The sequence below is a fragment of the Martes martes genome, assembly GCF_963455335.1.
Source record: "Martes martes genome assembly, chromosome: 3".
NCBI lineage: Eukaryota > Metazoa > Chordata > Mammalia > Carnivora > Mustelidae > Martes > Martes martes.
The window spans coordinates 29622465-29766643 of NC_137890.1; the positions used below are offsets into that span (position 1 = coordinate 29622465).

Below are 144179 nucleotides of genomic sequence, written 5' to 3' on the forward strand. Positions count from 1 at the left end.
ACTTAGAAGAAATGGATAAATCCTAGAAACATACAAACTAATAAGACTGACTTCAGTAGGGAGCCCCTTCTCTCTGCTGCTCACTCTGTTTGTGCTCTCTCACTCTCTCTGTCAAATAAATAAATAAAATCTTTATTTAAAAAAAGACTGAATCATAATGAAATAAAAAATCTGAACAGACTGATTAGTAGTAAGATTGAATCAGTAATCAAAAACCCTCTAACAAACAAAAGTCCAGGACCAGATGATTTCACTGGTGAATTCTACCAAACATTTGAAGAAAAATTAATACCAATCCTTCTAGAACTCTTTCAAACTCGTTTATGAGGCCATTATTATCCTAATACTAAACCAGACAAGGATCCAAAACTTATATTCCAATATCTCTGCTGAATGATAGATGCAAAAATCCTCAACAAAATATTAGCAAACCGAATTCAACAATAGATTAAAAGGATCATACATGATCATGTGGGATTTATTCCAGGGACACAAGGATGGTTCAACATCCACAAATTGATGTGATATATTGTCTTAACAAAATTAAAGATAAAAATCATATGATCATTTCAATAGATGGAGGAAAGCATTTGACACATTCAACACCCATATATGATAAAAAACTCTCCACAAAGTGCCTATAGAGAGAATGTAATAAAGACCGTATATGGTAAGTGCACAGCTAATATCATACTCAATGGTAAAAGCTGAGAGCTTTCCCTCTAAGATAAGGAAGAGGAAAAGTATGCCCAGCTCACCAATTTCATTCAACATAGTAATGGAAGTCCTAGCCAGAGCAATTGGACAACAAAAAGAAATAACAGGCATCCAAACTGAAAAGAAGTAAGTGTCACTATTTGCAGATGACATATTATACACAGAAAACCCTAGAGACTCCATCAAGAAACTGTTATAACTAAAACCAAAAAACAAACAAAAAAATACCTCCCAAAATCCTGTTAGAACTAATAAACTCATTCAGTAAAGTTGCAGGATACAGAATTGATCCACAAAAATCTTTTGCATTCCTAGATACCAGATAACCACAATGAGATATCACCTCACACCTGGTAGAATGACTATTATCAGGAAGAAAAGAAATCACAACTATGGATGAGACTGCAGAGAAAAGGAAATCCCTGTTGGTGGAAACGTAAACTGGGGCAGTCACTGTGGAAAACAGTATGGAGGTTCCTCAAAAAATTAAAAAATAGGAGCACCTGGAAGGTGCAGTTGGTTAAGTGTCCAACTCTTGTTTCGGCTCAGGTTGTGATCTCAGCAATGAGATCAAGCCCTGCGGCAGGTTCCACACTCAGCAAGGAGTCTGCTTGAGTTTCTCTCTCCCTCTGTCTCTCCCCCCGCTCCAACCTTCTTTCTTTCTCTCTCTCAAATAAATAAAATCTAAAAAATAAAAAGAGAACTACCTTGTAGGGGCTCTTGGGTGGCTCAGTCAGTTAAGCATCCAACTCTTGGTTTCAGCTTAGGTCATGTTCTCAGGGTCATGAGATTGAGCTCTGCATCAGGCTCTGTGCTCAGGGGGGAGTCTGCCTGAGATTCTCTCTCTCTCTCTCTCTCTCCCTCTCCCTTTACCCCTCCCCTACTCACTCTGTCTCTCAAATAATAAATAAATACATAAATACATAAATAAAACTGCCCCATAATCCAGCAATTCCACTTCCTGGTGTTTATTCAAAGAAAATGAAATTGCAATTTGCGACAACACAGATGGATCTTAAGGTCAATGCTAAGTGAAGTAAGTCAGAGAACAACAAACACAAAATGATCTCTCTTGTATGTGGCATCTTAAGAAACAAAAACAAGGGGTACCTGGGTAGCTCAGTTGGTTAAGCATCCAATTCTTGGTTTTGACTCAGTTCATGATCTTGCAGTTGCAGGATCGAGCTCCACATTGGCTCTGTGCTCAGTGCAAAGTCTGCTTCAGATTCTCTCTCCCTCTTCCTCTCACCTGCAATCTCTCTCTAATAAATAAATAAAATCTAAAAAAAAAAAAACAAAAAAGCAAAAACGAAAACCACCACCACCACCACCAAGCCCATAGACATAAAGAAAAAATAAAAATATAAAACATTCAACAATCCCTAGGCATCTACTGAAAGAGATCATCTCAGAATGAGGTAAGCAGCAGGTTCACAGATCCATGCAGTGTTGGAGCTGGTAGGGTACATGTTCTAAGCGTTCTAAGTCTCACATTTTATTTTTATTTAAAGCTTTTTTTAAATTAAGTGAACTCTATCCCCAGTGTAGGGCTTGAACTTGCAACCCCAAGATCAAGAATCACATGGTCTAGTAACTGGGCCAGCCATGCACCCTTGAATCTCACATTTTAAGTAGTGATTAGGCCCACAGCAGAAAGGGCGTGCCCCAAGTAAACAGACACATTTAGGGGTGCCCAGTACTTAGCATTTGCTGAGTACTGAGAATAGGTAGAACTCTAAAACTAACTTATTTACACTGTTACAAAATAACCAGTAAATTCAGTAGGACACACACATACAAATAAAAATCAACATCAGTATTGTCAGTTTGCCATAACATAGACCAAACAGTCACTTGTTTTGGTAGAACTCTGAATCAAGCCACGTAGGAAAATGTTCCAAACACTCGTAATTTTCTATGGTAGTAAACAAGTCAGAGACCACACTGACAGTGAGCACTGGACCATAACTCATCACTCATATTTAAGCACAGGAGTGGTTGCAATCAAACAATTAGGATGTACAAATTACTTCCTGACTATGTTTTTATTTCTTAGCCTTATTAAAAGAAAGAATACCATCTTAACAAACCCTATTTCTGAGATTATTATATTTCTTCCATTTTGCTTTTTTAGAAAGATATTGTCATGTTGCAGCCATTCTTTTCAGAAGTATCTCTTAATTAGCAATAGAATTCAGGACCTGGTATTTGAGATTTAGGCAATTGTGCCCAGGGAAAGTATGGCAGTAATAACATAATTAATTGGCTGCAAAAACACCCCAAAAAACAAAAAAACTATAACCTTCCAAATCATCTTAGAAATCTGTATTCTGATGATGCAAATAAATGCAGACAAAATGAAGTGGTCTTAGTGAATTGGAAGACTTGCTCTCTCCACTCTGTATTCTTTCCATTTTTACAACAGTTTTTGGTTTAATTTAATACATTATTATAGAAGGAAGGGTCCATTAAACAGCGACAGAAAAGTGAGAAATATGCTTCTTTTAAGTTTTTTTAAATGAAGCATTAAAAATTAGAATACTGCTAAAATGATATTCAAATGATTTTTAATTACTACAAAGGCATTGAGATGTTAATAGACTTTATATAAAAGGGAGGGATACTCTCTTCCATCCATCCTTTTCTGCCACAAATTCCAACCCTAAGAAAATTATTTCTTTTGATCCACTCTGATAGCATGTAATAAAAGAACAATAAAACATATGGCCCAATTACCACTGCTTCTCATCAAGCATGAATTAATGAATATCAAATTATTATTAATTGTTTTTTCTGGCTTCTTCTCCATAGGACAATTATACATTGCTGTGTTTTGATAAGGGTTTTGCGTTTAACGCTTTGCAGACCAGTCTCTAAGAGGAACAGATGCTGATATCATTACATAGAAGAATAATTCTTTAAATTTATCAACATTTGGAAAATACATGATGATCATTTAATCTCCCTAGCTGATGTCAGTTCTTCACAACTACCTTAGGCTTCCCTAAAATTCCACCCTCTCTTCAGTGTTCTGCATGCCTTCCTTCGAGAAAGCAGATCTATGTGCACATAAAATCGTTTACAAGAACAATTTCTCACAAATATACTAGTTCCTCATATAGGATTATTGAATTTTCAATTCCTCAAGAAAAAGCTCTTGAAAAATAAATGCTATAGGGTGCCTGGGTGGCTCAGTCAGTTAAGCAACCCCAGTCTTGATTTCAGCTCAGATCATGATCTCAGAGTCTTGAAGTGGAGCTCTGTGTCGGGATCTGCACAGGCCATGGAGCCTGCTTGGGATCTCTCTCTTCGTCTGCCCCTCCCCCACTGCACTTCTCTCTCTCTCTCTCAAAAAAAAAAAATAATAATAATAAAATAAAAACTATAGTTCAAGTAGTTAAAGAATTAACTGAACCAGTATGGCATAGATTATAATAAATTGTGATCTCTATAACTGATGACATCAATGTCAGTGAATATTTATAGACATTCCACAAAAAGATTCTGTGTAACTGGTAGTTCATTTTATTTTTATTTATATGCTGTCTGTAACTGTAAAGTGCTATGTAGTATGAATAGATATGCAACAAGCAGAAGAACACGTCTTTGTAATCCACAACCATTATTTCTCAGAGATTATTCATATATCTGGATTTTGAAATACATGCAAAGAAAATTGAACAATTTATAATATGTAAACTATCCACATCATGTGATTTTCCCATTACCCATAAATCCATGTCTATTTTTAAAACATTCTATAAAAATTGTATCTGTGGCAAATTGAAGGATAACATCAAATTGTTTAGAATATACTATTTAGTTCAATATGCTTAACAAACACATATTCAAATGTAGTTTTGAGAAGAAAACAACACTTGCTTTAGAATCAGATAATTTGGGGAGCAGAAAAGGACCTTAGAAATCATTTTGTCTGGAAGGGTCAAGTGATTCTCTGAGGTTCATACAACTTTACATGAAACACCTTTCTGCCAAACTTTATAAAAAATTTCTATCAACATTTCTTTTGAGCGTAAAAGAAACATATCTTGCTTTTTTGACAGGTTGTCAGGATGTCAGTAATGTCTGTAAATCCAAATCCTTAGGGAAACAAAGATGAGAAAAAGGAAACATTTCTATAATGGCAACCACGATGTCCACACACATGTGGGACAGACATGGACCTAGTTAGGGTTGACACAGCTCACTGCCCTCAGAATGATCATTCCTTGGACATTGGTAGATGGAACCTCTTGAATTTTTCTTGGCTAAATCTAGGCAGACACCAGATGGTTTCCTTTTTGTATATGACCTTATTGAAGGCAATTAGATTATTTGTGCAATAGCAGAACTGTTAGATACAAGAGTCAATCTTCAGTGTAAATGCTTTTCTAGATGACATATTCTTAAAATAAAAGTGTAACTTCTTAATGTACGCTTTTCTCTTGATTCCCATGTGCCAAAATTATTGAATCCACTTTGCTGAAAATTTGAAAGAAAATAACAATTAGAAATACAACTTCAATACAAACATAAGCCTATAATTAAAAAATTTTAAATAACTATCATTGGCAGGGTAGTGGTAGGTTAAGCATTTAATGTTTTCTTTCTACTGCATTCATTACTATGGCTTTTGGTCAGACACCATAAACACAAAGTTACCAATGCCTGGTACTTGTACTTATGAGATGTCTTGAGAGTCGTGTCTTGACAACTGATATGTACTATAAAAAAGGCAATGCCTGTGGAGTGCACCTAGACAGGGAGGAAGACACAAAGATTTCTGAGTATTCTGTTAATCATATCTCCCAATCCATGTCGTGGATTTCTAGAAGACTGAAAGTTTGATTGTCACCATGCACACCAAGGTCTTTGATACAATACTGGATCATAAGTCTGCTAAATTAGGAAGAAAACAGAATATGGGAACTGGCTGGGGAAAGCGGAAAATAGAAAGCAAAGTGTGAATATAATTAGGTTTGTTCTTATAATTGATACTGCAGCCTGATGGAACGTGGGTTTCTGAGTATTTCTCAGAACATTTTCCAGATGCAGCCTACCAGTACCTCATTAATGTCACACATTTGTCATTAAATTCCATATTTTGGATCCCATGGAAGAATCCCACATGCTCCTCTTTTATTTACCACACCAGTAAGACATCAGGGAACTTGCCCTCATGTAGGGCTGTTGACCTAGTATCCAATATCACCTCGGTTATTCTATGTACCATTGAATTAAAAAATAAAATGCTGACACTGGTTATTAAAAACTACTCAAGTTTCATAGGATTTTATTTTACTATCTTAGTGTACATTGTACATAACTTTAAGATCAACTTTTAAAGTTTTCACACTGTTTAAAGAAAATGAGTTAAAAATGCAAGTCCTTAGTGTTTTCTTCTCATATCATTTATACCAATTAAGAGCACATTAAAAAATACTTAGATGCTATATTAATATAAAATAGCATCTAAACCTTGCATTTAAAAATAACATTAAAAGGATTTGTGTAATAACCAAATTAGGTACAAAAGTATATTTCAGTGCAAAAATAATAGGTCATTCACAGAAATGGACTTCAAGTCAAACAATTATTTGAACAAAGAAGATCTTTATTTTTGTTTGGGAAAAATACAAAACTTTCTGAATTAAGTGGCTTCATTATTTAGTTGTATTATGCCCGGTCTGTTAACAGGTTACAATAATACATGTTGATTGATTTTATACATTAAAACACCGTGATAGTATAACTACCTTCAGCTGAATTCTTTACTAAATATAATTAATAAAATATTTTTTACTTTATTACTTTATTTATTTAAATATTTTACTTTATTTATTTTACATTTATTGAAATGAAAATCTTCATTTCAACAACATCAAGTGCTCATTATTATTTGTAAAAGTGATCATTTCTTAAAGAGCTTAACACTTACCCATAACTTTAGAGTAGCAAGGTTCACAGTGTATTGTCCGTCTATAAATCCAAATACTGTCACCTGCTTGTAGGTTTTCCAAAGGCTGTTGGCAAATTTCACACTAAAAAAAAAAAAAACAACCCGATATATGAAGTTAACATGTATTATACATGGTGTCTAGTTTCTTAGTGCAACAGGATAGAAAAGCCCTTCCACTTCATTCAGTACCGTCCTACACAGTAACGCTCAGATGAAAGAGAACCCACAGGGATTGTGAGAATGTACTTGTCCAGGATCCAAACATTGAACTTTTCAAACAAACTCTCACAACATCTTACTACTTTGAAAATGTGCATTTCAGGGCATATATAGCACCGGAAGTTCTATTTAACTCACAACAGAGTAGATACAATTTTTCAAAAATGGGTTAATGCCAACAATAAGATCACCACTCAATACCTCAAACAAAAGCACAAAGCATATTTGCTTGCTTACTAAGGACGAGTTATGCTGTCTACTTAGAGTCTCACTGGACAAAACAGACCTGTGATCTTAAATAGGCTTTAGGGAACAGTTTGTTTTGCATTGTGTTGGTTGTGAAGGCAGAAAAGGGTTGACCTGTGTTCTTTGGAAACAAGTTCACTGCTGGATGGCTGACTTTCAGGCATGAGGCTTGTTACTGATTGGATGGCTTTCAGAGGTGAGTTCACTGCAGCAAATTGTCATTGATCAATTCAACATGCTTAAACAAGTCCAGGTGGTTCTCTATTATTAAATTATTATTAATTTAATAATTAAAATTATTAATTATTATTATTATATTATATTTTATATATTATTATTTATTATTAATTAATAATAATATTATAATTAATAATTGTTATTATTAAATTATTATTAAATCTATTATTAAAAGAGCAATACCTCTTTTCCGAGGAGTGTGGTGACATTTTTATTCTCAGCAGTATTTTATAATTAAACCAAAAATGGAAATAAATCATCCAAAATATAATAAATGGAAATTATTGTCATTTACCAAAAGAAATAAATGGGAGAATTATTTTATTTTAAAAAGTTTTCTGCATAATAACTTTCAATAAAGAGCTGTGGGTTAACTTTTGTTTTATTGAGTAAATTTTCATAACTAAAAGGAAATTTCGTTTTCCCATAATTAATTGCACAAATTTCACATCTTATTTTATATGGAATTCTATAAATTGTGGCCTAAATTTGACTTTTCTTGACTTTCTTCTCAATGAGGCATCATATATCTGATTGCTATGTGTCACTGTCTAAAAGCAAATTGAAGGAGAAGCATCAGTTGTCAAAGTATTACAGGTGCTTGACCACATTAGGTAATTTATATCAACCACAAAATGTCAGCACAGAAAGGACACTTGGATTTAGGCTAATGATTCTTAAATTGGTTGCCCTTGGATCTCTCCAAGGAGCTTTTAAAAATACCAATGCCCAGGAATCACTTTTGAGATTTTTTTTTATTTAACTGGGGCACGTCCTAAGCAGTCTGTTTTTCTCCTAACTGCCCCCAGGTGATTATAATGTACAGCCAAGTTGTGAACCACTAGTTTAGTCGGCTACCTCATTTAACAGAAAAGGAAACTGAAGCCAAGCTAGTTAGGGGCTCGTCCAAAATGACAGCCACAGCTTGTGGAAGTGAGAACTCATACTCAGGCCTTCAGACTCCCAATCCAGTGCTCATCCAGTTACACCAACAACTGTCATGTTGACCTACCCAATATTATCGTGAGAAGCAAAAGAAATGGCATATGAGCACAAACCGAAGCATTCTTCTACATAAGCTTTATTTTCATTACACTAAGCCACAATTAGTTATCACTAACCATGCTCTCAAAAGCAGACTGAGTTTCAACTTTTAAGCCTATCAGTCCTAACTGCATGCCTCATGTAAAAAGTTGCTAGGTTTCTTCTCAACAATTTCTTTTTCTTTTTGGATTTCGTGACTTTTTTATGCAATGCATGATTCATTAAAATGTTGCAAAAGCTTTTATAAAGAGAACACGTGTTTATATTTTTACAGATTTAAATCTCTGGGGTAAGAGTAATAAATGTGTCAGTAATCAACTCTAAGCCTAAAGCCAAGATAGTAATTATAAACCTTTGAGGTTCAGGCTGCAGAACTCAGAAATATTTAAGTAGTGCATTATTAATGTGGATGAGAGTGTTTCTGAAGGCCTTAACTTCATCTCATGTATTTCATTAAATAATTATTTTTATTCCAGCCATCATTATAAAGTTTTATATTTCGTTAACTACAATAAACATGTCCTTACCTTGAAGCAAGTAGAATGGCAGCAAATTTGTAATTCATCTAAAATCATTTTTGTTTCTGTGCCCAAAGGTTTCCGGCAATAAGTACACATATCTCTTTCAATGACAGACCTATACGGATGTAAGGAATTACAAATAAATTTGTCATCATTCAAGAGACGGATGTATTCTCCATAAAGTCATGTAGAAATGATATGTTAATTTTTGTTGATACTTTAGGAAATTGTGTGAAAATCAAGGAAAGTTTGGGACTTACTTATTCTATTGATAGAATTGATTTTTCTAGCTACCTCAAAATGATATCAAAGAATTAATATGAAAGAAAGTCTCAAATTATTAATTCATTAGCAATCAAGAGTGCATCTGGGCAGGGCAAAGATGTTCACAGTTTCCTAATTGAACTAGGTCATGAGTACCCCTTGAAGCTAGAAGAGGTTTTGAATTATTAATTTGCATATATCATAGAAAAAATTATATGGTAGATTACTATAAAATTTTAGCTCTCAAAACATTCAATAGGACAAAAATACAAATCCACTCAAAAATATTTTGGTAAATTCACAAATGATGAGTCCGTGTTACCCCAGACTCCAGGGTCTAGAGCCCCCAAAATGCTCCCCTACAACTGCCTATAATCTCTTGGTGTCTTTTGAGACTCAGAATACAGGGCTAGCTTTCATGACCAAATTTATGTTCTCCAATAAGAAATAACCCACAAATTTGATGAGGAAAAGAGTTTTGTTATTTATTTTCAAAAAATAATGTCCAGTAACAAATGAACCACAGATACGATCAGCAAATCCAAAAGACCTCGGGTAAGCACCTTACAAAAGGCCAACAGCTCTGCAATTCTTTTCCTTTGGGAAGGTACTAGAACAGTCTTACAATAGCACCTTGCAAAGTTTATTAGTTTCAGGGTGTTAGCAGGCAGGCCTGAAATTTCCACAGTAGAATACACAATGGGGTGGTAAAATAAAAATACCCAATACTGGGTACCTGGGGCGCTCAGGAACTTAAGCCTCTGACTCTCCGTGTTGACTCATGTCATGATCTCAGGGTTGTGAGACTGAGCCCCACTTTGGGCTCCATTCTCAACGTGGAGCCTGCTTGACTCCCTCTGCTCCTCCCATCCACCCCTCCCCTTTTTCGTGCGTGCTCTCTCTCTAAAATAAATAATTTTTTAAAAAATAACCAATACTTATAGAGTGCTAATCTGCTTTATGCAGGCAGTGTGCTTTCCATGCACTTGGCTCACTTAAATTCATTTATTTTTCACCACACGTCTTGAAAAGCAGGTACTCCTATTTTTACATTAACTTACAGAAGAAGAAACTAAAGCACAGAAGGGTAAGAAATGTGTTCCAGTCGTGCAGCTAGTTGAGTGGCAGCAGCAGGATTTGAGTGAAGGCAGTGTGGCCCCAGAGTCCCTGTGCTACCTAGGCCTGCCCACGAAGACTCTCAGGCTCCCTGTGGGAAAGTGAACTAGTCATGCCCGGGAGCCTTGATCCTAGGATCAAGCCCAGGACCAGAAGCAGAGAGGAGGAGGTAGGAGAGGAGATTCAAGTAGAAGAATATTGTCTAATTTTATACTTTAGGTCATTCTAAGCAACGTCTTCCTAGTCCTTATATATATCAATAAATATTTTCCTCTTTCAATTAACTCTAAAGGTACTTGGGTATATATTCCTGGTAAGCACTTTCCTATGGATAATTCATATACATACATACATACATATGTACACACACACTTAAATTTCCCCTGTTAAGACTGTTAAGACTGTAAGCTCTTGAAGAGTAGAAAACAGGCACTCTCTATTCTACTTCCATTCCAGAGGCACTGAGGGAGGAGCTGGGCATATAAAGAAGAGTGAGACGGTCTCCTTCTTTTCATGAGGGCAGCCAAGTGTATGATTCGATGATCACAGCGTATTATGGATACATGGAGAGAATTAGGAGATCGGGGCCCATGAAGCAACTATTCCCCAGGGTGGAGTCAGGGAGGTCTTGCTGGAAAAAGTGCCACATGAGGTAAAGCCTGAAGACAGAAGGGCCTTCAAGGTGAGTTCAGCGAGGTGTAGAGGGGCAGGAGAGAGGAATTCAACAGAGTGAACAGGATATACCCAAGAGGGTATCTGGAGTCATTAAACATCAGTCAATATTCAGAAGGAGCAAGTTCTAAAGGCCTGTAAATAATTGTGCAAAGGAATTAGTCTTTATCCTGTAAAGGGGGAAGCCGCTTTAAATGGGATTGAAATGCTTAGATAAGAACTCTGGGGATTTAGCTAATTTTGCACAACAATCAACAAAAAAAGTTGCTTGGCTGGTCTTACAAAGAATTGACTTTTGCTCTGAGGACTAAGAAAAATTTCAAGGATCACTTGAGTAACAGAACTGAAATTCTTCACATTAAGAGCAATGCTTTTGTGAAGAATGTTTTCCTTCCTTAAGTTAATAATAACAATATGAGCCAAGGGAAAGCCCTGATGTTGGTATTGTCCTTATTAAGATCATACTGTTAGTCAAAGATCTTTTTCAAAGCATTATGAAAAAAAAAACCCAAACCTTGTTTTTTTTTTAAATTTGTTTGTTTTTAGTTATCTAGACCACATTTGTAGTTCTAATGCTTGCAGGGATGACTTTATTCCTCAAGGCAGTGTGACTTAAAGGCAAGATGCTAGAAAGATCACTGGTACTACAAGATCTTATAAAAGAGACAAAAAGGATATAATTTTGATGGCTGGCCTATCTGTGTTTTTTGTAGCAAATAGAGCATTAGTTTTTCTTTTTTTTTTTCTGAAAACATTTACTGAGTACCTGCTAGGTGCCAAACACTGCATTACAGGCTGAGGCTGTGCATAAAAATAAGACAAGCCCTCACCCTCATAAGTCATATGTCCAGCCTCTGCTATAAAGAAGTACCATCCATAGAATGTTGTACATTTGCACTATAGCTGGTTTCCAGTGGTTGGGTTGAAATGCTAATTCTTTTCATTTTGTCCACTGGAAATCTGCAGGCTATATTATCATGAGCATCACCTATGTGCCCCGCTGAACATTAAATGGTAAAAAAGGATCACCAACAGCAAAAGCCTGTTATCTGTTTCCCAGAACTAACTTGATATGCACTGTAACCCCCGTCTTGAGAACTGAGAGTGGGCCCAGAGTGGGTCATAGCAGCACATCCACACAGCGGTGGGTAAGTGAGCTGGCTTTTGAAAACCAGAAGGAGGGAGGGTTGAGGGCATAGTCAAGTGATGCAATGAAGCCTAGACACTAAAAATGTGGCATTAATGGGGATTCCTGGGAATCAGCAACAGCCTAGGGGCTGGTCTGTGAAGAAGCTGGAAGGTGTGCCAAGCTCTGTTGGAATCAAGAACATCAAGTACATCAAAATCAAAGAGCAGCAACAGCCAGGAAGTCAAAGAATTAATTCCTGGATGCAGATGTTGTTGTACATTGTTCCATTCGTACATGTGTGTAACAGTAACTGTCAGGAGTGCCAATTCTAAGTACAACGGACAACAAGAATCACCAATTTCAATAGTATAATATAATAAAAGTATATCAAATGTGAATATAAAATATTATATATGAAAGTATATGTATGCATACATACATATATACATATACAGTAAAATACATAAAATATATATTATCTCTAAAAGTATATATACACACATATATGTGTCTATAAGTGTACATATGTCCGTGTAAGTATGTGTGTATACATAGTTTTAGGTGTGGAAATACAGACAAACTCACCTGTCTGAAGTCGAATAAACGGTCTGTATGTATTTTCCGGAGATATTCTCCTGATATCCATCCTTCAGTGATTTACTAGAAACAAACACACATGGACATGTGAGAATTGGGCTATTTCCATAGTCTTGTTGTACACACCGATATGCAGGTAACAAAGAACACACACCTCCTCATGCAGCCCTATTATTCTTCTCTGTGATGTTACCAACATCATGTACTAATATCTTTTTTTTTTTTTAATACAGAGAAGATCTAATATACAAGCCACCTCCAAGATGACATAAGTTGACATACCTACTGAAGTAAACAGAGAATAGGGCAAGAGCACAGGGACAAGGGTGAATGGGATAAGAAGTTACCGTTTCTCATGAAATTTATACTTGCCCCTCCCTTATTCATTTACGAAAAGAAAGCCACATGTAATCTAACAGAGAAAAGGAAATACACAAAGCGTGAACCAGTGTAAGCACCTACAAACATCACCATTCAGGTAGGGAAGCAGAGACTCTTAGGTAGAAATGTTGTTTTTACTTGAAAATACCCAAAAAAGAATGGTCCAGAATGAAAGCAAAAAAAAAAAAAAAAGTAATTTTAAGTTCTCTTTGTTCCATTTCTCAGACTGTCCCAGTTTGTAAATGTCAGTCTTTCCGGGAGACAAACGGAATCTGGCAATGCACTAACCAGCTGGCCGCTCATAATTGCTTCCCAGTACTTATGCTACCTGGAGTATATTACGGCTGGAAGCAATACATTTCTATTACTTCATACAGTGAGTGGTAATTCCACAGCCTTCCTCTGGGGTTTGTAAATAGGAAATTTCTCTCTCCCTTCAAACTGCCCACAGGCAGACTGTTGTCAGAATACATAACCCATAATGCTAAGTAAGAGTTTGCACACATTTGTGCAGGATACATACATATATTATTAATCCCATTTTATTGATGAGGAAACTGAGATGTGAAGAAATTAAGTATCTTTTGCCAAGACTACATGGTTAGTAAATGATAGAGATTCAATCCCAAATCTGATGCCAGGATCTCCACACTATACCGCAACATCAGTGTACAATTTAGGGAGAATTAGATTCGACAGAAAAATCAAACTTGAAGGTACATTTTACAAGGTAACTTATGTGTGGTTTGAAAAACCTTTTTTGGAAAATTGTCCACTTTCTGACATATAATGAAGTAACTTGAGTCCCTCTCCACAGATGCTCTCCCTTCTTTGAAATGGGCTCTGGTTAACACATATGTCACATAGATCGTATTTGTAGTCCCCATCAGTATATTACCCCACAGTTAGGCTAATTCTTGTTTTTGTACCCCCTGAAATGGAATGAGTTATGAATTAATGATCTTGTTTGATGTTTTCCTCAACATTCATCACCCCAAGCAGCAGAGTTTTGGAGATACCAATTCTCTGTCATTTGAGCCAGAGTGTATCTACTAAAAGTAATACCCCCTATTTCAGATTGGAGGTAAACAAGAGGAGATAGAACTAGATTTATTTAATTAAAGTGGGACTTAAAATTACCATAGAAATAATGGAGTAATTTTGTATCACATGATTTTATAAAGCTTGTTATAGACAAATAGTTACATACAATTATGTGAGAACTGACAAATGGTTATCCTATTATGTATACAGTTGTTATACTCAAGTATTTGATTCAGCCAATGACTATTAATGATTATTTGCCAAAAACTTAACATTGGAGCTATTGTAAAGAATTATGTGCCTAGAACTTAATATACTCTTAAATGGTCTTCTATTTGAAAAAAAAAAAAAAAAAGCTTACTCCAAAATAATAGCATCTCTTCTTACACACAGATTATTTCAAAATTGGAATAAATGGAGCAAAATATTTTAAATAAGTTTCCAGTACCTGTTCTCCACATATGTCCTTGTATACACAAAGGTATCCTTTGGTACTGCATGCCTGGTTTCAGCATTGAAGCTGCAATATGAACCATTTATTTAATGTTTAAAGTTTAGTTACAAGGATAATGAAAATAATTAGGCTGTTATTCAATTCAGTGCAAACAAATAGTGCTTATATATTCCTTTTAAATTATAACTTTTGAAATGTAATTGTTAAAAGGGTATTAACCCACTTCTGCAAAATGTCTGCATATCTCCTATTTTATTCTTAGTTTCCATTGTCTTGGCCTACTTCCAGAATGCTATGAAAATTGGTCACTCAGAATATCTGCTATAGAGCATGAAGATTATTTGGAGCATCTGTATCATACATCTTGGTGTTTGTTTCCCTGGTGTCTTATTCATATTTCCAAACCATCTCTTTCCCCACAAACCTCAAAAAGTTGACCTTAATGAACTAACATGATAACATCCAATTTAATGAAAACTTTAAATCTACCTAGAGAATCTCAACACCACTGTCACAAAGAGGCTCTTCAAAAAAAAAAGTAAAAATTTCAGGGAAAAATCACATTTACATTTTCCTCTCCAGATATCAAAACTTCCCAATGACTAAGTTTCTGACTTAATGCCTTTGTGTGAAGTGATTTACATACAGCCACTGATAAAATTAGAAACTTATGCATTTCAAAGGAGGGGTCAGGTTATATACAAGATGACTTTTTTTTAAGATTTTATTTATTTATTTGACAGAGACAGAGATCACAAGTAGGCAGAGAAGTAGGCAGAGAGAGAAGGGGAAGCAGGCTCCCCGCTGAGCAGAGAGCCAGATGCAGGCTTCGATCCAATGCAGGCCTCTATCAGATGCAGGCCTCGATCAGATGCAGGCCTCGATCCCAGGACCCTGAGGTCATGACCTGAGCTGAAGGCAGAGGCTTTAACCCACTGAGCCACCCAGGCGCCCCTATAAGATGATTTTTAAAAACAGGAGAGTAGTCCTGTCATTTGTTTTATAATTGGCTACAGTACCTGAGATTCTTCCTGGCTTCATACGAATGGACAGGAGTTCCAGTGAGCTGGTCGTTCAAAGCATCCGTGGATCCATTGACTTGGCCATCTAGCCTGGGAAAGCAAACGCGAATATTTGGCATTTCGAAGGCCTCTTAGAAGTTTTTTGTTTTTTGTTTTTTTAATTTGTTCAATTAGCATTCTTTACATACCGTGAACCTCATTATATTTTTCTGGTTTCTGTGCAGATACACGAATAGAATTACTCTCCACAGCAACCACTGTCTTACCTTTAAGAATGTGTCATATTTTCTAACACTAGGACAGAATACCTTTTCACCAAGGGCAAAAACCATCTGAAATTGGTTCCAATAACATTGTCACACCAGCTGTGCCACTGTAGAAAGCTTCTCTTGTGTATCTTGAGCTTATCAGCTTGATGAAAATTATCCAGGGATTGTTTTTGGAAATTACAGTTTCCATCTTGTTTTTAATGGAAAGCAATATTTTGAGGATTACAGAACCCTGACCTAGATTTCAGTTAACTAAAACATGTCACTATGCTTAACAAAGTGTAGGCATATTTTCTTTTTCCTCTGGAACAGAGGAAAATTTTAAAGCAGGAATAGCTTTAGAATTTTAGCCACTTTTCTCCCTGCAGTTTAGTAAACTCTGATATAGAAGAGATGTGAAAACCAAGAAGATAGTTTTGATCTTAATCAAGCCTTATCATTTTTAAACATGCTGTTCCTTCCATTCCCAGATAGCTCTTAAAGAAGAGGAAAACATTTGTTCACATATTATCTCTGCCATACAGAAGATCATCTTCTAGTTTTAGGATGGATGTTTCACAAAACATACAGCTACATTAAAATGATACTAAGTTGGACGCCTGGGTGGCTCAGTTGGTTAAGCAGCTGCCTTCGGCTCAGGTCATGATCCCAGCGTCCTGGGATCGAGTCCCACATCGGGCTCCTTGCTTGGCGGGGAGCCTGCTTCTCCCTCTGCCTCTGCCTGTGCTCGCGCTCTCTCTCTCTCCCTCTCTCTCTCTCTGATAAATAAATAAAAAAATCTTAAAAAAAAAAAAAATAAAATAAAATGATACTAAGTAATGAGAAAGTAGAATTTACATTAGAAGATTTTCTAACCTGATTATTAGAATATGTCATTCTAGGAATTATTAACCTAACTAGCAGTTGTTTGGAAATATTCAAATCATATCATATACAATACAAAACCCAATTTTAACAGATAAACTGCTTCAAAGAATAAAGGTTGTCAGTGAGTTTGAACTGTGTTTGTACCATCCTCGGCAGGGTAAAATCAAGTATCACCAGTTAGCAAAATCAGCAAATAAGAAAGGGAAGTAATTTGCAAACAGTATTGCTATGGACTGAATTGTCTCCCCCCAAAATTCATATGTTGGAACCCTAACGCTCAATGTGATTTGCGGACAGAGCCTATAAGAAGGTAAAAAATGTTAAGTGAGGTCATGGGTGGGGCCATAGGACTTGTGTCCTTTTAAGCAGAGGACGGGACAGGAGAGATCTCTGTGTGTTTGTACAAATACAGAGGAGAGGCCATGCAAGGCTGTGAGAACGTGGCCATCTGCACGCCAAGGAGAAAGGCCTCAGGAGAAGCCAAACCTGACAACACCTTGATCTTGGACTTCTAGCCTCCAGAGTTGTGAGAAAATAAATTTCTGTTGTTTAAGCCACTTGGTCTGTGGTATTTTTGTTATGGCAGCCCAGACAGAGTGATAATATGAGTAGCATTTCCTAGTTGTGCTTATAAGATTAATAACAATGCCGTCGTGAAGATTTAATTTTTATAATTGTGAATAAAACCCAAACACTAGTAAACAAATTTGAAATGTGGAACAACAAACTCTTTGATGGATTTTGCTCTGCCAGTAGGTTTGGAAGATGACAGATTAATTGAAAAAAGAGAGAGATCTTTTATTCTCGAGTAACTTTGAATGTATGGAAAAAGTGCAAAGACCATGCGGCCAGGCCGTGTCACCCCTTCACCTAGCTTCTAATACTAATATCATACATAACCACAGTATATTTGTCAAAACTAAGGAATCAACATCAGTACAATACTGTTAATTAAACTATAGACTTCATTTTTATTTCATCCATTTTTCCACTGATGTCCTTTCTCAGTTCCAGAATCAGAACCAGGATATATCTTTCACAAAATCATCATGTCTCTCTAGTGTTCTAGGGTCTGTGATTGTTGCCAAGTCTTTCTTTGCTCTTCATGAGATGGTGATAGATGTTACACAGGAAATTCTATCTTGATGCCAATAAGTGAGTGATCTATTTTTTTTTATTATTATTTAGAACCATAGAAATAGAAAATACTTCGGCAACCAGTGAAATCACCTGTAGTGCTTTTATTAATGCTACTTGGTCTTACCACCAGATATTCTGGTTTAATTAGCTTGAATTGCAGCTTAGGTACTGGGATTCTTTTAAGCCTCTCTGGTGAGTCTCACACGCAAGTGAAGGTTGAAAACCAACACCTTAGAGGTTGGGCAGCCCAACATCTTACCAAAAAGAGCACTGGTTCTCAAAGTGTGATCCTTGGGTCAGCAGGTGGTTGTGACATGCACTAAAGCTTGGGAACCGATACAAATCAAGTATTTGTCTCAGATGCCTTGAATAATCCTCATAAAGCAGAACTCATGACTCATAATGTTTGTTGTTAAAAAACAGTTTTATGATTAAGAATCTATTCTTCATAGAAATAAATTGTTGAATTATAACTTCCAATTAATGGTCATAGTTTTGTCTCGATTAAATAACAACTCTACAAAATATAAACTCAAACACTGCATAGGATCTTAGAGAATTCCTAATGAAATTTCTCTTGAGAAAATGTTTCCTGCAGTGGAAATTCACCCTGAAAATTTACCTATCTGGAACCCTCATGCATTGCCAATGAGAGTATAAAATTGTACAGCTGCTCTGAAAAACAGTCTGGCGATTCCTAAGATAGTTAAACATAGATTTACTATACAATCTAGCAATTCCACTCCTAAATATATACCCAAGAGAAATGAAAAGATACCCCCCCAAAAAAGTTATGTATACAGCATTGTTCACAATAGTTAAAATGCTGCTTAGCCACACAATGGAATAAGTACCATTTGGGAATAAAAAGACAAAGTACTGATATATGTTATAATACGGATGAATCTTGAAAACATTACAAAAAGTGAAAGAAGCCAGTCATAAAGGAACACATATTGTATGATTCCATTTATATGAAGTGTTTAGTATAGGCAATTCACAGAGACAGAAAGTAGATTAGCAGTCACCTAGGATGAAAGGTTGGAGAGAAAATGATGTGTGACTGCTAACGATATGGGGTTTCTTTTTGAGGTGACAAATATGTTCTAAAATGGATTGTGGTGATGGTTGCACACCTGCATGCATATACTGATTAGGAACATATATTTACTCGGACATCCAATTACTATACAAAGTGAATGCATTCCTAAAGCGAATCAAGTCTGTTTAGCACATTGGCCCAAGACTCTTATTTAGATTTCCATCGTCTTACTAGATTAAACTTGGCAGCCTGACGTTAAATACCATAAAACAATTTCAACGGATAAACATCTATGCCCCTACAAACTTTATAAATCTCTTTTGCATAAAGAATAAAATTCTTATTAAAAGCCCACTATTTTGTATCATACGTGTTAGGGTTTACTTCTACAAAATGTCAAGGTCTTAAGCTCTTGTAAAAATTTCAAATTTAAAAATTTTTTTTTTAAAAAGTGCTCTATTGTAAAAATAGTAAGAGAGGATTTGCTGCCATAACACTTGGATTCATCCTACCTCTCTGACTTAGTAACCTTCCACACTTAGTCAAGTCTCTTACTCTCTGTGAATTTTCTCAAATTTTTCTCTATTTGAGATTTACCCATTCACCCATTTTGACAGTCCTTTTTGCAGCCAGAATCCATTCCATGGGCACAAAAGTTGGGCCTAGAGATTTCTTCTTTCCACTCTTTTCTGGGTGAAAATTTTTATTATGATGGTTGTGTCAGTGCCAGGGTGGGGGTGACATTTTCCATTTAATTTTTAGATAGCAGAACCATGAGAAATTGTACATATACAGGATAGTGATAGAACTGAAGGAGAATAAACACCACCTGAAAACAGAATTCAGGGATCAACAAATGTCTTGTAATGGTGGTGTTACGTCATCTGGATATAGACACTGATTGTGCTAATTCCCATGTCCCTGGGGAAAGAGTGGGTGTGTTTGCAAATGATTCTGTCATCATTGGATTATGGAAGGCAGGAGACACAGATGAAATTGCTGGAAAGGAAAGGAGACTGTGCACCTTATTGTCAACCATGGTGTTTTCCATCTACGCACCATCTTTAATGCAGATGGCCAAACCCATACTGCCTTGCTTTAGGAGGCCAGACAGATCACGGAAAACTAAAGTAAGCTCCAGGTATGAGGAGGCAGAAACTGGGAGGCAGCAAAGAATCTTGCTCATCAAACAGATACAGAGTAGAGAATAAGGAAGCCAACAGGCAGAAGGAAGACTGGGAGAAAAACTGGGATGAGCCAAAATTCAGGGAGTAGCTGAGTAGCTGAGTTATAGTAATGATAAGGAACTAGGGTTAGTGTTCAAGGATTCCTGATGGAACGTTCTCTGGCCAAGAAGGAACAACCTTCCAGTGCCTCTGTGAGAGATCTGGGCATACTAGCATTCCTGCTCTTGAAGTTCCATACAATTTCATTTCTTCATTAATCTTTCCAATAAAACCCATTTTGTGAAAAAGCCACACTGAAATTGGACCATCTTTCAAATCATATTAAAAGAGACATTCCTTAAGCATACATGATTATTTACTTGTAATTTTTTTTTTACCTTGATCACTTCCATATAATACTCAAATTATCTGGAAGACTGGTTAATTGTAAGCCCAATCCTATTCTCAAAATAACGGATGTTTTTCTAAGATAAACAGATCCTACTGAAAATTTACCCTCCCTCATTTTATCAAAGGTTTTTGTGTGATCACAAGAAGAGAAGGCAGAAGATGATGTAGGGAAATTAAGGGACAGAAGGAAACTACCCATTAGATGCAGTCTTTTGTAGACATTATGGGGAAAAAGTGACCCAGATCTTTTTTGCTTTTCCACTCTCCACACACAATATTGACAATATCATTTCTTCGCATAAAAATTTTTTACTAGAAAAGACAACTGCACCTTACAAAGGTAAAAAATAAGAACCTATAGGTTTTGGGTCTCCTATATGTGTGTGGGAGGATTACAAAACATGGAAAAAAATTTAATTCTTTCTTAAACAGTCTGTAACAACAATGAAGTATAACTTCTATAAGCTATACTTTCCCTTAAAAAAAAAAGTACAACAATTTTAATGCCATTATACTCTGTGGTGTTAAGAAATTTCAAAACTAGGTCCTGTCTTGTAGCTGTGATGAATTTGTGCATTCTTTTAGCACTAGGTATCCAAGGAAGAGAGTCCCAGAGTGCTTTCTGCACCACTGAAAAACACCAAGCAACAAAAAGTAAAAATAAATCTTCACAGCCCAAGTGCAGAGCTTTGAATTTCCATGGTGCCTTTTACATGAAGGAATTGAATAGAAGGCTCTTTGACAGAAATTCCAATAGAATTTGAATTTTGTTAACTTTTTTCCATATCAACTATTAAGTACCCTGTATTAATTTTTGTATTTCAGTAGCATTTATAACTAAATACCATAATATAACTCCTCAGCAAATCTTCTAAGATTTAAGATTATATAATTTATGTAGACTTATATGGGATTGATAACAAAAAAGTAAATTATAATAACTCTTACCTTCCATTTTTGTTTTTAGGCACATTAGAATTTACTTCAGTTACATTTTTCAGGTCTTGGTCTCTATAGGAGAAAAATATAATTAACATGTATAATATATATGTATAAATATAAAATATGTATATTATATGGGACATTGGAAATCTGACATTGAGTTAATTGATCTATACAACTCATTTATAAAAGCATTGATTATGTGTGATAGAGAAATAAAGAACTAATGTTTTAGTAGTTTTAAGAAATCTGGTATGAAAATAGACAACCAATTTATAGTCCCAATAAGTTAACATTTAATGATTACTGACTTTGTGTCACAAAGTACTAACTATGTTTTTTCACACGGATGATTTCATTCAGCTCTCACAAAATCCTGCAGGACAGCATCTGGGGCTCAGGAAGGCTAAGTTAATTTTCCAAGGTCAATTAACTAATTTGTAAAAGAGTCAAGATTTGAGGCCAAGCCACCTGCCCATCTGAAATCAATTCTTGGATATTTAATTAGAGACTTCATTCCAGCTTTGCAGATCACAGAAACATGAAACCCAAAATTTTAGCAAACAATTCATAATGCGGAGGATAAATGGGACAATTAGATTCTTGAATCTTGAGCTACAGTAATGATCTGACATACTTTCATGATATACAATATCCTCTAGTATGTTATTTATACATTAGTTATTCATATATTTGGTTACAACACTGGTGGTTCTTGATTTTTTTTTTCCCCATGAGTTTGGAAAAGCCTTTGTCCTGAACCCGATTGATTAGGAGGCTTTTAGGAGTCAAAACAATGAAGTCATCTCTTTCCTGATTTCCTTGTTAATCAACCTTCCTAATTTTCTTTTTGTAAACTAGACTAATCATACCTAATTTCTTCAGGTTGTGGTGAGAATGAATGAGCTAATGTAAATAAGAGTCATGGCACAATGCCCCCAGTCATGGGTGAACTGAATAAGCCTAAGTAAATAGTTACTAGAAGTTCGGTGACACAGCAGTAGGCACCCTTGATTCCAATAATTTGACGGACTACCTTTTCATTTTTACTTCTGCTCTAAGTTTTTTCACTTTTTTAATTAGCATTCGTTTTCATAAATCTCCCTTCTCATCATTATGAATAGTAGATTTAAATAAGATTATTATACATGGAATCAGAGTATGGATTATCACTCCTGAAATTAATATTGATAAGGATGAAAAATACTATAAAAAGTTCTTGCAGTGTAACAAGGTGTAATGCTCTTTTTACATAACATCCAAACCATCGATAATTGATCAATCTGTAAATTAGGCAGTATTCCATAGCCACACTTAAAGTTCACATTTAAAATACTAGCTGCATAATTTTGAAAATGTAGAAATTAGTTAATTATTTTTCACACGAATTATAGTCAGGAAAACATGCTAATTAATACATGTCAAAAGCACAGATTTCAGAAGTAGTTCAGAAGTGTCGCAATCCTTTGATGCTGCAGTCTGAATGATGTAAAATTCAGAACTTACTCCCTCAACATAACTGCTAGAACCATGTAAGGAAACCTCCCAGATCACATCGTTCAAATTTGGAAATGGAGACAGAAGGCTTTTGTTGACACCCTGATGGTCCTTGGCTCCAGATTATTAGAGCTACCTCCTTGGCCCCAGGGACCACTGTACTATTTTAATAACCTGGCATTAAGTGGTCCTCCTTTTATCATTTTAAAATAATACTTTACTAAATACTTGGGGGATAGTGAAATAAAATGAAAAAATGAACCATAATGTTATATAATCCACTCTCTTAGGAGTGCCAACTGGGATGGTTGGCAGTAGTAAATAGTGAGATCACCAGAACTGTGAATCTTGGAGGAATTAGAATGTTGTCCCAGCAAATGATTCTCCTTCCACTACTAACCTAGGATGAGTGCCATTTTTCAAGGACACTGGTGGTTTTCATTACAACTTGGGAGTAGAGGCTCATTACCATGGCCTTGCATGGCCCTATACATGGAAGCTTCTCCATGTTCCATACTGAAATAGGAAATTAAGCTTAAATTCTCTTTTTCTACTTCCCCAGGGGAAATCTTTAACTACCTTACCTAGCTCTGGGAAAAGATATTAAAGGGGTCCGAAGGGGAAGACATTAGACTCTGAACCTTTAAGGCAGTCAGCTCTACCCACATCTAGACACAGTGTTCACTATGACCTAGTAGAAAAACATCAGTAAAGGCAGTGATGGATATTTCATCTCCATTGGTGTCAGTCACCTGGAACCTGCCTTACTTCATCCTGAATTACATATATTTCTTTTTTATATACAGCTCTCAACTCTGGCTTTGTTTCCTTGTTTGGGGATGTTGTTATGGGTCAAATTTTCTCCCACCAAATTCATGTTGAGGTCCTAATGCTAGTATGGTCAGAAAGTGACCTTCTTTAGAGATAGGGTCTTCACACAGGTCATCAAGTTCAAATGAAGTCATTGGAGTGGGCATTAATCCAGTTGGACTGGTGTCTTTACAAGAAGAGGAAATTTGGTTGAAGACACACACAGATGAAAGACAACGTGAGGATACAGGATAAAGGCAATCCTCAAGAAGCCAAGGAGAAAAATATAGAGTCTTCTTTCTCAATCTTCAGAAGGACCCAATCCTACAGACATCTTATTCTTAGACTTTCAGCCTCTAGCACTGTGAGAAAATTTCTATTTTAAGCCATTCTGTCTGTGGTATGTGTTATAATAACCCTAGAAAACCAACAGAGATCTGCTTCTGCCCTCACAACACAATTACATTTAGTTTGTTAGTCTGATCCTGGACATCCTCACTTTTGCTGGTACTTGCAATTTGTTCTGGCTGCTGCAGATACTGGATCTTTGTGTATCCTCCCACCCTTGCCTCAGGACCCAAGCCTTTTTGGATCCCAGCTATCATGAGGGAGAGCAGGAATGAGTTTGGACCTGAGGAAGAATGGAAGTTAGCAGATCTAATAACTACAAGTAGGTGACTCAAAATTGGAACCTATGCACATCTTCAAAGAAGCATGCTCCCAAAGTGATGTAATTATGAACCATCGAGTAAGCCATAGTATTAATGGTTTCATAGAATTTTTGGTGTTTTTATTAAACAGCATCACATAACAAGTTTGATAGAGTGAACTGTAAGGTTTTATTCTGAATAATCTATACCAATATTTAAAGCAAGATGAAAAGTTCCAGACTATGAAAAGCACAGAATGTGTATTTGCTGTGGTTGTTCACCCTGACTGATGTCATCAGCTAGATCTGAAGATCCAATAAAAGAAGATCAGATTGCCCACAAACTTCTCAAGTTGAAGGATATAAAAATAAATTTTCATTCTTTAATTAAGAACATATCTACTGCATCCTGTCTTTTACACTATGGTGGAAAATGAAACACTGTGAGCCAAAGTGTGACAAGAGGATTTTTATAGAAGCCCAGCGCCATGCAACAGGGTGGAGCAAAAGCTTGACTGTGAACCCTTTCCATGGCAGTTGCAGTGGAAGGAAGACCTGTGTACATTTATGAGCAGTTGGAATTAGCTCCAAGGAACGTTCTCTGTGGACACAGTGAGAAATGCTAAAAAGAAATTTTAACCTTTGCAACTAAAAAGGTTGTTTTAAATGTAGATTTGAAAATTTGGGGGAGGGGGAATGAGTCATCTGTTACGTAGTGTCATAGCACAACTTTTGAATATAAGCCATTTATCCTTGCTATAGTAATGTAATTTGTTTTCCACTGTCTCATTAAGGAAGATGACACGTCCCTTACAGATCAGATTAAGAAAAAAATAGGTACTACTATGTCTGGTATTATACAACTTCTCTTGAGATAAGCTCTGCATGAGAGAAAGTTAACAGCTCACTCACCACTGCTCTTCCTCTCTCATGAGGGTGTGGGAGGTATTTATTAAAAGCTGCAATATGTTTCTCTCTCTACAGCTTACTTAAATTGCTTTTGTAGAGTACCAAACACATTTGCAAAATTAAGAGCCTCCATATAAAAAATTTACTATGGCAGTTCTTTTGTGCCAAGAACTAAATCTTAGGCATTAAGCTTTAGTTCAAAGGGAATATTTGGCTCTCTGAAAGGAGTATAGAATACAGTGAGATAACTGGTATAATTCTTCAGTTCTGTTGACACAGCAAAATGGGCTCAATTTATATATAGTTCTTTTCAATGAGAGGCTTTAATATTTTATATTTAAGAAATTAACATGTCCATAGAGAAATTGGACAACATAGGTATTTTAAATATAAGATGTAACCAAGAATTTTAGTGACTCTAATTCACCACGGTTGATTGAGATTATGTCTCGAGCAAGAAATAGTCATTGGCTTAAGCAAGCAGACCAATCATAAGATATCAGATTCCTTCAATCTGATTTCACTCCTGGGGGGCTCAGAATGTTAGACCTGGAAAGCAATAAGCTTTAGTAGCTGGATGATCAAAGGTCCTCTATTAGTTCGAGATTTTGGCCTTTGATTCACAAATTCACAAATTTGTTAAGCACCTAATTGGGAGCAAGCATTATATTCTGCATTGCAAATAAAGAAGGGAGTAAGACAGACCCAATTCTTGGAGATGACTAAATAATAATTCCCTCTATGAGACAAAAGCCATGGGATAGGAAGTTCAGAGAGAATTTCTAGAAGAAGCACCTGAGACAGGTGTGGTGGGTCCAGGGGACCTCCCAGAGCTAAGTAAGAGATACCTATTTTGAGACCTAAGGGATAAGTAGAAGTTAGTGCAATACAGATGAAGGATGGGTGGGGTTTGCTGGTGGGGGGAGCATGATGGGAGGTAGGCATGGGAAAACCTGTGGAAGCAGGATGAGGTAGACTGGAAACCATGTTAAGGAGCATGGTCATTGTCCAATGGTAATGGAAAGCCCCTGGATTTGATCAGAATGACATGATCAGATTTGTGTTTTAGGAATCTATACTGTTGCCAATGGATTGAAGATCAGGAGGCAAAACTGACAGTAGAGGGGCCAATTAGGAGACTGATTTACAATCCGGTTATGGTAGTATCAGGGAAGATCAAGTGTCTTAGTTCCTGAGATAGAAGCATCCAAAATAGCCTATTGATTACATGGGGAATGAAGCACTGGAAAGAGTTGAGGTTATCCGTCCCCCGCCAAGCTTTCTTTCTTGAGCAGATATATGAGAAATCTGCATCTGGAAGATAGCAAGATACTAAAACTTGGAGGTGTATGTTTTAGCCAATAGGAAGCCCTTAAAATATGGAAGTGCAATAATACAAATACTTCAGAATATTTTTTTCACTTCAGATGAAGGATGCCTTTTCTAACTGTAAAGGCCTAAGTGGCACTAGCTGCTTTTCAATCTTCATTTGGGAGCAGCCGTTTATAGGCTACAGATAATTGAATGTCTTCCTTTTATGTTGGTTCATGAAAATGTGAAACTGTCCCTGCTAAAAGCCATGCAGTTTCTCCCTGAATAAATGAAAATTCTGTGCACATCTGCATTTGTTCAAGTTGTTGTGTTCCTAGAAGGAGCTCAGGGATACCTGCTTACATTTGGATCGATGACCAAAGTTTATTCTGCCTCTAACTGTGAATTAAATATACAGCAGCTGGAAATGTCAGCAAAGTCACATAAAAAGGACTCTGATTCACTGCTGTTCTATTATTAAATAATCGGTGCTCCTGTCACATTGAATTGGATGTAAAAGTGCCTGTGGCTGTTATTCCTCTGGGAGACCCTTTAAAATGCCCCTCTCCCACCCCCTCACCCCATCCTCCCCCAGCCCTGCTAAAATCAAGTGGGTATGACAGATACATTATAGTTGCAGGTGGCTGTGCCAATTGAATGAAATCACTTTTTTCAAATATGCAGCTTTCCTGTTCGTCTGTTCTGCTCTAATTCTTGAACAACCTGGCTGGTCATCATTAAATCTGGTATCACCCCTAAAGAACAGTGATACATTGCTTAGGTTATATTCATGGATCAACCTGCCTTCTGAAAGCAACATGATGGCCAATATTTTAAAATTTCCTTTTCTTAGGAATCTCATCCATATAGGGAAAAGTCTTCTTTCTATAGAAATTGTTCTAGAAGTTGCTGAAATATGAACTACCTTTTTATAAAATTAGGGTCTTCTAATAAACAATAGGCAAAGAAACATTTATGAGAAAGTTGCCATTGTCTGTCAACAAAGCACATTTGCCAGAGGGAGGGAGGGAAGGAAGGGAAAGTGAGATAAAGGGGAAAGCGTGTGTGTGTGTATGTTTGTGTGTGTGTGTGTGTGTGTGTGTGTGTGTCAGAGACAGTAGTACATTTTGTGGAATTTGAGGGAAGAGTTGGCTACAGTAATCACTGTTAGTGATTCTGCAAGCAGTTAGTAAACCTAACCACTTCCAACATGGTGGGGAACCTCCTCATACTGTTGTTAATGAAAAGAAAAATCTGTCCCCACCAAAACCACTATGAAGAAATGGTTTTACTTAACAAAGATATTTCCATACAATTCTCAGTGGCAGGGTCAGCAGAAGTCTGCTGTCATTTCAGCTATTAGGAAACCTCTAGGAGACTACTTTCTCTCCTCCCTGTCACTTTCATGATAACTTTCTAGAATAAACGTTTCCAATTAGCTTTGGCTGCAGAGTGGGAGGTGGGGACTTAGAAGGGAAGACACTGTGGGGAATATGAAGGGTGGACAGAAAAAGGGGGTCTGAACTGCTTTGGCCACAGATTTTTTGTTCTTCTAGAGAGTGACATCAGAAAGGTATGAGTTTAGATGTTTAGATCCGGGATGTGTTTTCTTTCTTAATAAGGTCATTTAATGTCTTTGAGCTACAGTTTCCTCTTCTATAAAACAGGGTGTGTGAATAAATTTCTCTTGGGTAGTTGTAAGAATTAAATGTATAGAAATTGCCAGTCACACGAGAGGTGCTCGATAAATGCTACTCTCAGTAGGGATGGCTCTTCAAACCTCTTTATGCACGCCTACTCCAAAGACCCCAGCAGCACAGTGATAAAAACATACAAACAGAAATGGCAAAATCATGCACGAATGTAGACAACAAACTAAGAGATAGAAGAGCTGGGCCAGTGAGTGTGCATTACAAGGTCTTCTTTCTCCCAGCCGGTCCGCAGCACTTTTCCCTAGGTTAACTTGCTCTCTTGAGCTTAGAATATTGAGACTATAGTTCTCAGCTCTGTGTTTATCATGATAACATTGCGGACAATTTGAATTTGAATTTCTAATATAATTTACTCTGGGTCATTAGCTAATATTATCTTATTAGCTTATATTATCTTATTGTTTATTAATAAAGGACTTTAGGTGAAAGATGTCACATAAAGATAGTAAATTGTAAGATATTTGCAGAACTCAAACTGGAGGTTCACAGACAAAATCTGCTGTAATATTTTGTGAGCCCGCAGAGACTGCAAACCTGTGATTTTTGAGGACCCTAAATATCCTTTCTGATGCTCTATAGTCATCCATATAAGCCACCAGTTTGGTTCAATTCCTCAAAATACTTTTCCCCCTGATTTAACACTCCATTTGCTACAGACAAGGAACACTAAGTTGTCTTCCTGCAAATAAAAAGTCAGAACTGAGTCAATAGTGGTTTGATTGTTGATTCCAGAAGAATGCAGCATGTTTCCCTGCTGACAGGAGAAACATGATTTATAGTTGTGTCTTCACTTGAACACTAAAGAAAAAGAAAAGAAAAACTCTCTTTTTTGGGGAGAGAAGGAAACAAAATTCCTAACTAGAACGTTGAGACCTATCAAGATAACTTAGGCAAAGTCATTTACCGCTCAGGGTTTCTGAGAGATGAAGATTTCACTTTAATGAGATTGTCCAAGCCTTCACTGTTTGAAAGAGGAAAAAAAAAAAGTTCAAATTAGGGATAGGTTTTTGGTTGGGCTAGATCAATAAAGCAACATTATAAATCCACTCCACCCAGGGGCAACAGACAGATGAGAACATGAAATGACTGCTTTTATCTGATTACCTCTGACTGCTTCTGGTCACTGCAAGATTCACTTTGATGAGGTTATCCAGATCCTGGTTTCTTTAAATAGAAAAATAAAAGGCGAGCAGGTTAATGATAAAGTTCTTTCGGCAGGAGCATTCAGGTTACAAATCTGTTTGAAATAACAATAAAACAAAACATTCTTCCTGACCAACGCACAAAAATGAATATAGATCTGTTACCTCCGGTTGTTGGTGAGAGTTTCAGGATTCACTCTGATGAGCTTATCAAGATCTTGATTTCTTTAAGTGGAAAAAAATTTAAAGAAGTTTGTGTTAGAGAAAATGCAGGTTCAAGTTGGCTGGAATTAGAAGAAAAGATTAGCTATCTTATCGTTTAGTATGATACATACTGGTTTGGCATAGAACAGCCTTGAAATAAGTTTTCTAGCTAATTTAGGGGGACAAATTATGCTGGATTAGAAGAGAAGCTGCTCTGACTTTACATACTTCATAGCCGGAGCACATCTACAGGGGCACGCTGGCAGGCATTCACAGCAAACATCTGGTGATTAACAACTTTGCACTCTGCAGTGTTTAGCATTATGAAGATACATGCTGATTTTCATGTCCTTTTCCTTGTTATTTTTAAGATCATATTCACCAACTGAAGATATTTTTTTAATAAGCTCTAAAATTGGGATTATACTTAGCCTAAGGCTTGGCATGGAGAATCCCAGCAATCCATTAAATTGGTGACTTTTTTTTCCTTTACAATAACTAAAAAGCTGAATTAAACACAGCTGTTCATGGCCAAATGACTTACAGACTCTGAAGACTGTCCACTTCCTACTGTAAGCCCCAACAGTTCCTTTTCTCAGTCATGAACAGTATTTCTCCCTACATAGTTTGCTGCCATTCACTGCCTCAGTATAATACCTTGTTTTAAGTGATGATTTTTCAAAGTGTTCCCTTAAACCCCCTTTTAATACTTATTCTGGGAAATAAGATAGCCCGTCTTGGCAAGAAATTGCAGGACTGAGAACACTGACTTTTCCGTACCCTCTTGGACAACAACCTGCCTGTGTCCCCTTTCCCACCCCCTCAGCAGCCCTTTTGCCTTATAGAAAAATAAGAGACATTTTACCCATCAAAAAGATTGAAACAAAGTTAAGAACTGAAGGGAAGGCATTTAGAGCTTCATCACCAAAAAGTTCTAAGGAAAGTTCTGCATTTCCCTCCCTCAGCCCTAACGTTTCCATAGAATGTGCTTCCCAGCTCCTGGCTTCACTCAGTTTCTTCTCAGATTTTCATGATAGACAGAAAGCCGCTAATTGAAAATTTATTGTTTTGAATTATCTCCAATATAGTATTTTCCACTAAAGATAATCAACTGGTGTCTACAAATACTATTAAAGGAATGATAACATATGACAGCTATCCAAAATACAATTTCTGTATTTATGATAACATATGACATATGTTATATACATATAACATATATATACATATAACATATGACAGCTATCCAAAATACAATTTCTGTGCCTAAAAGACAATAACCTCTGAAGTGAGGGTATTGTATACCTCTAACTAAAGTAACACTGTATGTTAACTACACTAGAATTAAAATAAAATAAAGTGAGGTTAATTTCATATATTAGAAGAAAAAGTATTCAAAGGCCACAGTCTTTTAACATATAAATTAATCACAATATTTCTTAGTATAACTGCATGTAATATTCGTGTACCAGCAAAATTAGAATAAGCTGCACACATGACCAGGAGAACTTCCATTTTCACTGTTCTGCTGAGCACAGAAAATCTGATCTATCTAACAGCCTGGACAGTGATATTCAAATTACTGTTTAATAAAGCCCATTAAGAAATACATTTTGCATCGCAGCCCAATACTCTCTTTTCAGACAGACAGACATACAGAAGCAAACACAGATTTCATTACATAACACCTTTACTACATAGGAACACTCATATTCTCCCCTCTATTTAATTAATTTATTTAATTGAAAAAAAAGCTGATTGCCACTTACTACATTAATTACAAGACCCTTTAACGGGTTTTGACCTACAGTTTGAGAAATCCTAGCTTAGAAAATATAGAAATAGATGCTATGTTTTACCACTACTCCTAAAAAGACAGCACAGTGTTTTTAACAACATAAAAATCTTGGTGTCAGTTCTGAATTACCTTGATTGATAGCATCATGTGGTTTATCTCAATGAACTAAAAATAACAAATGTATAGACCTTATTTTTTTTTTAAGGCCCTGGATCCCTGCACACAAAGGAATCTTATATCTAAAGTTTATCCAGGAAATGTAACATTCTTCCTACTCAAGTGACTGCTTTCATTTGTTTTGCTTCAAGGATGTAGTAAAGAGATATATCCGAATATTTAGCCATTATTACCTCCATGTAGTTGAAGAGCTGTAAAGTTTTGCAGTCATTTGCACATTTGTGCCATTGTCATATATGAAGTCATATTTCAAGAGACTCTGAAGAGAAGTAAAGGACATTTCTGGGGCATCCCATGGCAAGAGCAACAATCCTAGCTTTATAAGTCTCTATTTCCATAGGTGCTTAATTAATTTTGATTTATTTTAAGATCAAAGTTTGTGTCTGTGATTTCGAGACCAGGAGTTGATCTGGGAGTTAGAAGAACTCACAGGGGACTATGAGATTTTTGTTCCTGGCCTCACTATTCTCATCTGTTAAAATAAGGAGATTGGACCATTTCTAAGAATGCACCCATCCCTAACATCTACTCCTAGGAATCTATGAATGTGAAGTTGACTGCCTGTCATGTTTACTAAACTAGCTAGTCAATGTCACCTTTTCTTTTTAAATGCAATGTCCTGATAATGCATTCTATATTCAGCAAGCAGAATATGAGTGTTCCAAAATGTAATATATTAAATTGACAACCTATTATTCTCTTGGAGTAACATCTCTGTGCCCCCAGTACATAATTAGCTTTAATCTATGATAATTGCCTGCTGTTAATAAGATTGAGTATGTCTACTGAATTCTCTTTTTGGCGTCCATGGCCTATAATTATACCTAATGTGCAACTAATGATACCTAGTTGTAAGCTTCAAACCCAGTAGGTGCTCAGTAATTATTCTCTGCCTAGCATATCACAGAACTACTACCAGTCTTCCACCAGTTTTCTCTGTGATCCTGGTCAGATCACTTAGCCTTTGTGAGTCTGCTTCCTCTTCTGGAAATGGAATAGATTTGACTGGAACAGCAGTTTTCAAAACTATTCAAACTAACAGGGCTGGGAGTTCTCTCAGCTTCCTTCCTTCGTCTCTAAAATTTTGCAATTTTATATGTACCAGCTAAACTCAATAAGGGAAATCATGAGAACGTTCTTAAGTGACATGTGTATATATGTATATATATTATATATAACATATATAATATATAATCTTATATATTATGTATATTATCTATATACTCCTTTAGTGTGAAACAGCATTAAAAATCCTCATGTAACCAGAGAAAACATGAGTTTTATCACCTTTAGATACCACCTAAAGAAATAACAAAGTTTAGGTCCATAACTTGGCTGGAAGCATCAAATGATCTAAGAAACAATACGGCTCATAAAATTTCTGCTGACTACCAGAGAACACTCCCTAAAAATGAAGTGCACGGTATTGCTGATGATGAATCTCATAAAATGTTCTAGGTCTTTTTAAACATTAACTATTATTAATACATTTTCATCAGTTCCAGGGACAAAGAAGGGAAGTCACTACCATATTATTTTCTCCAGCTATCGCTCTTTCTTGCTAGTAACAAATAGATATTTATTTCTAGGAACATATAAAAATTGTGATGGTTTTTTAAGACCTATATGCAGTTTGTGCACAGAATGACTATAAACCACTTATGTTCGTACTGTACTTAAAGAGGAAAAAAAAGCCAAAACAAACAAACAAATAACATCTTTCTCTTACCCAGCCATGTTTTTGACAGCTTTGGGGCTTACATTGATAAGTTCGTCAAGACCTTCTTTCCTACTAAAACAAAATAAAAGTTCAAATTCAGCTAGAAATCTGCAAATTTTATGACTGACATTTTTTCTTTTGATACATGTGGATTATACAATGGGATCCTAGATAAAAAGTAATGCTTGCCAAGTTTCTACTTTACGAAGTTTTAAAAAATCCTCAAAAAACCTACTGAGGTAGATATTACCATCCTCCCCTTACAAATAAGAAATTGAGCTTCATGGAATTTAAGGCTCTTTGGGGGTAAGTAGGAAGAAGTAAGAGATGATGAACCAGGTTTGGAAACATAGCAACTGGACCCTAACCCTCACACTCCTTTCCACTATCATCTTCCCTCTATGCTCACAGTAATTCCTTATATCTGCACCATGTTTTGCACCGTCATCATAGTAATCCTGAGAGAGGTACCTTGGAGTTACTCTGTCATGCTTTTCTTGACCTTTGACCCCAGTACAATGAGTTTTAACTCCTCAAGAAGACAGAAATACAGTCAATGTCATGCGAAAATATCATGGTCAAGTATAAGAATGCTATGTCACCAATTTTCTTGAGTCATTTAAAAACGAATCCTTGGGTTTGTGGAGAGGAGAAAGTCAATATTCTTTGGTTTACTCAGTTTTATGAACGAATGATTTATTAACTATAAATTTACGGTAATGCTATGATTGTGTCAAAGTGGATTTCTTAAGTAGTGATTATATAGCATTCATTTTAATATTGTAATGAAATAAATTGAAACAATGAAAAAAGAAGAGTCCATCCAGCATCACTACACATCAACAAATCAATTTGTTCTCATTTTTTTCATGTCCCCTTTCAGAATGCCCTTAGCCATATGATTGATCTTATTTTTTGGCAGAGATTGGAGACTTGCTCAGGAGTCTTTTATAATCTTAATATATCTACCTTCTGTTTGCTGAGGTAATGTGTTTGGATCCTAAAAAAATGATGCAAGTTGCAACAGCTGGTAAAATAATTCAAAATCAATAATTATCTATACATTCTTTTCAACTTTAATATTACATTAAGAGAAATTACTGCTAACTTAAAACTTCATCAGGGGTGTCTCGGTGGCTCAGTTGGTTAAGCATCTGCCTTCAGCTTAGATCTTGATCCCACAGTCCTGGCGTTGAATCCTGCACTGGGCTCCTTGCTCAGTGGGGAGTCTGCTTCTCCCACTGCCTGCTGCTCCCCCTGCTTGTGCTCTCTCTCTCTCTCTCTCTCTCTGACAAATAAATAAACAAAATCTTAAAAAAAAAAAAAAGGCTTCTTCATTACTTGAATTCCTTTTAGCCCAATGTAAAAGCAGGTGGCTATGAATTCATATCTTATACCATTATGTATACATGAAAATTTAATTTAGTTTTATTCTTGTTTCTTTCAAGACAACCCCAAATTTAAATTGCTCTTAAGTTTCTTATTTTCCATATCATATTTTGCATTTAGGATATTTTGGGAGGTTGTAACGAACAAGAGAAAAATACAAAATTGTTTATCATTTACATGTACTCCTCGCTTCCCTTTCTAAAAAATAACAAAAACAGGGGCGCCTGGGTGGCTCAGTGGTTAAGCCTCTGCCTTCAGCTCAGGTCATGATCTCAGTGTCCTGGGATCGAGCCCCATATCGGGCTCTCTGCTCGGCAGGGAGCCTGCTGCCCCCGCCCCGCCTGCCTCTCTGTCTACTTGTGATCTCTCTGAAAAATAAATAAATAAAATATTTTTTAAAAATAACAAAAACAAAAACAAGCAAACAAAACAACAAAACTTGGGACTTCTAAAACACAGTTATTTCCTAATTCCGAAGTGTGCAGGTAATATATATGATGTGAATGTGTAACACGGAGGCTACTCTAGGATAATAATTAAATCACTTCAGAACTGCACTTCATGCAAGGCTAAATCAGAACAAGAAGACTTTTGGATTACATAAATTACTTTTATTCTAAGCACCCAAACAGGCAATCATACCTTTAAAGAGACTTCCCTATTATCACAATGGGCTTTCATACCAACGCTAACCCCAAAGGCCTAAACAAGTAGCCTAATTGGATATGCATTACTATTGGACACTATGTCATACATCCTGAAGAGTAAAAAGGCCAGAAAGGTTTGTATCACTTAAGGAATCTTTAGAATTAACTTGTAAACTAAGTTTATCAGGTACATGTACTTTCATGTAAATTATTATGTTGAACTATTATGCTGAAATAGAATGATGTTGAAATCCCAAGCATGGAACACAAATCGCATACTGATAAGAGATATTTTAAGAAATTCTTTATCCTCCATTGAAGCCCACAGTCCGGGAGGCCTGAGCAAGGACTCGAACACTAGGTTTATGACACAAAAATGTTGATTCTGAGTCCCATCACTGGTTGCCTCAATGGTAGAACAGTAAATTACTTTTTTTTTTTTTTAAGGTTAAATAGAAAAAAAAGAGACAGAAGAATTCCATGAACCTCACCTTTGGTTAATTCTGTTTGTTTCAGGAGACACTTTGATGAGGCTGTCAAGACTTTGGCCCCTTTAAAATGTGGAAGAAATGATTAGGTCAGTGGTTGATTTCCATCATGTGGTTGCAAATATTAAAACCAAGAAACATTTTTTGTTATAAAAATATTTTGTTATATAATATTTATGAATACAGAGATCATCTCAAAGGATTAGAGATTTCCAGTGCTATGAATATATATATTTTTGGACCTAATTACTGCTGCATAGAAATAATAAACAATAACCAATGGCTTTAGAAAATTCATGATGTGCCAGGCAGTGTTCAAGTGATTTACATGATATATATAAGTGAATCCTCACATTTATTCTTGTTTCTTTCCAGACAACCTCAAATTTAAATGGCTCTTAAGCTTATTTCCCATATCGTATTTTGCATTTAGGATATTTTGGAAGGTTGTAATGAACAAGATATCACATCAATCATTCAATATAGGAAATATTATCATCCCATTTTCTCAAAAGGAAAAACTGAGACACAGAAAGATTAAGTGAAAACAAAGTAATCTAACTCAAGAGCGGTTGGCTCTGTCCATGATATCAACCATCATACTGGCACTGAGTAATTGTGTTAGCATTGAAGTGACTACACAGCACCTGGTCCAGTTTCCTTACTGTGAGGACAAGGAAACTGAAGTCCAAACAGGGGAAGTGGCCAATCTCATTTTGCACAGTTAGTGAGGGCAGAACCAAGACCTAGACCCACATCTATGGTCTCCCATCTCCCATCCCACATCTGTGCCATCCTCTGTATAAGAAGAATAAACAAATCAATGAACATAAGCGTCTTGTCCATTATTGGAAACCAACTGTTCATCTAATTAATCGAAGGTTGTCTCCATTTTATTAAGAATTAGTTGGCCAAAACGTTCAACATTTCAGATATGAGGTCATGAAGGTCAGCATGACTTCTCTTGAACTATTAATTGAGTTCAGTGTCAGTCTGCTATAATCATTAATTTAGTTATGTTTTTAAGCATTAGTATGTGTGAAACAAAAAAATCAGAGGCATATTAAATCTTACCCTTGCATACTTTTTCCTGTTCTTGGAACCACCTTAATGAGCTTATCAAGATTTTGGGAACTTAAAAACAAAAAGCAAAAATGATAAGTAAAAATGGAACTAAATCAGTTAAGTATTTATTTAGAAGATATATGTGCTCAAGATTAATTTTACTATTAGGTTTTGAGAAAAATCAATACCAGTCTTTGTTCTTAATTTTAAAGATACAAATTTTGATGTCCATACAAATCACCAACATATGGCTCAACTCCTATTTACCCTCAAAATAAAACCATAACATTCAGGCAGTATTGAGTTTTTAAAAAATCAATCAGCAACTATGAAATGATTTGCCAAAAACTTTCACCTGACCCCCACAAGTATTCCATCTAACACTGTAGCTGTTACTAAACTAGATTTTGTTAATAATTCCCATTTACAGTGCCTTCTTGCTTTAAAGAGATTTTATATCCATTATTTTGCTTGATCCTTACAACAACCAAGTGATAGAGGTAGACCAGACAGTTATAAATGATCCTCATTTTATAACTAAAGAAGCCTCAGCTCAGGGTGTTCCAGGGACTTGCTCAAAGGCATCCCACTGGGAAGTAATGGATTTCAGACTTTCTGATTCCAACCCAAAGATTTTTTCCACACAGCTTCTCTGATGAGTGCCACAAATTGATGCAAGTGGGGATGGAAGAAAGATAAGACGTAATCTTCACCCTGTGTTACTGCTGTTTACTTCAGGAGTCACTTTGATGAGATTGTCAAGGCTCTGGCCCCTTTAAAACATTAAAGAAAATGATGAGATTAATGAAAGATTAACACCAATGAATAAAGCCACTTATTAAAACTCAGAAACAGGATGAACACTGAGATCATGCCAAAGAATGGAAGATTGTTAAAAGTATCTATGTAGAGGAATGTAGGAATTTATACATCTCTGAGACTTAATGAGACAATATTTTAATCTTAGAGGCTTTAGGCCAGTCACAAACACTGTACTGGGACTCTGTCTCGAATATGATTAATTTAATGCTATGCTCTTAACCTTCGCTAGGTGCACTGAACACTTTGTAATAATCTATATGCATCTCATGGAACGTTCCAGAAAGTACACCCTCTTAATATCAACTTCCAACATGCTGTGGGAATTTAAAATCAACTTTGGAGAACCTATATTTTGTAAAATTGACATTCATTAGCAGGTTTTCTATTCATAACACTGGATTAAGATTAATATACCAATTTGTTGAGGTCCATGTTATACAACCTGGTAGCTGCATCTGGTGCTTACAACTATGTGTTCAAACTACAAATTTTGACTTGTTCTGTTGGCCACAAATAGTAGGAAGATTAAAATCTATAGAGCTCTGAAATGTAAGCTATGTTTACTATAATAAAAACTCCATGTAGTCACTAAAAACTGTCAGTATTTTGTTGTTATCCTTTAATATTTCTGTTTATGATCTTAATGGAAGTTTACTTTTCTTATTGTTTCTATGTGTTTTCCTCATACATAGCACAAGCAAATGCCCCTCCAATCTACAGAGGATGCCACATGGGTAAAGAACCTCCACAGAAGGTAATCCCTGTTTTTCCATGCCCTGTGGTCCTACTAAGATAGTATCACAAAGTCTTGGAGGTTGCATCTGTACAACATCAAAGATAGGGATATTTGGATGCAATCAGATGTTGACCCAAGTTTTGACTTATATTCAGATATCTGAGACTGTATATACTCAGGCTAAAAGCAGCAAGAAAAAAAATGCAGACATTTTCTATGCAAAATGAAACAATTAACCCAACAGAAGCAACTATTCTGTCCGAGACTACCCCTTGTTGATGTTTTTTACCTCCTGTTAATTTTTGCCTACATGAAGTACATGAGATTTGAATGCCAGAGTCTGAGAAAAAAAATTCCCAGAATTCTATTTCCAGATTTGAATACTTAAAAAAAAATAATAACACACAATAAGCATTGTAACCCCTCCCTTGTAATGTTTGTGTTGATTCTGGTGTTTACTTTGATTATATTGTCAAGAACTTGATCTCTTTACACATATTAAATAAAGCACATATAAGTGGAAGATTATTTAAATCTCAAAGTAAATAAAATCAATAAAGCAGAGTGTGCTAATTAATGTAGTCATTTAAAATAATATTTTGAGCTAAACTATGAATCAATGCCTCATAATGCATATACCCTTATATTCGATCATTCTTTCAATCCACAAATAGTTATGGAAACCTATGAATAATACAGACTTAGGCTTAGCCCTCATGAGGCTTCCATTCTAACTTGGTTAGAGGCAGGGAGCATCCACTCAAACATACAAACAAATGTAACAATTCCAGATAACAATATTTACTCTGAAGAAAAGAAGAAGGAGTGCCTGGTGCCTATGGTGCTGCGATTGGAGGAAGGGGTGGCGACAATTATAGTCAATGGTCAGAAATGACAAGTTGGGGGTAAAGTAGTCCCAAAATGCAAAAAGCATATAGAGAACTCATAAAGCAGGAATGAAATCAGGAATAGAAAAAAAGATTAATTTGGCCATACTGTATGGAACAAGTACGCAACCATTACTGAGGGTTAGAATTTTATTCTACCTGAAATGGAAAAGCCCTGTAATTTTTTAATAAGAGAGGGAGCATGATTTAGTTTTGTTTTAAAAGATTGACAGGACTTAATTATCTATAGTGAAAGAAGAAGACAACTACCATCCCTGAAAGTTCTCACAAGGCGCATGCACACACACACACACGCACACACACTGTGCATACTCCAAAACACATGGACATGGATGCACACACATAGACCACATAGACATCCATGTACATGTAAACTCATATACACATAAAAGCATACAGATATATGTGTAGCCATGTACATGCAAGCATGTGAGCACTTTCATGCAACCACATACAGGACATTTGTGAAGACATGCACACACCCATATGCATGTGCACTGATGCACACAAAGGCACACCTATATATATACACACACTCACGCAAACACAAGTACACACACACAAAACATTTATTTTCATGTATACACAGGGACACATATAAGACATGCACACACACACACCCCAATGTATGAAAAACAATTAGATGATTTAAACTACTCATAAATAAAAATTAAGAAAATAAGAAAAAAAATAAGGATTTTTCCTGGAGAATCAAAGTAAATTAAATATTTGAACAGTATCTAAATCATTAACAGAACATAATTCATCTAAATCTTCATTCTTGCTAACAATTACTTGTAGTTATTCTGTGCCAGGCATGACAGTGTGATGATCTCTATTTTGTGGATGAGTCAACTGAAGCATGAGGACACAGCTAGCAAGTGACCAAGCCAAAATTTGAACCCAGAATTTAGACTCCCTGCTCCAGTTACCATCCCAGACCACCCAGGTAGCCAAGGAAATCAATGCTTTCTTCTCAGTCTATTGGGGCATATATGAATGTCTAACTTGCTGGATTGCTGGGCCTTCAACCATGTCATGCTGCTAGAACAGGACAGCCTGACAGTGTGCACGCCAGCTTTTCAGCTAGCTGAGCCCCTGCTCTGCTGACTGGGCCTGCAGGCATAAGTGACACATTTTAGAATCAACTAATAATATCATGTATGTAGTTAACTGAATGGAACGAAGTTCACAGGAAACCACATGGAATTATTTGGTGTACTGTTTTCAGCCACGTACCAACAAGCTCAGTTTGAAATATATTCCATCTGCTTTTTAAAAAATAAAAAGCCGGAGTACATAAGCTTTCCAGATTTACTTGACAGTTCACGGGTAGTGGAACTCTTTTAATGAAGTACACTCTGTTAAGCTCTTCATCTTTAAATATATACCATGTAGACATACATATGTTACACACAAATATACTAGACATGCACACATCATTCACACATGAACACATCCACATATATCCACACACACTACTTACACATCCACATACATACGCTTATATATATTTATACTGTGTATACATCCACATACACAGTATATATATATATATATATACACAAATATATATACATTTTGATGGCAATTTCATAGGTTAACTTGACTGGGCTACAGAGTGCCTACATTTGGTCAAACATTATTCTGGGTATGTCTGGGAGGGTGTTTGGGGTGAGATTAACATTTAAATGTATAGACAGAGTAAAGCAGATGGTCCTCCGGAACATAGTGGGCCACAACCAATCAGTTGAGGATGGGAAAGAGCAAAAAGACTAAGTCAGAAGGGAGTTTGCCTGACTGACTGCTTGACTTAAGACATCTCCGTCTTAAACTACCTCTTCCGATCCTTAGGCATTTGGATTTGAATAGAAACTTTATTACTGGCTCTCCTAGGTGTCCAGCTTGTAAACTACAAATCTTGGGACTTCTCAGTTTCTATAAGATCATGAGACAATTCCTTAGAATATATCTTTTTCTCCTTATATATATACATATCATATTGTTTCAGTTTCTCTGGAAAACCCTGATCAGAACATGTACATACTTTTATACCCAAACCCTTATGCATACACACTATTTATATATACAGAAATACATTTATACAAATACACACTACTTACACACACACACACACACACACACACGAAATCATTTAACTCAGTAGAGAAACTGAAATTCTGATTTAATTTCTCAAAATCTACCTGATAGTAAACATCACTCAAAAAATAAAAATGCAAAAGATCACTTCTAAGCATCATTTGTATAAAACTGCTTAATATGATATGTTTGGGGGAAAAGAGAACTTGGTTTGAATTTCAATTTACTCTCTTGAATACAAACGCTCAGGGTTCCAATGTGCTTATGAATGCCAAAGGGAAGGGGGAAAGCTTTAAATGTCTTACCTCTTAATATTTTTATTTGCTTCAGGATTCATTTTGATAAATCTATCAAGGTCTTGTTTCCTTTGAATAAAGAAATGAGTTTTAATGAATGCTATTAATTAAAACACAAATCAAGTGAATGATGATTGGATAAGTAATGTAAGTCAAAGTTCTGTACTGGATCCAGACAGAATATAAATTTCTACTCAAGAAATCAGATATAATTGCCTATTCCATTTTTAAATAATAAGAATAATGTCAATAAAATAATAATGATAATAATATTTTTTAAATAAGAATATATGTTTTCATATAAAGTCAACAATTTCCCTAACCCAAGCTTTTTAAAAATATAATTAGGTTATGACAAATTACAAAGAGCAAGAAAAAAACACCTTGCATGGTAAGAAAATTGACTCATTTCTTGGGAAGACACATGTCACCCTCATTAAAATGCACTGAGTAATATCAAAAAAAGATCATCTGAACCCAGAAAAGAGAATACTGTAGGGGTTGGCAGAAGTATTGTGACTTCTTGCTGCTATCGTGTTGACAGAGCCATGAAGAGGAGAAAAAGTGGTGGAATTTCCTTCCTCCCAGAGGGTATACCTGCCCAGACTCTCTCTTGGGCTGCCTTCTGAGACCATCATCCTTAGAGAAGCCGACTTAACAGGAGTTTTAGTCAAGCCTCGCTTTGGGATATCTTTGTTAATTTAGAGATCCACCTTGAAAATGTAGTCAAGACCATGCATTCTTTAGATACAAAGAAACTCATTTCAGTAACTCATGCGTAAAACAAATCCAAGTCTAAAATCTAGGATAAAAGGCAACTTACTATCAAACGCTAGGACAGTTCTTCAAAAAAATAAGTGATTTTATTAGGAACAAGAAGGGAAGGTCATGTGGCCCACTATTATTGTCTATCTCCATGCTAATAAAATATGGTTATGAAGTTAAAATGCTGAATCATTTTATCTTGTTGATTGTTACCTACAGAGATCAGACTTAAAAACACTAATAATTCTTTTTTTTTGACACTAATAATTCTTTTTTTTTTAAGATTTTATTTATTTATTTATTTGATAGATAGAGATCACAAGTAGGCAGAGAGGCAGGCGGGGGTGGGGGGAGCAGGCTCCCTGCCAAGCAGAGAGCCGGATACGGGGCTGTATCCCAGGACCCTGGGATCATGACCTGAGCCGAAGGCAGAGGCTTTAACCCACTGAGCCACCCAGGCGCCCCGACACTAATAATTCTTAACCCAGTGGCATTTTCACTTCCTTTGGGTTTTGTTTTGATAAGATTATCAAGGTCTTTACCTTTTAAAAAAAAGTTTAGTTCACTTTCTAAGTATTCTCATAGTATTATATCTAAACAGATATTCATATTATTGATGATTAATTGAAAGCTTTTGGAGAAAATTGTTATATGGGAATTATATTAATTTTATTATAAAAATTGCCTATCAATAACATAGTTAAATTAATCTGTGGGATTTTATATCAGCCAAAGGTAAATTTAGATAGAATTCATTGTAGAGCCTCCAAAGTAAAAATCAGGGTAGTAGGGATCAGACACAGAAGACAGAAAGGAAACTCAAAGATGTGACCCTCTCAATGTCACTAAGAAGATCACACAGTGAAATCTGGGAGAATACAACCAAGATTCAGAAACATCAAAAACAGTTCTCACCCTCTCCTAGTTATATCTGTCCTGGCATTCACTTTGATAATCGTTTCGAGATCTTGGCTTCTTTGGAAAAAAACAGAAACAAAAACACGAAAACCTTGTATTACTTAGGTTACATTCCGTTTTCTCTGAAATCTGTATAAACAAGAATGTCCTGGAAAGGATATCATATGTTTCCAGGCCAAATGGCCAGAAAAAGTTAGAGCTGTTAACTTCCCCAGCACTACTTGGTTTAAATCAGTTGAGAACTTCCCAGCGTACCTCTCACTTTGCAATTTTGTCCTTTATATTTCTTAATTAAATATGAGACTTGGCTCATGTTTACATTGTTTAAGAAAATAAAGAATAAGAGATTATGTAGCAGATTTCCTACACTTACTTCAGTGTAACTCAAACATGTGGTCCTATGGAAATAGCATACATCATATTCCTTTGCTTACTCTCTGATAGGCCTATAAAGTGCAACAGTTCATCTGTGATCGAGGAAAGCATTACACTCCCATTTCTAACAAGGTGTGAAAAACTAACTAGAAAAAACAGAGCCCCAGCAAGGTAGGACCTTACCCTTCCTCATTTTTGTCCATCCTTTGATTAACTTTAATAAGACTTCCAAGGCCTTGGTTTCTTCATAACATGGGAGCGAGGAGGATAGAAGAGCCACAAAAGACAGGAAAGAGAGTAATTCAATCTCTTATGGCAACAGCAGATTTCTCACCCCAGGAGTAAGATGTTAGCAGTACCTAAAGCCTCAGAAGTCTTTAGAAATGTTTAATACAAGTGACTCTTCTCTGTGCAAAATGCTGAATAGATGCCAACTATTCTAATGATAAAGTCCCAGTCATTACTCAGTTATGATTCAATCATTTTAATGGAATAATTTTTAATAAAATAATAAACATTCCTGCTATTTAGAACTGAGTTGTTGTAATGACAGCTTATACAATGTTATAATCTTCAGATTACTTTTATTACCATGCATCATAGCACCAGAGCTTGGTATCAGTATAAGGAGATCTGGATTCAAATCTTAGTTCTGATTTTAACATGTTTTGTGACCATGTTCTTTCACATAATGCACCATTTTTCTCACTATAAGGGAATTAGGCTGTGCTATCTTAGGGTTCTTTTTTACTCTGATATTTTTTCCTTCATATTCTCAGAAGACCTAATGGTCAAGAGACTGACCTGTAGATTGAAACCAAATTATTGCAAACTCTTTATTTTTTAATTTTTAAAGTAAATTTAATGGTTTTCTTTTAAGAACTATGTATTTATTTGAGAGGGCGAGAGAGCGTGCGTATGCACAAGTGGGGGGAAGGGCAGAGTGAAAGGGAGGGAATCTAAAGCAGACTCCTTGCTAAGCGTGGGATCCAATGTGGGGCTCTATCTAATGAACCTGAGATCATGACATGAGCTGAAACCAAGAGTCCCACACTCAACCAACTGAGCCACCCAGGTGCCCTAGTAAATTTAATGTTTTTAATTGAAATAGAGTGGAGGGGCACATGGGTGGCTCAGCTGGTTAAGCATCTGCCTTTGGCTCAGGTCATGATCCCAGAGTTCTGGAATGAGCCCCACATTGGACTCCTCACTCAGCGGGGAGTCTGTCTTTCCCTCTCCCTCTGCCTGCCACTCCCTTTTCTTGTGTTCTCTCTCTCTGTCAAATAAATAAAATCTTTGAAATAGAGTTGACACACAATAGTCACATTAGTTGCAAGTATATAACATAGTGTTTCCGCAACTCTATATGTGATACAACGTTCACTACAAGTGTAGCTACCATCTATCACCATATAATGCTATTTTAATTTTAATACCATTGACTATATTCCCTACAGTGTATCTTTTATCCTTCTGACTTACTCATTCCATAACTAGAAGTCTGTTTTCTACTTCTCTATACACATTTTGTCCATCCCTATACCACCCTCCCCTCTGGCAACCATCAGTTGGTTCCCTGTATTTGTGTGCCTATTTCTGCTTTTTCTTTGTTTGTTTGTTTGTTTGTTTGTTTGTTTTAGGTTTCATATATAAGTGAAATCATAGGGTATTTGTCTGTCTGACTTATTTCACTTAGAATAACTCCCTCTAGGTCCATCCATGTTGTCACAAATAGCAAGATCTCATTCTTTTTTATGGCTAAGTAATATTCCATTGTGTGGATATGTGTGTATGGATATAAATACACATGACATTTTCTTTATCATTAAACCATTTTAAAAGTAAAAGTTCCCTTCAGGTATCAGTCTCAGGTATCAGGTATCAGGGAACATCAAAGTTAATCCCTCTAAGTCACCCAATTGCCCAGGTGTAGCTTTGCTTTCTTTGTCCTTTCAGGGACAGTTGGTGGGAAGCTAACTTTAATACATTTGTTGATAGACTGCCTTCTTTAAATTCTTTTTTTTTTTTAAGATTTTATTTATTTGACAGACAGAGATCACAAGTAGGCAGGGAGGCAGGCAGAGAGAGGAGGAAGCAGGTTCCCCACTGAGCAGAGAGCCCGATGCGGGGCTTGATTCCAGGACCCTGGGATCATGACCTGAGCTGAAGGCAGAGGCTTTAACCCACTGAGCCACCCAGGTGTCCCTAGACTGCCTTCTTTAAACATGAAAATCATTCATATCAGGGGTGGAAATCAGATTGTCAATATTTTAAATCTAAATGCTTCGGAGATTTTTTTAAAGAGATTTTATTTATTTACTCGAGAGACAGTGAGGAGAGAGTGAGAGCATGAGAGAAAGGAGCATTGAGGGAGAGGGAGAAGCAGACTCCCTGCTGAGCAGGGAGCCCAACTCTGGGCTCTATTCCAGGACACTGAGATCATGAACCAAGCTGAAGGCAGATGCTCAACCAACTGAGCAGGTGTCCCAACCTTTTGGAGATTTAGGCATGTCATTTTTAGCAAAAAGTTCAAGGTTCTGAAGTACCCTTGGGAAGGTAGAAATAACTCTAAGATGGCTCCAGTGCTTTATATAAACTGACCACAGACAATAAACCTTTTCCATGCAAATGGTTTAAAGCTATTAGGGAACATCAAAGTTAATCCCTCTAAGTCACCCAATTGCCCAGGTGTAGCTTTGTCATTTTCATCTGTCTCTGATTTCACTGTGATAAGACTATTGACATCTTAGTTTCTTTCAATATAAAAAAGAAGACAGAGAGGGAAGGCTAGAAGAAGGACCAGGGACTACAGACTGACTCTACCACGTCAGTGAGTTCAGTCATTCCTGCAACAGAAAGCCCGTTTATCACACATTACAAACCACATCTCTTTTCTCCTTGCCAGCCCAGAAATGATTTGCTTCAGATGCTCATCCTAATTTTTCTGTTTTCTACCACTTTGATGGACCCTTCCCAATTTCATTTTTTAAATATCTGAAATCTCATCTTTTCCTATAAAGCTCATATAACCACTCAGAGAGAATTGACTGTTTTCCCATTTCATCAGTTCTCCATGAGAAGAAAAATTTTTACCTGTAATAATACTTGCACATTGACATTGTAATAATATATCCTTAATAAGGATTCAGTATCTGTGAAATTATTATTGCCAATTATTTTCACATTATGATCACATAGACTTTAAGTGTTATCAGAGACAGTTGAGAATGCATCTGCCAAGATTGACTTGGAAAGCTAGAATACCATTCTGGGCACAGACTGGCACAGATAAATGGCTTTAAAACATAATCAAGACAATAGAAATAATTATCACATTAGGAAGGCAAATCTAATGACTAACCAAGTACAAGGTAAACAGCCAATCTGGGGGAAAAACGGTAGTGATTTTCTAAATCCTTACACTTTGTCATTCTTTACCATTCTGGGATTTTCTTTTTCTTTTTTTTTTTAAGACTTTATTTATTTATCTGTCAGAGAGAGAAAGAGAGAGAGAGAACAAGCAGGGGGAGCAGCAAGCAGAAGGAGAAGCAGGCTTCCCGCTGTATTAGGAGCCCAACCACGGCATGACCCTAAGATCACGACCTGAGTCAAAGGCAGACCCTTAACGGACTGAGCCACCCAGGTGTTCCTTTTCTGGGATTTTCTTTAATAAAACTGTCAGGAATTTTATTTCTTTCCATATAAAAAATAGAATCAGTCATGTAAGTCAACTTTCTAGGACTTCAGTATGTCTAGAACTGTAAGTCAACCTCTTTTTTTTTTTAAGATTTTTATTTATTATTTGACAGAAAGAGATCACAAGTAGGCAGAGAGGCAGGCAGAGTGAGAGAGGGGGGAAGCAGGCTCCCTGCTGAGCAGAGACCCCCCCCCAATGCAGGGCTCAATCCCAGGACCCTGAGATCATGACCTGAGCCGAAGGCAGGGGCTTTAACCCACTGAGCCACCCAGGCACCCCGTAAGTCAACCTCTTAAATGCTATCAGTTTAGTTACTAATCATTCACTAACACTTTTTATGATATAGAATAAGTAAAGGCATGACTCTTGACCCTGAGATATTTACAAATATATGTAAGATATACATATAAAGTGACTCAACAGAGATTCTAACTGAGAAGTGCCTTAGAGCATTATAAAGAAGGGGCGCCTGGGTGGCTCAGTGGGTTAAAGCATCTGCCTTCGGCTCAGGTCTTGATCTCAGGGTCCTGGGATAGAGCCCTGCATCAGGCTCTCTGCTCGGCAAGGAGCCTACTTCCTCCTTCCTCTCTCTCTGCCTGCCTCTCTGCCTACTTGTGATCTCTGTCTGTCAAATAAATAAATAAAATCTTAAAAAAAAAAAAAAAGACTTAACTGGAGACTAGCTTCCAGCATCAAAATGTCTTAGAGTAAATATAATTAGTTCATAAACCATCCTATTGTCCACTACTTGTAACAGCCAACTAGAGTTACTTCATTTTTAAATACAAAAGGGAACTTGGAGATCATCTGGGTCATGCTCTTCATTTTATGGGGTGAGAACAGAGGTCTGTAGAGGTTAAGTGACTTGCCCAGGGTCATCCAGATAGATGTGGGAGGCAGAGCCCGTTACCAAGATTTCCACCCATCTCCTGTTCCACCAGCCTGCCTGCCCCTTGTCCTGAGCAGGAGGTCAAACATAGGAAATGGCATATAGTCTAGGACTCAATCAAAGGGGCCTGTAAGAGTCACAGCTTACCCTTTGCTGTCTTTGTCTGTTCGAGTATTCATAAAAATGAGATTTTCAAGGCTTTTGGCTCTGTAAACACAAAGAAATTCAAATAAAAGACTACATATTGAAATAAAATTGGGTAGTATCTTGAGAGGTTAGATACAATAAACATTCTTCATGAATTGCTCATTTACTCTTATTGAATGGAAGAGCAGAAATCCTTTTGGGCAATTATGTCTGAACTAAATGTACAATTCTGAGAGCACTACTCCATCTGCTCGTACATTTCCATGCCAGAGGATACAACTCCCTTCCAGCAACCGTCTGAAAGTATAAAGCAAGCAATCTGGGAGATCATACTTTCAGGTTAGGGACAGATGCACTTACCTTTTCTCTGTTTGCTCTGCCTTAGGATTTGCTCTGAAGAGACCATCAAGACCTTGATTTCTTTAAATGCATTGAACAAAAAAAACCTCATCAGTGGTAACAGCAGATATGTAACTCTAGAAATATAGACCAGTTTATATTTCTATAGATAGACAGGAAATAGAAGCTGGGTGGGAAAGATGAGCAATAATTCTTAAATTTGCTTTATTTCAAATAGGTATTTTCATAGACAAAAATTTAAATTGCAGTGGACCTCGGAGAAAATAAGATAGAAAATACAAACTGGGGGTCCACACACAGCCAATAGGTCCGTGATGCATTGTATGGATTTCACAGAGTGTTTTGTTTTTAATGTGAGCCAAAGTTGATCCTCTGTCGTTATAGATGAAGAAACTGAAAAGCAGCACATTTAAATGAGTTGATCACTGTTGTTGGACAGGGTATGAACACCACACCTTTGGATGCTCTGAGCAATGAGCTCGTTTGACACTTACCTTGTTTCTGTGTCTCTCTGGTCCTTACCTATTTAATACGTTAGTAGGCAAAGTAACAGAGAGATAGAAAAAACTACACACACTTCCAACACAGACCTCAATTATTATAATCTTTAACGTGTGCAATTTCAAATGATTCAAAATTAAGGAGGAAAGTTTGACTATGACTGTAAGTGGCTTTTGTAAAGTATAAACCCGAGAACATTCAGTGACCAAACTAAACTCTGCCCACATACTTATATATTAATATTTCAGGAAGAGAACTGTGGTTTTCTATGTAACTGCCTTACTAAATAGAGTGTGAACATCAAAGATATTTTAATATTAGTATCTTTAGATTATAATAACCATTTATAGCAGTGATGAAATGATGATAATTCCTGCAAGCTTTTTATTCAAGACTTGTAGGCTATTTTTTAACTTATGGGAGTCCTCATACTCAAATACTAAAAAGATAAAAGAAGCCATAAAATCCAACTCAATAATAAAGGAAAAAATGGATTTTTTCAAATCTTACCTATTCAAGCTTTTGTTCATTTTGATGAGATTATCCAATTCTTCACTTTGGGAATAAACAAACAAACAAACAAAATCTCGTATCAGTAAAAGCCAGCCCTGAGTCAAAGAGCAGGTCCGCCTTAAACCACTGTTTCTGAGTTCCTGGAATACAATACATGCCACCAAAATCTTGTTTATCCTTCAAGGCTCTCTTCAGATGCCTCATCTCTAACACATAGTCCCCAGTCCTTCAACAGAATACAGTCCTCTAAATTTTTGGAAACCTTGCTGCATTTTGTTTTGTTGTTGTTGTTGTTGGGGTTTTTTGCATCTCCTTTATGGCAATAACACTACTATATTTTGTGATGTAGCAGCTGCATACTTCTGTTATGTTAATGTCCCTGCTCCTACATCTCTTTCTTTCACACACACACACACACACACACACACACGCACACACGCCCCACTTAAAATTTATAACTGTGTTTTACATCGGATCTTCTTCCGTCGTTAATACCATATATTTTAAACAGTAAGTATTTAATACAGGTTTTTATTTGAATCAACATATATAGGCACATTGACTAATTATAGATTCTATCTTTATACAATGTACCTACACAAAGTAGCTATAGGAAAATCCCTGTTCATCAGTAAGTCTGGCTGTTTTTTTTAAAACTTCATTCCAAGTCCGCTAAATTTGTGATCTTTTGTCTGTATTTGAGAACTGCAACTTTCTGGTTGCTTCCTGGGGAGCAACCTATTTAGGCTAAACCCCTGTGTTCTGGAATATCCCTTAGCATCATCTGAGCACAGGTCTCTCTTGCAAGAACGCAGTTTCAGTGGGTTTCTGGTTCCTGTTTGCCCCTGATAGCATTGTCTCTCTTTAACATTTGTCATCCCTTTGCCCCCATTTCTCTTGCCTTGCTAGTCTAGTTTTTAGATCCTACATCATAGTTTTCCCTTCTTCCTGCTCTAAATTGCACATTTTCTACACTTTCTCAATGTTCCTTCCTCTTTGTTCTGAGTCATCCCTGGTACTGACCAGTAGGCTATGAGTAGTTACATATTCAGGTCAGGGATACGTAGATCCCAACCCAGGATCCACCACTTATTAGCTGGTGACTCTGGGTGAGTAACCTAACCCCTTGCCCTCTCAATTTTTCCATCTGTCCAAAAAGAATGCTAATTGTACCCACCTGAGAAGAGAATCAATATGCTAATGAGTATAAAGTGTATAGCATGATGTCTGGCAAGTCATAAACTCTCAATTAAATTTGGCCATTATAGAAAACAGTTCCCAGTCTACTAAAATTTTCATTTAGTAAATGCTTGCTATATTTATTTTTTAAACTGCTTTTAGAGACATCAAGACTTTGGCTCTGGCTAGACAGGTATAGTTGCTGAGTCATATATGGGCTTTGAAGATGTCTGGCACAATGTATTGTCATAAAAGCTTAGAGACCCTAAAAACATGTTAAATTCACATAGGTGAATCCTTTCAAGAAATGTTACATATTTGGTGGTAGGATCAAAGGCTGAGGAAAAAATACTGAAATACAAATGCTGCTGACCCTGACAAAAAATAGGTTAACATACTAGCTAGTCCCTTGACACAATGCCTCATCATTGTTTCTTTCTTGAAATTCCACTGTCCAGCTCTGAGAGTATGAATCTGTCCATGTCTTCAAGGAAAAGAGCAAACCTAAGAATCCTGTAAAATGGTAGTCTCAGACCTTTCTGACTAGTATGAGTCACAGTGAAGTGATGATCAGAATTTGGGGTTGCTCATGTTTATCACAAATGAATGGGCATAAATCATGAGAAGACACTCTGTGGTAAATTAAACAAAATGGAGACAATATTCTCACTAAGAAGTTGGACTTTTAAAATGAACTTGTATCGAGGAAAGCTTCGGATATTAAATTTCACCATCTCATGTGCAGTAAATTAAATGTTCTTAATCAGATAGGAGTCCACTTCACACAGGAATATCACCAAGAGCAGCTCAGGGGATTAAAAGTTATTTCTAGTCCCCACAGATGGCCCACAGTGATGGTGGTTGGGTGTGTCCATCCAACAGACATTTCCCCCAGCCGTTGTCAGAGCAGTAACCTTTCCCTGTGAAGAATGCATCTTGCTGTGGAATTAGTTTATTGTGCCTACACAGAAGGGACAGAACTAACTGTGGTTCTTGTTTTTGTTGGCTTTGTGCCAAACCGTAATTTCTCTTCAGCATCACTCATATGTCTCTCTTTCAAACACCCCCATCACTCACCAAAAAACTGTTCAATCCCTCTTAAAAATAAAATATTACCTCAATAAGTGTAAATAGATAAAATAAGAGATCCAGGCTCTTAGACAAGAAAAATAGAAATGAAACATTCAGGATACTTTCTGGAGTCCCCTCCTGGATTCAGAGCTCCAATTAGTTTCATTTACACAGAAGAACTACCTGTCACTTCTGTTTCTTTTTTTTTCTTTCTTTCTTTTTTTTTTTTAATCCATTTGACAGACAGAGATCACAAGTAGACAGAGAGAGAGGAGAAAGCAGGCTCTCCACAGAGCAGAGAGCCCGATGCGGGGCTCGATCCCAGGCCCCCAGGATCACGACCTGAGCCAAAGGCAGAGGCTCTAACCCACTGAGCCAACCGGGTGCCCCGACGCTTCTGTTTCTTTTCTCAGGTCTTTTGGCTGAGACTGCACTACCTAATCACACTTAGCATTGCTGTATTACACTGAGCGAGGAGGATTTTTGTAGGAATGTGATTTAAATTATGGAATGTTTATACTCTAGGTTTCCTGCTGTTCATTATTCTTTACCGTAATCTATTATATAAGCACCTACTTTGCCTAAAGCATTGTGTCGGACTTTGCAAATGACTTATGGTCAATAGGACAAAATATTTGCCCAAAGAGATTAAAGAGATGATAGAGAAGATGAAGTATTTACATAGATACCATGAAATAACAACAAATATGATTAGTTGTTTTAACACATAAATAGCTATTAGAGCTTAGAGAAACAGAAGTCACATCTCCCTGAGTCATTCTGGGAAGAAGACTCAACAGAGGAAATGATATCTGATCCAGATCTTGAAAAATAGGTAGGGCTTGAATGGATTGACACAGTGGCCTTGAGGCTAGGAAAAATGGCCATATGGGTGGAATGGCATAAACAAAGGCAAGATATCTGGAAACCATAGGAAGAAAGTGGTTTAATTTGGCATTGCATGTGGGGTAAATGTAAAGGCAAAATCAGAAATAACTCTGGAATGTTAGGTTGGAAGGAGCCAAGTTAACAAAGGTTAAATGTAATTAAATGGGCAATGGGGAGCCGGCGAAACAGTTGTTCTAGTAGAATTTCAGGAAGAAAACTCTGGCAGTGATGGTTTAGGGGAGGAAATGGTTAATTTAAAATGGCTTAAGAGGAGAACCTGGGTGGCTCAGTGGGTTAAGCCTCTGCTTTCTGCTTTCACCACCCCCCTCCCCCATTGCATCAGCTCTCTCCTCAGCGGGGAGCCTGCTTCCCCCTCTCTCTCTGCCTGCGGCTCTGCCTACTTGTGATCTCAATCTTCTCTCTCTCTGTCAAATAAATAAATAAATATCTTTTAAAAAATGGTTTAGGAGAGGAAAGACTGAGGGAACGTAAGTAAATCTGGATAGCTAGTCTAATAATCTATGATGGAGTCAATGCAGATTTGAACTGGGGTGAGGCCATGTGGGCAGGAGGAGAATTTTAGACGTTTTATGCATATATGCCTGATACTACATTGAGAGGAAAGACATGGAAGAATCAAGAATGATTCCAGAAAGGTGAGCTTGGCTGAAGGAGAGAACAGAAAGAAGTTAGGAAATAGCGCACTTGGGAAGGAAGGTAAATACGGCCTAGGACATTCTAGTGAGGGTTCTGGGAAGATAAATAAGCTGAGATCTGAACCAGCAACATAAATACAGGACAAGGACTTGGAACAAGGTCAAAACCACAAACAGCTGAGGTGAAGGGGATGAGTATAATCACCAAAAGACAAAGCAGAGGAAAAAGAGTATTGATAAATGTCCATCTGACCCACTTTTCAGGGACACTTATCTAAAGAGACTGATTCTTTCTTCTTTTAAATTATATAGAGTAAACAGCATGGGAATCTTGTTTATATCTGGAACTTCTAAAGGTACTGGTTAAGCTTTTTTGAAACATAAAGAAAGGAAAAACACAAGTTCAAAAATCTCTGAGCACTTACCCCTTGTTAGTTTTCTGAAGTGAAGTGGCCACTTTGATGATGTTCTCGAGATCCTGACCCCTTCAAAGGATGAAAAGGAAACACAAGTCAATGATAGTAGAGCCATCTTTGAGGTTGTCTGAAATTTTTATGTTTTCAGTAAAGAAAACAATAGTCCATGTGTTCAGGAATTATTGAGTTTAACTGCATACTGAAATAGTTCTATCATATCAGCTCATGGGGTTTATAGGTGTGGGTGTGCGCACATGTGGGTGCACACTCCCCCCCACGCCCCTGTCCCCCCAACCCCAAGCCCCACAGCAGTCATTTCACGGGGCATTGGCTCTGCCATCTAGTGCTCACTGAAATAACTACAGTTTCTCCTAAACACATTGGCTTCTCTCTAGCTCTATACTTAGAGGATATGGAAAAGAAAGCAGAGTTAGCTACTCAACTAAACACAGAAGTGTGTTCAGACATTTTTTTTGACCAGAGCCAAAGAGCATTAAGCAACATATCCAGATGATTAATTCATCCCTCACATGTGGTGAAAGTATCTGTCTTCTTAAGCTTCCAAAGGGAAAATACATCTTAAACTACAGGTTATTTGGAAGCACCTGACACAGAGGGGTTGAATCCACACGAATCTCCCTAGTGATCATGGAGAGGAATAATTGGGAACATTCTCATTGATGTTCCTGTAATTAGGAACTGTGTTTCACAGCAAAGGAAACAGTCAACAAAACAAAGAGGCAACCCACGGAATGGGAGAAGATATTCGCAAATGACACTACAAAGGGCTGATATCTAGGATCTATAAAGAACTCCTCAAACTCAACACACACAAAACAGACAATCATATTAAAAAATGGGCAGAAGACATGAACAGACACTTCTCCAATGAAGACATACAAATGGCTAACAGACACATGAAAAAATGTTCATCATCACTAGCCATCAGGGAGATTCAAATCAAAACCACACTGAGATACCAGCTTACAACAGTTAGAATGGCCAAAATCAACAAGACAGTAAACAACGTGTGTTGGAGAGGATGTGGAGAAAGGGGAGCCCTCTTACATTGTTGGTGGGAATGCAAGTTGGTGCAGCCACTTTGGAAAAAAGTGTGGAGGTTCCTTAAGAAATTAAAAATAGAGCTTCCTTATGACCCTGCAATTGCACTACTGGGTATTTACCCCAAAGATACAGATGTAGTGAAAAGAAGGGCCATCTGTACCCCAATGCTCATAGCAGCAATGGCCATAGTTGCCAAACTGTGGAAAGAACCAAGATGACCTTCAACGGATGAATGGATAAGGAAGATGTGGTCCATATATACTATGGAGTATTATGCCTCCATCAGAAAGGATGAATACCCAACTTTTGTATCAACATGGATGGGACTGGAAGAGATTATGCTGAGTGAGATAAGTCAAGCAGAGAGAGAGTCAATTATCATATAGTTTCGCTTATTTGTGGAGCATAAGGAATAACATGGAGGACATGGGGAGATGGAGAGGAGAAGACGGTTGGGGGAAATTGGAGGAGGAGATGAACCATGAGAGACTGTGGACTCTGAGAAACAAACTGAGGGTTTTGGAGGGGAGAGGGGTGGGAGGTTGGGTGAGCCTGGTGGTGGATATTATGGAGGGCCCGTATTGCATGGAGCACTGGGTGTGGTGCATAAACAATGAATTCTGGAACACTGAAAAGAAATTAAAAAAAAAAACAAATAAAAATTTAAAAAAAAAGAACTCTTTCACAAACAATGTCTCATAGAAGGTTAATAGGGTTCCATGAAGAAAGAATTTTGCAGTCCAGTAAATTTGGGAAATATAACCAACTTTTGGAGATTCAGAATGTATATAAGCACATTGAAGGTTCTGAAGAAGTCCTGTGGTAGAGAACTGTACTTTGTTGTGTCTCCTAAATGGGTCAGCCATGAAATCCTTCTTTCACAGAACATGCATTGACATCTTGGGGCACATGGGACACAGCTTGGGAAATGCTGAGATGTGATTGTACTTGAAGTTACTAAGTACAAGGTAAACATGATTCTCCCCAAAGGTAAGGTATCCATGTGATGTATGTTTCAAACTCAGACTTTTCTGAGAATCAGGGGAGATAACAAAAAAAAACCCCAAAGTACACAAGTTTTGAACTTTGAAAAATCATTGATCAAAATGGATAAGATGGTAAATTTAATGTTATATTTTTACCATAATAATTAAAAACTGGTTTATCATACTGATAAACCTATAGAATAACATTATTTAAAACTAATTTTAAAAATAGGGTTTTTTGGGGGGCACCTGGGTGGTTCAGTTGGTTAAGCGGCTGCCTTTGGCTCAGGTCATGATCCCAGGGTCCTGGGATCAAGCCCCACATAGGGGTCCTTGCTCAACAGAGAGCCTGCTTGTTCCTTTACCTCTGCCTGTGGCTCTACTTGTGTTCTCTCACTATCTCTCTGTCAAATAAATAAATAAAATCTTTTTTAAAAATAAAACATAAAAATAGGGGTTTTTTCTAAAAAATAAAAAAAATAATAAAACCAGGATATAACCAAATTCTATACTGAACCAGATGGGATGAGTAAGACAATGGGCATAAATCAGGACTGTTATGGGGAAAGCTTATCCAAAGATCAATACTATTTGTGAGCCTTTTTCTGATGATGTGGGTAGAGCTGGGTATGGCCTTATTATACAGCCAAGTCTAGCAAAGCTTTTGTAGAACAAGTTCAGTAAAATGACTATATTTACACCTATTCATTTAAACACCAGCACAACTGTATCACAGACCTTGGGACCTGATTCCCAAATGCTGGGAATCAGACAATTATGGTTGCTTTCTTAATGTAAAGCTAAGAATAGAAATAAAAGGAACAAAATTCTGTAGGTACATATAAAAATATTAATTACCCACTATATTGAAGCGAGCTGGAGGACTGATTTTGTCTGTTATTAATTGTCTTGTATTTTTAAGTATTTTAATAAGACAAACATTATCATTTCAACAATTACATAGATATAAATAGAGATCATTTTACCTTATATTTCTTTCAGCAGATCTGTTGGTTTCTGTATTTACACTTGGTTTAGGTGGACATATTTGCCTATATTTTCAAAGTTAAAGATAATATCTGTTAGGTAATAAAAACACTTCTCTGCTAAATATAAATTTTTAAGGAAACACTCATGTTCAAAAAGATCACAGGGTGTTGGATCAATAGCACTGCTTGAGATAACAAACCTCACTTTAGCTCTTATGGTTGGCTAGAACTCAGCCATTTCTTATTTGAAATTCTGAAGTCTATTGTAATTTGTAATTTAGCTTATCTCTTTTAATATATTTTCAACCACTAGATATATCTAAAAATATCTGTCCTAAATGTGTTTATGTTCATCTTATTTTAGTCTCCAATCATCAATAAAGCATTTTCATACTTCTCTCTTAAGGCTCTTTTTTGTTATTAGGCATCAAATGAAAGATTTTTTTCTTAAAGACTTATCCTTTTTGAATATGATCCAAAATGCATTTGCTCAGATAAGATGGGAAATATCTTAAGTTTCTAATATACAAAGTTAATAGAACAAGTTTATGAAATTAGGTTCTGTCACAATTTATGACATGAGGTTTTTATGTGTTATTTTCCTAAGTATCTGATTGACCTACTTATATATTCTTGCTTGTTCTCAAAAACCTATATTCAACTGTTTTTTGTCCTCCTGAGGACATGTGTTAATTACATAGGAAACACTTCCCTTTCATATTCTTTCATTAAAATCATCTTGCTGTGATTAAAGTAATCAGAGTTTAAAACATGCAAGTTGTCCTAATTTTATTTTTAAGATCACTGGTAGAAGAAAGAAATTAAAGTAATAAAAATGGATTAGACCAATTCCCGTGAAATTTAGCTTTTTTAAAAATTTACACAAGATTATCACTCTAGAGTTGCTGATTTTAGACTAGAATTTAGATAGTACTAAAGCCAATGTACTTGAGGCCCCCTAAAAATTCCTATTCAAATTAAAATTTAATTGCTCAATACTACAAAAGGAAAAATAATATAAGATAAAAAACTCAAGTTATTTTAAGAGTATAATTATAATCATTGCACAAATAAAAAGTGATAAATTTGGTCTATATTTTTCATTAATTCAATGAAGAAGTATTTTCTTGGCTCATTAAAAGGAAAAGTAATATCTTCTCACCCTAAGGACAAAATTTCAAAGATTCTGAGAAGTTTCACTGAATAGAAATTCAGACCTCGGTTTTTAACTCAATAGGCTTAACACCTAATGCTACATAGTTCTGCTGCCCAGTCAGCATTTCCTAGCTGAAGTTACCCTCTTCCCAAAGAATAGTTCTAGAATTTTCCTTCATGTTGTCAACAAAAATCACCATCAAAATGTAAAAATACAAAAGAATCAAAGGCAGGCAATCAAGTGGATCTAATGTATTCAGTCTTCAATGAGATATTTTTTAAATCTCACAATGATTATGGAAATGTGCGACGTACGTCTTGTAAAACAGCTCAAGATTATTAAACAGTTTAACAGAAACACGCGGGAAATTTTTCAGATCTTTGAATTTGTTTCTAAGTATTAATTATAGAGTGTCAGAGATTCAAAATGAAAAAACAAGTCTGTCTTTTTTCCCTTGATTCAGAGAGCTTTTTTAATTGTAATAGTTTTGAAATAAATTGCAAATTCCTTAGCTAAAACAAGATTAAAAACCTACCTAAAAGTATTTCTAAAATAAGGAGGGTTTGAGCAGTAACACAAAGTTTTAAGAACATCTTTCATCAGAAAATATAGCTTTTCTTTTTTTTTTAAGAAAATATAGCTTTTATTAGGAAACTTAAGTGTGTACACACACACACACACACAGTTTCTATCTAGATTACATATGTCAAATACTATATATGTATACATATCTATGTGTGTATATACACAGGGACAGAAAGAAAGGGATTCCTTATATAATGCTTCCTCATACATAAATTAGAAGAAACCAGAGGATAAACATTTTCTGGACATGAATACTGTTCAGCTTCTATCTTGAAGGTGTATCCATAAGACAGGATGTGGCTATAAGTATTCAAAGGCAAACATAAATACGCACTTGTGTTGGCAATTAGAAAAGCTTTACAAGTGCTTCTTCTGTGAATGTGTGCACAAAACATACCCACACTTTGCACAAAACAGGTCACAATTCATTTGCTTTCATTTCTTTAACTTCTTCATTTGAGCAAGAAATTCTGGAATGCCAGGTCTCACCTATTCTCCTGTCTTAGCTGGTTAGGAGATGAAACAGGAGAACTGGGCTTTGGAGGTATTGGAGGGTGAACAGTTGGTTCCCTTTAAAACAGAAAACAGCAGTTCATTTCACCATGGAGACATGGCAAATTTTAGCATCTATTAACTGAATGTACTTATGGCCTATATGGAAATAACTCATGCATCCTCCACACCCTGCCCCACGCCTTGCACAAGGTAGCTGAAAGGCTAGAGTCTATACAACACTAAACGTAAGAGGAGTCAAATATTTAAATTACAGGTATTTTCAAAGCTCATTTAATCAGATTTTTGGAAACCCTATCCCCTTTCACTATAGTTTGAAATATAATGTGTCCTTTTAAAAGCTTAATATTTTGCTAGACTATCTAGCTCAAGCTGTGGCATTTTGGGTCAGCAGCGCATGAGCATAGTAAATGGTTCTTGGGCATTAACATATAATCTTCTTTAAGAATTATGTCAACCATCAGGCTGCTATGGAAACAGCAAGAAAGGTTTTCAGTTTCACAGACCTCAAGATAAAGTTGATTTGAAGCTCTTAACTAAATCTGACTTAAATACTGGCAGCACAGGCCAGTTTGCTGCTAGCAAAGCAAGTATATACTGTCAGCCTAAACTTTCCAACCAAGAGCCAAGGCAGACTCTGAGCCAGTGTGATTTGATAACCTAGGAACTGCAGACAGGCAATTATGTCCATCATTTGGATGGAGTCAGTACCTTACCCAGGTCATGTCACCCCACCCCCACCCCCACCACTACCACCCTAGAAGCTCCCTATTAAATTCCATACCTAGTTAAAGTACATTTGTGATCTCGACTCCAGGTACCCCTCTGGCTTCTGCCGCATGCTAAGTGAACACATAGGCTCTGGAGTCCAGCTGTCTGAACTGTCAGAGCTATGTGATAATGGGTCAACCTGATTTCATCTCTTCATCTGTAATGACCTTTCTCATAGGACTGCTGAATGTTGTCAGGACTAAATTAGACCATGCTCTTATTTAACAAACATTTATTGGCAGCTTTCTACATACAGGTACTCTACAAAGTAGATAATCTGGCTCCATAAGCACCACTTCCCCACAACCCCGCCAAATCTTGCTAGCAGTATCAGTAGCTCAGCTACTGGTTTGTGGTCATGGTTCATGGTCATGGAATTAAAGCTAGATGCCATTGTTTTTCTATTGACACATTCAGCAGCTTAGGGGGCAGAAACAGAGGAAACCGAGAGTTGGATTTAACTAAGTTTATAATTCAGCCAAGTGAGGGCGACAAAGAGAATGATGGTGAAGGAGGGGAAGGGGGATGTGAGGAAGTGATGATAAGGAAGGACCATGGGATCTGAGATGGACATGGAGGGAACAAAAGATATGAGGGGAGAGGGAATGTGAAAAGTCAGTGGATTGGTGGTTGGTGGGGACAAGGATGAGAAACTTCTGGAATCAGAGGACTGGTGAGAATGAGCTGAATGGAGTAGATAGAAAGTAGAAGCAGAATGGGAAGATTTTGAAATTTGTATGGTTATTCAGAAGGGCAAGATCTATGGGTGGCTAAGGTAGGGCAAAGGACAAGATTATTGGAGAGAAGATCAAGAAAGCGAGAAGTCAAGGTGGGGAAGGATCCTCCACATGGATTTGGAAATCACCAAGCATTATGACAGGAGACACATGTGAGACAGACAATGAGCCTGGTGCCAGCATCTTCAAAGAGTGTGGGTGAGTGACTCTGAGACCTACAGATGACTGCAATGAGCAAGGGAAGCTCCTGATGCCACGATTTCAAGAAGATGGAGCAGTTCTAGGGAGGAGAAAGCTAAAAATGACAAGCAGTAGCAAAGAGGAGCAAACAAGACCTCTCCTCTTCCTCTGGATCCTATGGAAGCAGAGTCCTCTGGGAGAGCCCAACAGAGCAGAGTGCCACTGAGCCAAAGATGAGACTGCAGAGCAGCCAGTTGTGATGAGAATAGCGGACACATCGAGGGTAGTACTATGGAAGGTTTGAGTGGTTAGGCTACTGTTAGGTCAGGTCAGGCTCCGTGATGGACAGAGCTCTGTGGGGCTAGTCCTGGTGACAAGCAATGATCAGACTGGCTTCTCCTGGGGAATCCGTAGCCATAGGGATGGAGGACATGATGCAATTAGTTCTAAATCTTTCTCAGCAGAGCATAGGAATGATTGTCTGGGTGACGGAGTGGAGCAGCAGAGCGCAGAGCATGGTGGGTCTCCTGGCTCTTGGGTGGACAGTGGCACTGAAGTCCAGAAAAGGGCCTACAGAGCATTTAAGCTCTTCCTGGCTCACACTAAGTGCTCACTCTATGTGTTGTGCTGTGGTTGTTGTTACCCCATGTGAACCCAATACTTAACTGCCAAAACGCTTATACTCCTAACCACCCCACCACCATGTGCTCTCTGCTCTCTGGCCTACATGCTTCTCCCTTTCCCCTGGATACTTCCTTCTTGGCCTTCAGACTTGGCTTGGACATTACTGAGTCTGGTGGTACCAAAGCTGTGCTGGATATATCCTTATGTCTCCCCATAGTACATCCTCTTTATGGCCTATATCTCACTGGTTTGGATTACAAATAATTTTCTGTCTCTATACTGGGCTGAAAGTTCCTAGAAGGATAGTTATATCCCAAGTACTAGGATTGTGTATGATTTTGGTGCCCAGTAAAGGTGGTGTTGGAGGGGGAGATGAACCATGAGAGACTGTGGACTCTGAGAAACAATCTGAGGGTTTTGGAGGGGAGGGGGGTGGAGGGGTTGGGTGAGCCTGGTGGTGGGTATTAAGGAGGGCACGTATTGCATGGAGCACTGGGTGTGGTGCATAAACAATGAATTCTGGAACACTGAAAAGAAATTAAAAAAAACAAATAAAAATTAAAATAAAGGTGGTGTTGAAAGAGGGAGTGATTGACTGGATTTCTATTTGGTGAGGAAGGAAATGAGTAGTGAAGAGGGGCTTGAAACTTCTAAAATCTGTTCAAATTTAGCAAAAACAATTTATATAAAAATAGTTCCCTGTTCTGGTTTAGCACTAGATTTTACAATTAGATATTATTTTATTTGAACTACCATTATCTCCTCTTCTCAAAAAATATCCCTGCGTTGGGAATAATGGGATATCACAAGTGATAATGTGTCTTTTGTGTATCTGGGTGGATTAGCTGATTATAGGCTTTTCTTCCAGGGGCAGAGGAAAGGGGTAAGAAGGTGGTCAGTCCCGGCTAGTAAATCTGCACAGGACACTGGATATCTGTGAACAGACAGGAGAGAGGTAAAACGATGGAAAGGAGGATTGCAAAAAGGAGAAAGAGGATGGTGCCAAACTTCGCTTATGCCAGAATCACATTGATAAAAAGCTACATTTCTTCCATGTTACAATGGCTAAGCCCTCAGAGAGGTGGGTAAACATTGACTGGGTATATCCAGGAAACAGACACGGGGAGAGAAGTAGATCTGGGGACACAGTGCAGATATGGTTTGGGGATGACCCAGAAAGAAAAGGTGGGCAAGCAGTTGTGAAGGCCAAGAGAAGCAGAGGAACACATTTATTTCCGAGGGTGCTGCATTCAGACCCCCGCTGGGCCAGGGCTAGGCAATGCCACATTGACTTCCGTTCACCTCAAAGGAGCTTTCATTTGCATCTCTGCAATGACAGCCACAGATGACAGAACCCAAACCCTTAGGGGCAATGAGAGAAGTCATTCATGCCATGCCAGGAGCTTGATGGGATGCCAAGCAGGGGGATTAAAATGCAAGAGCGAGGCAGGAAGCTGTGGCCCGGAATGTTTTGAAGAGAAGCAAACAAGAGACATGGATGTGGAATGATCCTGTTTGAATACCGCTTTGAGATGCAATGTTTAAGCTTGGATAAGTTGACCCTTGGCTCTACCCTCTGTCTTTCCCTCAAGCCCCCAAGACCCTTTGCAGGGTTGACACCACCACATTAGTGGCTATTATTGTTAAGAATAACTTCCAGGAATAAAAAGACAGCTTTCACAAGAAATGGGAAAATTTGTAGATAATAGCCCAAAGGCCAGAACTAATAGAAATAACCCTGTGAAGCAGTTTATGTTACTTCACTTTCACATGCTGCTACAAAGATCACTTCTTTCCATTATGGCTTTTTTGCACAACATGGCTGGCTCTGTGACTTCTGTTTGTCTGCCTATGTGAAGAGCATTTCATTACTGCAGCACATACCCAGGTTTGAAACAAGAATAAATGACTGTAATATTTAACTCTGAGTTTTGTTTTTACTTTCCATTATGCTTAGTCTTTGTTTCCCACACACAGAATTTTTAACAAGGACAAAGGAGATGGAACTTATTTTTTTTTTTTTTGAGTTTTAGTGCCATGCTAACTTTTCCAAGCTCTCACAAACATTATTTTAGTCCAATCATACATCTATCCCCTGGAGTATGGTTTTTTCCTAATGAGTCAAAAAGGTTGAGTAATTTTCCTTGCATCATGGTGCTAGTAAGTAACTCAGCCAGGGTTTCAACTTAGTTTTTCTAATGTTGAATTTCATGTGCTTCTCTATAATGTACTGCATTAAACCAATACTCTTTTCGATATTCCCAGTGAAAATCTAATAATGATAGATTGTCCTGCACTGCTTCCTTGCCCAAGGACGGCATTGTTAATGACCGTTTATGCCACAGATGCCCCAGGTATAATGTTAGGACACATAGCAACACAGAACAAAATTTAAAAACTAGAAAAGGGGCAGTCCCTGCTCCCAAGGGCTTATTGAATGTGCGGCATATGTTCAAAAGAATGATTACTGCAATGAAGTCTCATTTCCTGGTGGCCAGGGGCCATTTCAATAAACCATAATCCAGCAATAGAGCATGTACTGGACTTAAATTCCAGAGACCTAGCTTGTAGACTAGCTTTGCCACTAACTCAGTTTGACCCTAGTAAGACAGCTGATTCTCTCAACCTCTGCTTCTTTATTAAAGGAGAAGATAGGTCCTGATCTGTCCCACGTGATTGTGGGAAAGCAGGGTTTTTGCAAGGCATCTTCAGCTCACAGAGCCCCGAGCACTTGCTGTAGACTAAGCACCTTCATATTTATATACTGCACTTCTCAAATGTATGTAGATCCAATTGTGGTTAATACAATTTCAATTAGCATAACTCATCTCAGCTTTATAAGAAAATATGTCAATATTTTCCGGTAAATAGACATAAAGTGTCACAAAATTTTAAATATTGCTGAATTCATAGAAACTTTTGGTCCTTCGATATTTTCTCAAAGACATAAAAAAAGAACAGCCCAATTATTATCAGGTGAAGGAAAAAATCGTAAACATATATAAAACATACAAGTATAAAATTTTTAGAAGAAAAATCTTTGTAACATGGGTTAGGGAGAGGGTTCTCAGATATGACACCAGCAGTACAATTCATTAAAAAAATAATAATTTGATAAGTTGGACCTCATTAAATTAAAAACTTTTGCTCTGGAAAATACATTATTGAGAGAATGAAAATATAAGCCACATTGGGAGAAAAATATTTGCAAGTCACATACCTGACAAAGGACTTGAAAGCAGTATATAATCTTTTTAAAACTCAAAAGTCAACAGTAAGTAAACAAACTACCAAGTGAATAAAATAGGCCAATGATTTGAACAGATACTTCACCAGAGAAGATGTACAAATGATAAGTAGCATGTGAGAAGATGCTTGACATTGTTAGTCTCTAGGGAAATCCAATTTAAAACTAGGATGAGCTACACTACACACCTATTAGAATAGCTAAAATAATTCTTTTAAAAGCTGACAATACTTATGCAGCCATCAAAAAACCTGAAATCTTGCCATTTGCAACAACGTGGATGGAACTAGAGGGTATTATGCTAAGCGAAATAAGTCAGTCTGAGAAACACAGTTGTCATATGATCTCTCTGATATGAAGAATTTGAGAGGCAGGGTTGGGGGGGGTCATGGGAGGAAGGAAGGGAAAAAATGAAACAAGATGGGATCAGGAGGGAGACAAACCATAAAAGACTTAATCTCAGGAAAGAAACTGAGGGTTGCTGGTAGGAGGTAGGAGGGTTATGGACATTGGGGAGGGTACGTGCTATGGTTAGTGCTGTGAATTGTGTAAGAATGATGGTTCATAGACTGTACCCCTGAAGCAAATAATACATTATATTTTAATAAAAAAAAGCTGACAATACTAAGTGATATTAAACAAGTGAGACAACTTGAAATCTCATGCATTGCTGGTGGGGTGCAAAATGGTACAGCCACTTTTCAAGCTGGCAGTTTCCTATAAAGTTAAACATATGCTTACCATATGACTGAGCAATCCCACTTGTAGGCATTTATTCAAGAGAAATGATCATGCCAAGAAACATCTATGCACTAAAACCTGTATGAGAACATTTGAAGCCCCCCCAAAACAACCCAAATGTCCTTTACCAGGTGAATGGATAAATAACTGCATAGCTCTATATAATACTCAGCAATGAAAAGGAATAAGCAGCTGATGCATACAACTGCATGGATGAATTCCACATGCATTATGCTAAGTGAGAGAAACAAGATCAAAAAGGCTACATATACTGTGGGACTCCATGTATTTAATATTCTGTATATTCCTGACAGAGGAAGAAGAAAGATCAGAAGACAAAGAAGTGCCACCACATGTGCAGACAGTCCTAAGTAAAATGGGGTCCTCACACCCCTCACCCACTTTTCCTACTGCCCACCTCCTAGGCTCTTGGAAGCCCAGTTCCTACATCACAGTATGCTCCTGTCACGCACACTGCACCATACCCAGGATGCCCTGTCTTCTTGCTCTAAAGCCATGCCCAGTTCATGAAATTCAAGCCACCATACTTCAGCGTGTCCCAATTCTGCCCAGTTCTAACAGGAAAGAAACATGATTTAGGTCATTAACACTAAGGTTTGGATGACCAGAAACAGCCCCTTTAACCTCTTAGAATTTTCATGCTTTTCTCTGAAGTGAGATTTATAATCTCTAGTTGACAGACCTTCAAACAATACTACTAAAGGGTGAAATAATTTTTTTTTTAAAAATCAAACTGTTTGCTTTTTATGGTTGGGGCAGAGGGAGCTGTAACTTGGCAGGGTGCTTGTCCCTCGGTATCCTGATTCTCACAGCTTCTTCCTTGCCTCTGCTTCTGAACCCGAATATCCCCCACTTCATCATACTTTGAGGGGTTCCCCCAGCAGCAGGAGAAGCAACAGGGGCTCCAAGGGACCAGGGCTGGTGGAATCTGGACTGGGGGAAAGCAAGGATGACTCTGTTGGTTGTTGTTTGAATGTATGAGTTACTTAAAGCCAGTGTTATGAAACCAGAAACTATGTTGACCTCATAGGACTGAAAAAAAGCAACTAACTCAATGCTAAAGGTTAAGCCCTTCACTGACACATTTTGAATTAGCTTTCTCCTCATTCTATTCAAATAACACTATTCAAAAATAAAGCTTTTCAAAACCTTATTTCAGGTTAATGTTTTAATTATTTTGAATGTCTAGAATGGGTATTTCTTTTCTTTCCTCTCTTTCTTTCTTTCTTTCTTTCAGACAGAGAGAATACTTGAGTATACGTGCGTGTGAGCAGGAGGGGAATGGGGCAGAGGGAGACAGAGAAACCTAGGAAGTCTTCACTTCTAGCCTGGAGCCAAGGAGGGGCTGGATCTCACGATCCTGAAATCATGACCTGAACCAAAATCAAGAGTCAGGACGCTTAACTGAGAGCCATCTAGGTGTTTCTACAATGGGTATTTCTAGGCATTCAGATAATATTTTAAATTCACTGTACTTTGACATTTTACTAACGGTCTTAGAATCTTAATTTTTATGAAACAAATTCCAGTTAATATAAGAATTTGGTTGAGATAAAAATAAAATATATTGATTTAATACCATGACAACAAACTTTGCAGAGTGTTTGGTACCAATAGAGTTAAAAATGTAGCAGTATAATTAGAAAGGTTACATTTTACCATTTATAGTTACAGACAGAAAAATATAACTAGTACAAAGTTGCCATGGCAACTCACATCTCAATCAGGATTTTCTTTCCTCCTTCAACTCCACCAACCAGCTAACTGAAAGTGGAAACCACTGAAGAAGAAGAGATTGAAACAAATATGAATGAGAAATTATAAAAGTACATAGCAAGTCTTTAAATATATGGTAATTTCCTAGACAAATTTGTTAGGTGAGTTTCCACTATTTTAACTTTATCAGAAGCTATGTGTTTTATTCTCTATCTTTGGAAATGATTCCAGAAAAAAAACACATTGGTGTTTTGGTAGTGATGGTGCTCGCAGTGCCTTAATTGCTGGTCTTGAATCACCATAATGGGTAACATCATAAACATTCATATTGTCTGTTAAGCAACTACTTTAAGTCAGCTTCAGTGAGTTTCTTAAATGAGCTCCACATGCCATTTAACCACTGAATCTCTAAAGTCACTTTAAAACATAGAAGCCCTTAAATGTATCATAAAGAGAATACATTTAATGGTCGGTTCTGGAATCAGAAGCAACTTCAACATCAACTTCCTAGAAATTCTGTGTCCACATTTCATTGTGCTGTGATTGAATATTTCTCATGAATGGCACCTATTATCCATGCCCCAGCACAAGCTTGGCAAATGCAATCACTCTTTTGAAGGACTCAAAAATGAGGAAAAGTTTAGGAACTTGAAAACTGAAGACATATCCAAATGATTGGTGACAATTAGTTTTGCGTCAAGCTTTCTGACACATCCTAAAGCAAAAGAAGTGGGAAAGGCAGACTTCACTGGCTCTTACCAAACAATTACCCATAGTGATGACATTTGCACTTTCCATTATATATTTTATAATCTCTAGCATACACTCAGAGCTCAAATCACATAACAGCAAACCACTAACTCTTAAAAAAGAAATATGATATTCAGAAAAGATACTTAAACTTATCACAGAATATCTACAAATGGATATCTAGACATTTTTCCATATGACATTGAATTTTCAATTACTAGATTTCCTGCTACCACTAAATATAACTGATAGAAAATGAATGCAGATAATGCCTCTTGAATGGAAGTACCATAGTTTCACACACGTGAACAGATACATGGGTGTGTGTGCATGTGTGCACACATGCATGCACATGTACACACACACACACACACACACACCCCACACACTCTCTGGCATTAGAACCTTTGTCCTGCAATCCTTTCTTCTTGGAACGGCTCCATCCCCCACTTGTTCTGTACTTGTCTTACTCCTGCCTATCCTACTGCACCTCAGACACAAACTCTATTGGCTCCCCCTCCGTGTCTCCACATATTTTGTGGCTATTGCAATCTTTGTGTTTATTATACCCTCAAGGACTCGCTCTACAATTCATTGATAAATTGATATTAATATGTACTTATTAACAAATTACTATGGATAAAATTGTATGGATGATTCATAGAATTATATGATGATGCCATCTAGTTAATGAGTATACCATGAAAATAAGTAATGTTCTAAGGTAATGGGCAACTAATTGCCAAGTGAGGATTGTAGAGAATAAGCTTTTTGAGTTCAGATGACGAAAATAACCCCTTGGACTGAGAGAAAGCTGTGGTGGAAGTGAGATTCATACTAGACTTTGAAAGTTGGGCTGGTTTGGGATGTAGACAGCATCCACTCACTCTGCCTCCCTGCTACCGATCTCATATTATACTTCACCTTTACCATGCAATCGTAAGAGTCTTGTTTTCTGGTTCCTCCTTCACCACCTGATGTGTAGACACACATCAAGGTTCAACTTTCATTCTCTTCTCATTTAATATTTTCTCCATTTCTGAAAACACCATATTTAAATCTCTGGTATCATTTCCAAACCTGGGTCTGTGGCACAAATGTCTTGCCTGAGCACCTCCCCCTTCTCCCACTGTTTGGTAGTCACCTCCACAAATAGACCCTACCTGTTCAAATCAAAGCTCAGCCTCTTAAAACCAACTGTGTATTCCCCATTCTACTCCTGTTTATTCCTATACTGATTGGTGGCATCACTGGGCTTAAAATCACCCTGTGTATTATGTAATTCCTCTCTTCCCCCCAAATGCCACACCTCTTTCAGGACCTCTTCCCTGAATCCTGTTAGAAACTTCCTTTACAACATCAGAGTTCCCAGATAATGTTGATGCTTTTCTCATGATTCCACAGCTGATCTTGTGTTGTGATTTCTTCTGTGTCCACGCTATGCAACTTTGGGAACTATAAAAGACCTCAAACTGCTGCTGCCTGTCAGAGTTCTCTACCCAGGACTGCCTTCCATTCTGCTGAGTGGCATCATCTAGATATGAAAGCCCCCCTCTATGAATCTTCCTTTCGTTCACGAGTTCCCTTGCCATCTTCCCCTTCTGGGTGGTGGCCCCTGTGCAGTAGCTTTAGGAAAGTCTTATGTGGCAGTGACTCTCTCCCCAGACAAATCTATCAAAGTGCCATTCAAATAAGGCTCAGAGTATGCAACTACCCCCCCCCCCCCGCGGTCATATCCTTTTTCTTGAATGGCACCCAAGTCCCTCACCTTCACTACAGTGACTATTGAAAAAGAAAAAGGAGATAGGTCAATGACAGTTTTGATGTTTTAAGTGTGGGTGACTGGATGTTTATATTATTGTGACAATAAGAAAATAATTTTATTTTTAAAAGTAGCATACAATGTTTCCCAAAGAGAGAATATATCATCATGTTTGGTTATGGGGATGAGATTCTCTGAGAAGAGCCTGGCACAGCAAAGAGAGAACTGAACTGCCCGCATAAATAATTAATGGAAATTTGAGGGGTGGAAGGAAGAGGGGAGAGGAGAAGAAGAGGGTAGGGGGAGAGAAAAAGAAAGATGGAGGAAAGAAGGAGTGAGGGGCTGTTGAGCAAAACAGCGACAAGATCAGGCCTGCAGAGAAATCTCAGCCAAGAAGAAATAACCCATAACAGGTGTGACCAAAGAACTACCAAACAGGAATTTCTAACATTACAGTTGACCTTGTTTGGGCTGGGCTTCTACAATGTATTACTGGCACTTTTGCCATCCCACGTCTTTATTGAAATCTTATGCAGGTGGTATGTGGACAAATCAAGGGGGAAAGCTGCCATCTTCTATACCTGAGTGATAGTGATAATGAAGCAGAGAGGATAGAACAGACAGAAATGATATTTTGAAGAGAAGACAGATGAAAACATGGCCACAAGAATGTAAGTGCCTCCAAATGGGGGGAAAGACAGGATTCTAAGCAGAAAGGAACTTATATGCTGAGATTCTAGAGAAGGTGGGATATGGTGCATTTAAAACAGATTATGTGACCAGAACAGAGAGCAAAGGGGAGTTATGAGGGATAGAAGCCAGGTAAGGGCAGTAGTCAGTGCTAAAGATTTGGGTCTTTATTCTAAGAAAAATGAAAAGTCTTATTTTTATTTAGGAGGGTGATATGTTCCAATTATCCTTGCATAAATATCGCTCGGGCAGCTGTGTAGAGAATAGATTAAGGGAGTGGGTATCAGGATGGATGAGGGGAGAACACCTAGGTAGCTACTACTGTAGTCCAGAAAAGATATGATAATAGAAATGGATGGAGGCATATGGATTCAAGAGGTATCTTGCAGATAAATTGATAGGATTCACAAAATGGATTGGATATTGGTGATTAAGGGAAAAAAGTGTAAAAAATAACTTTAAGTTTTCAAGGGCCAATGGGCTGAAAGATGGTATTATTAGTTGAGACAGAGCACCAGGTTAGCGTAGAAAATTAGGAATTTCATTCTAACATGTGAGGTTTACAAGACTTTTGAGAAATATAAGGGAAGATGTTGAACAAATAGTTAGCTGTCCAAAGTCACTCAGAAAAGAGGTGTGGAGTGGCTATAAGTGGAGTCAAGAGCACACATGTGGTCATTGAGGTCCTGGGCATGGATAACCTGTGGAGGGTCAGAATACAGAATGAGAAGAGGGGAGGAACTTTGAAGCTTTAGGAGCATGAACAATCAATGGCTGGTATAGGATAATGAGGTGGTAAAGGAGACTGAGAAAGAATGGTTAGAGGAAGGAAACCCAGGAGTATGTTTGGAGGGCAGAGTAGGGGGTTTCTCAAAAGACAAGGAGAGAGATTTCCTAAAGGCACAAATAGCCAGTAATGCTCTTTGAAGGGTCAAGTAATCGCAGGGACCGAAATGTCAACGAGAATTTATCAGCAAGGTCATTTGTGACATTGAGGGGAGCTGCTTCTATGAATTTATGGTGGTGGGAACCAGAGAATAAAGATGGCAAGTATCATCAACTTTTCTGAAAACTTCGGTTGCAGTGGAGAGATAAGGTGCCAGTCGAATTGATTTGTGTAATTCGGCTATTATTATTATTATAATTATTTTTAAGTAGGCTCTGTGACCAACCGGTAACCCAAGGTGGGGCTTGAACTCAGGACTTGAGCTCAGGATCAGGAGTCAGATGCTTAAACAGTTGAGCTACCCAGGAGCGGCTATTCTTTTTTTTTTTTTTTTTTTCTGAGAGAGAGAGAGTACTTGTGCATGGGGAGGAGGGGGGCAGAGGGAGAGCAAGAGCGAGAATGTTACGCAGGCTTCAAACTCAGTGCAGAGCCTACCCAAGGCTGGATCTCACAACTCTGAGATCATGACCCCAGCCAAAATCAAGAGTCTGACACTGTCAACTGAACCACCCAGACCCCCCTAGGATATCAATTTCTAAGAAGCTATTTTTTAAGATGAAAGGGGTTTGAATATAGAAGGGAGGGAAACCAGTGAAGCAAGGATTTGATCACAGAGGTAGGAGGAAAGACTGATGACAGTAACAAGGAACAGCAATTATAAAAGTTAAAACTTGATTCAGTCTTAATTAAAATGAAAAGAAATTATAAGTTCTGGGGCATTTGATAAGAATATTTCAGAAGAAATAACCTTGTTGACATAGGAGGTCTTTCAAATATGATGCTAGATTTTTCCCTTTTCAGCAAGAAAAGGAAGAGGAGGTCAGAAAATATTTCCATCCCAACGACCAAGGAGCTGCCCGAGAAACCAAGAAAAGGTTTTATTTGAGTTTCAAACTTTAAATGCTATATGCCTTGTTATCATGAATCACAGCTTCTCTCTTTAACCTTGTTTTATTAAAAAAAAAAAAAGGCAAGAGGCTTTCAAAGATATTTAATGCGTAACTCCAAAATTCTGTTTGATCACCCAGATCTCAACCTCTCATCATAAGACTAATGTATATCATACATAAAAGGATACTTGTTTTAAGAAATTGCTTTTTTTCTTTAGCTATAATATATGGTTATTTTAGAATTCTCATTTAAACTCTAGTTGAACTCACCAGCCTTATGTTAATTGTACCCAGAATTAGATGTAGATATAGTTACAGGTATAGATACAGAAAGACACATAGATGTAAACACAGTCCTATGTAGTCATAGGTATAAGTATACATATACATGTAAATACAGATAAAGCTATGATAGCATGGGTTCCTCTGCTGGTAAAAGAGCTTGAGACAATTTGTAAGGCCACTTACATCATGCCTGTAACAGATTTTAATCCAAATATGACGTCCACACAAGTTCTCAACCCAAACACAACTAAGTTCGGCTTTTCCATATTCTATAAGAAAGGAACAAGTGAGGGATGGTGTGATCCATGGTGTCAAAGGCCATGGAGAGGTCAAGGAGGAGAAAAGTTGAAGAAAAGGACTCACTCCAACAATGGCTGGGAAGTCTGGTGGTCATTTCAAATGTGCAGCACAGACAGGGGTATGTGAGAGAAAATGAAATCTCTGGGAACGATCCGGTGATGGGAGAAATGAAGGTTCACAAAATGAAGAAAGGAAGGAGAGCAAGAGTGGCAGTAGTAAGGGGAGATTCTCTTGCAGGAGACATGAGAATGGGAAAAAAGAAAAGGGGACCAATGTGTAAGTGAAGGATGAGGGAAATATGCTTAGCATCGAGCTATTCGCTAATATTAAAAAATCATAGTCCTCCATTTTCACTTTTTTGACCTATTTTCATTTTCTTTGTGTTCTTCTGGGGACAAAGATCTCTTTTTCAAGTCTTTGGTTCTTTTTATCATTTAATAATTGCTTCTATTTTTTTCAGGTTTCACTAAAAAGGCTCTTTTTCAGCCCTAGGAATGCACTGGCATTAAAGGTGAGAAACAGAAGCTGTACTCTGAGCTCTTCCAAAGAAAAGCACTTTAGAAATCAAAGGCATTGCTATATTGTTATTATTCCCTCCTTTCCCTGAAAGCCTGGCATGACATTAGCTTGGATCCTCAAAGAGGAGTCTTTCAGTTTAGCCATTATATTAATAATCTGTGCCTCTAAAAAAGGAAAGGATATCTAAACTGATCAACCTACTCCAATAATCTCTTTCCTTTAGTTTTGGTGCTATGGATCTGATCCAGGAACCAGAAATAGGAGCACTGTGACTCGTTTTATCTTCCACGTAAATTATATCCAGCAATGCTTAAATTGTAAGGGCATATAGCCAAGCACTACCAGTTCTGTGCAAACAGAGATCCACAAGCTCAATGGGCATTGAAAGCATGAGCTATGAACTCATGAATAATCCTTCTGTGTTCTTGCACAGTTATACAACCAGTTGCTTATTATAATGACAATTTACATTAATATCAAAAAAATAAATAGAAGATGAACATAAGATTTTAGAAATAAGTAATAAATATTCCCAAGTACCAGTTATCATCTACCAAGACAAAATTGGATGGATCTTAAAATACTCAGGAAACAACAGTAACTAGCAAAACTCCTAGTTATTATCTTCCCCACTCAGGTAGCTCCATGAAAGGTGTCACTCATAGAGACATACCGAAACACTGCCTGAGGGGAAAGAAGGTTTTAAACTAGAAACATAATCCATGCTTGGCAGTTCATATAATTGGAAGTCACCTGTAGATGAAGAGGTTTAAAAAGAAAATATTTTAATAGAAGGGAGATACAATTCTAAGTTGCAATTGTTCAACATGTTTAATAATTATACATGTAAAACTAATATATAATATATATAAATATATACAGGTGCAACATGTGTGAAAAAGTTTATTGACATCCTTATAGAACCAACCTAAATTGTAATAAAGGACACTGGTTTCCAAATATATCTATTATTTGGAAATAAAGGAGACATCAAAAGCCTACACAACAGATGCCAATTTTAGGAAATAAAACAATCTAATGCTAAATAAGCATACTGTTTAATAATTCTTTTTCCAATGGTTGCGTTGGGAAAATAAGTCCCACTGGAACATGAAAATGTTCACTAAATATATTCTGGGGGTTGAAGACATAAAAACAATATTGGATACCCTAAAGCAAAACCAAATCAGAGACTTATTTTTCTTTGTGTGTTAGTGATAGAATATAGGAGTTCTCCACATATGTCTGCTTCTCTGAAGATCAGAGGGCAGGCTCCATGTTTTGCTCTCTGATACATGCCAAGATATTAGAAAAGTATCTGGCATACAATAATCACGTATGAAATCAAATGCTTGTTGACATTCTTAGCATGGACTTTGTAGAACAAAGTACCCTCCACATAGTCTATAATTTTAGTTATAATTATTGATCTCAACAACCAAAAAATAAAAGTAGAAAACACCCATTTATCTCTTAAAGTTTACAAAGAGCTTGCAACTCACATCCCCATCTAGTTGTCTGGGTTCATGGCTGCCTGGAAGCCGTTGGTGTACCGGGAGCCCACAGTGGAGCCCTGCCTGCTGCTTCATTCCATTCTCTCTTCTGCCACTTGTGGGTTGAACTGTGCGCCCCAAAAATTCATGTGTTGAAGCCCTAACCCACAGGGCCTCAGATGTGACCCTACTTGGAAAGAGGGTCATTACAGATGTAATTAGATATGTTAGAGGACGATAGGCTACATATCCAATACGACTGGTGTCCTCTTAAGAAGAGCAAATGTGGAAACAGACACGCGCTCAGGGAGAACATCATGTCAGGATGAAGGGAGAGATCTGGATGATGCTTAGACAGACTGAGGGATGCCAAAGGGTGCCTGGAAACCACCAGAAACCAGCAGAAAGTGTGAAACAGATTCTCCCTCCCAGTCCTCAGAGGGAACCAACCCTGCCAACACATTGATCTTGGACTTCTAGCCTTTGGAACTGTGAGAAACATTTTTGTTAACTACCGTCCCCTTCCCAGTGTACAGGATTTTGTTATGGAAGCCCTTAGTAAACTCATACAACCACCGACTCCTCACACCTCATCAGATTTCCTACCAGAGGCACTGGTCTAGCCTGACCTCACTTCCACCCAGCACTGTCTTGTTCAGCGGTCAGAATTTACAAGATCTCTTCCAATTTATTCCAAAGCTCCCTCAATTATACACTGTCAATACCCAATGCATTCTTCCATTAAGTTACATAGCAATTGCATCTGACACCTTTCCCTTACCTTCTGGTTGTTCCCGTGCTTGGGGTGGAACCTGGAGGAGGAGGTGGAAACCAGGACTGTCTGTTGGGAAATGACATCAGTTATAAACGTGGTACTTGAATACTTGATCCCACCCACATGTCCACCAGGAAAAGCTGAAAATAATTTGACACTTAAAAGGCACTGAGATGACTTTTCTACAGGTCTTGGAAATAAAATGAAAACTATTTCATAAACTTAAAAGGAAATGACTATACCACGATCTAGGTTTTCCGCTCCCCAAGTAAGCTCCTTTCCCCCATTTTCTTGACACTAAAATGTGGAGATTTCCTTAAAGAGAAATATGAAGAGAATCTGGGAAATAGTATTTGTTAAATGTAGCTAGTGGGTTCATGGGTGTTTATCATCAGTATACCTCTTTTTTCTATTTTCTGCATATCTGAAACATTTTATAATCAAAACCAGTCATATGCTCTATTTTACATAGTTTTTAAAAAGCTGTGTGATTTAAAAAAAATCTAAAAGTAAGAGTATTGAAAACATAAGTGAACACCCCACTAATGCTAACTTCAATTATGTATACATATGTATGTACATATATGCATATATACAATCACATATATATCCAATTAGAAAGATGTCTTCACATTACTGGGACTTAATTTTAATTGATAGAGATAGCTTAGGGCTCTGTCAGAAAGATTTACATATGGACCAAAAATGAAGATATGTAGAGGAGAGTGACATGTCAGAGGAAAGCCCAGAGAGGGAAAGGCTAGGATAAGGAGGATAGGAGAGCTGGCTTTAAATTCTTGAAGCAGGTCTGTTCTCTGAGGCACCACAGGTGCCTAAGAAGAGATGGGCATAAATCAAAGTAGATTTCAACTCAATGTAAGTCATCAATGCTACTCACAAGAACTAGTCCAACATATATCATAAAAGTAGAGAATTATTGCTGGCTTCAGTGATCCTGAATTATGCCTAATCTGTCAGAGGAAAGATTCTTGCAGTGGATAGGAGATGTGAAATCTGGGTCCAAGTGAGAAAGGTGATCACATTTCCTGAGACTCCGCAGACACAGCCAGAATTCTGACTGCAGGAGTGTTTTGGCAATCAGCCAGTCATTCAACAAACTTTGGCGCCTACCCAAACTAGGCACAGTTCTAGGTGCAGGCAACAAAAATAAAAACATTTTAAAAACACTGAGGTTTGTGAATGCTTGTTTTCCATCTGATCATGATTCACTAGCACTGTGTTCTCTCCAACAAGCAAAAATTGCTTTGAATATCACATTCTGTCTCATGAAGAATATTCTGCCACCACAGGTCTAGCTGCTTCTCTGTGCCTACTACATAAATAGAAGTCTCAAGATGTGGCCTTTGACTCTGTACTTGGAAGGAGGGCCAATCTAATCTGCAGAGCAGAGGAGACCCCAGCGATGCAGGCAGATTTCAGGAGCATGGCAACATTTGGCCATCCCACAGTCATAATTATTTCAGGGTAAGGCATTTCCTGCAGTAGGACTCTACTAAAGGTGTTGCCTGAAGTAGCTTATCCTTTGCTGAACTCTGTCATCAAAAGCATTACCTAGATATTCAAGACCCCAAGGGACCTGGAGAAAAGACCACATATTTGTTTGTTTGTTTGTTTAAGATCATATTTATTCTTTTATTTAGAGTGTGATCAGGGGGAGGGGCAGAAGAAGAGGGAGAGAGAATCCATAAGCAGACTCTGCAATGAGCGAGCACAGAGCTCCCACCTGGGGTGGATCTCACAACCCTGAGATCATGACCTGAGCCAAAATCAAGAGTCAGACGCTTAACCCACTGAGCCACCCAGATGCCCCAAGATTGCATGTTTGAAATGGAAAAGAGGAGGAAAAGGAACAAAGTTTGAGGACACCAGAATCCAGTGGAACTGGATCCCTGGAAAGGGAGGAGGGAACAGGGACAAGAGACCAACTTCTGAATGCCACAAGGCATCTTGATGGATGGTTTGGTTCAGAAATTGATAAAGGACAATCCTGTATAGAACATCAGCAAGAAGCAGATGCAACCAGCCCATCGTACCTCTTTTTCTTTACAGGAGTTGTCACAGCGGTGGGAGCCGGGGTGCTGGCAGTGTTGGCACTGAATGAAACTCTAGGTTGCCTGTTCAATCACAACCACAAATCACATTCTTGAAACTTTTTTATGCTGTCCCACCTTTGAAAGATCTTATCATCTACTCATATTCCCACCTTCTCTTTACCCACCATAAAATGTTTCAAAGGACAAAAGAAGAACATAAAACAAGTTCTTCCTTAGTTTAGTCATTTTATAAATCTTCTGGCCTTCATCTAAGTAACCAGAACTGAAGAAACTGAGTGAAACCATTCATTTATGACCTTGTGTGTCTGAAATCCAGACCAATGAATTCTGCTATGCTCCGGATTCATATCATATATAAATAAAATCCTGTATATACTGTGATTAACAGAATTATATTGCATCTTTTTTGCAATTAATAGCATTAAATTGTTTAAGATAACATTTAAAAATCACACCATTTTAAATCTCTATTTAGCATTTATTAATACACATAGACCTCAAAAAAAAAAAAAGGAAGTAACCCAGGCCTGTTTCAATGACCGAGAGGTGTGGTCCAAGGTGAAAATTACTTTATTTGTAAATAAAAATTTAAAAGCCAATTCTGTTTTAAAAAATCCACCTAATTTGGCTGTTTATAATCACCGGTAGTACATTTCCAAGAAAATGTACTTCACCTAAATCGATTGCTAACAAACATATGATTTCATGACTTAGTTGAATTGTAATGTGATGGGTGTTTTGAAAGACAAGGGAAATGTAGGGGAAGAAAGTTTGTGGCCATAAGAATGGGGAAAAATAAAGATCTGTGGGAGAAAAATATTAAAGAACAAATGAGTGATGGGCATTAAGGAGAGCATTTGTTACAATGAGCACTGGGTGTTGTATGTAAGTGACAAATCACTGAATTCTACTCCTGAAACCAATATTACACTGTATCCTAACTAACTAGAAGTTAAATAAAAATTTGGAGAAAGAAAAAATAAATAAAAAGAAAAAAGGGAAAAATAAGACAAAAAAAGAAAAGAAGAAAATAATGACTTTGGTTGAGATGTTTGGTTAAAACAGAGGTTGGTACGGGGGAGACAGGTAGGGAGAGGGTGGTGGGGTTATGGACATTGGGGAGAGTATGTGCTATAGTGAGTGCTGTGAAGTGTGCACACCTGGCGATTCACAGACCCCCCCTGGGGCTAATAATACATTATATGTTTATAAAAATTTTTTTAAAATTATACATAAAAAAAAACCAGAGATTGGTAAACTTTTTCTGTTAAAATCCAGATGGTATGGGGTGCCTGGGTGGCTCAGTGGGTTTAAGCCTCTGCCTTTGGCTCGGGTCATGGTCCCGGGGTCCTGGGATCGAGCCCCACATCGGGCTCTCTGCTCGGTGGGGAACGTGCTTCCTCCTCTCTGCCTGCCTTTCTGACTACTTGTGATCTCTGTCTGTCAAATAAATAAATAAAGTCTTTTAAAAACCCATATGGTAAATATTTAAAGGTTCGTGCACCATTTTCTTATTTCAACTAAACTCTGCTTAAGCAACAGGAATGTGGCTTTATTATAATGAAACTTTGGCCTGAGGGACATATACCCTGGTTTGTCTTCAACGCATACAAACAAATACACTTTATTCTTAAAATTTAACTTCCATCAGAAAAATACATACGTCTTTGCTGCTTCTGGTGATCTAAACGTGGACATGTTTCTGGGGAAAAATACAAGAAAACCAAAAGTTTGAGCAGCAATGAAGAATGAATACTTGCGTCAATTTGCAATTGTCCATGAATTAAGAGTTTCTATTTAAAGGGAGACATTATTTGAAAGAAAGAGAAAAAAAAGCATCACTATTTGAATAAATTTGATAAGGTGATTTTATGATCTTTTTGTCTTGTACTAGGTTCTAAAGGAAATCATTTTATTTCAGAAAATTCAGTGTCATTTAAGCCCAATGTTTTTATTTATTGAGTTCAGTAATTTTCTTTAGCAAAAAAGAATGTAAAATTGGCATTTACATTATTTCATACTCTTGCCACCAGGTTCATTTAAAACAAAAACATGAATGCGGTAAGAATGATGACCTGAAGCAATGAACTCTCTCAATATTTAAGCAAAGCAACAGGGGCGCCTGGGTGGCTCAGTTGGTTAAACGTCTTTCTTCAGCTCAGGTCATGATCCCAGAGTCCTGGGATAGAGTCCTGCATTGGGCTAGTTCCTCAGCAGGGAACTTGCTTTCCACCTGCTGCTCCCCCTGATTGGATACTCTCTGATAAATAAGTGAATGAAATCTTTAAAAAAATTAAAATTAAGCAAGGCAACAAAAATTTAAAAAATTAAAATTAAGCAAGGCAACAAACATTTTCTATTTCTCTAACCATGAAGAAGAATAAAGGTATATACTCCAGAATTTTTATGTTTAAAAACTAGAAAATAATAATTTACAGAAAGATAATCAAGTAGACAGAAGAATTGTAAGTAAATAAGTAATGCTTAGAAAATTATTGTACTTGGGTCTTTCCCAAAGTCAATAGATACCGGTACCTATTGGTTAGTCGGTTATCCAAGGTATTGGCCTTATATGTTTTAGTGGCATCATTTCTGTCTGAGATCCTTTATAAAGAAACAAGACACAAGTTTGGATGAACATTTAGATCATTAAAGTCCTTTCATACCACTGTCATGAAAGAATAACTCCACAATAAAACCTTTTGTTGGTAAAGAGATTTGTTTTCAGGTGTTATATTTTAGAATATTTTGCAATTTGAAAAAAATCTACTTAAGACAAAATCGATTTATGAGGCTATTTTGATACATTTTGGAATTTTTAAGGTTTATGCTTTCTGCTAGACTCTCTGATTCATGGATCATTTAACCCACTATTTTATTTTCATTACTATTTAATAATATAGTTGACCCTTGAACCAAATGGATTTGAACTGCTCAGGTTCACTTACATGCAGATTTTTTTGACAAATACACTATGGTATTGTAAATATATTTTCTTCTTTATGATTTTCTTAATAACATTTACTTTACTATAAGAATTTATATATGTATAACATACAAATCTGTTTATGTTATTGATAAGGCTTCCAGTCAATAGTGGGTTATAGTAGTTAAGTTTTGGGGAGTCAAAAATTATATGTCAATTTTTGATTGCATAGGGGTCAGCACCCCTAAACGCTGTACTGTCAACTGTATATCCAGTCAATGATGGTACTTCCCAAGTCTGGCAAAGGTATCAATGAAAGACAAGTATTTTTTTTTTTTTTTTAGATATTTTGTGGCATAGGCAATGCTATATGTCTGCCAAACTAATTTTCTTTTCCTTCTGAGCACGCAGGAAGATGACATTTCCCATTCTTCATTGCAATTAACTTGGGACCATGTGGTTAAATTCTAGACTAAAGAATGTGGACAGAAATGTTGTTTGCTACTTCCAGACCCATCATAAAACCTCTTGTGTAATCCTCCTTGTTCTTTCTTCCTCTTCCTACTATGGTTTTGTTGTACATGGGTTGAAGATGGCTGCATCAAAACATGAACTTAGGTCCCTGAGTCACTTCAGGGAGTTGAGACATCCCCTATCCTCCAGCCTACCACACTGGACCCTGAAGAGAGTGAACAGTAATCTTCTACTGTGCTAAACCACAATAGATTTGGGGGCAAGAGAAGGAACTTGTTAAAAGAGTTACTCTACCCTGGTGAATTAGTTTATTTTGACTAACACATTTAGTTAATAGCCTCTAATGGCCATCAGAGGTTTTAATCCCTCAGATCTCAGGTCTCCTCAAGGAGGTCATATCTGGAAAAGGTGATTTGTCCCTTGTGTCGGAAAAGACAAATTAGGAACCCTGTGGTCTCCATGCCAATGGTGGGCTCTCATGACTGCAGAGCCTCCTTCCCTTCCTTCCCTCATATCAGATAGGAAGGTTCTTCCTAAGTCATAGGACTATCCCCTGCAGCATTCTGCAGACTTGCACAACACTAGGATGTAGCAAAATTAGGTTCAGGAAAACAAAATGTCAGCAAAACTTTTCTGTTGATCCAATACTATGTGTCTACTATAACTTTCTCTAAATTGTCAATTTTACCATAGACTTTAGTACATGGCTTTACATAAACTATTCCTGGAAAGATGGGAACTAACTTTTCCTCACTCAAAAAAACAAAACAAAACAAAACAAAATTAATGTGGGAAAAATGTGACTTAACTGTCATAAGTTTAAAATGATTTCAATTCCTAATGTCATCTTGATATGTGTGACTAAAATATTGGATAAATAATGCTAATACATTAAAATGTTATGCATCAACTCCAAACAAATTTTTGTTTATAGTACATAATGCCACAAACTGATGAACTCTTAAATGCAAAAAGGAAGGGAGATTGAAATCTTCCAGAACTCCATATACTCAACAAACCATTCAAAATCCAGGCATTAACTTGTACATGCTCCTAGAATTCATGTATAAAAAATTCATGTCCAAAGTGATCATCAGGCCAAGGATTGTAACTGTATCCCTGGCACTAACTGCTACTGAGCCTCTGAGATGGTTATATTTAAAGGGCTCTGCAGTAAATCACTGTGAGTACTTTAAGAGGTCAGATGACTCTAAATCTTAAATCTTAAATGTTCCTTGGAAACTCTACTTATACTTTATAGCTGTCTATGAGACTCTAACATGAGTTAAAAATAATCTTAGGAAATTGCTACTCTGGTTCACTGAAAACAACAATCTGTCTAAAACAAACAAAACCTAAATATTAAACATTCTCAAGGTGTATATCAAGGCAAGTTCTGATGTTAAAATTAAACAAAGTTAATAAAAATTCTTCAGTATAAGCCTATGTTGGCAATACTGGATATAATAATAAAATCAGCCACCTACTCTTTGCTGTTTCTTGTATACATTTTCCTCTACTCTTTAAAATATCCTTACAAGGGAGGTGTAATTATTTTCATTTTAAAGATGAAAAAATGGAGACTCGGAGAAGGTGAGTGACTTTCTCTTGACCACCCAACTAAGAAGTAGGGTATCTCTGGAATAAAAGTCTTTCCAGGAGGGTTCAGTGTCATACATCTGATTCTGTAGAGTGATTGCTCTAACACTCTTGTATTAGGTCAAAATGTCTTCCTGCGCTATTCTTCACCTGCACTATCTCTTCTACGCCACTGGGGGGTCAGTCTATGAGTAACAATGGAGAGAGCTCTAACACACCATTCCAATACATACGTCAATTTCTTATTACTTAGGGAGATTCTTTGTATTTCTCTTGAAAGTTAAGTTTCTGCCAACTTGTGATATGAAATAGGTTGTTTTGATAAGTGTCAATCTTGGAGACAGGAAATACTCAAATATAGCCATTTAGCAGTGTGATCAAAAGTACCAAAGGAAAAGTTACACTTCCACAACGGAACACTAGAGGGCACCACAACCTAGGTTATCCGAATAGTCATTAGACCACCTTGAGGATTTGGACCTTACTGCATGCTACATATATTAGTATTTACCCATATTCCTTTAGAACATCTCATGCTTTTACTTACATATATATTTTTAAAAAGAGAATTCCAAATATAAAGTCAGTACTTTCCTCAAATTCATTTAAAAATAAATGCATTATTATGGGTCACCATGGTGGAGCATGCCACTCTTGATCTTGAGGTTGTGGGTTCAAGCCTCACATTGGGCAGAGATTACTTAAAAATAAAATCTTAAAAAAATAAAAATAAAAATAAAATAAATGCATTATTGAAATACATACACACCTGTATACCGAATATATTTGGTCATCTTCCTCCTAAAATTATTTCCTATCTCACATTTGGAGTGGCCAGCATTATGAAAAGTCTGACTACTGATAGGACTTGCCTTTCTTTACTGATTCCTGAGTTCCTTCCCTCACATCTATTTCCACCCTTAGAAAGATGTAGCATACTGCTGGGACTCAGGACTGCCTTGGAAATGAACTGACCAAACACACCACTAAACCTCTGTGTAAATAAAGCAAGTCATCTCTGGCCTCATTTTCTAGGGTATAAAATGAAGGATTTGGGCCAGATTGGTGGTTCTGAATTCTGGCTGCATGATGGAATCACTTCATAAGCTTTAAAAATGCCCAAGTCCCACCTCAGATTAATTAAATTAGAATTTTGAGGGCAAAAGGTGGTGGGACCAAGTTATCTGCAAAGTTTAAAGCTCTCTTAGTAATTCTAATTTGCAGCTGAGGCTGAGAATGACTCATCTTGTTAGCCTGCGAGGTCTGGTCTAGTTCATTGTTAACGTTCCAGGGCTCTGTCCTGACTGGCCCAATGTAGACCTTCAGAGACACAGCCTACAAAGGCTTAGGTCTCCCACATATTTACCTTTCTTGAGGCATAATTATCTTACTTTCAGATTCATCCCTAGAAAAAGGGTTTCTGTCTTCAATTAATGGTGCAACAGGACAGCCCACAAGGCCAACATGAATGGACAGTTATTTTGACTCCTCTCTCCACTCATTTCTGTAGAGATGAGATCTTGTACAGATACTTCTACAAACTCGGGTTTTTTGTTTTGTTTTGTTTTGTTTTTTTGAGGCTATTATAAGACAGAAGTTAACTCCTTAGGAATACCAGTGTGGATTATCCTCTATTAAGGGAGACTGGCTTGGAAACCTATGAATGGTATAGAAGTATGTACATTTCCTACATGAATTAATGCCAATAAATGCTGAATATAGAATATATTAGATACCATAAATTTCAGCTTGTGTGCTTAAAATGCAGCAGGTGGTATTTTTGTCTAGAATAGCAGCATATCTTTAGCTACAGGGAGTGACCTAAACTGTCAATAGCCTCAGGTGACCATTATCTAGACTTCAACTAAAAATGTTAACTTTGCACTTTATATATGCTTACTGAGTATCTCCACCAAATATAAGATAAAAATGTGATTTGTAGCATTTACACTCCTTCAGTCTAAATAGATATTTCTCAGGGAACCTGGGTGGCTCAGTCAATTAAGTGTCTAACTCTAGATTTTGGCTCAGGTCTTGATCTCTGTTGAGTTCAAGCCCTGCACCAGGCTCCACACTGGGTATGGAGCCTACTTTTTTAAAAAAAATAGATGTTTCTCAATATTCTCCATAAAGATGAGCCTTTTTCCTCTGTGTAGGAAGGAACTAACAATAGGCACAACATAATGGACCCATTCTATAGACCATCTGGTGACTCTAGTGTCACCTACAAGAGTAGTCTCACTTACTACGGAGCCTTTATACTACAGTGGATCAAAGCTACTTGATTATTAAAATTTATAGTCTCTATAAAAACAGAAACAGCTGTTTTTCTACCAGTGGGATGGAAAGTTAAAACAAGAGCTGACTACTCATATTCACGAAAATAATTAGATTCTCCTTTTAAACTGAACAGATTCCATGTAGTGTCCATCCTGCTTATACTCAAATCAGTTTCTTCAGAATTGTTCTTATCAATATACTGTCAGCAAGATTTTAAGAAAATAGCATGTTGAGTGAAGATTTTGTGAATTTTGAGATGATAATTCAATCCAAATAGCCCTTCTGTCCTAGGGATAAGATATCATGGTTCAAAACTTACTTTGGGAAATATTTAAATACCTCATGGGTGATAAAAAATGGGATTTCATAGACATTTTGCATTCTGGTTCAACAACACCTTACCTGTCTAAAGTGTCATCAGATCTGTACCGACTAATTGTAGCTTTTGGCTCATCTCTCTCATTTGCTTTCCTGTAGCAAAAAGCAATTACAGAAAGATCAAATAAATTACAAAAAACATTTATAAAATCTATCACGCTTTTGGTAAAATTTTGGCCTATTTAAGTAGGAGGTGTACATGTCGCAAAGGAAAGACAGATTCAGAGTATCTAAATCTTCCAAGGTTTTGACCTGGATAGAATAAATTATGGCAAACCCAACTCCCCATGCTAGTAAAGGAATTCTTCTCTAGGTCCAATTATTTCTAACTACAATGTAACATATTCAAATTAGGGATAAGGAAAGGCAAAACACACAACACGACATGCAAAATGATTAATAACTAATATGTACTGTAAGCAATACTGTTGGCTTTTACATCATAAGAACTCAATTCCTTAAAAATCAGCTATGTTTTGTTTGCAGAATTCTAGTAGTACCGTAAGCCAGCTCAACAGGCTGAATACAAATAGCTTTATTTAAAGTTCAGCACCGTGGACAGGGTTGGGAAGAAAATAAAACTTGCTGACTGAAGGGAGAAAGAAAGGAAAAGAAGGGAACTGGAAAAGCTAGAAAGAAATGAAGAGAAGAGAGTATGAGAAGAGAGAAAGGAGAGATGTAGAGGGAGGAGAGGAGAAGAAAGGGGAGATAAGGAGAAGTAGGGAGAAGAGAGACAGAAGGCAAGGAGATTGAGAAAGACAGGTAAGCAGAACAAAGGGGACAGAAAAGAAGACAAGAAAAGAAGGGAAGACAGGATAGGAGGTTCAATAGCAGGAATCAAGATCATCAAAGCAAATGGGAATATCTTGATCAGACTGATCAATCAACAAAAACAGGTTGTTTAACGCCTTATATAACCCTGTAATACAAGAAAAGCAAGCTCTTTGATGAATTATACCATGATTTACTCGGTTTGCATTTCAAAGCTTCATTTGAAGCTGACAGATCAAAGATACAGAATCTAGAAAAGCACTAAAACAGCACATGCACTTAGAATTTAATTTTTAACTTGATAGAGTGTATTTTTATTAAGCAAATACTTGAAGGTAAACAATATACAATTTACTGTAGCTGATGACTACAAGGAAGCCAAGAGTAAAAAATTATGGACTTGACTGACACAGAACTAGAGAGACAAATTAGATATGTACACCCAAGGGCAGACAGTGGCCAGTGTCATAAAAGAAGTTCAGGGAAAGTGCAAGCAAGTTCTATGGCGAGAACATTTATTTCTAGGTAAGAGAATCAAAGAGAGCTTCATGGGTAAAGTGCAGATTGAGCTGGGCCTTGGAGGATAAATAGCTGTGAACATTTTCAAACGAGAGCAGAGGGAACAGTGTCTGTTGATGCAAGAGAAAAGGAAAGAAAATTGCCTAATGTGATTCCCTAAGTTTTAAAGGAACCTCAGAGTGAAATCCAGGTCTAGCCCATCATTGTGTTGAAGGCATGAATGCAAACAGGCACTGCAGGGCCATCTGACTCCCTTCGGTCAAACAGCTCCTTCTCAGACAGCATCACTTCATGTCTCATTAGCCGACTTTATTCTTCCTCGAACTTATGGCCACATAGCACATTATATTGTTTATTTATTTTCAGTCTCCCCCTCTTCCACCTTCAGCTAGGATGTAGGTTCTATGGAAGCAGGGACTTTGTTTTATTCCCAGTCCTCAGGCCCGTGTCTGCTCACAGGAGGCCTCTCTCCAAGTATTTGTGCTACCAGGCTTGTCTGACAGATTTAAACAGTCTGGCAGGAGGACACAGCGGAAGTTCTTCATTCATGCCTACTGTAAAGCTGTTACCTAAGGTGAGGAGGATATATTGTTTATCTTCCCTTCCCTTTAGTCTTTTCAGTCTCTGCTCACATGGAGCTTTTTGCACACATTGCTACTTCTGCTGGAAGCACTTCTCTCTTGCTTCATGCCACCAGCAGCACTTCCCGACTCAGAAACCCCTCCTCATCCTTCAAACAGCAGTGCCAACACCAAAGACCGCTTTCTGGGTGCCCTCTCTGATTAATTCAGGCAGAGTTAGGCTCTCTCATCTCTTCTCCCATGGCCCTGTCACACACTTCTACAATAGCACCTCCGTGGTAAATTTTAGTCTTGTAGTCTATGGATCCATATTTTTCCAGCATGTAAGGGCTCCCTAAGGACAAGGGTGGTATTTTATGCATCTTTGTATTCCCAGTACCTAGTACTATGGCAGATGCTCCAAAATGGGATGACATGTCCACCAAAGTGGGTACAGGCTATGTGAAAGGGCAGAAAAGGGCTAAGCGGGCATCCATTTGACCAAGTACAAGGAGAAAAATCACCTGCACTACCCTTCTAGGAAAGTGTGTTTTGAGACTCTATCTATGGGTTATGGGGAAAACATTCTGGGCTCACACACTTTTTGTTACTAAAGATAAAAGTTTAAGGTACTGCATTAGCCAGTATATATGGAGGGGAGTTGGCCAATAAAATGGAGGGAGTAATTTTCACTGGTAGCTGGACTGAAATGATCAGACTCGCTTTGGTGAGATGAGGCTATCTGAGAACAAGGCTGTAATCTTCAAAATCATGAAGACTAAGGAGAGGGCAAAGGTAGTCACAGAACAATGAGTCAGATGAACTAAGCCTGGGAACCAGAAAACCAAACAGATACTTTGTGTAGAGGGCTCTAAGCTTGGTACCCTTAGAAGGGGTCAAAATTACAAAGAAGTTTAAAAGGGTTTAGAAAAATACATAAATAAAAGTTTCTAAAATACTCAAGGTGTCTACTTATAAAGTCTATGCCATGAAAGACAATCACACTCCTCTACTAAATACAGTTTGGTGACAGACAGACACAGGCTACTAGACTGAGTAAAACTTGTGTCTGAAAAATACTCAGGATCTTCTGATGGGTGTGGTTGCTTGCATGTGTGTGAGCATAAATGTGTTTTAACAAGAGTATTATCTACTTATTTGATCAATCTTAGATTATTCGCACTATTATGATTAGGAGTTTTGTCTAAAATTTTCTACTAATTTTGCCACTCAGTATCATTTAATGGTTTTCCACAAACCTGGGAGTTTCTCAAAAGAAGTATACTGTCCATAAAGCAAGTGAGCTCGGGGACTGTTACATCTGTATTTTAAAGTTCCTTTTCCTAAGATTCTGAGATAGCTTATCTGGTCACATTTCTGTGGAAGCCCTTTCTTTTTCCCATCCAGAGGGCTATCTCCATGGATTGGTTATTCTATACCCGCAAGCTGTGGTTCTGGAAGCATGGAGTTGGAGAAGCACAGACTTTGCTCTAATGATATCACAGAGACTTCCAGAATGCCAGGGAAAGCCTGAGGCTAGCCACAAATATTCAGCTTGTCTTGAACAAGTCTTCTCTCAAAACTATTGTCTTTGTGTTTCTGCGAATGATGTAACTTGTCTGAAACACCCACCTGTCCAAGGCATCATGGGAGTTATGTCGGTTGAGCACCACCCTACCATAATTTTCATCTCTGTAAAGAAAGAACAAAACTAAGTCACATGGAGAGTTACCACAGTATTTGGTACACATTAAATAAGGGAGACAGCAAAGAGCTCACTATTTAGAGCAAGGTTAATTCATTTTATTTCAGGCATAAGAACACAACCATACATTTGTTTTTACCAGTCTCCCCTTGAAAGAGCATGGTGAAAAGAAACAAGTTTGTCAGTATAAATGATCATTATTCTCATATATCCCATGAGATTTCCATATGATTCAACAATGGGATGAGTGGGTTTTTTTTTTTTAATTGGAGTGTGGGAACATGTATGTGGACATCAACTTTGTGTACATTATAAGAGTCAGTTTCTGCAGGAAGGCAAAAGATTTCACAAACATGTCTTAAATTTAATCAAGTCCTTTATACCTATACATTTTCATCTGATGGACCTCATAGTTTCCCTTGACAAAAAGCAGGAAAATAAGTACCAATATTTATGGTTAAGAAGGCTGATCATTCACAGGAGATTTGGCCCATTTGAACCATGAGAACTGTTTGGTCCTTAAAATAATCCAATGAATTAGGCAAAGAAGACCCTGTCATACCCAATTCACAGAAGAAAAAACTGATCAGAGATTTTGTGGTTTTCTTAAGACCAAAAGGTTAGTAAGTAAAGGCATGGATGTAGGACCCAGATCTATTTCAAACCTTTGCTTTTTCTTCTAGTTAAGCCTTTATATATAACCCTTACTACGTACATAGACCTTCATACATAAAATCCCAAACCCTTTCTTACTTTGTACAGCAGACCTGAAAGTACAGGCAAATTTAGGAAATGTCAAAACATGTAGTAGAGCTTTTGGCCTTGAACCAAGTACCTGAACCTTTTTCATGTTAACCCAACCAAACCTGAAATACGACATTACTCCTGGTTCTGCTCCCCTAATGTTACTCAACACTCTGGAACTATTTGTAATAAAGCTATACAAGAAACTGTGGTAGATAATTAAAAAGAAAGATGAACAGTGAAACTGAAACAATTCCAGCAAATTTACACCCTCAAAAATCCCAAGAGAACGTTTCCATCTCTCTTGGTATCCATTCCCTAAACTTGTGAGAGAGTAGCAGACACGGGACACATTCTGACCCGAAGAAAAATTGTAACACACAGCCCAGACCTGGGCCAGTAGGAGTGGGGAAAGCATCAGAGCCCATTTTCCCTTCATTCAGCAGCTGCCATATCATCCAACTTGTCTTCCCTGGGCCTTTATAAATGAGGCATGCTTGGCATAAAACCATCATTCCTACCAATTATAATTTGTCTTAGACATCTCTATCCTCACACATCTGTGCAAATATTTGCAACACAGAATTTATGATTCACATTTGACATCACTCCACCACTATGGAAAAATAGAAGTGCTGTAGTAGGCTTTGACAGAAGTAGTAAATGCGTATTACTAAAGGAAATGGTTGTTGTCCAAGAATGTCAACTCCAAAAGCCAATGTGAGTCTCTAAATACCCCTGTATTCCCTTAAAATAATAAGATTTAGTGACAGGAATTAATAGACATCTTCATTTAACAGTCACAAGTATGTTCCTCAGATAACCATATATGGGGCAGTTTAGTAGAAAGTTTAGAGTAAGTATCCTGTAATGTTGAGCTTCTCAACTTTAGCAGTAGGACACTATGGGCCTGACAATTTTGTGTTGTGGGGAATGCCCTGCGCATTGGGGGATGTTTAGTGGCATCCATGGCCTCTACCCATGAGATGTCAGGAGTACTCCCTAATTTTGATAACTGGAAATGTCTCCAGCTCTTACCAAACATCCCCTGGGGATAAAACTGCCCTTCAATGAGAACCACTGGTGTAACAGAAAGACAATTGGTCATGTTAAAAATCTCAACTCCATCACTTAACAGCTGTGTGGATTGGACAAATTACTTAACTCTTCTGAGCCTCAGATTCCTCTTCTATAAAATAGAGGACGTAATAATACCTACCTTGTGTGATTTGTGAGATTTAAAGATGCTTTTTATGTAAAGTATGTACCTATATGTAAGAGGGCATCTTAAAACATATGCATATGTATATGTGTGATTTATAATAAATATATCTGGGCTAGACAAATGTTTATTGTAAATCTATGCTGACAATGAAACAATATGCCTGTAATTGTTTTCAGATCTATAACACTGAGTTAGTAGAAGCAATGCTCAAAACAGACAAAACATTCTTTTTTTTTTTTTTTTTTTTTTTTTAAAGATTTTATTTCTTTATTTGACAGACATAGATCACAAGTAGGCAGAGAGGCAGGCAGAGAGAGAGAGGGGAGGAAGCAGGCTCCCTGCTGAGCAGAGAGCCCGATGCGGGGCTCGATCCCAGGACCCTGGGATCATGACCTGAGCCGAAGGCAGAGGCTTTAACCCACTGAGCCACCCAGGCGCCCCAAAACATTCTTGATGGTAAATGTTTTCCCTTGCAAAGTAATACCGCATTTAGCACCCACCCAATATCTAGAGATATATGACCACTGGGACTAAAATGAGTTGAGAATGTATTGATTTCACTTGCACATATAGGAATTTTAGATAAATTATTATTAAATTTGTAAACTAGGAATATACTATTATTTGTTTATTTCAACTGACATGATGAATATACATGAGGAGGCTCCCTGCCATGGATTAAATATTACCTGTTGGGAAACTGGAAAGTCATGTTCTTTTCAATTTGTCAAATAGACACAAACACCCATGCTAGTTGTAACAATGAAACTCTGCTTTTTCTCCCTAATGACTCACATGCTCTTTGTTATGTAAATCATAAAAATGGTAGAAATATTCTTGAAAATCTGAAAGCCAATGTATGCCTATTAAACCAAACATTAGGCTATGCAACAAAGTGTTTTAAGGAAAGCACCTGCTTTCCAGATGGCCACTAGCTTCCCAGCTAGAGAACAGCTCTACTTGTCTACCCATCCCCACTCTCCACACTCTCTTACTTCTCTTCTTCCGGACGTTTCTTTATCCAGCTGTTGTCCTGTAAGAAAGTCCTTCTTTTGTTCACGTCATGAAAACCCTGTTGCCTCAGTGTTGTCCCCTGAGAGGTACTCTTCATATCTATAAACAGAAAAATGACAAAAACCTGAGAGATGCAATTGTATGGAGTCAAGTGTGAGTTTGTTAACCTGGGTGTCTTGAGAGGCACATCTGATTGGCCATCATTCACCTCCTAGGCTAACAAGTTCAGCACTGTTTCAAAATATGATGCTCTGGTACGAGAGAACAAATGTCACACCCCAGCATCAGAGATAACATATAAAACTGCTCAGGTGCCAAGCGAAACTGCCAGGGCAGCTCATGAGGTCCTGTGCTGCACCCGGGAATATAGAACCACAGGTGTGAGATAAACAAAGCCATGGTTTGGTCGGTTGGCCATTTCATTCACAAAAAATATATATGCTTCACAAGTACATACAAAGAAAAAAAAGTACACACAGGACTGCTTTACAGTGTACCTAGTAAATGATAGTTAAGAAGTCCTGGTGCTTTTGATTATAAGTAACTGAATTCTTTTTTTTTTTTTTAAGATTTTATTTATTCACTTGACAGAGTGAGAGAGATCACAAGTAGGCAGAGAGGCAGGCAGAGGAAGAGAGGGAAGAAGGCTCCCTGCCGAGATAAGAGCCTAATTCTGGGCTCAATCCCAGGACCCTGACACCATGGCCTGAGCTGAAGGCAGAGGCTCAACCCACTGAGCCATCCAGGTGCCCCGTAACTGAATTCTTTAACCTCAGGGGAGTCAGAAGCACAGAGTGTGCCAAACACAAAAGAACATTTTTATTGATTAAAAAAAAAAAATCTGTGCATTGCAATTACATGAGTAAAAGTTATAGCACTCCTACTTTTTCTCTAAGCCTTACATTGACCAATGCTAATTAAGTTAGACTGTTGCTTCTAAGCGTTCCATATCTATATAAAAGAATTAAGAGCTATGCGTTGTTTTTCTCAGATTTTTAAGTTTTCTGAGTAAGGAAAATATTATCTACATTACCATTTCCTGTGGAAGAAATTTTTTGCGAGGTAAAGTTGGACATGCTGGCTTCCAGTAAGGATCTACAAGAAAAATAAGGAGGAGAAAAAAATACAACAATGACTCCAAGAGTCTACAAGTGATTCTTTCATTGTTAATGACATTTTCCAGTGACATTAAGAAAGTCCCATGACCTGGTATCAGGAATACATGACATCAAGTGTCCTATAAGAACCTGAGAGTTCTTCTATTCCAATGTGTTTATTTTACAGATGTAGAAATTGAGGCCAAGAGCAGCTGATGTCCCCTATGTTATTATAACAGGCAATCGGCTGAATGAGGCCATCAGTTAACTCATTTATTCAATCAATAAATAGGCATTGGGTGCTTAGAGTGTGGTTGACCCTAAGCCAGGAGCTGGAGACAAAAAGATGAATAAGAGAAATGTCTGGTCAAGTCTATAGGGAGATAGAGACATGGATTTCACAGAAAAATATGCAGAGTACGTCTGGGGAAGCCAAAGTGAACTCAGGGCTGCATTACGACTTTGTGAGTCTTAGGCACTTTTGCTTTCATAGGCTTCTTCTTTTACAAATACAGACACACACAGACACACACAGGCACACACACAGACACACACACACATGCCCCCACAGTTAAAAAATTATATTTTATGATTGTTAGTATAAAGATGAAACATAATTCAGGTTGGCTTACTTAGCAGACTTTCATTATTATAACATTCACTTTTTTCTTCTGTTGTTAAAAGGAATTAAAATTAGAATGTTTTTGTAGGCCCCCAAAAGTATCATAGGCCTTAGGCACTGCTTTTTCTGTTTAATGGTTAAGTTGGTCCTGGGTTTCCCTGAATGTGAGATTTTCAGTTTTAAAACTGAAAAAGTCCTGAGCAAATGGGTATGGCTGGTCCCCTAGGTGGGGTAGTATGTTTTTTGCAGAATCTGTCCAACTGTACAATAGATGAAATCACAGAGGGACATTAGATCTCAAGTCCGAGGCAAGTCATAGGCTGAGCTTTATCACATCAAAGTTCTATAATTGGGGGGTGCCTGGTGGCTCAGTAGGTTAACCACCTGCTTTTGTCTCAAGAGCTCAAGTCATGATCCTGGAGTTGGCCTCCCTACTCAGCCAGGAATCTGCTTCTCCCTCTCTGCCTACCCCTCCCCCATGCTTGTGCACATGCAGTCTCTCTCTCTGTCTCAAAAAAATAAAATCTTTTTTAAAAAGTCCTATAATTGAACCACATAATCTCCCTGTAAAATGGGTTAATGAAATCTGCCATCATAGGTTTGGATGATTAAAAATAATGTACACAAACATCAATCATTAAACTTTAAGTGCTAGCCCAATTTAAGACCATACTGTCAGGAAGCTGTTCATAGGTAAAACTCAGGGGTTCTAAAAGCCCCTCTCACATTCTGATGCAAAAGTATCTCCTACAATAACTTGCTGTAGGACCTGAAGTGGTGAAGACACATTCCTTTGGATCATATCATCATTTTTCTTGGGACCTTCTCTTAGAATGTCCATACCCCTATCCTGGAGTAGGTGAGAAGTGGAATGTATTGGTGCCCAGACCAGGTCCCGTCTACCTATCTCATGTTTGGCACTATGGACTCATGATTGCTGGTGGGGTTACCTGGTTACACACCCTCCCCACACACTACAACTTACAGCCAATGGTGAATGACCTAGGGTAAAATGTGAATCTGGTGCCCCAAGGTAGAGCCAATTTCTGCAGGTGATTTATGCTTCAGAGCTCACTATGGGATCAGACTGAGGCTAAACTAACAGAGAACATATCCTTGCTCAGCCCCTTCCTCTGCCTCTACTTCCTGCTTCCCTTTCTCCTCTCTCCTGAGAGCTTACCCTCAGTAAGTTACAGGCACCCACCTTCCTCTCAGGCACTGCTTTTAGGAACCTAACCTAAGACTAACCACCAATGTAATCAGTCATGGCATTATCTTCACAGAGATCAACCACTGTTCACATTACTAATAGCTAAGAGACTGAAGGTCTTAGAGAAGTTAGAAAGATCTGCATTTAAAGGATGCTATTTGCTGGGGCGCCTGGGTGGCTCAGTGGGTTAAGCCTCTGCCTTCAGCTCAGGTCATGATCTCAGGGTCCTGGGATCGAGCCCCACGTTGGGCTCTCTGCTCAGCAAGGAGCCTGCTTCCTCCCCCACCTCCCACCGCCCCGTGCCTGCCTCTCTGCCTACTTGTGACCTCTGTCTGTCAAATAAATGAATAAAATCTTAAGAAAAAAAAGGATGCTATTTGCTGACTGTTACCTTGAGTGTGTCATAGTCCAGCTCCCTCATCTATCAAACGAGGTGAAAAAGCTGTTTTGAAGATCAAATTAGATGACATCTGTAAAGTGTTTAATTATCGCCCAACACACTGAAAGCACTCAATTTTTTAAAAGATTTATTTATCTGAGAAAGAGCATGAGCAGTGGATTGGGCAGAGGGAGAGGGAGAAGCAGACATCCTGTGGAGCAGGGAGCCTCCCAATATGGAACTTGATCCCAGGACCCTGGGATCATGACCTGAGCCAAAGGCAGACACTTGACCAACTGAACTGCCCAGGCACCCCATCAAAATGCTCAGTTTTTAACCTCATGCCTCTATCATCTTGGAAGCAGAGAACAAAGACATAAGGCAGGTATGTTTGAGTGTAGGGAGGGGAAGGAACAGCCTTAAACTTGGGACACTGGGCATGCAGGGAGTGTGGGCAGCCTCTGGCTAGCTGTGTTTGAAGGTCACTAAAATTTGGCAGAAGCGGGTGGGAAAGAGGCAATGTGAAGACAAACTTCAATCTCAACTATTTGTTCATTTCCCCCTCGGTCTGGCCTAGCTTATCTGGACTCTTGGCTAACCTTCCGCTTCCCAATGGTCTCCAACAAATTCTCTTCCTGAGCTTGTAAAGACCTAGAGAGCTCATAGCTGATTGAACTGAGATTCTGCAGTGGACAAAATGATAAATGTATATTTGATGATACATTTGCAAAGACTGAAAATTTCATGTAAGACACAGGGCAAGGTAAATGGAGAAAAGGTATTTTCATAATTGTCTGTTTGCCTATCTCTACCAAAAGACTGAATGTCCCAGGGGTAAAACGTGAATCTTTCCCTTCTGTATATCCTGGGTCTGGGGCAGAGTAGATGCTCCTCAGGTGCTTGTTATGGGCTGAATATGTCTCCCCCAAAGTTGATATGTCCAAGCCCAGTACCCAGTATCTCAAGTTATGACTGTTTGGAGACAGAGCCTTTAAAGAGATGATTAAGTTATAATGAGGCCATTAAGTAGGTCCTCATCCAACCTGTCTCGTGACCATATAAGAAAGGAATTTTGGACACACACAGAGAGACACCAGGGATGTATGTGCACAGAGAAAAGGCCATGTGAGGACACGGAAAGTGGCCATCTGCAAGCCACGGAGAGAGACCACAAGAGAAAGCAAACCTGACAGCACCCTGATCTTGGACTTCTAGCCTCTAGTTCTCTTCTAGAACTGTGAAACTATACATTTCTGTTGTTAAAGTCAACAGTCTATGGTCTTTTGTCATGGCAGACCTAGCAAATAAATAGAGTGCTTATGGGAAAAGTGATTTAAATTTTTTTTTTACAGATTTTATTTATTTTATTTATTTGACAGAGAGAGATCACAAGTAGACAGAGAGGCAGGTAGAGTTGGGATGCGGGGGGAAGCAGGCTCCCTGCCCAGCAGAGAGCCCAATGCGGGGCTCAATCCCAGGACCCTGAGATCATGACCTAAGCCGAAGGCAGAGGCTTTAACCCACCCAGCCACCAAGGCGCCCCTGATTTAAATATTCTTAAAACAGGTCATTCAAAGAGCTCTGTGTCACACTGTCTCTGACCTGTGCCCTTTGTGTCATCAACTGTCCTACTGCCGGGGCCATAATAGCACCTGTTCTGAATGGGGCACTCCCCAGGCATTGTCTCATCCTCGTCCTACACTCTGTGAGGTAGCTATTATCTCCATCTCAAGACGGGACATCTGAAGCTCAGGGAGAGGATGGAACACACCTAAGGTGGGAAGAGGCAGAATCTGCCTTCTAAACCAAAGCCACCTCTTTCTACCGAAACCGGCAATAAGGCTCATACTGAGTCACTGCAAGACTGGACCAGTGCCCTGACATTAGGGTGAGAGGAAAGGGAGACCTCAGCGGCACCTACCTGACTCCTGACATCTCAGGCTTCAGAGCTCTGCTCGCAGTGCCCAGCAGGAGAACCTGGACAGCGTCTGCAGCAGACAAGGCCTCACAGAGCAGGCTTCTCTAGGTGCTCTCTGATATTCTCTTGGTTATGAACATATGTCTATGCAAAAACTTGTACAGGGATAATCATAACAGCATGCAAAACAGCCAAAAAGTGCAAACAGCATAAATGTCCACAGATGGATGAATGGGCAAAGAGCACCTGGTATACAACAGGAAAGTGCTGCACTCATACATTTTACTCAGCAATTTTTCAAAAAATGAAGTTTTGATACATACTACAACATGAATGAAGCTTGACACATGCTAATGAGGGAAGCAAGACGTAAGAGACCACATGCATATGGTTCTACATGGGTGTTATTTTTTAGATTTTCTTTGCGGTTCTACCATATCTCACCTCAATTCTCTCCCAAGCAAGTCTTCTGCTGTCTCTTAAGTTCTGCTGGGTAAGGAGGAGCATTCAGACAAGAATAATACTTCAGATGCTTTTATATTAATTTATAATTTATCCCATTTGATTTCCACAACATTTAAGAGTGATACAATTCCACGACAACACGGATGGACTTAGAGGGCATTATGCTAAGTGAAATAAGTCAGAGAAGAAAGACAAATAGGATACGATTTCACTTACATGTGGAACCTAATACAAACAGACAAATAAACAAAGAAACAGAGACAGACTAATAAATACAGAGAACAAACTGGTGATTGCCAGAAGGGAGGGGGATAGAGGGATGGACAAAATAGGTGAAGGCGATTAAGAAGTACAAACTTCCAGCTGTAAAATAAATAATAAGTCACTAAGGTAAAAGGCAGAGCATAGGGAATATAGCCCATAATACAGAATAACACTGTATGATGACAGATGGGGACTGCACTTACGGTGGTGAACACTAATACAAAGAATTGTCAAAATCACTATGTTCTATACCTGAAACACATTGTAGGACAACTATACCTCAGTTAAAAAAAAAAAAAATTAGAGTGATACAATCCCTACCTCGCAGAGACAGAAGCAAAGATTCAGATCGAGTAACTAATGAGTGGCAAAGCTGAGACTCAACCTGAGGCTTTCTAGCTGGAGGCTCATCATTTTTTCCTCTATGCCAGGGACTCCCACATCATCAGCACTTCCTGCAAAGTTGTACAGAGAAAAGCAGGTATCTCCTCTTTACCTTATGTTTAGAGAATGGCTCTAATCAGATCCAACATTCTGCTAGAGGGACTGACTTTTTCATGCCTCCCATAGCTAGGTATTCTCCAGAAGTCCTAGTTAAGTGGAATCAAGTGAGATAAGGCATGCACGAAGCTCATGGCCTTTTACCTCATTCTCTCTGACAATGAGTGGCCTCAGCTGTCCTGTAAACACCTCTCTGGCTCCACCCCAGAGTCTCTGTAATACTTTCTAGGGAAGTTTCCTGCAAACCCACTTGCTTCCTCTAGGACACCGGGTTCTATGTCATTGCCTCTTCCATGAAAGTCCCCAGGAAGAACTTAGCCTTTTGTTCTTCATGCTTCCTCTTCTCTCAAACTAGAATGCATGCAGAAGTTATGAGCAGCCATCATGGGACCATGGACCAACCATGAAGACTAAAGTTATATACTAAGCATAGCAGAGCGGGAAGCTGAAGGAGCCTGGTGCCTTGATAGAATCAAAAAGCTGCCACAATAGCCCTAGATGATCTAGCTCTTGACTTCTCCTTGCAAGAAAAAAATAAACCTAGTTTGTTCAGAAGATTGCTTTTCCATATTTTTATTATACAAGATTAATGCTCTTCCTATCTGTTATGAGGTCCTTGTGGAGCAAATAGAAGGTGTAAGATGTAAAAAGCCCATGATGGTCTACAAAATATAAGATATCTGTAACTCTTGGAGCACCTGGGTGGCTTAGTCATTATGCATCTGCCTTTGGCTCAGGTCATGATCTCGGGGTCCCTGCTCAGTAAGGAGTCTGCTTCTCCCTCTCTTTCCCGCCCCCCAATCCCGCCCACTGCTTGTGCTCTCTCTCAAATAAATAAATAAAATCTTTTTTTTTTAAAGAGATCAGTGACTCTTTTATTAGTAAAACACTCTTTCTTGCAATATGTCTATGTGTCCAGTGTTCCTAGCAGAAAGGATCACTTGTTGAGTCCCTACTATTGCTTCAGATTGTGCCACGTGCCTTATGAATGTTATTTTATTTCGTCCTTCCAAATGAGTACTATTAGCTCTAATTATAGGAATCCCAAACTCAGAGAGGTTAAATAACCTGCCCAAGGTCACACAGTAAGTGGCAGAACCAGGAAGTGTAATTAGGTCCATATGACCGCAACACCAAGGCTCTTTTGAGTACATGATACTACCTGTCACCCTAAGTACCATGTGATATTACCCACACCAGACACAAGGAAATGCCCTGGAGTTCTGAAAAATGGAAGATAATGGAAGAGGAGCTTCGAGGAGCAGCAGCAATGAAGGGCTGCCCCAACATCTCTGGACAGCTCAGCCTCGAACCTCACTCTTGCCTCTACACTGAAGCCATGAGTGGCCTGGCCGGATTCCTGACCGGACTCCTTGCCTGGATCTATCTCCCTGTTAGATGACTTAATGATGCTTCATACTCTTTTTTAGCCCCGGGCTGTCCGTTAACACAAAGTAAATGAGAAAGGAACATGTAATATATTCCATTTTCAGGTGATGGTAGTTTAATAAATAGGCAAGAGGTTTTTTTTTTTCTTATGAAAGTGACTAATATTAGGAGAAAATAAATTTTTCTCATTAAATCTCCATGTGTTCCTCTTTTTGTAAGATTTTATTTATTTATTTATTCATTCATTCATTCATTCATTCATTTATTTATTTGAAAGAGTGTTTGACAGCAGGGGAAGGAGCAGAGGGAGAGGGACAAACAGACCCCATGCTGAGTGCAGCTTGATGCCATGACCCCAAAATCACAACCCGAGCAGAAACCAAGAGTTGGCTGCTTAACTGACTGAGTCACACAGCGCCCTGCATGTGTCTCTCTTATACCTCCCATACAATCTCCCTCAGCCCCACCTTCTCCTTTTCCTCCTTAGGACCTAGTAGCCATGTCGCCCCAACCATTTCCCCACATCAGCCCATTTGGTGGCCCAGAACCATTCCTAGAAGCTCCAATCCAAAACCTCTAAGGTGTAAGACTCTGTTTCATCCACCTTTCATGCCTTGGAAAGTTTACTGCAGTGGAACTCTTTCCATCTTACCCAGAATATAAAGCAGTATTTTTTATATATGAATATTTCTTGTACTGTTATTAAAATGGATCAACACATGTCTTTGTGAATAACCCTTATTAATAATTAATATTAATTAAATATCCTTTTGTCAAGTGAACCTGAGATAAAAAACCTCTTAAATTGATAGTGTCAAGAATATCTACAGCCGTATTTTAGTTTTATGGCATTTTTAAAAGAAATTACTTATTTCAGGGACTGAAGTTATCCTGAGTTTCAAACCTACTCAGACACCTTTGTGTCTATATGTCTATAAAGTGTCTAATAAGGACATCTTAGTAGCCTCGGTTTGGCCAATTAGACTTATTTCTAAGTGCTGCCCTTCAGTTTCATTCCAATTAAGTTTGTAAGTTTTCAGGAGAAAGATAGACTCTAAAGTCAGCTTCTCAAAAAGCTGTTACCAGTGCATATGCCTAACAATGGCAGATAACCAACAACTGTACTCTAAGTGTGGAAATTTTATGGGAAAAGATGTGGGAAAGCTGTCTTTCTCTATTACACTGGACACTACAAAAGCCTTTCCCTTTAAAGCATCCAAATGCATAAGTTGAAAATTCTGATGTGAAATCATGACATCAAATCAATAAAGATAGAGGAAAAAACTTTTAAACCTCTGGCCCATCTTTTGTTTCCTCTTTATAGCCAAACACCAGAAAGAGCTGGTTTTTACCCCATGCCTACAGCTTACACACAAAGACATCTGTCTTTAGGTTTTAGGTGAGATCACTCTTCTTAAGCTCTGAATCACAAAAGCAATCACATTTCTTCATTCTCTTTGGGTGTATCTGAAACTATCAAACATCTCCTATTTCCTAAATTATCCTCTTTTCAGTTTCTCTTTATTTCCTTATGGTTGTTCTCAATTCCCTTCATTGTTTTCTAATTGTAATAATAGCACTTCCCCAAGAGCCTTTAGGTCCATTAGGTTAAGCCCAATCTCAGTTCCAGCTCCTCCTGTCCCAACTCTAAAATAATTTCCTGGACCATTTCCTAACTGAGCTATAGTCTTTTCCTTCATCATCTGGGTCTTCTTGTCAAAAAGATTGTGTAGGGCACCTGGGTGACTCAGTGGGTTAAGCCGCTGCCTTTGGCTCAGGTCATGATCCCAGCGTCCTGGGATCGAGTCCCGCATCGGGCTCCTTTCTGGGCAGGGAGCCTGCTTCTCTCTCCACCTCTGCCTGCTGCTCTGCCTGCTTGTGCACTTGCACTCTCTCTCTCTCGCTCTCTCTCTCTCTCTCTCTCTGACAAGTAAATAAAATCTTTAAAAAAAAAAAAAAAGATTGTGTATCTCACTCTTCCCTTCCTGCACAAGAACAAAATGTCTCTTGGCTTATGTAACAAGGTCTTTACTACTCTGCTAATGTTCTCTTCAGAAAGATTGGGTGAGCAAAGAAACCGGAATGGGGTGTTGCATAGAGGAAAGAGAATAGGAAAAGTGAGATAGAAAAGGGGAAAATAAGCTGACAAAATAGACAGAGAAAAAAGGAGTTAAAAAAAAAAAAGGAAAAATCAATGTGACTGCTGGTATTTGGGTCATGTGATGGTGTCAGCTGCATGGAGCTCTGTTTTTATATTTATAGATAATACATATATATATATTATCTCATTTAAAACCCACACACTCAAGGCTTTAAGGTTGATGTTATCATTATCTTCATTCTACACCTAAGTGAAACTGTGGGATGAATGATTTCAATGGAGTCAGAGTCTTTTTTCAGAAGGTAGGGCAGGAGTTGGAAATGTGGGCAGTGGTGAAATTACTTGTTTCTGGAAAGAGGTTTTAGGATGAATATTTTGCCTGAGGCTCCATAGCCAGTGCACAAGTTGGGATTTGACCTGGCAACAAAGTTCTTGTCCCTAGAAACCCAGGAAACAAAAAGAGGCTGGCAGGTGGAAAGTAACAGGCTAAAAGAAAGGGTGAGAAGAATGACATTTCCTCCACTGTAGATCCCTGATGGACCTCAACTGAGTAAGAGATCAGACTAGGCTTTCCTGGATCATTTTACCAAAGTATAATAAGATCAGCACTGAGTCATAAGTGATTATTTTAACTGCTCCAAAATCTTCCAATTTACCAAGCTTCTAATATACTTAGGCAAACTGATATCTTTACGAAAAAGAGCAAACATGAACACTCACCTAGGGGACATCACTATAGTGATGAAAAGTATTTAAAAGCTAATGTAAAATAAAGAAATAAAAACAGCCAAGAATGGGTAAAGACTGGCAGAGGTCCACGCCCTGGTGGTATTCACCTTTGTGTATGAAAGCCTGGGTGGTTTCACAGCCCAATGATTGTGCCATACCCACCAGTCCCTGTTTCCCAGAGATCACTGGTTAGCGGGAAAAAAACCCTAGAAACTGGCAAAGAACAAATGTCATCAAACTGTTCTCTGTAGAAGAGTAAGAGGAGGCTGGTAATTACAAACCAATAAACACAAGCCTTAGCTTCTGGAAGACAAATAAAAACAAACAACCCATTACCACCCAAAAGAACATGAAATATTATGTAAGAAGAAAACAAACAGGTCTTCGTGAAGTGCAAACATTAACAGGTCCATTTAAATTAATGGATTGTGTTTAGCCTTCACATGCAGTGTAGAAGCAAATCCAGTAATTACCAGGCTGGTAAGGACTCATTTAGCCTGCTGCGATGGTTGGAAATTTGCTATTTCTTTAGTCACGCGATCTCAAAGTCTGAGCTTAGCACTGAGAAACTTGCTCACTGGCGGTGAAACAGTTCCGAACGTATGCAAGTGAAATCTTTCAGCCAGCCAGAGGTCTACAGGCCACTGGTTTTCTGGTACCCACCATAACATTTCCTGTTTGTTCTATTTTTAGTGTGAGCCCGTCATCACCTCTTTTCCACAGAATCACAGCATCGAGTTCTAGCATGAAGAGTTCTACTCTCTGGGACTATGATCTGTTTCAGTCTATAGAAGACACTGATTTAGGGCTGCCTGGGTGGCTCAGTCATTAAGCATCTGCCTTTGGCTCAGGTCATAATACCAGAGTCCTGGGATCGTGCCCCATATCCGGCTCCCTGCTCAGTGGAGAGCCTGTTTCTCCCTTTCCCTCTCCCCCTGCTTGTGCTCCTGTTCTCGCTATCTCTGTCTCTGTCAAATAAATACATGAAATCTTAAAAAAAAAAAAAAGACACTGATTTAATACTCACTAATAAAAATGCTATGGAACAAAAGTTATCTATCACCTGAGCCCTTCATGGGCTATTTTCAGTTTTAGCTGAAAACATTTGTTAAATGAGTGAAGACCCAAATTCTTAACCATGGACTATGAGCCAAAACCCCATTAGTTACCATAAGTACTTTACCATGTTTCATATTCACAATGGCTCTGTCATGAGGTCATTCTTTATTACAATCTTACACTGTACCATCTTTTTTATTATACCAGTAATACATGCTCAAAAGAAAATGTGAAAAGTCAAAGAAAGCACAAAGAAGAAAAAAAATGAGACACCTTTCATCTATATCATTATTTTCTTCCAGGGTTTTCTTTGCCTATTAGATCTTACTGATCGACATTTTTTCAATGTCATTAAAAATAATTAAATGATCATTTCTTCTGCAACTAAAATATATTTCATCTTATGTGTCTATGAATATAACATAACTCCTCTGGTGTTTCCAACAAAACCATACAAAAATCTTTGACCACACCTCTGATTATTTTCTTTGGATGAATCCCTAGAAGTGAAATTGCTTGCCTAGGGGTATAACTTCTAAAAACTTTTTGATCCCTATTGTCAAATCTCCTTCCTTAAAACCCGTACCAGCTTATAATGCACCAGCAGTATATAAATGCCCACATATTCACTAGCATTTAGAATCGTCACTTATTAATCCTTTAACAATTTAATAAATGAAAGTGGAATCACTTTACCTCAATTGCATATTTTCATGATTGTACCCATTATTTTATTTATTTTGTGAATTCTCCACTGATTTATATTACGTGCTTCTTACTGTTCTCTTATTCTCATCATATATCAGTAATAGTAATTTTTACTTCTCCAATTTTTACTTGCCTGCTTATTCTGATTGTTTTTATCAGCAGCTTTCACTTTTCTAATTATCTTTCCCCTTATGAAATCTTTCAGTCTTTAAAAATTCTGTAGACCATGCATGAAACTTGTTTCTGACTTCAAAATCCAAGCAATCACCAAGACCCACAACCCTGCTCCTACATATCCCTTACAGGATGTCTTTCCCTACACACGCTACCAATTCAAACTACCACAATCTGCTCACTATTTTAACAGCTTCCTCGATATATTCCTGGTCTCTAGACTTAATCTCTTCTAACCCATTCTCTGCCAGAGAGTCACCATCTTGCTTAAAACTTTTCAGTGGTGCTCCATTTCCGTCAGGCTAAAAGCCAAGTTGTTAACAAGGCTTGCTTACAAGTCCACACACCCTCCTGCCTCATCTCTCCCCACTCCCCATTCCTCACTCAAGCTCTGGTTTCAGCCACACTAAATCACGCTAATTCCCTGAAGGCTTCATCCATTTTATCACCCTTAGGCTGTTGCTTATTCTATGCACTAGGCCCCAAACAGTCTTAGTTCTGAACCTTTCCTCACCCCTTAACTCCCTTTTCAGGAAAGACTTCTATTCATTCTTTAGGTCACATAACCTCCCAGAAGCATTCAGTGACAGCATTGTAACCTGGCCCCCACCTCCCCAGGATGAGTTAAGGGACATACTAAGTGTTCAAATAACAAAGAGTATCTCTCGGTAAAAACATTTACCAAACAGACTGCCTGTTTGTGTGACTGACTATTCTTCTATCCCTAGAGTGAGTACACGTGAGCACACAAGTGCACGCATGCTCGCTCACACACACACACACACGCATACACACACAGACTAAATCTTGAAAACTGTAAACAAGTCCATTTTCTCTACAGTTGTGTTTCTAGAAACTTATTAGAGTATCTGGCACATAATCAGCTCTAGAGGGATATATATTAGACAGACAAATGAGATTAATTAAATGTTTATGCATGCTTTCTTAAAATTTTTTCAAAAGTATTTTATTGTTACATGGAAACTCTATTACATATGGAGTTACTCTGGTAATGGTGAATCCCTTTCCTATTAATATGTGATTCTTCCTTTGTCACATATAAAATTCTTACATATTCTAGAATGCTTCATGACTGTCTGTCTTGTTCCAGAAAGTTGTTTTTAGTTTCTTGCAAGAGAAATAACATTTTAATTACTGTCTTTTTTATAATACATTTTAATACCGGTGCAAGCACCCCTCATTAATTTCCTTTGTATAAATTCTATCAACTATTCTAACCCACTTATTTCTTTCATATAAACTTTAAAATTATTTCCTCTAGTTCCAAAATAAATATTTTATTGGAACTTTTGATCAGAATTGCACGAGTCCTATAAAATGAATTCAAAAGAGCTGACATTTATGATATTCAATCTGTCCATCTAGGGACAGTACTCAAAGAAGCATTTACTCAAGAAATTCTTCATGTCTTACAATAAATTTCTGTGGTTTTTTTTTAAATTGGGTCCCACATTTTTCTCATGGAGATTTTTTCTTGATGTTTTACATATCTTGTGCTATTGTGAAAGAAATAGTAAATATATATATTTACTACTTCTTTATATATTTATATAAAATGTATTTATATATTTATTTATATATATATATATATATATATATTTCACTAAGAATTCTAAATTTGGGGGGCACCTAGGTGTTAAGGGCCTGGCTTCAGCTCAGGTCATACTCCAGGGTCCTGGGATCGAACCCCACATCGGGCTCCCTGCTCAGCAGGGAAATCTGCTTCTCCCTCTGCCTGCCACTCCCCCTGCTTGTGCACGCACACTACTCTCTCTCTCTCTTTCTCTCGCAAACAAATAAAATATTTTTTAAAAAAGATTTTTAAAAATTTTTAAAAAGAATTCTAAATTTTCTTCGTATCTACTGGTGTTGTGAGACATGCATGATCATACAAATTACCCTTGGTTCAAAGTAGAATCACTATTCAGTCCAAGTCTATCTGGATTCCAGCCTCCCACAGTTTTTTCTATACAGATTCCTTTCAAACTTTTACCTAATGACAAAAGCAAGAACACTGGGAAGGAATGGGGAAAAGGGCAGGGTTATAGGAGGACATTTTTCTGCAAAACCTTTTAAGTAAAATTAGCTCCTAGTGCATTTGTACCATGTGGCATCTTTGCATTTTCTCAAATACCACCAGTCCCTGGGATGTGTATGTTCCAGTTTGAAAAGTATGGTCTACAGTTTACTACCTCCCCCCAGGAGGTTCCATAAAAGGAGACTTAATTACATTTTAGGTCAGGGGAACTTAGGTCTAGAAATGCGGAATAAATTATTTAGATGCTTGGAGTTCTCAAGAATACAATTACGATGAGGATTCAGCACTGGTGGTTCTCATGTTTAGAAGTAAGCTAGTTGTCATTTAATGGGGAGCCATAAAAGGCACTCTTCCAATTAATAATCACAATAAAAGGATGAGTTGTATCCTTAATAAGTTTAGCAACTGACATAAAATGCAATCTAATAAATATAGCTGTCATTTGAGAAAGCATCCGTTTGAAGAAGGGCCTCTCCCAAATTCTAAAATCACACAGATTTTTACAGCAATAAACTAGAAACACTTAAACATATCTGATGAAGACTCGTGATTAAAAAGTGAACCCTGAGAAACTAATGACAGTACACAGAAATTTTACATAAAACCCTTACTCCAAAGTTCTCAGCAAGAGAAAAGGAAATTTGATCAACCAATGGTCTGGAAGCAGATAATATCAGAAGATATGCTGCGTGGGACAACAAAGAACTCCCTTGACCTCCTGGCGAAGGTTTTTACCACTTTTTTCGTAAAGAATGCTTCAAGTTAATGCCTGGATCACAGGGATGCTCTCACTTAAATCATGTTTACTTAAGTTGACTGCTTAGTGAATTAGATACCGCAGTCTGAGTTTAGTCATTCAAAACATATTCTCTCTGTTTTGTTTACAGAAAAATTAGTTTTTTAGGTATTTCAGTCGAAACTCCAGTGGTTAGGGAAGACATTGCAATTACAGAATGGAAGCTGAGGTAGGGATGTCACAGATGGGGAGCACCACAACCTCCAAACACATACCACATTGCCTTCCTGAAGAGGGGCTGACTGCTCCTTGGATTAAAACCCTGGGAATACAATGCTTCAGAGGATGGACCCCATAAACCACAAATAAAAATGTATCTCATTATGTAATAGTCATACCACACGCACAAGTATTACTGGATAAGGAAATTCTTGTTTCCATATCATTTTAGCTTTTTTATAAAGCCAGAGGAAAGCTCATTTATTGCTCCTACATATTTTATGTGAAAGAAATTTGAAAAATCATTGAAAAATTCAGTAAGACGAAAGTCAGGCTTCTCTTTCCGATTCTGGTAACCATGTCTTGGCAAGTTGCTCGACACTAATATGTTTTGTTGTCCTCATCTAAAAAATTCATGCATTAGACTAGATAAGGCTATGCTCCATTCTTATCAGAAATTTCTGTCGCTGGAATCAAAGATTTACTTGAAGCTAAAATTTAAATAAAACCCTGACCTGGGGGCGCCTGGGTGGCTCAGTGGATTAAGGCCTCCGCCTTCGGCTCAGGTCATGGTCCCAGCGTTCTGGGATGGAGCCCCTCATCGGGCTCTCTACTTAGCAGGGGCCTGCTTCCTCCCCTCTCCCTGCCTGCCTCTCTGACTACTTGTGATCTATGTCTGTCAAATAAATAAATAAAATCTTAAAAAAAAACCCAAAAACCCTGACCTGTTTATCTGCATTCTGTCTAACCTGACATTTAAAATCAACCCAATGCTTTTCTAAATTTTTTACTGAAAAAATTTTTCTAAAATTTTTACTGAGAACATTTCTCAGTTTTCTCAAACTGATGTTCCAATAAACCCTGGAGTACAACAGATATCAGGAAGACCACATCTGCTTTATAAACTGTGGAAGTGATAGCCAGTTTTAAATTTGATCCCCTTTACTGAAAAGTAAACTTACAACCCACACATGCTATACTTTAGCTCTCTGATTACTATAAATGTTTGAAAACCAGGTTATAAAATTCCTCAGTAAACCTTTGGGAATTGAGCTCTAAACCCCTCTGAGACGCATATGACCTGGTCAGCAATGGGAAGCAATGAGAAGGCTAGAACTTAAGGCAGAGCCTCAAGGCTCTTGGGAGGGAGACACTCCTCTAGTGGGCACAGAGCTACTACTTGCAAACTGCATGTATCCCCGAGTTTGAGTCCCAAGGCTTTATGTCATAAATGGAAACAGTGCAGAAAAAAACATGAGTCAGATAAGTCAGCTTTGTTATCAATTATAAAGGAAAGCCTGGTTAGAATAATTTTTCTAATCCTATCAAAGAATCAGTTTCTAAATCCAATTTTCAGGACTAGAATATGAATAGAGGTTGAAAATTGCCCCCCATCTACACTAACCAATTCTTAGGTTAGAACTGAGGATATAACATAGAGAAGTTGGCTGAATATACATGAATCCCTGGAGGACATTATGCCCCCCACCCCCCGAACCTGCTGCCAGTTCATGCCATCCTGCTTTATTCCTTGGTACACTGTGCAAGAAATGTGGTTTTTCTTATTTGGGGAAGATGGGGTACAGGGGGTACGGGCTTGTCATCTCCTCCTCACAGCTCAGTGCTTGCAATGTTTTTAACAGTCAAGAAAAACAAATCCGTAAAATAATGGAGTACACCATAAAAGCATCATCTGTGAAAACAGGGAGGTCCTCTTAAAAAATGTTTTTATAGTCACTTGCGAAATAGAATTGCCTTGAAGAAGTTACTATCCTTACAGGTGATCGGATTCACCAGCTGACAGCTCCCACACGGAAACTCAAAGAGGCTTTCATTTCTCTGCTACCCGTAATTGTGTTAAGTTGCAGAGAAGTTAAAAGGCAATGCCATCCCAAATCACAAGAAGCAGCAGAGCTGTTGACAAGAAGAACAGCCCCTTGGGAGCTGTCGAGACTTAACTGGAGAAACGACAAAGTTAAAACAGTAAGTTTTCATTGTAGTCATTTCCAAAAAACACAGGGAAAGTAATACAAGGAAAGCAGATACATTTATGTTTGCAAATATCATTCAACTTACCTCTCTTGAGGCAAAAAACAGGACCTTTTGTCTAAACTGTCTGCAGCGATTCCCCAGGTGGATCCTGCTGAAACTAATGTGTACCCGGAGTTAAATGAGTGTCCTTTCCACCTCTACTTGACTGTGTTAATGAATAGTTCTGCGGCTTCTCCCTCAGTGGCTGAGTCACCCAGGGAGGAGGTGGGTGGTGTGAAAGAGGGTGTCACCTTATATAAATACCAATTCAATTAAAACAGGCTCACTCATGGACCTACTGTCTCTGTTTGGCGCATTCTTGTTCTAAGTTATGGCCTCGTTATGCCAAAAAGAATGTACTCCTGTTATCGCCCTTTTAATTGATATCAACAATACGCAGAACAAGGAGGCATAGTACCCAACCCATTTTGGATTCTCTCTTTTTTTTTTAAGGTTTTATTTATTTATTTATTTATTTGACAGAGAGAGAGAGAAATCACAAGTAGGCAGAGAGGCAGGCAAAGAGAGAGGGGGAAGCGGCTCCCTGCCGAGCAGAGAGCCCGATGAAGGGCTCCATCCCAGGACCCTGAGATTATGACCTGAGCCGAAGGCAGAGCTTAACCCACTGAGCCACCCAGGCGCCCCCCATTTTGGATTCTCTTAAAAAGCAAAACAGAAACTTAAGGTAGGGAGAGTTTTTCTCTATCTACCCATAGAGGCTGGAAGGCTGGGGCACCGAGGCACAACACAAAAAGCACACTGCTCACGGGAACCATATCCTTTAGGAGAGAGAAGGCCTTTGAAATTCTGAAATCAGAAACTAAGAAAGGACACAAATTCTATACTTGGGGTATTTTATAAAACCATCAGAGGAAACAAGCATTATGAAATGTAAGAATTCTGATCCTTTTGTTATTCCAACGTAGATAACAACGTGAAAGAGCCGCTTGGAACGTCTTTCACATCTAAGGGCAGAAGTAGACTCTAGTGTCAACACCTGCTCCAGGAAGGAAGCAACAACATAGAAAAGCTATGCTTGGTGGGGGGTTCCCATTACAGGGTCCGAAATGTACCTTCCATCGTAGCCTGGGAGACTTTACAAGAAGCTCAGCAAACCTGGAACGTTGCCAAGCAAAGCCAAGTCATTAGAACTTCCTGGGTCATCTTTATTCATTTGTCATACCAACAATTAACCAAATACTCCCAGTTTCAAGACAGCTCCTGAAAACTACAGGCCAGCTGAACTGTAGTCACAGAAATGACCATAACAACAAGTAGAAAAATGTTCAGACTAGAAGGCACAGACAATTGTAGTATGCAGTCATTATACTCTGGGACACCACTTCCTCAATAGGCCCTTTTTCTGGGCTGAAGAATTTGAAAATCTAAAATGGAAAATTTTCTTTAAAAGTAACATACAGGGGCGCCTGGGTGGCTCAGTGGGTTAAGCCTCTGCTTCCTCCTCTCTCTCTCTCTCTCTCTCTGCCTGCCTCTCTGCCTACTTGTGATCTCGGTCTGTCAAATAAATAAATAAAATCTTAAAAAAAAAAAAAAGTAACATACAGGAGTGCCTGGGTGGCTTAGTGGGTTAAGCATCCACTTTTGACTCAGGTCATGATCCCAGGGTCCTGGAATCAAGCCCCACATCGGGCTCTCTGCTCAACAGAGAGCCTCCTTCTCCCTCTCCTAATTCCCCTGCTTGTATTCCCTCTTTCTCTGCTGCTCCCCCTGCCTGTGCTCTCTCTCTTTCTCTCTGTCTCTCTGTCAAATAAAATCTTTTAAAAATTAAAAAAAAATACAAGTAACATATATATATATATACATGTATATCCCATCCTTCCACAGAATTTTATAAATGTAAAAAATTTTAGAAATATGTTCTGAACTTCTGTGATGCCTGTAAATGTTGATTAGGTCGAGGCTGGATATTAATACTATAGATGAGAAAGTTGAAAAAACATGTTTGTTCAATTCAAAAAATAAATTAGAAGTTATATTCAGCATTATAAAGAAGTAACATTCAGTAAAACAAATTAGAAGTTATATTCAGCATGATTCAGCATTCAGTTAGCCAAATGAAGGGCTAAAACAGTTTCAGAGCCAGCTTGTAGGGACAGGCAATAACTCACATTATAGAATGTTTAAATGTATGTTTTTGTCCTCATAAAATATAGAACCAGAAAAATAAGTTTTTAAATTTTAATGAAGTAAAATATACTGCCCAAGATACATCTTAGGCTTTTGAGCTTCCAAGCAATTATTTCTGCCTGTAATTGATGGTTCCTCTCATCCAGCAGGAATCCATACCACTAGGCCACACCAGTGTCTTTTCATTTAGAACCAAATCTTTGACTCAAGAAGGGGTTCATTCTAAACACTTGGGAGACATTCACGCCTCCTCCTGGCTGAGCAGACATTCAGCGAAAAGGCTGCTAAGAATTAAGAATCTCAAAGTTTGAAGAGGTCAGTCAACAATGTGTTTGGGTGTGGAGGTGGCCAGATAGGTTTGGTCTTGGTTTCACTCAGGCCTTGAGCATGTTTGGAATACTTGGTCCACCGGCCTATTTCGCTGTGAGTGTCTGAGTCCTTGAGGTCTCTTTAGAACATGAGCTCCTATTGCTGTGCAGAAGCTTTTGATCTTGATGAAGTCCCAAAAGTTCATTTTCGCTTTTGTTTCCTTCGCCTTTGGAGACATATCTTGAAAGAAGTTGCTGTGGCTGATATCAAAGAGGTTACGGCCTATGTTCTCCTCGAGGATTCTGATGGATTCCTGTCTCACGTTGAGGTCTTTTATCCATTTCGAGTTTATCTTTGTGTACGGTGTCAGAGAATGGTCGAGTTTCATTCTTCTACATATAGCTGTCCAGTTTTCCCAGCACCATTTATTGAAGAAACAGTCAACAAAACAAAGAGGCAACCCACAGAATTGGAGAAGATATTTGCAAATGACAGTACAGACAAAAGGTTGATATCCAGGATCTATAAAGAACTCCTCAAACTCAACACACACAAAACAGACAATCATATTAAAAAATGGGCAGAAGATATGAACAGACACTTCTCCAATGAAGACATACAAATGGCTACCAGACACATGAAAAAATGTTCATCATCACTAGCCATCAGGGAGATTCAAATCAAAACCACATTGAGATACCACCTTACACCAGTTAGAATGGCCAAAATTAGCAAGACAGGAAACAACATGTGTTGGAAAGGATGTGGAGAAAAGGGAGCCCTCTTACACTGTTGGTGGGAATGCAAACTGGTGCAGCCACTTTGGAGAACAGTGTGGAGATTCCTCAGGAAATTAAAAATAGAGCTTCCCTATGACCCTGCAATTGCACTACTGGGAATTTACCCCAAAGATACAGATGTAGTGAAAAGAAGGGCCATCTGTACCCCAATGTTTATAGCAGCAATGGCCACGGTCGCCAAACTGTGGAAAGAACCAAGATGCCCTTCAACGGATGAATGGATAAGGAAGATGTGGTCCATATACACTATGGAGTATTATGCCTCCATCAGAAAGGACGAATACCCAACTTTTGTAGCAACATGGACAGGACTGGAAGAGATTATGCTGAGTGAAATAAGTCAAACAGAGAGAGTCAAGTATCATACGGTTTCACTTATTTGTGGAGCATAACAAATAATATAGAGGACAAGGGGAGATGGAGAGGAGAAGGGAGTTGAGGGAAATTGGAAGGGGAGGTGAACCATGAGAGACTATGGACTCTGAAAAACAACCTGAGGGTTTTGAAGGGGCGGGGGGTGGGAGGTTGGGGGAACCAGGTGGTGGGTATTAGGGAGGGCACAGATTGCATGGAGCACTGGGTGTGGTGAAAAAACAATGAATACTGTTACGCTGAAAATAAATAAAAAATTTAATAAAAAAAAAAAAAGAAAGAAAGTTAGCTTTAAAAAAAAAAAAAAAAAAAAAAAAGATACCTCCTCACCCCAGACAGATTACAAATGTGATGTGGAAAATGGAAAAAAAAAAAAAAAAGTGCAAATGGGACAAATAAGCATCTCGAACTTCTCTAATCTATTATATAGGACACGCTGGGGTTGAAAAGAGTCCCCCTTTTTCCTCCCAGATGGAAAAAATGTTATGTGTACGTTAAAACAAAGATACAAAGATATATCATTAGGATGATAATTACAGAGCCAATTTCTCTTTGGCTGGGAGTAGACAGATGTCAGAATTGCTGCATTACTTCCAGTGCTGCAGGAGCTGGTGCATCACTTCATACACTCTGATGGGGCCAGCATAATGTGGGCCAATAGAGAGCTCAGTGGAGGGCCCACGGGAGCCCGAGTGCCATTTTCTGTGCAGCCCCTTTCTTCACTATGGACAAATCACTTAACCCTCATGCCCGTGTCTTTCTTGGTGCAGCAAGACTGATGAGACCTCTTTACCAACTGCATAAAGGTCACCATGAAGATGTCAGGTTTTTTTAAACGAGGACTCCAAAACTTTGGTCTATAAAAAACATCAGAAAGAACCAGAAGGACTCAGCTCTGAGTCCTTTCTGACTCTTTATGCTACAAATAGGAAATCCCCTGCCCAAAGAAAACAGCAGAGATTAGGCATGGTTGATGGTGATTATAATGATGATGATGAAAATAACAACAATAGCAACATTAACCATTTAAATATGTGCCAATCACTGCTAAGTGCTTTACCTGTATTATTTCATTTGATCTTCACAAACAACCTACACCATAGGAACTGCTGTTATGTCCATGATAGAGACAAGAAAACAAAAGCCTAAGACAAACACAGCTAGGAATTAGATATGTCCCGAATTCCAGTTGAGGTACTCTGACTGCAGAGCCCACATTCTTGGGTATGAAGCTCTACTATGTCTCCAAAATGCCAAAAAGGAGCATGGGTGCTACTTGATCCAAGAGACTGTGGCTAGACCACACGATGAGCTAAATGTATGGCAGGCCTGAGTCCTGACTAGTAAGTGACAGAAAAGTACAATTGCTTTTAGCAGGGAATGTATGTAAATCTTAAACCATCATAGCCCATGTGTGTTGGATTGCAATGTTAGACGAGAGAATGGCCTTGACTGGCTTCAGAATCCAGGGTCCCTTAATGACAGTGTAAATCTAACTTATCAATAAGTTTTCTTTTTCTCTTTATTTAAAGAATATATATTTACTGGTTTAAGACTATTTTTAGAGCAGTTTTAGATTCATAGCAAAATAGTCATGTACAGTGAAATCCCATATACCCCCTCCCCCACAAGTACAGCTTCCTCTATTATAAACTACCCCCACCAGGCATGTACATTTGTAAAATGGATGAATCTACACTCACACATCATTGTCCCTCAAAAATCCATAATTTACATTAGAACATCACTCTTGGTGCTGTACATTCTATGGATTCGGATGAATGTATAATGGCAGACATGTATCTGCCATTATAGTATCATACAGATCCTCTCACTGCCCTAAAGATCCTCTGTGCTCTGTCTAGTCATCCTACCCTCCCCACAACTCCTGGCAATGACTGACCTTATTACTGTTTACATAGTTTTCTCTTTGCAAAATGTCATCCTGTTGGAATCATACAGTATGTAGACTTTTCAGATTGGCTTCTTTCACTCAGTAATATGCATTTAAGGTTCTTCCATGTCTTTTCACTGCTTGATAGCTCATTGCTTTTCAGCTATTCCACTGTCTATACCACAGTTTATTTATCCATTCGCCCAATGAAAAACATCTTATTTGTTTCCAACTTTTGGCACTTAAGAACAAACTTGCTATAACCATCCACAGGCAGTTTTCATTTAAAAAAAATATTTACACAATATATTTTGAACCAGCCATATACTTACATTTTCAGAAATTAAAAGTATAGAAAGGAGTACAATGAACAGTCTTCCACTCCCCCCAAACTTTGATCTCCAAAAAAGGGCAGTTATTTAGTTTCTTCTGGGTCCTTCCATTGATATTTATACATATATGAGCAAATGTAAGATACAGTTATTTCCTCCATTTTTTTTCTGAAATGTTTGCATATTACATTATTCTGAATCCTTTTTTTTTTTTTTTTTTTTTTTTGCTTTAACATCATATCCTGACGATCTTTCTACACTGTGTTTTTTCTGGCTGCTTGGCCTTTCATCCTATGGATATGCCATAATCTACTTCATCAATCCACTATTAATGGACATTTCCATCATTTCGAAGCTTCTGCTAATGAGCAATGTTGCAGTCAGTAACACTGTACATAAATATTTGGCACATATGTGTATATACCTGTAGGATAAATGCTTATAGACGTGCTAGATCCAAGAATTTACACATTTTAACACTAGTAGATAAATACTAGCAAATTGTCCTCTGTAATGGATTTACCAATTTATCCCTCTTACTCTCATTTGTCTTCTTCAATCATTTGCTCACTTAACAAATATTAAGTACTGCTTAATAGCACTTAATTAATTAAGTGCTTCTAGTACTGTTTCAATCCAAAGAACAGGAAAATTAATGAGACCCAGTACTTGCTCTCCAGGAATTCACCATGTTTGGAGAGATGGACATTGAATTAAATAACTGTAATACACAGAAATATTATGGTCATAGTTTACATGGTAGAGAGACTGAAGAATTCTACCTGGGCCTGGGGGCTAATGTTGATATTGAGTTTCAAAGTTTGTATGAACATTGATTCGATGGTCGAAGGGGAGAAGAGCCATCCATCCACTTTGCCTTCCTAGATTTGCTCCTTAAGGTCTTCCAGATTCCTGCTTACGAATATGGTTCAGGCTTTGGCAGTCTGAGGCAATGTGAAGCATGACTGGTCCAATTAATGAGGGAAGTAGGAGCAGAGATCTAGTTGGGTAAACAGGACTCACAGCCAGATTCTCCTCAATAGTGCCAAAGTCAAGAAAGCCTGCTTGGAAGTTTTGCTGGCAGTTTTCCTGCTCATTCCTGTACCTACCCAAAGCAGCATTTCTGCAGCGACAATAACAGTTCCTCAGGGTGGTATATGTCTGTCCACACTTTCCCAGTCATATCATCTCCTATAGAAAATGTAAGCTACACCACAAACACAGTGGAAGCCTCCTGCTCCAGGCTGAAATAACCAATTCTGCAGGGATTAGAAGGAAGAGTTGCTCTTCCTTCCACTGAAAAACCTAGAACGGCAAATCAGCTTTTAAATTTTTTTTTTTTTTTTTACAAATCAACTTTTATAATTAAAGTCTTTACTTTTAGATTGTTATTTCATAATTTCATGATCATCAGGTCTGGTTTTCTTCATTCTTCCTTTTTTTTTTTTTAGCTCTGGTTTTTTTCAATTCACAGTCAGTGCTTTCCACTTTATATCAGTCTCTCCATTGCCAACTACCTCATGGTATTATATCACAAGCCCCTTGAGATCAGAGAGCAGGGCTTAAATGTGTCTCTATTTCAAAGGTGTAGCACAGTTCCTGACTCATAATAGCACTCACTAATTGTTGACTGAATGAAGGAATAATGATCATAAGCAATAAGTGGGCATACACAAGGGATATTCACCATTTGCCAAAAATCTGGTTTATCTGTCTTGTAAGTCTGATCTTCTTATGATATTTTTCTATCCCTGTCTGAACTATATAAATTATAACGGGCTGAACTACAGACTAGCCTCAGTTCTTCAACGCACCGGTAATACTCACTGCTCTCTTAAAGCAGGAAAAGATTTCTCTGCATTTTATAGAGATTGCTCAAACAGTAATTATCATAACTGAACTTAATACCTGAGGTTGGAGCCTCCATGACCATTGTGTCTCCTCCCTTGCTCTCTCCACATCCACATCTATGAAATGGTCCCTGACCCATCACTGTCAAATCTACCACCTGCTTCACTCTAACCTTTCCCTTCTACTTGACTCCCACCACCTGTGCTTGAGCTGGGAACTTCAGCATCCTCAGGGAACACCATTTCAACCACCTGCTAACTGGCCTCTTTGCTGTTCAGACCTGTCCCCTACTGAGTCACTCAGGCTCTTTCAGGATGTAAAGATCAGAGATAAACTCCAGAAATCTCAGTCAACGGAAACACACTACCAGTGGCAATTAAACAGGGAAGAGCCACAGTACCCTCAAATAATGATGCTCAGAAATCTACAACTTAATACAGGAAAAAGACTCAATGTAGCAACTGCACTGAAGTAAAGATAGGCATTACAGGAAAAGCCTGTTTCATAGTAAAGGGTCAGAGAAGCCTCTTGCAATCTCCAGTTGTTCTCCCTCTGAAAGGGTCTTTGCAAAATCTGCTTTCTCCCAGAGAACCACTGACTTGTGAGTGGATTGCCCAAATGGAGTGTCAGCTGGAATTTCTTATACCTTCCTAGTCATGTAAGGCATATTTCTGCCATGTGACCAGGCCTTCTGGGGTCTCACCAGGCACAAATCATCAGTTTTACTGTTAACAAGAAACAATGCTGACCAGCTGGTACAAACCATCCTGAAACTTTTAGGGCACATGGTTACAAAGTAATGCTATTAATACAATTCAGATGAGTGCTGTGCATGCTTATTTTTTTAGTGTAGTAGAGTAACTCAGGCTAATCCCAGGCTTGTTGGAATTAACCCTCACAGCACAGGAGGTTTATTACAAAGATTCAGGAGGCTGACAGACATTGTCAGCAGCCTTTTTATTCTCTTCTTGCTTCTTCTTTCTACTATGTTACCATTTTTTCACAGTTCCTGCAAGTATCAGCTTGAATCCTCTGAGAGAGAACTGCTTTGAGACTCCTTTGAGTTGGGCGGGGCCGGGGGTTGGTAGTCCCCTGAGTTTCTACAGAAAGAGCCTCTGCACCAGTCCATCTCCTGAGCTTCTGGTGAGCCACAGAGGATGGTTTTGTTCAGACACCTACCCCATCTCAATCACCTGTGACCAACACCAGCTCTGCATGGTTCAAAGCACAGTTCCTCGCAACTGCTCGGAAGTGAGCTGAGTCCATAGCACACACCAAGGTGTTACTTTCTCCCCAGTAAAGACACATCCCCTTTTAATATTATTTTTCCAAAAGACAGGCAATCAATCATATCACTCTCCAACCTCAAACATATCATAAATTCCCATGTCCCATAAAATTCAAACACCTTACATTCAGATAGGAATATGTTATTCAATATGGCAGCTACTAGCCATCTGTGGCTATTCAAGTTTAAATTAACCAAAATTAAATAAATTTAAAAATTCAGCTCTTCCGGGGCACCTGGGTTACTCGGTCATTAAGTGTCTGTCTTTGGCTCAGGTCATGATCCTGGGATCCTGGGATCAAGTCCCGCATGGGGCTCCCTGCTCCGGGGGAAGTCTGCTTCTCCCTCTCCCACTCCCCCAGCTTGTGTTTCCTCTCTCTCTCTCTCTCTCTGTCAAATAAATAAATAAAATCTTTAAAAAAAATTCAGCTCTTCAGTTGCACTAGCCATTTCTTGAATATCATATTGGATAGGGCAGATAAGATAAACAGGAAGGTGGTCTGCCTTATTGAAGCCACTTTCAGCTATTCCAGGCTCATCCCCCACCACTTACCCTGTGCACCCGAAGCTCTAATAACATCAGAATCCTTGCTATTGCTCAAACTACTGTGCAGTTTATGCCTTTACTATTTGTTCTTATGGCACAGCTGTGACCTGAAATATCCTCGCCTCTTATGCACCTGGCAATGTCTTATTCACCTTTAAAAGCCAGGCAAACACATAGCCTGTTCTGTGAAGATATTCCTACCATTCCACTCTCCAAACATGGGCAGGAACTCCCCTTTCTCTTTGCTCCAAGAAAACTCTGTATGTGCTTCTACTGTAGCACTTAGCTATGTTATTTGGTAACCTAGCTGTACTCAGCGTACCACACATATTCTGGACTTTAATAGTGGAGACCATATAGCTAGTACTTAAGAGTCCCACTGGTCTTGGCCAGTGACGATTTGTGTAATCTTGCAAAACTCTTGTCTCAGTTTCCTCATCTGTGAAATGAGGATAATAAAATAATACTTCCCACATAAGGGTCATAATGATGATCAATTATGTTCCTATCAAAAAGTCCTTAGAATGGGGCCTGGAACTTAGGGTGCTACCTAAAAGTAAGCTATTAGTGAAATATTAATCAATTTTGTTTATTTACATATAAAAGAAGAACAAGAGTGTAAGTGCAATTAATGACCCCACTCATCTAGACATATTTGCTGTGTCCAATGGTCAAACTCTAGTGAGCAAGTTTAAGTAGTTGTCTACCACTAAACATGGGTTTTGGAAGGTGAATGATGATCTTCTCAAGAGTCAGTCCCTGGGACTTACTGATAAACTGTTGATAGATTTATAAAGGGCTTGTCATCCAGGACTTTGGTCTTTTGAGCCAGAAAGGATTATTTATGAACAACAGAATGAGAGGTGCCTGTGTGTGTTCAGTATTCACCGTCATGCTCCACAATTCCTTCTCTCCAATTGCAGCTTGTTATTATGCACACTCTCTTCATTACTGGCTGGACGCTTCTCTCTTCTCAATCCCCATCTCTCTCTTCTGCTGCAGTGTTCCCACATCCAACCACCATGGTGGAGTTTCATTTCTCTCTTAAAATCTATTTTCTCATAAAAAAAATCTATTTTCTCGGGGCACCTGGGTGGCTCAGTGGGTTGGGGCCTCTGCCTTCAGCTCGGGTCGTGGTCCCGGGGTCCTAGGATCGAGCCCCGCATCAGGCTCTCTTCTCAGCGGGGAGTCTGCCTCCCCCCACCCCCGCCTGCCTCTCTGCCTACTTGTGATCTCTGCCTGTCAAATAAATAAATAAAATCTTTTAAAAGAATCTATTTTCTCTCTCCTCTAATAATTCACTATCGTATAAGTTTCCTATTGTTGCTGTAACCAATTACCCCCAATTTGGTGGCTTAAAGCAATACACTGCATTATCTTACAGTTCTGGAAATCAGCAGCCTGAGTCAGTTTCACTAGGCTAAAGTCAGTGTGGTGGCAAAGTTGGCTCCTTTTGGAGGTTCAAAGGAAAAAAATGTATTTCTGCTTTTCTTAGATTGTAGATGCTGCCTGCTTCCCTTGGTTCTTGACTCCTTCCTTGCCTCATTCCAACCTCTTGCTCTGTCATTATATACCCTCCTTCTGACCGATCCTCTGTCTCTGTATCACAAGGACACTTGTGATTACAATGTGAGCCACCCAGATAATCCAGAATAATCTCCTTATCTCAGAACCCTTAATTTGATCATATCTGCCAAGTTCCTTTTGCCATGCAAGGTAACATGTCCCCAGGTTCTGGGGATTAGGATGTGGACATCTTTGGGGAAACATTATTTGGTCTACTGCACCTAACACATGTTTACAATTTCTCGGCATTCTCTCTAGTTTCCTCTATTTTTACAATTTAAAAAACTAAATATTTCATTAAGTTCAAAATGCATGAAGTTCCTTGATTTAGTAAATAAATTGAAAAAATCTATACTTTTAAAAAGTTGACATCTTTAGGGTTGCATCTAAAGTTTTATACTTAAAAATCTTGTGAACAAATGGTAGAAACACATGCAATTTTTAAACCATTCTCTCCATTCCACTCATGAGTTATATAAACAATATTAACCTAACAGGCATGTTTTCAGATGGTTACTGGATGTTCAAATATGGCTTGCAGTGATCATGTGAAATCTATTCCCAGCTGAACTTGGGGAGAAACTTACCTACCTTGTCTATACTATCTATGCCATGCACACACATGTATATACCTCCATATATATCTCTATATGTTCATATTTACACATATATAATGCATATATATTTTTAATTTTATTTATTTATTTGAGAAAGAGAGAGCACAGGCGGTGGGGAGCAGCAAGGGAGAGGGAGAAGCAGGCTCCCCGCTGAGCAGAGAGTGGGGGCATGGGGCTCAATCCCAGGACCCCAGGATCATGACCTGAGCCGAAGGCAGACACTTAACTGAGCCATCCAAGAGCCTCTGCATATATTATATTTATACACATATCTTAGATATTAGATCTATACATATATAGCACATATATATTAGATTTAAACATCTACACACACACACACACACCACACACATGTCAATAGCTCTACCTGTGTTTGTCTTCCCTATCAGGAAGTAAGCATCTCCAGGGCATAGCTCAAGCTTACATTTCCTCAAATCTATAATGTCTACACTAGGCCTGACTTAGCCAGTTCTCAGTGATTATTTCTTAATTGAATACATTTGCATTACCACGTGGCACAGGGGAAAACCGAACAGAAGTCACCTGACAAGAAAATGAAATCATCAGACCCTTCCTTCTGTGTCTTCCTTCTCAATATCTCAGCCTTCAAAAGATTAGACCTAAGAACTGGGTTCAAGCAGTCCCTCACCTTCATGCTTGTTTTTTGCTGCTATTTTCGCATGCTATATTTTGCTGCTACCTCCTACACAGTGAATCTCTCAAGCCACTTGGTTTTCCCAAATTGTGTCCTTGCTCCCGCCCCCCACATAATGTCTGAAAAGCCCCCACTTCCTACACCTTCAGCCCCTCCCACTCACCTTCTCCACCTGGGACTTTATTCCTTCCACCCACTTGTGTTTCTCCTCACAACTCATCTTTGGATTGTCTCCCATGTCCCTTACTTCACAAAATCAAAGGATAAATTCTCAGAAGAGAGCAGAGAATTCTAGAAAATTTTTGATTTCCAAACATTATCATCAATTAATGGATAATCCTTTGCAGAAACAAAAATCTATAAAAATTTTAATAATGTCTCTAGAAAGAGGGATCTGCAAGTATTTTGGAATTGGTATGTTTTATTATTTGCTTTGATTTTACAACAGTTCCTCTCCTCATCAAGTCATTTAAAATTATCAAAAAGTAGTTGGTCTCAATAATTTAAGAGTGGGGTGTGTGTGATAGAAGTGGGGTGGAGAAAAAGAAAAGCCTTGAGATCATTGAGAATACTATGAGGTAATTTGCTTTTCATGTCATGCATCTCATGCTCTTTCTACATTTTTTATGTTTTTCATTTTTCTTTTTTTTCTGCTGTTGGTTTGCTTTTTGTTTTCCATTCTCTCTACCGAATATACAGTCCTTTCAGAAAGAAAAAAAATTGTTTATGTTTATACATTCAAATGTCTTCTATGAAAATAAATCTTGACTTTTGCCATTTCTACTATTAATACCTAAAGAAGAAGAGTAAAGAGGTAAGGAAATTAAACGCTACCTAACAATCAAATTCCCAAGGCAAGCTAAAAAGTAACCTAAAGACTTGATTAAATTCATATTTATATATTAAAGTATGATACTGACCCATAATTCCAAAGTCAATGTTTAAAACACGGCAGTTACAAAAGTGCATCTTTCAGAATATTCCTTCCCTATCATGGAAAATTTCCAAGAAACCATCGAAATCAATTTTCACGAATTTTTCATTAGCAAATAAAATGTGACACACCTTGGCTCTGAGTACTGATAGAGGCAAAGGTCATTACGAAAGTATCAAGCAGAATACAAATGTGGTAATAGCTTTCACTATTAACATAATTGATGCAACTTAGAATCAATCCTCTTTTTTGTTCTTTGTTCTATGGCCAGAGGTTGGCAATCTTTTTCTTAAAGGGCCAGATAGTAAATACTTCATTTCAGGCCTTGTGGGTCATATCTCAAAACTCAACTCTGCTGTTGTACCAGAAAGCAGCTGGAGACAATCTGGTCAAGGACTGAGCATGGGCAGAAGGGTCTGCAGGAACAAGAGCTCACAGGGCTGGGCCAACCTCTGGTCCATGCTAACTGAATCCTACTGAGAAAAACATGTCTCCTTCTTTTCCTCCTCCCCATGGAGGGGGAACACTAGTAAGAAAAAGATCATAAACATCTACTACAAACCTCATTTTCCGGACAAGAATGCCGAAGTTCTGAATGGTTGGGTGACTTGTCAAACCTTCAACAACTCCATTTGTGTGCAAGTGAGACCAGAGCCCATTCAAAATTACAGAACATTCCTTGACCACTTACTCTCTCAGGTAAGCTTCAAAGCACTTAAACCTTCTCTGAGTTCATCCTCACAACCTCTTTCTAAAGTACTATTATCATCTTCATTTCAGAGATGAAAAAACTGAGATTCAGAGAGGTTAAGCAATATGCCTAGGGTTTCACAGCAGGGAAATGGTCCAGAGAAGAGCCAGGGCTTTTCACCCTCCACTACTTGCTGCGGCTTCTCCTGTTGCTGCTGCAACACACCCCCCCTCCACTTTCCACTGTGTACTATTCTGTGTCCTCTGGAAAGCCAACACTAGACTTCCCACTGTCACATCGGATCCAAGATGCCATGCTTAGGGTTTTCTCCCCCTCAAAAGCACTCCTGTAACCTGACTCGCTGATCCAGTCTAACTGTAATTCTGCAACACAGAAACGGGGAGTGGACCCTGACTTCACACACCCATGGCCAACCCCAAGTAGAAAGGCTGGGAAATGTGAAGTGTTTGATCTTTGCTTGCACAACAACCAACCCAAGGAGACTTGATGAGGAAGTCAACTTCAGACTCCCTCCCTCTCTTAGACTCCTAGAGCAGTTCCAGTGTCCACAGCCACTGGGAGTCCAGAGAAGGGCCCCAGGAAAACTGGACTGGAGTTCACTTTCATTTCACGGCTGAAGTGTGTGACTCTTTTAGAAAGTTGGGCCTTCCCAGCACCTAACACTGCCCACATTAGCATCCGCCCTCTTCCCCTGCTTTGTTTCTCCTGAACCCTGTAAAACAAGTAGGTGTAGAAAATGTAGGAAGGGGGAAGACATGTTCAGTGCCCACTTCTTTTCTGAATAAATATATTTCCTTATAAAGTTTTGGTGTGTCATACCTAAAGCCTCCACTGTTAAAAGATAAAACCATCTCAGGCTAAATGACAAGCTATGAGCAGAAGAGAAAAGTTTTCTAAGTTGATGTGTTCATGTTACAGAATCAAAGACACAGCCAATGCATGGATGTAAGCCACTGCTACTTGTCATTTACTTAAGAAGTTTTGTGGTCTACACACTTATTTTTATCTCCGACTCTAGAAAAAAGCATATATAAAATGTACTATCCTCAGATTCCTGACACCTGTATACACATATTCCCTCTCTGGCTCTCCTTTCCCAACCAAGTCTCATTTTACCTCTGTAAAAAGAGATAGATTGAAATGAAAAAATTAAAAGGGAGCAAACTCTGTCTTGCAGCAAGAATAATTCCTAGTGGGTTTCTAATGAAGCTACTTGATAAGGTCTATGGTCCTTTACTTTTTCACCCAGATCTTTATTTCTCCAACAGTAAGAAAAAAGAATCTGGATCAAATTGGATAAGGCGGTAAGACAGTAAGACGAGACTGGGATAGCAAAGCAATGGGTTACATCATAAAGCAGAAGCATTAAACACCTTCCTCTCTCTTTCACTCACTCAACAGAGTCCACAGCAGAGAAAAGGAGTGGGGCTCCTTTCAAGGCTTCCTGAGTCGCCTGCACAGATTAGAAGGAAGGAAAGCCAACATAACTCACATAACTGATTTACCCCAATGGCAGCAGCAAATCGAGAAATGTTAAAAATTATGTCCTTGAAGTCATTTACTGAAGGTAAACAAAGTCATTAAAAAACAACAAGAAAAAAAAAAGATAATCAAGAGGACCTCACTGAAGTATTTCAGATACCTCTGGGCAAATGCCTAACCACAGAAAAACCTTCTACTGCTGCACCTGAGGATCCCACTGCCCTATGTATGAGTGGCTGGGTAGCCTCCTGGGTCGCCCAGGGAAGGTATGCAGCCCGCCCTGTGGGATCACCCACTCTTCAAGCCCAATCTGACCAGGCCCGAGCAAACACACTCTCAAAAGCAGAGACATTCTTTAGGGATTGTGCAAGGAATTTGGCAGCTGCACCTTCCTCATGAGGTGTGGCATAAAGGGCAAGTTCCTCAGCCAGGGGCAGAAGCTTATTTACAGCTCCTTTAGAGGAAATCAATATTACATTGTCTTATCTAAAAATTCACATTCACATTAAAATTCCTGTAGACTTCTTCTGCTACTGATCTCTTCAACATTTTAACATAGAAATCATAACAAAACAAAACTTAGCCTAGCTAATATTTCTTGTAATGGACCAAGGAAAGAGTGGAGCTCATACAGGACATTTTGCATAAATATGATTTCTACTTCTCTCTTTTCTTCCCTCCTTCCCTCCATGAGCTCTGGTGAAACAGCTTCTGACGTTTTTGGTGCATTCTGACAGCCCAGGAAGGAGGAGGGCTCCAGTACCCCTTCCATCCCAGGAGGGAAGAGGCCTCTGACCCAGAACAGGCCCTCCAGAGGGCTCTTTTTGAATCCTAAAGAACACTATGTGTGCAGATCAATATTATTGTCTTTTAACCATAACTGTGTTTTCACAGGCCACATCAATCATAGGAAAAGTCAAAGGCTTGAGAGCAATTTGGTTCCTGCCCCTATGGTTTTATCGCAAGAGTTCCTACCAGACCCAAACTGACGTCACTATCTCTCTATTTTGGATGTGTGGTTCTGGCTTACTTTGGACAGAATACAATATCAGGTGAGAAAGGTGCTTTTACTCTGCTGACCTGCAACATGTAAAACTACTCCACTGGAGGGGAGTGAGAGAATGAGGGAGACTGCCTCCGTGAGCCTAGCTGTCACCCTGGGTAAGGGCTGAGTCTCTTGTTGATTCTCAGTGGGAGTTCATTGTCATGGCCCTGTGAATCATCTGTGAACTAGGCATGACCCTTGTGAATGCCAGCATTGAGTGGGTGGGGCACTGAAGGATACTTGTTGTTGTTATTTTGGTTTTTGCACTAAGGAAGACTCTCTGACTTGTTCATGGGTAGGGCTAGATGAAATAATAGGCCAGTTTCCTGGAGGCCAGGAAGACAAAAACTGAAAGACAAGAGGATGCTGGGAAGAGAGAAGTCATACAAATGTCTGTGGGATGTTATCAAGACCCTTTGGGACTAGACCAGAGGTACTTCAGGGACAGAAGGCTGTACTGTCTGTGATCATTTCTGTTGGTGTGTCCTGAAGCAAAAATTACTTGCAAATGGCAGTTTATAGACTGCCCCTTTCCCCAACCGTTATTAGAGCATTTGAGAATTGCCCACTCAGCATCACCCTCTAAAGCCTGTATTTCCTATGTCTGTCTTCAGGAGGAAACTCCTCAGAGCCAAAGAACATCTGCACGCCAGAGGACCTGTCCAAGACAGAGTAGAAGGAAATTGATGTGTCTTAAACGTTTATTGCACAGTAAAGAAGAAAGTGATCAAAAATCAAGACACCAGGGAGAAGGGTTGTGAATTTGAGAGACAGTAATTGGGGTTAAGAGAGTGAGGCACTCCTTAGAGTCACTGGGCATGAGGGAAGCACTATCTCAAAAAACTGATTACATTTCCTTTCAGCATAAAAGTACTTTGAGCACATTCCACTATCTAATATTTGACTTTCTTTTTGCACTTTTGTATGTTTTGTGTTGTGCAGATTATGCATGGATAACCCAGCACTATCCACCTTCCAGGATGTCTTATTCACGAAGGCTAGAAGACTAGGAACTAGATTTCTCAGAATTCCCTGCCAGCAGGGTTTTGCATTACATATACCTTCAAGAGAGACTCACACAAGCTTTGGACAGTGGGAGAGAAGCAGACCCATAATATTTTTCCTTGCCACTGGCAGGCATGTCATGTGCTCTGGCAAACATTAGATTTAAGATGCTTCCAGAAGCTTCTGGTATTCCTCCTGTGAATTATTTCATTTCAGTGGTGAATATGTAGCTGAATCATGGTCAGCCATTTCTTGCAACTCTTGCAAATCCTGATTTCCTTAAAGCCATCAGCAGCTTTGTTTAACCTTCATCCTCAAGGCCTTTCTGTTTCCTTAGCAGAAATTTGACTGACACATATTCCTTATAAGGCATAAAATCCATAGTAGAAACTTAAAAAGAATAACATAAATACTAATTTAATTATTTTAGTTAATAAAATAAAATTTTTCTTAATAAAAATATTTGTAATTTGTTATTTTCAATTAATTAGGATATAACTTAAATGTCTGGTTCTAAAATAATTTTATTTCAATATTTAGCTTTAATAGCTATAAGGACTAAAAAAAAAGACACCTCACAAAAATTGTAGATAAAAATAGAAGATGTGGGCACCTGGGTGGCTCAGTGGGTTAAGCCTCTGCCTTCGGCTCAGGTCATGATCTCAGGGTCCTGGGATCAAGTCCTGCATAAGGCTCTCTGCTCTGCAGGGAGCCTGCCTCCCCTTCTCTCTCTGCTTGCCTCTCTGCCTACTTGTGATCTTTCTCTCTCTGTCATATAAATAAATAAAATTTAAAAAATAGAAGATGTACCTCATTAACTATGCTTACTAAATAACAATATGCAAGAAAATTATGATATGCAGAAAATTATGAAACTTCCTAGATGGACATTAAATAATACCTAAATAAAATGGAAACAGTTCTTGGATAGAAAGGTTTAATATTATAAAGACTATAATTTTCCCAAAAATAATCTATAGATGTAAGGAGGTTCCAATCAAAATATCAATAGAACTTTTCATGGAAATTGATGCATTGATTCTAAAACTTATATCAATGAGAGAGAATACCCAAGAACTTTCTGAATTAGAAGGCAGTGGTAGGGTGCAGGACTAGTCTCACCAGATAGAAAAACTTGTTATAAAGCTGTAGTAATTAATATAGTGGTATATAGGGATAGATACATTGATTAATTGATTAACTGGACAAATATCACAGAAAGAAGTTCACACAAATATTTAACTTTGATAGGTAACAGAGCTGTGGGTATAAGCCACCCAATCTTTGGTACTTTGTTATGGCCACCCTAGTTAACTAACACAATCTCTAAGCCAAAATTCCTAATAGTCACTCCTCCTTGTTTCCAAGTTTGTAAGAGAGTACAGCAAAGCCTAGAACACACTAACACCTTCTGCAGAATCACTTTTGTGTAGCTACCCTGGGATCAGTACAGAAGAAGGAAACTGATAAACATTATTAGATTCCAAACTCACCAGATTTTCTTTTGACCTCATGACTATAAAATCAAATTTCACATGATGCTACAAATGTATGCACCAATCCTGCATTTTGCTTCTTTTTGGTGATTATCACATATAATTATTTATTATACTGACAACAGCCAACACACTTGTTGTTATTAATAGCTAAATAAAATTCCCTTATGTCCATGAAATTTATCCAATGGCTGGCATGAAAACATTATGGTGCTGTTACCCAAAATGAATACCAGGGAAATGACATGAATCACAAGACTGGGAGAGACATTGGAATCCATCTGAAAACCACACGTCCCATCAAAACCAGCCTGCTCCAGACTGCTCCTCTCTCTCCCATTCAAACCCAACAGAAACCAATGGAGCAGAACATCAAGGCAGCTAAGCAACAAGAACACAGAGTCCCAGGTAGCTGTTGCCTAGAATGAGAGAAGCCATTTTCCAAGTAATAAGTAACTGGCACAAAAATTTTGCTGAGGATCTTAGAGCAAATGGACTTTGATTTAATGCAGGTGATCAAAGGTTACTATCCTGAAGATGCAAAGAAAGATAATCCTTTGCCCTGACTAATACAGGCCCTGATACAAAGCATGGACCCATCTGTCAGTGCTCCCTGAGTTGTGTTTCCCATGCCTGCAGAAAGGTAATGAGACTGCATATCTTCCGAGAAGTCAGGCCCAGGAGCATGGCTGCTCCCTCACAGTAAGAGAACCAGGAGGCTCAAGAAAGAGTAGGCATCACCATGAAAGAACAATTTAGGAGTCTGCTGATCTGAACTCAGATTCAGGGGGTTGGCCACTGAGAACAGTCCAGAAAGCCTTCATAGCATTGTAATTATTGGGGGTGGGGTGGGGTGCACAATGTAGAAGCAAACAGTAATTCCAATAGGATTTGCTGTAGTAGATCTCTGAGAGTTTAATGATGGCTTAAAGATCACTGAAAGCCAAATAAAATACAATTATTTTCAACCTTTAAATTTTTCCAAATGTGTTATAAATCCTAAAAAGCAGGAAAAAAACCTGATCAAAACCAACAATAACAAAAAGTCTTTGCCAATATTTAGGTCAGCTTCTTAGATGATAATTAATGACTGTGCTGGGTGTGTTCTAGAAGCTCACAGTAACATATAAGCTCTCTGTTTCTCTAGTTAAGTTTTTCCTAGATTTGAAATTTGCTATTTTTTAAATTAATATACTATTTATTGGAGAGGTTTTAGGTTTACAGAAAAATTGGGTGAAAGTATAGAGATCCCAAATACCCCTTGACCATCCCACCTTTCTAGTTTCCTCTATTATTCTATCTCTTGCATTAGTATGGTCTAATGGTCTGTTCCTGGAATAGGTGCCATTAACAACACATGACAATGATACATGGGTGTCCTCTGAAAGCTCCAGGCAGTATATACATATTTTACTCTGTAATGAGCCAACACTGATAGATTATTATTAACTTTATTATCAAAGTCCCTAGTAAGATTCCATTTGCTTCACCTATTTCCTCTCCAAATCCCTAATCTTTTTCTTATCTCTATAGATTTGCCTCTTCCAAGTGACATATAGTTGGAATCATAATATATAGTTTTTTCCAAACAGGTTTCTTTCAGTTAGCAGAATGAATTTAAAGTACAACTTGCGGGGCACCTGGGTGGCTCAGTGGGTTAAAGCCTCTGCCTTCGGCTCAGGTCATGATCCTGGGGTCCTGGGATCGAGCCCCACATCGGGCTCTCTGCTCCACAGGAAGCCTGCTTCCTCCTCTCTCTCTGCCTGCCTCTCTGCCTACTTGTGATCTCTATCTGTCAAATAAATAAATAAAATCTTAAAAAAAAAAAAGTACAACTTGCTATTTTTATGTAGGGAGTGATGAAAATAGAAAAGGATAAAGCAAACAGAAGCAATTTTAAAAGAAATATTCATAGTGCTCTACCAATATTTAGTGTGCACAGGGCACACACACACACACACGCGCGCGCACACACACACTCACACACCCCACTCATTTCAGATTTACATTAGACAATATGAATGTGCCAAGGAAGGAACCACAGAACTTTAGAGTAAAGACTATTTCCACATACACTGTATAGTCTCAGGTCAATAGTAGATGGAAGTCTCACATAGGTGACATTAAAATTTGTTCTCCTATTAAAATACTATTTATGGGGCAGAAAGTGGGGATAGAGAATTTGCAAACAAGTTCTGAAGTCTTTTTGGTAGATGTACTTGTTGTAGTGGCATGAAGGAAGTGATTCTGAAACAATTGAGCTATTTTATAGGATTAAGCAATGAGTAAATATGTTTATGCTATTGAGAGGCAGAGTTCCCACTAAGGAAGAAGGGACATAGAAATACACGATTATGAATGACAAGAAAGAACCTCACAGAAATGGACTGGAATTGGAAGTATTGATGTGGACTCTTAATTTCTAAAATACGTGGGAATGTGTATATGCATGTGTTTGTGCAAGTTTATATGCCTATGCATCTATATGTTTGTGTGTATATATGCATACATAAACATACATATTTCCTAACTTTGCATACCGAAAGGGTGAAGAAGCAAAGACCACACCAAAGTAACCATAAGCAGCAAACCTAATCCCAAAGTTTGGCCTATAATACTATTCCAACTAAAGGAAAGGAAAAAAGGCTGTACTTTAGGGAGATACGTGGAGCTAAATACTGAAAACAAAAATACCTGAGCCAAATTTATCGCACAGATGCTTACCATATCAATTGGACTGAGGGTTCAAAGATATAAGTGCTCTTCACTAATCACCCACAAGCTAGATTCTTTATAGTACGAGACGAACCAGGAATATATTGTTATGCCAGAAAGTGAAGAAGTGCTTTAGAAAAAAATAAACAAACAAAAAAACAATGGGGGTTTAAAACAAGAACAAGGAACCCACTTGAAAAGGGCCTTCAATTGTCAAGTCAAACTGGGGATAATATGAGCACCAAAATATTAAGGACAGGAATGACTTACAAACCACTGAAAAATATGAGCTAATATGTATGCTACTGATGTAAGTAAATAAATAAATGAGACAGGGAGGAGGTCTCATGCTTTTAAGGCACAATGCTGGTTAATGTGGAGGGGGTGTTAGAGTTGAATCATTTGCAGCATTAGAATAAAGACTAGATCAGGCAAGAATCATCAATGAATGATAACTAAATCCAGAGAAAATTTTGCTGAAAACCAGAAACTTGCACTGGACTTAAAGTGCCTTATCACAAACTGTCAATTAATTTCAAGTGAAAAAAAAAAAGTTAATTGTACAGGGAGAAACTGGGTATCACCTTCACTGGTGATTAATATTAATGTCACCAGTGAGAAGCAGACGGCCATTGTGTGCCTCCAGATGGGACACCTTGATAAAGACACACATCACCTATGAAGTATGTGGGTGAGAATGTGTAACCTGACTCTAATTATGAGGAAACATCAAGCCAATGAAGAATATTCTATTAAAAAGAGGGGAAGATTATAGTCTTCAAAAATATTATTGGCATAAAACATAAGAAACAGTTGTGGAACTGTTCCAGATTAAGGACACAAGACAACTTTTATTAATATGTTCCAGGCTGAAGATGCAGGACAACTAAATGCAGTATCTGACCCTGGATTGGATTCTAAATTGGAGGGGGAAATGCTGTAAAGAACATTATTGGGGCAATTAAAAAAGGACAATCGTTTAGATAAAACTATTGCACTAATGTTAAATTTATTAAAGTTGATGACTGAACTATGCTAATGAAAGAGAATATTATGAAGAAATATACAGTGAAATACTTAGAAAAGTGGTACTGGGTTAAAGAGTCATGATGTATACAATTTAATACTGGTAATACAATGCAAAAAAGAGGGAGGCAGCAAATGAAAGAAAATGAAGTAAAATGTTAACCACAGATAAATCTGAGTAAAGAGTATACAGGTATTCTTTGTATTATTCTTGTTCTTGCAACTTTTTTGTAAGCTTGAAATTATTTTCAAATCCAACAACCACAATGTTAAGGAAAACGGTATCTAATGAAATAAATAGTGACAATGAATATTCTTCTACTGAAGTCCTCATCAGCTATCATCTGTAAACTCCTATCCATACTTTAAAATAACCTGCCATGGCATTTCTTTCTCTATGTTACCTTCCCCAATACTTTTGTCTCAAAACAAAACACAACAAAACACTACACATTCCATATCAGCCCAAATTGCATTCAGATTCTAGTAACACAGTGAAAATAGAAGTAGCGTAAATAAGACAGAAATGCATTTCCACCCCCAAACTGAAGGAGAGGCAATCCGCATTTCACTCTGCTGTGTCATTAGTGATCAGACTCTTTCTCTCTTCCTTCCCTGTCATCCTCTTTTTTTTTTTTTAAGAGAGAGAGAGAGTTGGCGGGGGGTGGGTAGAGAGAGAGGGAAAAAGAGAGAATCCCAAGCTGACTCCATGTTGAGCACAGAGCCTAATATGGGGCTCAATCTCCCCACCCCCTGAGATCATGAACCAACCTGAAATCAAGTCAGACACTTAATTGACTGAGCCACCCAGATGCTCCATTTGTCATCCTTTAAATTGCTTCCGTCGTTAAGGTCACATTACCCCCCAGTATTGTCGCTGGAGCTCCAGCCGTCACATCCACAATCCAGCCCGCAAGCCCCAGCCATTTGTCCCCACTCTAAGAAGAACTAAGTTCAATCCCAAACTTCTACTTGCAAAACATTAACAGAAATTTAGTCCTATGGTTACATCTCCTGCAAGGGAGGATAGAAAATAGAGTCTTTAGCTGGACCTCTTGCCACCTGGAATAAAATTGGAGTGGTTTTATAAGAAATAGGGGGCAAATTAATATTGGGTAAGTAGTTATCAGTCTCTGAATACATCCTATTGTGAAATCTGCCATTATTTTGTCCATGTTCTATTACTACTTGTATCAGACCATATTTTGTTTGTATTTATGTCACTATCCTAAACTATAGCATATAATTTTTGGATAGGAAATATTTATGTTGGCTTTTAAATGCACCACTGCCCGGCTCAGAGGGTCCCACAGTCATTGCTCATGTAAGGTTCATGAAATTAAATGAATTGATAGGCAGCCATCTGAGATATTGAAGATACACATATTTGATATTTCCACAGGATTACCCTGCCTTTGTGGGGAGAATTTAAGGACCCAGTTCTTTAAGTTTTATGTGGTTATAAGACTTAAGTGCGGACAAAATTTGCTGGTGATTACTGGCCATAGAATACAGAAGATGGTAATCATCTGAAGGTTTTAAGTAAAGTGCAATCCTTTTTCCTTAGTTTTGATGACCTGTGCCTTTATAAGCTCCAAAGACTGGGTAGTTCTTCATTTATTGAATACTTTCAAACACAAATGTTATGAAACATTTATTATTAGATATGTTTCTGATCTCATTTAACCAATCAATAAGGAAGTAGGTTTAGAAACAATTTTGTTAGCATGCTCAACAATGAGCAACAGAATAGGAAACAGGAAGCAAGAAATGTCAGATTGCTGAGTGATGTTTCATCTTCTCAAGCATATAAGACCCTGCAGAACCCAAATGATCTTAGGAAAGAGCAAAAGAGGAGTCTTTTTATATAAAAACAGTTACTGAAAAAGAATTATCATGCACAGAAAAACAAGAAGCCCTTATCACTCACGGAGTCACCAAATATATTTGAGCTTTCACTATATGTCAGGCAATTAGCTACACATGAAATGTTTAGAATGGCATAAAAGAAAGAAAAATTTCGTAATTTTATGGAGTCTTTCACCTCAGAGTTCTCCCAGCTGGTAAGTGGTAGAATACGTTTTCAACCTCAAGGTTTTGTTTTGTTTTGTTTTGTTTGTTTTTTTCCAAAATCCACACATTTAGCCACTATATTTTCACATTAAGAATTAAATCTTCCTGGGGCACCTGGGTTAAGCATCTGCCTTTGACTCAGGTCAGGATCCCAGCGTCCTGGGATCAAAGAGTCAGGCTCCTTGCTCAATGGGGAGTCTGCTCTCCCTCTCCCTCTGCCCACCCCACACCTCCGTTCATGCTCTCTTGCTCTCTCCCTCTCTCTCCCCCTCTCTCAAATAAATTTAAAAACCCAAAAACAAGACAAAAAAAAAAAGAGAAAAGAAAAGAACTCTTCTTGAAAACCTCTATCTTAAATTTTGGGTCTACAGTCAAGTGATAGTTGAAGATCCTAAAATGTTGCCTTTATTACCTATATCCATTAAAAAATGAAACTGCTGATAATGGGTAAGAGAACTAAAACAATTTTTTTTGAGTGAAGTAAAATGTTCATTGATATTTTATTTTGATAGTCTCACGTTCTGTATAAATGATTTGCCAAAATTTTGCATTGTTCAGATTTATGGCTGTCTTCACATAACAACCAACATTCCAAACTGCAAAGCGATAGTTTGGATAATATTTTTCTAATTGATGCCATAAATGTAAATTACTGGAGTTTTTCCCTAAATTGACCAGATAATTTGAAACTGTGAGCAGCCTCAGCACAGCTGCCAAAGATATCAGATAAAATATTACCCTAAATAAAAGGTGGGGCTCCAAAATGAGTAAAACAAAAGCCATGCCAAAAAAGATAAACACACACCCTCCTTTGAAGACTACGGCCAAGTATCTTTAAAATCATGCCAAAGAAAAGTTCTCATCCAGGTTTACTTTATCTCCACCTTCCCTTTTCTAATTCGAAGTACCCAGGATATTGCTTACAACTCAACAGTTCTATCTCGAGCTTTAAAAACACATCAGGAAACGGACTGAAATCCAAGTAATGCTTTTATTGTGTCACCTGATCATCATCTGATGGAGAACAGGCAAGGAGTGTGAGGTTGAGGTGTCTGGCCACATATTTGAGATCACAAAAGGGCAGGGTTGGACAAGCTCATGGGGCATCCATGTGCCTCCCTGCTGGTCTGTCCAGTACCTTCTTTTTTGAGAAGAGGAAAAAGGCATCTCTGACTGGTTGTCACACCTAGATTCTCTGATTAATAAACCTGTCATTGTGGGAAATTGTCCAGCCTGAACTGTGAGATCATCAAATCCTAGAAAAGCCTTAAAAATATCATCTGACCGTATATACTCTGCCTCCTGCCAAAAGGAATTTTAAGTGGCTCTGAATCACCCTTCCAGAGCACTGGCCCAGAATGACCACAGAGCCTTTTCTTCCTTGTTTAGAGTATCAACACAAATTCTCTTTCAAAGTAATAACTCTTACTATGGTAGCAAGCTTTGATTATTCTCTTTTTTTAAGACACTTACTGCCTCAGGTGCTCAAGAATGACCACAAATATGATCATTATGATGTCTCCAGTTCAAACGGAGCACTTGACACCTGAAATCCAAATATTAATTCAATTCCTCCTTGTAAAAAATTACTGTTATAACATAATAAAGTCAAAATTTGGTTGTATTAAGCCTATAAGCTGATTTGATTGTATTAACCTACCAGCTAAATATGGTTCCAACTTAAGCCTAAAACCTGCATATCACCACATTTGTAGAATTATTAAATTTAGGAAAATATCAGGTCCAGCAGAAGACAGAAACAAACATAAACATGTGCTTGACTCCTTGAAATCTGAGTATTATCCAAAAGAGAGGTGTTCAGTGGAGCTGGTGGGTTCATGAGGAAGAGGGAAATCAGATTTATGGGCCACACATGGCTTCAAAAGGGGCGAACAGTAGGGGCACCTGGGTGACTCAGTCAGTTAAAGTGGCTGCATTTGACTACTCAGGTCATGATCCCAGAGTCCTAGGATCAAGCCCCATGTTGGGCGCCCTGCTCAGTTCTCTCTCCCTGTGCCTGCTGCTCTGCCCACTTGTGCTCTTTGTCTATCTCTCTGTCAAATAAATAAATCAAATCTTAAAAAATAAAATAAAATAAAAGGGGCAATAGTGTCCAGGTTCTAAAAGAGACTGTAACAGTGAAATCCCAAGTTTGTTTGTTTGTTTGTTTGTTTTTTAATGAACAAAGTCCTTTGAGTTGGACATGTCTCCATATAAAATACCCAGGCATATTTCATTTTGGGGCATTAGAGGGAAACAAAGCAAGAAAGTTAAAAAAAAAATGATGAACACTATTCTTTTCATTTTATTATTGTATTCTTCTATAACTTTATGGGGGAAAGGCTTTCCAATAGTAGCTGGTTTCAAAATACTCCAGTTTGGATTTTTTTTCACAATACTTCAAAATCTATAGCAGGACAAATCTATAGCTGGAAATCTTTAGCTGGAAACTCAGAGAATCATCATCTCGCATGGAGGCAGAAAACAAAGGTGAAGCAGTGAGTTTTGGGGCTACACTTGCCTATTATTCAAGGCCTATTTAAATTATTTTTAGGAAATTACTTTCCCAGTTACATGTAGGAGCACATTTTTTTCACTGTCATTTTTTTTTCACTGTCATTTTTAACAGGAAAATTACAACCCGTTTCTGACTTCTGCTTCCTTTTTAAGGACACCAGTAGGAAGGTCATGGCTTTCAGAAACAAAACAAAAAAGGAGAACTATTGCAACTGAGTGCACACATTTCATCACTATCTTTCCATAAAGAAAATATGTTGGCGATTTTTGTTATTGGTAATAAGTGTCATTAAACCCTTCTGGAGTTCCTAGTCTTTAACCCTTTATCTGCTGTTCATTTCCACTTTCAAATGGAGCAAAATTTCAGGTGAAGGAAACCTCACCTTCCAGGTGCTACCCCAAAATTGTTTTTAATCATATTTTACATATGGATTAGCTTGATATTGAGATGATAATGTTTGAACTTGAACTTGTAACTGGCCTCAACAACCATACTTCAAACTTAGGGGTTATTCTTACTGAGAGGAGAAAAAAACAAAAAACAAAAATCATGTGTCCTAGTACACTTACTCAAAGTATTTGGTGAGGTAATACCTGATTTTAAAATATATACATGTAATGTGTATATGTGTGTGTTACAGTTTATCAAGAACCAGCCTTTGTTAGACTAGCAAAGTGACAAATGCTAATTTGACTCATTTGAATTATCTTTGTAAAATCAAAATATATGTATTTTGAGTGTTGGTATATATTTGGTCTTTATTTGCAAGGAAGAATGAGTATAAATTTAGTCATTACTATCTTCTTGGTCCTTAAAATCTGAGGGTTTATAAGTTCAGTGCTGTTTGGTGCCTCTAAATTTTTCATATAATAATGAGCCTGAAAAACTGACATTACACCTGTCTTTCACTTATTCCTAAGTTCCAAAACTTAACAACTCTCATAAATCCTATAGGTTATTAGAATTAAAATAATGATGATAATGAAGATGATGATTATAATGCAGCATTTTTTTGACTTTCATAATCTTTAGGTTTTGTATTTGCAATACTCAAATAATAGTTCTAGAAATGCAGAAAGTCATGCCCTAAAAAAATTTTGTCTGAAACAGAAAGGGAAAGTAAATGTTGCAATAAGATATTGTAAACACATTTAAAGTTTGTACAGTTATTACTAGAATGTAAGCCTGACGAGGGAAGCAGCTTTTTTGCCTTGCTCAGTATGATGTCCCCATCACTGGATAGTGCTGACACAGGGAGGAAGTTCAGTCTTACCTGGATGCACATAAGTCAGTCTTGGGGAATGGGGATGAAAACTGTGTCCTCACCTTGAGACCGAAATCACCACTAATAACTAAATAAAACCAAAAGGAGAGTTTAAATTGCAAAAATTCTAAATATTCTGACTCATGTACTGGCTAATCTGAGCTAACCAATCAAAGTTCCCAAGAAAATGGACACAGATACATAGATACATAGATACATTTTCCATTCATGTCCAAGAAAATGGACATGGATACAAAGCCTCTTCTCTGACCCTATAAGCTGTGGGAACCACTATGAAATTAAGTGGGAAAAGAACCATCACTCTTATGCCCATTTTATAGATGAGAAAAATGATTTACTCTAGTTTTCATAGGGGTAACTGGCAGATATGAAATAATCTCTGTCTCTCTGAACTCAGAGTTTGTGGGCTTCACCACTATTCTAGCTCAAGAACATTTAGGCCAAGGTGAGGAACAAAATATGGGGTATAGAAATTTAAATAGTGTTCGCCCATGTTACTTTCTTATGCCAAGACCAAAGGTCATGACTAATGGATAGAAGAAAAGACAGAATTAGGGAACATGGAATTTTTAACAAATTGATTGAAACAGAGTAAGATCCATCACCCCAGTATAACTATGTCTAAACAGTAAATGAAATACATGCTGTCAAATATTCTTCACCTCAATGCTTCTCTGGGCACATTGTCATAGAGCAGATTCTGTTCAGCTGATTTGAGGTGGGGTTTAAGATTCTGCATTTCTTTTTTTTTTTTTTAAGATTTTATTTATATGACAGAGATCACAAGTAGGCAGAGAGGCAGGCAGAGAGAGAGGAAGGGAAGCAGGCTCCCCGCTGAGCAGAGAGCCTGATGCGGGACTCGATCCCAGGACCCCGAGACCACGACCCAAGCCGAAGGCAGAGGCTTTAACCCACTGAGCCACCCAGGCGCCCCAAGATTCTGCATTTCTAACAGGTTCCTGAATGATGCCCATCTACTGATCCACAGACAGCTCAGTAAGTAGGGAAGCTTTTTACCCGATATTTATTTGAAATATGAGGTGAGGCCTGCATCTCTCTGCCTTGTCAAATGAAGCAAGACCTTTTCAGGTTCCACCAGCTTGAAACAGGTATGGTAATAGCCAGTTGTACCAGAAATCATAGCAATCACAACAGGCTTAGAGTGAGATTTTGGAGATTAAAATTGGGGTTTAGGTGGAGTAATAATTATGCAAAGATTCTAGAACACCACCCTTTTGGTTTCCTTATTAAACATGCTGTATTCCCTGAACTTCTCATCACTCAAAGAACTAGAAAATAAACACCACAGTAACACAGTTTAGTACAGCATAATGGTAGAACATGCTAAGAATCATGATTTTTTCCAAGAGATCAGATTTGTGGTTCCCAAAAGCAGAGAGTGGTGAGAACAGGGATTGGAGGAAGCTGGTCAAAATGTACAAACTTCTAGTTATAAGAGAAATAAGTACTAGAGATGTAATGTACTACATGTTGACCACAGTTAACTTTGCTGTATGATATATATGAAAGTTAAGAAAGAAGATCCTAAAAGTTCTCATCACTGGAAATTTTTTTTCTTTTTTGTATCTATATAAGATGATAGATATTAATTAAATTTTCTGTGGTAATCATTTCATGGTGTGTTTAAGTCCAATCATTATGTTCTATAACTTAAACTTACACAGTGCTGTATGTCAATTATATAATGAAACTGGGGAAGAAAAGTAATCATGAGTTTTCCGTGGCGTTTAAAGTACTATGGAGGATCACACTACGTTGTTTTTTTTTTAATCTGATGTGTGGTTCCTCACCTGATTTTAAAGGTAGCAAAGAAGTTATAGTTATATTAATATTTTTGTAGCTTTTATGATGGTATTTATGAAGGACATACAATGTGTAGATAGTATACCAAGTATTTAAATGAATTATTTCCTTCCTCTGCACAATATTCTTATAAGTGCTGTTATTATACCCATTTTAAAGATGAAAAAACTGTGGTTTAAGAAGATGGTGCAGTTTATGTAGCTGATGGAAGATTACATAGCTTAGAAGAGGGAGTTGGGGTTTCCTGACATTTGCCAGAATCCAAAGCCAAAGCTCTTATCCACTATCCTGATGGTTTCTTCTCTGAAAGAAAGGAGTAAATTTTCTTTTGAGTATTTGCAAAGGGCAAGTTTGAGGATCCTTTCTACAAGTAATTTTCAAGCCAAGAAGGCATTTTCAGCTTACTGTGGGAAGTCCTGCTACTCATTTTAGACTGGATTACCAATAATCTTAAGTGCACCTGATTTTGATTTACATCATAATAAATTCTAACAGTGGGCATGGTTGTTCTTTGGGGTTCTTGTTCTTTTACATCATGCATCATCAGCTCCAAGTTTAATTTGTAACTGCAGCAACCATAAGCAATGTCTTCCCACTGCCAACTATCCTGTTCTGGACTGTGTCTCTACAATGGTAAGTGTATACATACATAGGGGTTTGTTTTTGTTTTTGTTTGTTTGTTTTTCATCATGCAAATCCAGACTTCTCATCTGAATCATCAGGCATATGAGGTCATAGGCTTCCAGAATGGGCTGGATAGAGAAGCAGAAACCCAGAGAATAAAGACACCTCAGTAGAGAAGCAGAAACCCAGAGAATAAAGACACCTCAGTAGAATAAGCATTCCAGAAAGACCCAGGCAGTGCCCAGAAGCCCAGAGTGGTGTAAGTGTTCAGCAATGGGTAGCAAATGGCTGTTTCAACATCATTACTCCAGTGAATGTAAGATTGGATGTGGTTGACATCAGAGGTAGATGCTGCAGGACCTCAGAGGAAGGATTAGACACTTTCCTTCAGAGGAATGAAAAGAACTTGGCATCCTGTAGGACCTATTAATGAAGTTCAAGACAAGGGCTTGTTTTAAAAACAACAACAACAAATTTTAGAATCAAGTAAAGTGTCTGAGAGGGAAATCGTGACATGTGAGCCTTTAAGCCATTGATATAAATTTTCTGAAATTTCTTCCAGCTCAGAATGGAATTACTTTTCCGGTAAAGCATGCACCTGACCCTGTGGGGAATCTGCTATGGAAATTTAACAAATATGGGTTTAGGAAGCCAAGAAGATGACTAAATTTATACCTTATTTTTTCAAACTTCTAATTCACCACTTGAAATAAATGAGCTCCTTTGTGATAATTAAGTACTATATATTTTTTTAATTTCTTTTCAGCATAACAGAATTCATTGTTTTTGCACCACACCCAGTGCTCCATGCAATACGTGCCCTCCTTAATACCCACCACCTGGCTCCCCCAACCTCCCACCCCTCGCCCCTTCAAAACCCTCAGATTGTTTTTCAGAGTCCATAGTCTCTCATGGTTCATCTCCCCTGAGGAGAAGGGAGTTGAGGGAAATTAAGTACTATATTTTAAGAAACTGAGCAAATGGAGATGGCTTTGAAATACCTAGGTAAACATTTAAGTGCATTTTGCAGTGTATCTTATTTTACAGGTTGCTTAACAGTTACTCTGGACCCAAGATGGTAAAGGCTGCTATTTGTTGTAAAAGAGCTCATCTCCCTTCTTCCTGAACACATGACTGTATAGAATAAAGAGAACAAGTCTCAGCTTCCTTTACAGCTAGGCATAGCCATGTGACTAAGTTCTGACCAATGGAACGTGACTAGAGTGTTGGGTGAAGCACCATGATGGGTCCTGAAATGGTAGGAACATGCCCTTCTCCCTTTCTTCATTCCCAATGTCTGGATGGATTTATGCTGGCTTAACTTGAGAAATGGAGGCCAGGGGATGGAGGACCACCAAGATAGAAGCTTTGATCCTTGAGACTTCAAGAAGCAGAGCTGCCTCCCATTACAGCCATAGAATGCCTACATCCAGGCATTAATGGGAGAGAAATGAATTTTGTTGATTTAAGTGTTGTCATTGAGTTTTACTGAAAGTCACAAACAAATGCAATTCTAAGTTACTCACAGAGCCATCTTCTTTGCAAAAGTAACATCAAGGCTAAGTGGTCATAGAGGCTATCAATGTCCAAAGTAGTAAGATGAAGATTATCAGTTCTTAGCTTATTTAACATTCCACTTAATGAAACATACAATAGAGCAGTGATATTAACAGTCCCAGAATAAATATGTTTACTTCCATCACTATTCCTTGAGAAATTTTCACAGTCACCAGATTTTCTTACATAAATATAAGATTTACCTTGAATAACCTTTATACTCTTACTGCTTACTACAAAAATATTTGTTAAAATAAATGGAACTGAAGGGGAAGAAAATAACTGGAGAATGATGAACAAAGGAGTTAGTGGCCTATAAGATGAGAGAGAAGAATTATACTAATCTTTCTCTGACAGCCACCATCATAAAGGTGTTTTTATTAGCAGCTGGATGGATGATTCTCTGCAAAACTGAAAAAAAGGAAAACTAATAATTGATGTCCACTGCCCTTTTGGGTGGACTCTTCACATTATTTTCTAGCACTCCTAACTGTTTTTGTTTGTCTGGTTTTGTAAAAAAAATTATTTCTTTATTTGGGGTGGGGGAAGGACAGAGGGAGAGAAAGAGAATCTCAAGCAGACTCCACACTGAGTGTGCAGCCTGACCCTGGGCTAGATCTCACAACCCTGAGATCATGGTCCAAGCTGAAACCAAGAGTTAAAGGTTTAACTGACTGAGCCACCCACGGTGTTCCTAACATTCTTTATGATGTTCCTTGGCTGCCCCCTACACACACACACACACACACACACACACACATACACCCCTCCCATTAAGGCATAATTCTATTTTCCAGACTTTTCCTCTCACCTACATTAACATAATAGGACTTGATACTTATACAGTCTTTAAATATAGTTCATTCAACCGTATGAAGTATATAACCGTGAGGTACCCTTATTATCCCATTTTAAAGATGAGAGTGTGAGTCATTAATGTAATAAATTGTGGAGTTAGAATCCAAACACAGGCAGTCTGGCTCGAGGTGAGTCTGTCCTACAAACACATTCTATTCCCTCAGGAATATTTGTGAAATAAATATGGTTGGTATTATTTATCAGATACCACATCTTTCACAAAACACAGCTCTTTAGCCTAGCTAAAATGTGTCTTCTTAGGGCACCCGGTTAGCTCAGTCAGTTAAGTGTCCAACTTTTGATTTCAGCTCAGGTTATGATCTCAAGTTCCTGAGATTGAGCCCCACATCAGGCTTCATGCACAGTGGGGAGTCTGCTTCTCTCCCTCTCTCTCTCCCTCTCCCCCTGCTGCTACACTGGCTTGTGCATGTGCTCTCTCTCTCTTTGAAATAAATAAATAATCTTTTTAATAAATAAGTAAATAAATAAATAAAAAGAATCAACAATCTATTGGAAGAGTATTTTGGGAAGGGGGCCTTGCGTATCCCTCAAATCACACTGTAGACATTCAACCAGCTGGTATAAGCTGGTTATCCATCAGAATCCCATGTGTAATCATGATTGAACTAACAACATGAACACTAGAAAGTAAGTTAATTTTGCAATTTTTAAAATGAGGTTAGTAAGAGTGAACTCTAATATACCTGAGCACAATATATTCAAATTTTCTGAATTGTTCTCTTTTCTCTTTGATGATGCT

At 38.1% G+C, this 144179-nt stretch overlaps 1 protein-coding gene across 4 annotated transcripts; it reads right to left on the reverse strand.

Annotated features, from left to right (window-relative positions):
- Positions 1–4220: 4220 nt before the first annotated feature.
- SCEL (sciellin) lies at positions 4221–110089 on the reverse strand. 4 transcript variants are annotated; one of them, XM_080799542.1, is made up of 32 exons: positions 109932–110072; positions 93259–93320; positions 92207–92324; positions 89170–89229; positions 85712–85780; positions 80566–80634; positions 79694–79732; positions 78010–78090; positions 75962–76021; positions 59485–59565; positions 57252–57317; positions 54224–54283; positions 50002–50046; positions 48991–49050; positions 48631–48690; positions 44081–44140; positions 43520–43579; positions 41849–41908; positions 37691–37750; positions 36987–37046; positions 35916–35975; positions 33398–33460; positions 29655–29714; positions 29452–29511; positions 29252–29308; positions 21466–21528; positions 15620–15712; positions 14595–14666; positions 12710–12784; positions 8950–9058; positions 6656–6758; positions 4222–5199 (listed from the first exon to the last, which is right to left on the reverse strand). In XM_080799542.1, exons 2-32 carry the CDS (start codon positions 93299–93301, stop codon positions 5183–5185), a joined length of 2043 nt encoding a protein of 680 aa, XP_080655668.1. In that variant the 5' UTR covers positions 93302–93320; positions 109932–110072; the 3' UTR covers positions 4222–5182. The 4 variants fall into 4 exon arrangements, with proteins under 4 accessions (XP_080655669.1, XP_080655671.1, XP_080655668.1 ...); XM_080799543.1 differs by lacking the exon at positions 44081–44140 and having other exon boundaries at positions 4221–5199; XM_080799544.1 differs by lacking the exon at positions 80566–80634 and having other exon boundaries at positions 109932–110089.
- Between the last annotated feature and the right edge of the window lie 34090 nt (positions 110090–144179).

Bases quoted from the DNA above. Each gene is read 5' to 3' on its own strand.
- SCEL (XM_080799542.1), bottom strand. From the start codon at position 93,301: ATGTCCAACTTTACCTCGCAAAAAATTTCTTCCACAGGAAATG. The intron at 37,047-37,690 runs GTGAAGATTACG...TTTGTTTTTAAG, and splicing joins GTAAACAGCAGTAACACAGG to TTCCCAAAATCTTGATAAGC. The intron at 12,785-14,594 runs GTACTGGAAACT...GTTTGTTTCTAG, and splicing joins AGGACATATGTGGAGAACAG to TAAATCACTGAAGGATGGAT.